General features: G+C 37.2%; 1 protein-coding gene across 7 annotated transcripts; it reads right to left on the bottom strand.

The window, feature by feature from the left end:
- Positions 1-5,397: 5,397 nt before the first annotated feature.
- SNX14 (sorting nexin 14) lies at positions 5,398-89,643 on the bottom strand. Of its 7 annotated transcripts, none has more exons than XR_003512632.1 (29): positions 89,348-89,639; positions 71,161-71,281; positions 69,682-69,758; positions 69,524-69,602; positions 65,496-65,539; positions 62,773-62,860; positions 58,587-58,671; positions 54,372-54,528; positions 52,712-52,787; positions 51,933-51,977; positions 51,750-51,830; positions 51,539-51,653; positions 46,181-46,336; positions 45,691-45,815; positions 45,144-45,202; positions 42,432-42,482; positions 40,456-40,588; positions 38,176-38,377; positions 34,453-34,536; positions 32,811-32,911; positions 30,984-31,095; positions 15,864-15,904; positions 15,618-15,737; positions 12,647-12,770; positions 12,216-12,375; positions 11,394-11,489; positions 8,864-8,955; positions 6,534-6,590; positions 5,398-5,614 (listed from the first exon to the last, which is right to left on the bottom strand). XR_003512632.1 is itself a non-coding variant. In XM_027551453.1 (29 exons), exons 1-29 carry the CDS (start codon positions 89,485-89,487, stop codon positions 5,576-5,578), a joined length of 2,865 nt encoding a protein of 954 aa, XP_027407254.1. In that variant the 5' UTR covers positions 89,488-89,639; the 3' UTR covers positions 5,398-5,575. The 7 variants fall into 7 exon arrangements, 6 of the variants coding, with proteins under 6 accessions (XP_027407254.1, XP_027407256.1, XP_027407255.1 ...); XM_027551453.1 differs by having other exon boundaries at positions 12,216-12,380; XM_027551455.1 differs by having other exon boundaries at positions 12,216-12,380; positions 42,432-42,458.
- Between the last annotated feature and the right edge of the window lie 19,054 nt (positions 89,644-108,697).

Below are 108,697 nucleotides of genomic sequence, written 5' to 3'. Positions count from 1 at the left end.
CACAATTTCTTCAGGTAACCTCAGCACCACCTCTCCTTGCTGCACCAGTTTTCTCCACCTTGAATTATCCCAAAATATGGATATAGTACTGCCTTCACTCCCAACAGCAGCTAGCATAATCCTGAAGTGTTAAAGCTTTAGTCATTAGGCATAAATGGAGGGAGTTACAATGCAAAAGGAAACTTACAACTCAATGTGAGACAGCAATGCTCCTAAAAAGCATCAACCAGGGCTTCCCTGGTGGCTCAGTGGTGAAGAATCCTCCCATCAATGCAAGAGATACAGGTTTGATCCCTGCTCTGGGATGATCCTGAATACTGTGGAGCAACTAAGTCCATTGCTTGGAACCTGGGAGCCGCAACTACTGAGCCAGCACTGCTGCTGCTGCTGCTAAGTCGCTTCAGTCGTGTCTGACTCTGTGCGACCCCATAGACAGCAGCCCACCAGGCTCCCCCGTCCCTGGGATTCTCCAGGCAAGAACACTGGAGTGGATTGCCATTTCCTTCTCCAATGCATGAAAGTGAAAAGTGAAAGTGAAGTCGCTCAGTCGTGTCCGACCCTCAGTGACCCCATGGACTGCAGCCTACCAGGCTCCTCTGCCCATGGGATTTTCCAGGCAAGAGTACTGGAGTGGGGTGCCATTGCCTTCTGCGAGCCAGCACAGTCATCAGTAAATAAATAAAAACTTAAACAAACAAACACATCAACCAAACCCACCCTTGGAGTCCTTTTTGGGGTCCTTTCCAGCTCTCTTAGTATCAAGCACTGGAGAGCCCCAGGAGGACAGTCCTTGGACTGCTTCTCTTCTCTTTACACTTAATCTCTGTGCTCTCATTCAGTTTTACATCGTAATGCTGGTGACTCTCAAATTTATACCCCTGTCTAGATCTCTCCCACGGACTCCAGATTCACAAATACAATGGCCTACTTGGCATCTCTAGTTGAGATGATTAATAGGCAATCCAAACTTCACATGCCCAAAAGTGGATTCTTGATTCTTCCTGAAAACTGGTGCCAGGCACAATTCCCTTAAGCTCAATTTAGTGGACCCTTCATCATTCCTATTGCTCAAACTGAACCTTGGAATATCCTTGGCTGCTCTGTTTTTCTATCAAACTCACAACCTGTCCAGCAATAAATTCTGTTTCCTAACTAAAAGAACTAAAAAGAGCCTTCAGCTTCTCAAAAACTTCACAAGTACTGCCCTGATTCAAATCACTGCCATGTCACCTGAATTACTTTACCAGCCTCCTAAATGAGCCATTTATCTCTGTTTTAAATTTATTTTTTATTTTTTTTTAATTTTTATTTATTCATTTATTGGCTACACAGGGTTCTTGTTGCTACGTGAGGGCTTTCTCTATTTGCAGGAGTGGGGGCTACTCTTTGCTGCGGTGTGTGGACTTCTCATCGTGGTGGCTTTTCTTGTTGAGGAGCACAGGCTCTAGATGGGCTCAGTGCTTGTGGCACACAGGCTTAGCTGCCCAGAGGCACGTGGAACCTTCCCGGACCAGGGATTGAACCTGTCTCCCCTGCAATGGCAGGCAGATTCTTAACCATTAGGGAAATCCTCTGTCTCTACTTTTACTCCACTTTAGTCTCTTCTCAACACTCTCAACACAGTAACCAAAGTGATTCTATCACAATATTAGAAAGATGACATTGCTCATGTGCTCAAAATCTTTCTATCACAGACCAAGTACAAGTGAGTTATCATAATGGCTTCCAAGGACCACTGTGATCTTGTTTCCCATCACTTCTCTGACATTATCTACCTTCACGAACCATGATTGGGCCATTTCTTTCAAAAGGACACACTTCCACTCAAACCTTCGCACTTGCTATTTCTCTACTTGGAATATGGGCTCCCAATATCTGCATGGCTTAATCTCTCACCTTCAGGTCTCTTTCTTCAATGTCAGTGATCGCATTAAACTGCAACCCTCACCATTCTATTTTCTTTTTCAGTTTAATTTTTTTTCTGAGCACTTGTTACTTTCTAACATACTATACACTATTTTCTTATTTACATTCTTTTACTGTCTCTGTTACCTGGGCTACATATAAGCTTATAAACACACAAATATATCCTTGGCATCTGAAACTGCCTGGCACATAGTGAGTGCTCAATACACACATGTATAATAAATTGAATAAACCATGAATAATTCCTTCTCTGCTACCTCTCTCTCACCCTCTGGACTCAGTCCAAAAGCCACACAGTCCTTCTTCTCCAGTATCAGCTCCTCCAGAAGATAATTTCTCTATCTAACCACCCTTTTCATCATGCAGAGCAGTTTGCCTCTTTCTTACTATAACCTCTCTGCAACCAAAAGGCCAACTAAGTCTTCCCTGAAAAGGATAGCTGCCTTTTTCTAAAAAGTAAATTTTCTAGCCTCCTTCCCTGCTCCCTGGATTTCCCAGGTAGCGCTAGTGGTCAAGAACCCACCTGCCAATGCAGGAGACGTAAGAGACACAGGTTCGACCCCATGGGCGGGGGAGCCTGGCGGCATGGGGCGGCAAAGAGTTGGACGTGACTGAAGTGACTTAGCACACACACATGCACCCCCTGCTCCTTAATTTGAAGGTGATTACAATTTTTCTAATAGCATCCCTTTTCCCTCTCCACTTTTGCTCTTCTACATCAGGGATCAGCAAACTATAGCCTAAAGGCCAAATCCTGCTTGCCACTGCTTCACATAAATAAGGTTTTAATGGAATACAGCCACATCCAATACCTGGAATAATACTTCAGTGTAACTTGATAGAAAAAAATTAACATCAATTAATTAAAAAAATAGTGAAATAAAAAACCATTTGCAATGGACTTAAAAATCTTCCAGAGTCCTAGGCCTCAGGTTAAGGATCTCTCCTCATGTAACTAGCAACACTGAAGACACTAACGTATACATAAAAGAGAACAGTCTTTGAAATGGAAGTGGAGTGGACTAGCAAGGTCTATGCGTTTGCTCATTCAGTTGGTAATTTTTATTCTAATATTGACTATATCTGAAGTTACAACTTATGTATATATCATTACAAAGAACAATAGCAAATTAGACTTCTGTTTATATTTTTATTGTAAACTCTAACTGTTTTTAGTAAGTCAATAAATAATTTTTAAAACATTTATCTATTTGGCTGTGTTGGGTCTCAGTCGCAGCACGTGGGATCCTCGTTGCAGTACTTGACTAATTGTGGCCCACGGGCTCATTAGCTGTGGTGCAGGGCATGGGGGGAGTATTTAGTTTTCCCGGGGCATGTGGGAATTTAGTTCCCCCAGCATGGATCAAACTCGAGTCCCCTGCATTGGAAGGCAGATTCTTAACCAGTGGACCACCAGGGAAGTCCCAATAAATGATAATTTAAGTGTTTCAACCATTTCTCAGAATCTTCTGATATCTATAGCTTAATGATTGTAACACAGACATAATGTCCTTTATAAATTTCAGTGTCTTCTCATCTATTTAATTTACCTACACAACCAGAGTTATTTCTCTAAACACATTTCAAAATGTAAAACTCATGCAGTATAAGACATACATAAAGATGGATAGAAAGGAAAGTGCAAAATAAAATATCTGAAATGCACCAGGGGACCATTAAAGGAATCTCAAGTAATCACTTTTGGAAATAAAGGCTCCTTTCATGGGGCAACACTGTCAAGAGTACAAGACTAGAGACGGATCTGCTTGAATTCCAACTTCAACTTCAAATTCCAACTCTCTCTAGCTTCAATATAAATAACAAGAGAGGAATAATACCATCTCACAGTTACTGGATGGTGAAATGTGATATAAAATGCCTGGCCAATGGGGAATGCATCCAGTTCCTTTCTCTTTTATTATGCAGATGACTTTGTATTTATAGATTTTTGTACATTACATTTTCTTTAAATAGAGCTCACCCACTGCTATGGATTTAAATGTGTCCTTCTAAAATTCCCATGTTAAAACCCTAAACCCCAATATGATTATATGTGGAGATGATGCCTTTAGGAGGTAATTAAGGTTAAATGAGGTCATGGGCTTAACCTAAGAGCATTCGGGGACTTATAAGAAGAAAAGAAGAAGAGAGTGAAAGATCTCTTTCTTTCTTCTACACGGCCACACACAGAGGTCATGTGAGTACACAGGGAAAAAAGGCAGTCATCTACAGACCAAAGGAAGAGGTCCCAGAATGAAATGTACTTTTTGGGCACCTTGATCTTGGACTTACCAGCCTCCAGAACTGTGAGAAATAAAATTCTGTTAAGTCACCCCATTTATGGTATTTTATCAGAGTAAGCCTAGGTTGTTTGATATACTCATAAGAATTTTTTCTCATCTAAATAAACAAAATATCACAATTTATAAGAAAGCAGGTAAGAATGGCATAAAAGGGCTGTAAATATTTTATTTTTCCAGCCAAAATGCTATGGATTTAAATGTGAAGAGTTAGCTTGATTAATTTCCCACCTGTCCCTGAGAAGTAAGTAAAATGTTGAAGGCTTGGTTAAAAGCACTTGATGCACAGAAACTCATACACAGTTTAGAATTTTTAAGCAATTAAAAAGATAATAGAAATACTGGCAAAGCCTTTTAAAAATTTTATAGTATCTATAGACCATTTTTCAAAACTGGGAAAAAAATAACTGAACAGTATCATTCAACTGGTTTCACTTTCCAAATTATATTTAGAGTCCCCACATTATCAGCACTTGATACATGGCTGAAACTCAATAAATATACTCTGAATGTACACTACAGCCAATAACCAAAGTGCCTGATCTCGAAAGACAAATATGATTCAGGGAGAAAATCACAGCATGAAGAGAAATTATAAGCAGAACTCTAAATGTTGAACCTTTAAAAATAACTATTTAACTTTCCCCAAAGAATACAGTTAATTCATACCTTTCCTTTGGAGAGACAACATAAACTAAAAATCCACTTGACTAAACTGTTTATATAAGCTTTTGGATTATAGTTACAGATGTTCAGTGAAATGCAGTTGCAACCACACAATCACAAATGTCTGTAAGTACTCAGTTTTCACATGCAAAAGGACTACATATAAGCTGTCAATCATCTAGGAAGAGTTAGAAGTCCCTTATTTGTTATGAAAAACTCATAAAGTATGTCTTCTTTACAGACACACAGTTAACTACACAGAAAAATGAAAAGGGGGAATGGAATAAATCTGCTAAAATTTATTAACTCCAAATAAGACAGCAAATCAGATCTCTACACTAAAAATAATCATTTTCAAAGTGATACAATACTTTCAAAGTTATCAGCCCAACTGATTTGCCCCAAGAAGATTATGAATCATCTCTTTAAAAAACAGCAATAACAATTGACATAGATCTAAGAAAATTTGGAGAAGAAATGTAAAATGAAAGGCTATGAGACCCAATCAGTTTTCACCATTATTAAATTTGTTAGTCTTTATTAAAACAACAAAATCAAAACTTCAGACGCTGAATTACATGATATATACAAGAATATACAAAAGTAAAAGAAAAAACAGTACATATATACTACACTAGCACAGCAAACATTTCAACTGGTTATTCTATCCCAAATCCAAATGTTTATATCCAGGACGTCACAGATGTAACTTCCTTTTGTACCTAAAGTAAAAATAAATCTATTTAATAGAAGAGAAAAAACAAACAAGAATTCATTTGTGAATTGCCTAACAGTTCCAATGTATTAAAATTCTAACCTAAAACATATATATATATGTGTGTGTGTTAAAACCCGCAAGAAATTAGCTGGCATATGACACAGATAATATTTACATTTTAGAAAGGAGAAAAAAGCACGTGATAGACCTCATAAAGTCTCAAACAGAGAGCTGGTATTTCCAGGTACTGATTCCTATGTAACTTGAACACAAAATGTCTGTAATTGCCACCCTGTTTTAATACACACTGAATACTGCTATAACTTGAAAACTTGTATTCAATAGGTAAATAGTCCAAATCTAGTTCCCTCTATAAAACTAACATCTCACTGCTGTATCACAACCCTGAATTAGTTATTTCATCTGACCAAAGCGATTAGTCAAAAAAAAAATAAAAAAGGTAAAAAAGCAATGCTCAAAACTCAAAATCTATAGGATTCAAGGTAATAATAGTATCACCATCCTCCAACTCCCATTCATTTTGTGTTCTTGGCTTCACATAAGCGCCAACTGCTTTAAAAATGCTCACACAGCATTCAGTGTGCACATGACAGCCTGCAGAGCTTGGCCCATCCTAGAGACAGCATGTGCACTCACACCTGCCTCTGGTGAGGCTCTACAGGGTGTACACCCCATCTGACTGGAATCAGGAAGAGGGGGAGCCAAGGCAGGGCCTATTCAGTTTGTACATCCCCAAATCCATTCTATGTTTAAGCGTGTTGAATGAAGAAAATACAAAGAGCTATTTGTTAAGGTTGTTCATTTTCAAAATGAGCACAAGGATTTCCTTAATTATTATGTTCCTAAAAAAATGTCAGTACACCATTAAAAACATAAATAAAGTGCTGCTGCTTTTCAGTTACCTTATTGAGCTCTGGAAACAGTTCTTGTATCACAATGTCCAATAAAACGTAAGTCAGCTAAAATGCAAAAAAAAAGATTTTAAGGAATTAGACCAAAAAAAAAAAAAACACAAAAGCAGTTTCAACAAGATCCATAATGTTCTATTTTTAGGATGAGTTTTAGATAGATATGTTTTCACATGTTTACATTTTATTACTATGCCTTGTAATTTATTTTATGTTAAATATTTTGTATATAACAACAATTTTAAAGAAACAAGCCTGATACAAAATTTTAACTGTGTTAAGCTCTCAACAGAATATGTGAGACTAAAGGCAAAGGAGAAAAGGAAAGATATACCCATTTGAATGCAGAGTTCTGCATTCTCTGCAGAGAATGCAGAACAGCAAGGAGAGATAAGAAAGCCTTCCTCGGTGATCAATGCAAAGAAATAGAGGAAAACAATAGAATGGGAAAGACTAGAGATCTCTTCAAAAAAATTAGAGATACCAAGGGAACATTTCATGCAAAGATGGGCTCAATAAAGGACAGAAATGGTAGGGATCTAACAGAAGCAGAAGATATTAAGAAGATGTGGCAAGAATACACAGAAGAACTACAAAAATGATCTTCATGATCCAGATAATCACGATGGTGTAATCACTCACCTAGAGCCAGACATTGTGGAATGTGAAGTCAAGTGGGCCTTAGGAAGCATAACTACGAACAAAGCTAGTGGAGGGGATGGAAGCTAGTGGAGCTATTTCAAATCCTAAAAGATGATGCTGTGAAAGTGCTGCACTCAGTATGCCAGCAAATGTGGAAAACTCAGCAGTGGCCACAGGACTGGAAAAGGTCAGTTTTCATTCCAATCCCAAAGAAAGTCAATGCCAAAGAATGCTCAAATTACTGCACAATTGCACTCATCTCACACACTAGCAAAGTAATGCTCAAAATTCTCCAAGCCAGGCTTCAACAGTATGTGAACCATGAACTTCCAGATGTTCAAGCTGGATTTAGAAAAGGCAGAGGAACCAGAGATCAAATTGCCAACATCCGTTGGATCACTGAAAAAGCAAGAGAGTTCCAGAAAAACATCTATTTCTGCTTTATTGACTATGCTAAAGCCTATGACTGTGTGGATCACAACAAAGTGTGGAAAATTCTTAAAGAGATGGGAATACCTGACCACCTGACCCACCTCTTAAGAAACCTGTATGCAGGTAAAGAATCAACAGTTAGAACTGGACATGAAACAACAGACTGGTTCCAAATAGGGAAAGGATTATGTCAAGGCTATACAGTGTCACTCTGCTTATTTAACTTCTATGCAGAGTACATCATGTCAAATGCTGGGCTGGAATCAAGATTGCCGGGAGAAATATCAATAACCTCAGATATGCACATGACACCACCCTTATGGCAGAAAGTGAAGAGGAACTAAAGAGCCCCGTGATGAAAGTAAAAGAGGAGAGTGAAAAAGTTAGCTTAAAACTCAACATTCAGAAAACTAAGATCATGGCATCCAGTCCCATCACTTCATAGCAAATAGATGGGGAGACAGTGGAAACAGTGACAGACTTTACTTTTGGGGGCTCCAAAATCACTGCAGATGGTGACTGCAGCCATGAAATTAAAAGATGCTTGCTCCTTGGAAGGAAAGTTATGACCAACCTAAACAGCATATTAAAAAGCAGAGACATTACTTTGCCAACAAAGGTCCGTCTTGTCAAGGCTATGGTTTTTCCAATGGTCATGTATGGATGTGAGAGCTGGACTATAAAGAAAGCTAAGTGCCGAAGAATTGATGCTTTTGAACTGTGGTGTTGGAGAAGACTCTTGAGAGTCCCTTGGACTGCAAGGAGATCCAACTAGTCCATGCTAAAGGAAATCAGTCCTAAATATTCATTGGAAGGACTGATGCTGAAGCTGAAACTCCAATACTTTGGCCACCTGATGCGAAGAACTGACTCACTGAAAAAGACCCTGATGCTGGGAAAGATTGAAGGTGGGAGAAGGAGGGGATAGCGGAGGATGAGATGGTTGGATGGCATCACCGTCTAAATGGACATGAGTTTTAGTAGACTCCGGTAATTGGTGATGGACAGGGAGGCCTGGTGTGCTGCAGTCCATGGGGTCACAAGGAGTTGGACACAACTCAGTGACTGAACTGAACTGATAAGCAGTAAAATGTTAATTGCAGTTAAAGACACTTTTATTCCATCCGCATGTTTGAATTACATTGCCTTCATTTAGCAAAGTATCACTTCACAGTTAATATACCAGACACGCTACAGTGTCATTCACTAAACCAAGCTGACACGAGTCAGTCTGCTTTAATGAATTTTACCTGCTTGTTGAGAACTGGCTGCTGTAAACCATCAAAAAGAAGTCTGATGCTTTCATACTTGGCTTCTTCACCAATACACTTGACTATCAAATCTAAACAAGAAAGCCACATGTGAAACAATTTTATATTATAAAGTGACTCATCATTTACTGGATCATAAGGCAAAATCTCTACCCTTTCCCCCAGGTATTATGTAAAAACTTGTAAGTCAGCATTTCCTAAATCAGTGCTTCAGTAAGAAGCTCTTGGAAAAAAGGGCTCTGTGGTCAAGTTGAGAAATGCAGTATCATGAGTCCTGAATTTAAAGATTCACAACACACAAATGTTAGGAATGTTACCGTAAAGAAATCTGCTTATACTATTAGGAATGTTACCGTAAAGAAATCTGCTTATACTATTAGGAATGTTACCGTAAAGAAATCTGCTTATACTATTAAAGGATAAAAGACAGTTGGGAAACAATACATATTTTATTATCCCATTCAAGTAAAATAAAATAAAACACTAGGTACATATACTTGTGCATATATATACAGAGATACAAAGAAACTCTGTCAGGATTAACACCAGTTGGAGCATACCGCTACTTCTGCACAGGGGGGACAGGATCACTTCTACTTTTCACTCTTCATGTTTTCATGTTTGAATATGTTAATGTTTTTTAAAATTTAACTAATTTAATTTTATGGTGAACAGAGACTCTCTTCAGTGAATATGACCAATTTCTTTCTGTACTTTTTGCAAAATTACTAGTAACTATCTTACAGAACAATCTTTTGCGAAACTGTTTAAACACAAGTTTGCTCCCAAAAGTTCTAATTCATGTTTGACTACACAGCTGTCACATACCACTCCTGGTACCACAGTCAGTCCTTATTAAAATCTGTGCTGAATGGTTTCCTCCAAGCAGGAAAAGAAACTTATTCTTAAGTAAACAAGGTGCTCAAATATTTGTCCTTTCCCCTCCAATCATAATGAAACACTTAATGTTGTTCAAGGAAAATCTTCATTTTATGTTTGCTTTTACAGGGTAAATCTAACCCTGAGAGGCAAAATTCAATTTATAGGAAGTTCAGTAGATCCTTGATATTTTTCAAGAGAGATGGGCCATAATGCATCTTTGTGAATCCCCTAATTCACCAATACTACACAGAATTTCCCAATTAATATGCATGAAGCATCATGGACAAAAACAGACGATCCTTTCAGATTCTTCAAGAATCACTAAGGAGGAAATGAGTAGAGGAGAGCAGAAAGGCATGCTATGCTTCCTCACTAGCTAAATCACCCCTTTCCAAACGGAAGTCTTGAAGCAGATGTGACTCAAATTCATGGCTGGGCAAAATTACAATTATTATATTCACTGGCTTTCCATGTTTATAAATATTAAAACTAAGACAGTTAAGACCATGAATGCTATATTACAATATAGAAGGTCACTATATTACATTACAAAAGAAGGAAGAAATGACTTCATTATATACCTACAGAAGATTCATTCAAAAATAGCTGTGATTCACGTTTACATTCAGACTGGGGACAGAAATTGTCTTCAAAATTAAACAGGACCATTCCGAGACTCATTTTTCAATGATGAGAATTCTCTAAGACATCTTCAATTTTTACTCTATATTTCCTTGCTGGGCATTACCCACTCACACCTGACTCCCAGATCTCATCTTACGTCATCGCTTCTCCAATTCTAAAACCTGGATATTTAATTGATTACGAGACAATGCCTCCTGAATAATGTATAGTTAGGCTTGTCACATTCAAACCTAAATTAAGTATCATCTGCTTTGACCCCTTGATGTTTTTTCCTTATATTCACATCTCAGTAAGAGGTTACTAACCATTCACTCAAGCCTACCTCCTTTATGAGAGGGATTCACCCTCCTCCTTTGAGATACTGCATAACCTAAATAAGCCTCTATTATCACAGGTACATCTTGTCTGTGTGTCTATCTTTCCTGCCAGATTGAGCTGCTGCTGCTGCTGCTACGCCGCTTCAGTCATATCCAACTCTCTGCGACCTCACAGACGGCAGCCCACCAGGCTCCGCCGTCCCTGGGATTCTCCAGGCAAGAACACTGGGGTGGGTTGCCACTGAGCTACCCAAGTACAATTTTTATATCTCCTGCACTGTGCTAAGTGCCTGGCACATGGAAGGTGTTCATTAAGCTCTGGATGAATAAATGAATTCTGACCTCTAACTCACACACACTAATGTAGCTTCCTCGTGGTGAAGTGAACAGCAGGACTCCAGCTGTTCCACAGACATACCACTACCATGAGTTTGATTCTAAGTTACTGTAAGAATCCAACTATTGTGTGAGTAGAAACAGCCTTATCTAAAAGTTCTTAGTGCTAACATAAAAACCAAATTCCATTTAATGAATGAGTTAATTTTAACTGGTTCTTATAACTACTTCTAAAATAAAAACTCACAGTAAAAATTGCCTCAATAATTACTATACATTGTGACCACCAGAGTACTAATCTATATTAAACTACTTTTTAAATATTATACCTGGAATGTAGTTCATCATTCCTTCAAAAGTCTGCTTTGCTCGTTTTTGCTTATCTTGAAGAGAGCGAGGTTCAGTGTTTTCACAAAATACAGCATCTAAAAAGAGACAAAAAAATATTTGCTGGGTTCAAGAGAGAGGGGACATGTGTATACATATAGCTGATTCATGTTGATATATGGCAGAAACCAACACAACATTGTAAAGCAATTATCCTCCAATTAAAAATAAAAAATTAGGGCTTCCCTGGTAGCTCAGTAGTAAAGAAGCCACCTGCCAATGTAGGGGACAGTTCAGTCCCTGGTTTGGGAAGATCCCATATGCTGAGGGACAACTAAACCTGAGAGTCACAACTACTGAGCCTGTGCTCTAGAGCCTGTGCTCCGCAACGAGAGAAACCACTGCAATGAGAAGCTAGCTCACCACCGCTAGGAAGTAGCCCACACTCGCTGCAACTAGAGAGAGCCCGAGTGCAGCAACGAAGACCCAGAGCAGCCCTAAGTGCTCAGTTGTGTTCGACTCTTTGCGACCCCATGGATTGTGTAGTTGACCCCAATGGAGTGGGTAGCCGTTTCCACTTATTAAGCAGCCATAAATAAATGAATAAAATAAATCTTAAAAAAAGAATCTATAAAAAATTAAAAATTTTTTAAAAAAAGAAACATTTGCAGGAATTTTCACCTATTATATACAAAGTATTTCCTCATGGTAGCAATACTAATAAAAGCAAAGAAAGGCCAGGCTTCTCACTCTTTGAGATCTAATTAAACTTAAATAAAAATTGAGTATTCAAACATGAAACAAACACATGAGGAAATACAAACCTCTGAGAAGTGTTATAAGTGAAACCAGACGGTGCTCCTGAAAGAGCTGCTCTAGTTTACAATGAAGATAGTAATCAGTATACATTTCCAGGGTGTTTTTGAAGAGGATTCGAGTTCCCATTAAGAGATGATGAAGCCAGTCAGGAACTTGGAAAACCACCTGTCCTGAGAAGGATCACACAGAACATTTCATTAAGGTAAATAGATACCTGAACATTTTCCAATACAAAAAATATAAATGGTCAATACTTTATTTTTAAACACTAATAACTTTAATATGTTCAAGACTAATTATAGTCTATATATTGAATTCTTAATTTAAAAAGTGCCTTCAATTAAAAAAATATATAATGGAGCAATACACAAGAGCATTAATTCGCATCACAGAAGAAATATAACATGGGTTTTAACAGTAACCACAGATATCTTACCTACATACATCAGGTAATCATAGACTCCTTCTACAGTCATCATTTCCATAAAATAATTCTGATTTTGCCTTCTTTCTGTATTCTCAGCACGGTTTGCATTATTCTTATACAGATCATTAAAAAGCTAAAGTAAAAGTTGAAATAATAAAAAAAGTTTATTACACAGGCTAATAATAATTACTAAGGATAAAGTAATTACAGAGCAAGGCATTTAAACTTTGTCCAATCAAAGCAGAATATTAAAGGAAAGAAACCATAATACCGGAGTGGTTAGATTTGCCCCCTAAATGCCACATTTATACCCCAAATTCAATTAAAAAACACAATATTTTGGGGGGCCAAAATATTAAATAAAAATCTACTTTCATTTTGGATGCAACAGATAATTCATCATCCATACAAAGAATCCCTTCAATTTTTTATATCAAAAGAAGTAAATGAACATAAAAAGATGCATAAAACCATTAGCATCAGGACTTCCCTGGTGGTCCAGTGGTTAAGAATCTGCCTGTCAATCCCTGGGTTGGGCTGGATCCCTCATCTGGAAAGATTCCACATGCTACCAGGTAATTAAGCCCGTGCACCACAACTACTGAGTCCAGGCTCTAGAGCCCATGAGCTGCACTACTGAGCATGCGTGCCACAATGACGTGCAGTGCTCTAGACGCTGGGGCGCGCTAGAGCCCACGTTCTGCAACGAGAGAGAAGGCACAGCAACGAGAACCCCAAGCACCACATCTAGAGAGAGCAGCCTCCACTCTCCACAGCTAGAGAAAGCCCACGCAGCAATGAAGGCCCAGTACAACCGAAAAAAAAAAAAAAAACCATTAGGAATAGCTGATTTTAATCCCAATGTGATTTAAAGGTTATAAATCACTGTTTAATTAAGGGATGCTTACAGATGAACGTTAAGATTTAAGCTAAGTTTATTTGGACAAAATAATCAAAGACCTAATGTATATGAAAAAAATATGAAGAATTACTCATAGCAAAATAATAAAATGCAACTAAATCTTAGCCCTACCTACTCTACCAAAAGTATGCCAAAAGATCTATCATTAATAATAATCAAAGAGCAGATACTAAGGAACTAAAAAAAACTGTCAGAAAAGGTAAACAAAACGATAAAATGGACAGTTTTTGGTATGATGGGTCAAAAAAGCAAAAAGGAAAGGGAAGGAAAAGAAGACAATGCCAGGAATAAAAGGGGACACAACCACAGATGTCAGAGGAAAATGAAAAGAGGATATTATTGACAACATAAGGCCAAAATTTTTCAAACATAGCTAAGATGGAGAATTTATTAAAAAGTACAACCTATCAAAATCTGACTCATGAAATAATACATCTGAAGAATATTATAATCATTAAGGAAATTATATTGGTTAAAAAAAAAAACTTCCACAAACAAAACTTGAGGCCTTGGCACCCCACTCCAGTACTCTTGCCTGGAGAGTCCCATGGATGGGAAGGCTGCAGTCCATGGGGTCACATAGAGTCGGACACGACTGAGCGACTTCACTTTCACTTTTCACGCATTGGAGAAGGAAATGGCAACCCACTTCAGTGTTCTTGCCTGGAGAATTCCAGGGACGGCGGAGCCTGGTGGGCTGCCGTCCATGGGGTCACACAGAGTCGGACACGACTGAAGCGCCTCAGCAGCAGCAGCAGCAGCAGATGACTATTAACAAGTTATCACTATTTAAATAACTAACACTCTACCAGCAAATAAAGAAAAATTAACATAACTTTAATACCAAAACCTGACGAGGATACAATAAGAAAGAAAAACTATAGGCTAAGTGTACCCACAAACATGGAGGTAACTTTCCTAAACTTCATAAAGGATATCTACAAAAAGAACTACACTGTATTATTTAATGGTGAAACACTGCAATCACTCCCTTCCTTTGTATAGCAGGTCCTAGTCATGAATGAAACATAACTGCCATCATTTGAATACATAAATCTAAAAGAATTAACAGATATACCTCTAAAATTAACACAAGTCTAGCAAGACTTGTGAACTGAAAATCAATACACAACAATCAACTGTATTTCTGTTTATTAGCAATAAACATATAAAGTGAAAAAAATTAAAGACACCCTTTACAGTAATAAACCAAAGAAGTTCTCTTGAGGAAGAGGGTGCTATTCTTTGAGCTCACAGAATCCCCCATACTGGGTACTACTCTGGCACTAAACTGAGCTTCTTGCAGACAGGAAATTTATCTGTTTTTCCTTTTTTCTTTGGCCATGCCACACAACTGTGGGATCCTAGTTCCCCCGCATTAAAACCATGGCTGTCTAATTAGACAGCAAGTGGAAATTTGCTGTCTGATGCAGGGAGCTCAAATCAGGTGCTTTGTGATAACCTAGAGAGGTGAGATGGGAAGGAAGGTGGAAGGGAGGTTCAGGATGAGGGGGAACATATGTATACCTATGGCTGATTCATGTTGATATTTGGTAGAAACCAACACAATCCTCCAATTAAAAACTGAAAAAACAAACCAAAAAAAAACACGGTCTTAAGCACTGGACTGCCAGGGAAGTCCTCAGAATTTATTTTTATATTCCCAGTGCCTAGCACCCAATAGCAGGCACATAATAAAGTGCATGTTTAATGAAAGGATGAAATATTTTATGTCATTAAAATTATATAATACCATAAATACATTACAGAAATTAATTCCCTAATTCCTGGAAGTTGGTGATTTACAACAAGAAAACCACTTTAAAATTTCCCCAAAAGAGAAACGGTAGGAGCTGACAAATACAGATTCTTAAGAAACATTTACCCATTAAAGCAAAGAACCAAGCAATTACCTACAATACCCTCCTTATCCTTTACAATTGATTTCCATACAAAGGCATACAGTCCCCTCCACTTCACTAACAAAGAATTCTCTATGGAAAAGTTGTAAGTAGGACAATTTCAAACTTAATGGCTCTCTGCGACTATGCATAGTACCTTCTTATTATTCTCTGAGGTAGGGCTGAGAATGGTCAGTTCTGGTTTACTCGGTTTAGGCTTTGGAGATTCACAAGAATTAATGAAATTCATGATGAAAGGTTCCAAATGTTGACCTTTCTGTGGAAACCATGGTATAAAAATAAAAAAATCAAGATTATGATTTTCAGTATCACATAGCCAATTAAAATTTACTAATATTTAAATATGCTTATAACTATCATTTTATAGAATGCCCATATTTACCTCTTTCATTAGTTTTCCAGGAACAGATTTTATAATTTTCCCTGCAATTAAAAATATTAATTTTAAGAAGGTAAAATATATCTCATAACTGCTTATATGAATACTTCACTAGGTAATTTTAAATACCAAAAGCCAAGTAAAAAACACTTCACAAAAATTTATAATAAACACAGTATTCTTAACTGTTTTCAGATACAGCACTTGGGATACTTCAAAATAATTCAGTGGGGTGGGAGGCAGGGGAAGGTGAGATGGTAACAGACAGCAAGGCCAGGGATCTCCAAACACAGGAAACAGGCTGCAAGTGTTTGACATTTTTTATCTCTCTAAAGAAGCAGGAGGAAACAAACAAGTGTTAGATTTTTTTCCCCCCTTCTCTATACACATTTAAAAAGAGGTTTCTTTTAAAATTCTGTGCTGCCATGATGATACATGGTTCCACCTAAACTTAACTCTTCTCAAACTTTGAGCTAACCAATGTGGTTTTTCTTAAGGAAATGTTTGTCTTAAGCTATGTTAATGAACTATGTATTTACCCTAGACTCTGTCTTCAAGTGGGTTCCGCTAAGACTCAGAACCCACTTGACAAACCAGTATGCTTTACTCATGCAAATGTTCTCTTAAGCTATGTTAATGAGACCGTACTGGCTTGGAACCGGGCCTTTCTTCAAGACTCATGTCAATCATTTTACAGCTCAGGACAACTCACCTTGTGCCAGTGTTATCTCAAAATGCATGTTGTGGGTAAGGGGTCTGGTGCCATTCTCTGAGTTTCGAGACATTTCCTTTCTCTAATTAGCAAATTGCTAGTAGCTTATATCATCTGGCTAAAGACTAGCAGGGGGCACTCCTTCTGTCCCCCTCTGATGTCTATGTCAGAATCTTTATCTCTTTTATACTTAATTACACGAAAGCTCTCATCACTGGCCCCAAATTGAATTCCTCTCTTCCGGAGGCCAAGAATCCCAGTGTCTTTCATGGCTCAGTGATAACCTTTCATCTTGAGGGCTCGTCCAGGATTCTTCAAGACAACGTAAGGACGCTTGGAGCTCTGGTTCTTTGTTCCCCTAACAAACTCGTTTTCTGCTGAACTTTACTGACTCTATGGTGTGCTTGTGTGAATGAATGACATGCCCTGCATGAAGCAAATGAGGAGCCCTGTTTCGAGGTTCTGTTTCTGCTGTTTCGAGGTGCCTCGTAATGACTGAAGGCAGCCCCAAGAAGGGGAGCCTTGTCGGGGGTTTATACTGACCTGCCAATGCCAAGAGACATCCAACCTCCCTGCAAGGGGAGCAGCCAGAGATGGACGAAGGATGTGGACCGAACTCTCTTTTCTCAAACTTTCCAGTCTCTTTGACTATTTCATAACTTCTTGGGAATTAGAACTGCTCACTCACCTAGAGCCAGACATCCTGGAATGTGAAGTCAAGTGGGCCCAAGAAAGCATCACTACAAACAAAGCTAGTGGAGGTGATGAGATTCCAGTTGAGCTATTTCAAATCCTAAAAGATGATGCTGTGAAAGTGCTGCACTCAATATGCCAGCAAATTTGGAAAACTCAGCAGTGGCCACAGGAGTAGAAAAGGTCAGTTTTCTTTCCAATCCCAAAGAAAGGCAATGCCAAAGAATGCTCAAACTACCGCGCAACTGCACTCCCACGCTAGTAAAGTAATGCTCAAAATTCTCCAAGCCAGGCTTCAGCAGTATGTGAACCGTGAACTTCCAGATGTTCAAGCTGGATTTAGAAAAGGCAGAGGAACCAGAGATCAAATTGCCAACATCCGGTGGATCATCGAAAAAGCAAAAGAGTTCCAGATAAAACATCTATTTCTGCTTTATTGACTATGCCAAAGCCTTTGACTGTGTGGATCACAATAAACTGTGGAAAATTCTGAAAGAGATGGGAATACCAGACCACGTGACCTGCCTCTTGAGAAACCTATATGCAGGTCAGGAAGCAACAGTTAGAAGTGGACATGGAACAACAGACTGGTTCCAAACAGGAAAAGGAGTACATCAAGGCTGTATATTGTCACCCTGCTTATTTAACTTATATGCAGAGTACATCATGAGAAATGCTGGGCTGGAAGAAGCACAAGCTGGAATCAAGATTGCCGGGAGAAATATCAATAACCTCAGATATGCAGATGACACCACCCTTATGGCAGAAAGTGAAGAGGAACTAAAAAGCCTCTTGATGAAAGTGAAAGAGGAGAGTGAAAAAGTTGGCTTAAAGCTCAACGTTCAGAAAACTAAGATCATGGCATCTGGTCCGATCACTTCATGGGAAATAGATGGGGAAACAGTGGAAACAGTGTCAGACTTTATTTTTCGGGGCTCCACAATCACTGCAGATGGTGACTGCAGCCATGAAATTAAAAGACGCTTACTCCTTGGAGAAGGAAATGGCAACCGACTCCAGTATTCTTGCCCAGAGAAATCCATGGACGGAGGAGCCTGGTGGGCTATAGTCCATGGGGTCGCAAAGACTCGGACACGACTGAGTGACTTCACTTACTCCTTCGAAGGAAAGTTATGACCAACTTAGACAGCATATTGAAAAGCAGAGACATCACTTTGCCAACAAAGGTCCATCTAGTCAAGGCTATGGTTTTTCCTGTGGTCATGTATGGATGTGAGAGTTGGACTGTGAAGAAAGCTGAGTACTGAAGAATTAATGCTTTCGAACTGTGGTGTTGGAGAAGACTCTTGAGAGTCCCTTGCACTGCAAGGCGATCCAACCAGTCCATTCTAAAGGAGATCAGTCCTGGGTGTTCTTTGGAAGGAATGATGCTAAAGCTGAAACTCCAGTACTTTGGCCACCTCATGCAAAGAGCTGACTCACTGAAAAAGACCCTGATGCTGGGAGGGATTGGGGGCAGGAGAAGGGGACGACAGAGGATAAGATGGCTGAATGGCATCACTGAGTCAATGGACTTGAGTTTGAGTGAACTCCGGGAGCTGGTGATGGACAGGGAGGCCTGGCGTGCTTCGATTCATGGAGTTGCAAAGAGTCGGACACGACTGAGTGACTAAACTGAACTGAACTGAACCTAATCTAACAGATCACAGACTTTCAAGGGACTTGTGATCTATGTGTACGGTTACTTAGGTCCCAAACTTAGACTGGTAGTCAGGGAGCACCTAGTGTCACTAGGAGTTGAAAGTTTGGAAGCTAGATGGAGCTCTCGTTCCAGAGCATCTCTCAGGTTAAAGGTTACTGAGAGAGGAACCACAGTGGGCTTCTTCCTTTGGTAACGCTAGCTCTTAGTGGACCAGAGGAGGCTCTCCAGTGGCTTTTGTCCCAACTCCTTAGATACTGTTTCTGTGGAATGTGTGGGAATGAACTGAAAGGACTGGCTCTAATAACTCCGAGGACAAAAATCACTTTTTCCTCACTGGCCAGACCTTCACCATCTCTTTTGCTATCGCTTATACTTGGTGCAGTGACGGTAGGAAGGAACACCTAGGTTTTATGTTTGTACTGGTCTTACTGTGGTCAGGAATATACTCAGGATCGTGCACAGGCACTCAAGAGACAAATGTTTTCCTCAGTGGTCTTAACTTGGGAGGCTTTCAGAAGGTTACTCTGATTGCACCCCAGGTGGCATCAGAGGCAAGCAACGTTTTAATGGTGAGGAACTGGACACTAGTCTGGGATGCCATCAGGTCTACTCTGGTGCATCTCCACCCTGCCTCAGTGGGAGAACCGGGAAGGACAACTACGGCACCCGCGTTAGTAAGGGACAGACTAAATATGACCAGGGAAGGAAAGCTTCGGTGTAAAGTCTGTCTACACCCCCATCTAGAGCAGGGAGGGATGCCTCCAGTAGAAAGATGGCACCAGTCACTTTTTTCCTCTCTTACAGATGGGAGCTAACAATTCCAGCCTCACTCCTTTGAAGTGTGCCCTGAAAAACTGGGATAGATTTGATCCCGAGAGCTTAAAGAAGACATGCCTGATCTTCCAATGTGAAACTGCATGGCCACAGTATCTACTGGAGGATGGTGAATGGTGGTAGGTTGGAGGGTCTCTTAATTATGATACTGTTTTACAATTAGACTCGTTCTGAAGGAGGAAACAGACAGAACAGGCTCCACCTCAAAAGCAGGACTCCACCTTGGGCCGGACTGTGGATTTTGAGCTATATGCCCAGTATCTATGGAAACAACATACCAACTGGAAAACCAGACCCCGCCCCCGAGATGGAAGAGCCCCAGGGCTCATACCTAGACTCTCCACCGCCTAAAAGAATATCCTAATTATTTGTGTAACCAAATAGAATCATAAATTCTATTATGCTTACTGGGGTATGACCACAGGCCTACTGATAATTGTCCACTGTTAACTACCTAGGCTTAAGGCATACGAATCACGGGTTTAAGGCATATGAATCACGGGTTAAATTTGACTGGATCTTTCTTTTCCTTTGTTCAGACTAGTTTCAGAGAATTTGGAGAGGTGGGTTTGAGCACATACACTTAGGGTATATAAGGTTTTCATAAAAACTGGTTGGGGTCCTTGGCTAAGTGGAGACTCTGCCTTGGATAATAACACTCCACTTCACTATCTGCATTGTCCTTCTGAGTGAGTTTGTTTCCCGGAACGTGTGGCTACAACAGTTCTGTAGAAAACAAGGGAAATGGGTAGAAGTAGCACATGTGTTACCGTTTTTCTCTCTGCAAGACATGCCAGACTTATGTCCTAAGGGTATAAATTTGGATATGAAACCTTCACCTCCCTCCTGTCCTCCTACTTTGCCCCCGTTCCTGGGGCGCCAAACTGACCAAATTGAAAGTCAGGGAACCCCTGCCCAGAAGGGTTGCCTTGGTCTTGGCAGAAGCTGAAACTGAAATTCAAGTTGCCTCGGTCTCAGTAAAAACCCAAACTGAGATTCAAACTGCCCAAGTAGAGATCCAAACAACCCAAGTCTCAGTACAAACTTAGACTACTCTGGTTTCAACAGAAACTCAGACAATCGAAGTAAGAGAAGCGCAGACAGCAAAAACTAAGGGTGAAATACAGGATGAGATGGAGGACACGAAAAAAAGAGATTAAAAAAAAAAACAAACCAGGTTCCTCCAATCTATCCCTGGGATCATTTGCACAGAGAGGCCGAGGAACAGCCACATAAGCTGTTGCCTCTTCATGAAGCACCCACGAGGTGCTTCATGATAATAATCAGGCTATAAGAGTTAATAAGCCCTTATCAAGAAATACAAAGAATCACGGAGGATCTGGGAGATTATTTAGAGGACCCAGAAATTTATATTAGAGCTTTTAAGGCTGTTACTCTGCTTTATGACCTTACTTGGAAGGACGTGATGTATATTCTGGGACAAACACTAACTCCCAACTCAAAACTTTGAGTTTTGGGGAAAGCGGTTGTCTATGGAGATGAATGGCTTTGTAATGAATCAGTAGGGAAGAGGGAGCATGAGATAACCGAGCTCCCCACTAGGAATCAGGCGGTCCTAACTACAGAACCAGGTTAGGACTATAACATGGCTAAAGGAAGATGGGATCAGAGTTATTTGTCAGATGTATTCTTGAAGGACTCAGGCAAGCATGTGCTAAGACTTTAAACTATCCCAAACTGGCAAACACAGAACAGGAAGAGAAGGAAGCTCCTGGTAAATTCCTAGATAGATTAAGGGAAGCCCTTCACAGATTCACTGAGATTGATCCCAAAAGTGAAGAAGGAAGAATCTATTTTAAAAGATAGATTTCTCACTCAGTTGGCTCCAGACACCCACTGTAAGCTATTAAATTAGGCGTATAGACCAAATCAGTCTTTAGATAATCTGTTGCAACTGCCTCAGACAGTCTATTATGGCAAGGAATATGAGGAAAACAAAGGCAGAGAAAGACAAAGGAACTGGTGGAAGCCCTTTTAATGGCTGTCCGAACCCTAACCTTATTCTTAAACAGCCTGAGAAAAATGCCCAGAGGGGCCCAGGTGAAAAGGGATAGGCTTGCTATTACTGTGGAAAGGAGGGGCAACTCAAGCAGGATTGCCCTCAGGCATCTAAGCTTCCCCTGGCTCCATGTCTGGTCTACAAGGGACCACAATGGAGGAGAGACTGCCCTTAGAAGCATAGGTTTCAGGGGTCGGACTCTCAAGACAATCAGGACTGAAGGTGCCCGGGGGTCCCCACACAAGCTCCTGCCCTAATTGTACCTGAGGAACTCTGGATATTAATAACTGTGGGGGGCGGGGGAGGGGGGCGCGGCAATCTGTCAATTTCCTTTTGGACACTGGGGCAACTTACTGAAGCCCTGGCCCACTTTCTCCCCAGTCTGCTTCCATAACAGGACTGTCTGGATGAGCCTAATGTTATTATCTCAGTCAGCCTCTAAGCTGCAACTGGAACTCTGTGCTATTTTCACATGAGTTTCTGGCTGTGCCACAGTCTCCCTCACCCCTTTCGGGGAGTGATATACTGAGCAAGGTCCATGCCTCTGTTTTCATGAATATGCAGCCCTCCCTTTCTCTCCCATTAATTAAACAAAATGTAAATCCTAGAGTATGGGCTGATGGAAAATCTGTGGGTTGAGCACAAATCGCTATTCCAGCAGTTGTCAAGCTCAAAGACCCGCATTTATTTCCACATAAAAAGCAGTATCCACTGAAACCTGAGGTTAAGGAAGGGTTAAAACCCATCAATGAGAATTTAAAGGAGCAGGGGCTATCAATTCCCTGTAACAGTCCATGAAACACTCCTACTTTGGGTATAAAGAAATTAAATGATAAATGAGACTAGTTCAAGATTTACAAATAATACGTGAGGCTGTAGTTCCTTTACACCCCATGGTGCCTAATCCTTATATTCTATTGTCCGAAATTCCTGAACAAGCCAAATATTTTTCAGTCACTGATTTGAAGTTTGCTTTCTGAGTTAAACCTATATTAAACCATCCTCTACCTATGTCCCAGATATTCACGACCCAGATAATCATGATGATGTAATCACTTACCTAGAGCCAGACATTCTGGAATGTGAAGGCAAGTGGGCCTTAGAAAGCATCACTGCGAACAAAGCTAGTGGAGGTGATGGAATTCCAGTTGAGCTATTTCAAATCCTAAAAGATGATGCCGTGAAAGTGCTGCACTCAATATGCCAGCAAATTTGGAAAACTCAGCAGTGGCCACAGGACTGGAAAAGGTCAGTTCTCATTCCAATCCCAAAGAAAGGCAATGCCAAAGAATGCTCAAACTACTGCACAACTGCACTCATCTCACACACTAGTAAAGTAATGCTCAAAATTCTCCAAGCCAGGCTTCAGCAATACATGAACCGTGAACTTCTAGATGTTCTAGCTGGTTTTAGAAAAGGCAGAGGAACCAGAGATCAAATTGCCAACATCCGCTGGATCATCGAAAAAGCAAGAGAATTCCAGAAAAACACCTACTTCTGCTTTATTGACTATGCCAAAGCCTGTGACTGTGTGGATCACCACAAGCTATGGAAAATTCTGAAAGAGATGGGAATACCAGACCACCTGATCTGCCTCTTGAGAAATCTGTATGCAGGTCAGGAAGCAACTGTTAGAAGTGGACATGGAACAACAGACTGGTTCCAAATAGGAAAAGGAGTACATCAAGGCTGTATATTGTCACCCTGCTTATTTAACTTCTAGGCAGAGTACATCATGAGAAACGCTTGGCTGGATGAAACACAAGCTGGAATCAAGACTGCTGAGAGAAGTATCAATAACCTCAGATATGCAGATGACACCACCCTTATGGCAGAAAGTGAAGAAGAACTAAAGAGTCTCTTGATGAAAGTGAAAGAAGAGAGGGAGAAAGTTGGCTTAAAGCTCAACATTCAGAAAAGTAAGATCATGGCATCTGGTCCCATCACTTCATGGCAAACAGATGGGGGACAGTGGAAACAATGGCTGACTTTATTTTTCTGGGCTCCAAAATCACTGCAGATGGTGATTGCAGCCATGAAATTAAAAGACGCTTGCTCCTTGGAAGGAAAGTTATGACCAACCTAAACAGCATATTAAAAACCAGAGACATTACTTTGCCAACAAATGTCCGTCTAGTCAAGGCTATGGTTTTTCCAGTATTCATGTATGGATGTGAGAGTTGGACTGTGAAGAAAGCTGAGCGCCGAAGAATTGATGCTTTTGAACTGTGGTGTTGGAGAAGACTCTTGAGAGTCCCTTGGACTGCAAGGAGATCCAATCAGTCCATTCTAAAGGAGATCAGTCCTGGGTGTTCACTGGAAGGACTGATGTTGAAGCTGAAACTCCAGTACTTTGGCCACCTGATGCAAAGAGCTGACTCACTGGAAAAGACCCTGATGCTAGGAAAGATTGAGGGCAGGAGGAGAAAGGGACAACAGAAGATGAGATGGTTCGATGGCATCACCAACTCGATGGACATGGGTTTGGGTAGACTCTGAGAATTGGTGATGGACAGGGAAGCCTGGCGTTCTGCAGTTCACGGGATCACAATGAGTCAGACATGGCTGAGCGACTGAACTGAACTGAACTACCTATGACTTTAAGACTACTGAGAGGATTTTTAGGAATGACAGGCTACTGCTGCATTTGGATTCTGTGTCATAGGGAATTTGCCCGGCCTTTATATAAACTTATAATTGAAACTCAGCAGGCTCAAACCGACAAACTGGTTTGGTCTCCAGATACTCAAAGGCTTTTACGGCTCTTCAGACTTCTCTCCTGCAAGCTCCTGCTTTGAGCTTGCCCACAGGGTTAGAATTTAATTTGTTTGTCCCTGAAAGAAAAAGTATGGCCTTGGGAGTTTTGATCCAACGCCAAAGGCCTCATCAGCAGCCTATAGGAGTGTATTCTTAAACTCTAAGGTTAATACTTGGATGACAGACAGTAGGCTTTCTTAAATATCAGTCGTTGTTAGAAGGACCAATAACTAAGCTTAAAGTTTGTGGAAATTTAAGTCTTTCCACTTTCCTTCCTAAAAAGGAAAATGAAACACCTGATCACGATTTTTCCCAATTTCTAACTTAAAACAATGCAGCTCTGGAAGATCTGGTGGATACCTCATTAGACAATCCTGACATGGAAATATTTAGATGGCAGCTCTTTTATTTGGGATGGGAAGCGTAAAGCAGGTTATGCCATGGTGACGACTGAAGAGGTTTTAGAAGCGAAACCTCTCCCCCAGGGAATGAGTGCTCAGCTAGTGGAGCTTGTGGCTCTGACCCAAGTTCTAGAGTTAAGCAAAGGGCAGCGAGTAAATATCTACACTAATTCTGCTGCTGCTGCTGCTAAGTCGCTTCAGTCGTGTCCGACTCTGTGCGACCCCAGAGACAGCAGCCCACCAGGCTCCCCCATCCCTGGGATTTTCCAGGCAAGAACACTGGAGTGGGTTGCCATTTCCTCCTCCAATGCATGAAAGTGAAAAGTGAAAGTGAAGTCGCTCAGTCGCGTCCAAGTCCCAGACACCCCTTGGACTGCAGCCCACCAGGCTCCTCCGTCCATGGGACTTTCCAGGCAAGAGTACTGGAGTGGGGTGCCACTGCCTTCTAAGTATGCTTATTTGACTTTACATGCTTATGCTGCAATATGGAAAGAAAGACAATTTAAAATGGCAACAGGAGGACCTATTAAGCATTTCAGGGAGATTGAGAGACTTTTTACTGCTATATACTGTCCAAAAGAAGTAGCCTTTATGCATGGCAAAGGGCACAGCAGGGAAGGGAGTAAAGCAGCCTAGGGTAATCAGCTGACTGTCAAGCCAAAAAGGCAGAGCTTAATGAAACCCTTCAATGCAGACGCCTTTGATCTGGACAGGTCCTGTGGGACAGGAAAAACCACAAGATACTGAGGAAGAGTTAGGAAAATGTGAGAAAAGCGGAGCTAAGATTACTGATAAAGGATGATTACAGTCCGAGGATGGACGATTAATAATTCCTGAAAATGCTCAATGGAAAAGTCTTCCTAAAGCCTTGGAATTAACTAATTATGTAACTCGGCTCTCAGCTTTTCAACAGACATTAACGGAACTCCAGAAAGTGACTCCTGACCCAGCCTCTGAGTCAAGTACGCCTCTATCTGAGCCAGGAACTGAGGTCCTGATAAAAACATTATGATCTGGGGGCCAATCCCTTAAGCCCCTCTGGGAAGGCCCTTACCAGGTTATTCTTTGTTCTCCCACAGCTGTCAAAGTGCCAGGAATTGATTCATGGGTATATTGCACTCAAGTTAAGAGGTGGCACCCTGACCAGAACTAAGTGATGTCATTTTATGTTTTTATTTTCTATGCTCTGACTTTGTACTTTTCAGATGGGCCTGATAATCTATGTGAGCTTGCTTCTGCTGACTCCAAAAATCCTGAGTCTGCCATCTGATCCTCAAGACAATGCCTTCCTGTCCTGAGCTCACTCCTATGCTTCATTCCACAATCAGTCTAACTGCTGGGTCTGTGGAGCGCTCCCCTCTTCATCAGTGGAAGGCTTCCCGTGGTGGCATCTCCACTTCAAGGAAAGGACTTTCTCCAAGTCTGCGCATACCTTCAACAACAACAATCATATGTGATGCCTCTTCTTAATCTGATGACATCTAACAATCCTAAAATGGACTGGTGCAACACTTTGTACTTTAACTATGGACATAATGTGACTTTTAATTTTGATTATATACTGTCTTGGTTTAATGACTATTTTGCTACACAAGAAGGTAAATGGGTCTAGATCCGTGGCTTTTTACCTGATGTTTATCAAATATGGGATGAGGTTATATGGCCAACTCTTGAAAAGGGACGTCTAATATCTAGCACTCCCATATGCTGGGAACCAACAGAGTCATCCCCAGAAGTTAGCCAACAATTTAATTATAATCATTGAAAACAATTGGGATTTTTGCCTCAGGAAATATGCAATGTAATCATTCTCATGTTTTCCAAGCCCAGTTCAGGTCCTCCCTTTGCCTGGCCAGGCACTGATTGGGACTGGATATCTCAGTCACACTGCCTTGCTCCAAACGGGACCTACTGGATATATGGCCCTTACCTATGGGCGTGGCTTCCCCCTGGCTGGACAGGGAGATGCACCCTAGGTCTAGCTTTTACTCACAGCTTCCTATTTTCAGAGCTTCCAAAGAAACCTGCCAATTTGCCACACCTTAGAACTCGCTGGGCAAGGTCTGCTTTCCCTGTATGATTATTTGGCTGCAGTATTTGTTCCCTCTCTGGGAACTACAGATGTTATGCTATGAGTGGATGCCCTGACTAACTTTACTCAACAGGCTTTACAAGATTCTCAAAAAGCTATTTCAGCTCTTAATGCCGAACAAATACAAATTAGAAAGGTGGTTTAACAAAACAGATTGGCCTTAGATACTGTAACAGCTGCACAAGGAGGAACTTGTGCCATTATTCATAGCCAGTGCTGTGCATATATACCTGATATAAGCATTAACGTTACTCTCTTTACTAAACACATGAACAAGACGATTCAGGCTATGGATACTCCTGAAACCTCAATTGCCTCACTTTGGGAGATTTTAACTAGTTCCCCATGGTGGAAAACTATCCTAATTGCAATAATTCTGATAGTTCTGTTTTTTTTCTGTTTGCTCCCTGCATCTATAACTGCGTAGCTGGATTTGTTTCTAGTCGCATGAAGGCTCTTAAGTTACAAATGGTTGCTCAAACTCCTGCCACTGTGGCAGCTTCCTCCAACATGGGGCCCCTGGATCAGAGACCCTCAATATGAGGGTTAGGAGAGTATGTTGCCTCACTAATTTAGGGATGATGCCCCTTATCAGGTAGGAAGCAGTTACAGAACAAGAACAACGCCCCTTTCCCTAGGCAACACAATTCTCCTAAAACAAAAGGGGGGAATGAGAGGGTAACAGGCAGGAAGGCCAGGAGTCTCCAACCAGAGGTAATAGGCTGAAGGATCAGACATTTTTTATCTCTCTCTAAAGCAGCAGGAGAAAACAAACAAGTGTTAGATTTTTTTCCCCTTCTCTATACACATTTAAAAAGAGGTTTCTTTTAAAATTCTGTGTTGCCATGGAACAATACCTGGCTTCCACCTGAAACTTAACTCTTCTCAAACCTTGAAGCTAACCAATGTGGTTTTTCTTAAGGAAATGTTTGTCTTAAGCTATGTTAATGAACTATGTATTTACCCTAGACTCTGTCTTCAAGTGGGTTCCCCTAAGACTCAGAACCCACTTGACAAACCAGAATGCTTTACTCATGCAAATGTTCTCTTAAGCTATGTTAATGAGACTGTATTGGCTTGGAACCGGGCCTTTCTTCAAGACTCACGTCAATCATTTTACAGCTCAGGACAATTCACCTTGTGCCAGTGTTATCTCAAAATGCATGTTGTGGGTAAGGAGTCTGGTGCCATTCTCTGAGTTTTGAGACATTTCCTTTCTCTAATTAGCAAATTGCTAGTAGCTTATATCATCTGGCTAAAGACTAGCAGGGGGCACTCCTTCTGTTCCCCTCTGATGTCTATGTCAGAATCTTTATCTCTTTTATACTTTAATAATACTTTATTTCATAAAAGCTCTGAGCGATCAAGCCTCATCACTGGCCCCAGACTGAATTCTTCTACTTTGGAGGCCAAGAATTGAGGCGTCTTTCATGGCTCAGCGACAATCTTTCAAAGGACTGGAACAAGCCAAGTGTAGTAACTTCTAACAGGGTGAAGAGTTCATTATACAAATTTCTCTACTTTTGTGTATATACGTAATTGTCCACAAGAAATATTTTCAAAAGATATTAAGCAATGGTGAATATATAAAGATATCTAATTTTTGCAAAGACATTAAGCAATGGTAAATATATAAATGTATCTAATTTTTGCATTTAGTCAAAAGGAAAAAAATTTCTAAACACTGCTACGACATTTAAATTGGCTATTTGAATAGTCTGTGTTCTTGCTTTTAGATTAATATATATATTCTAATCCAGTTTGCCAGAATATTGTTTTGATCTTATCTCCAGGTTCCTTTATTATAAAATATCAAATGTGATTTTTCTCAAGCATTTACAAATGACTGTCAAAATCCATCAAAGCTGATTAATATAACTTAAATTTCTTTCAGTACAGTTTGGGAAAAAAGTAGACTCTAATGACAATAACAAAAGGCATACTAATGAAAACTAAAACAGAGACTGTTTTATAATATGAAAACCTCCAACCCCCTTGCCAGGGTATTTCTCCTTTGGTACCCCCAGAAATTACTCCCTCGCCTCAGAATTTCCAAAGTTCTTTAAATTACGGTGTTTCATACTGTGCTTCTCTCTTCTACATGCTCTTCCTGAGCCAAAATTTTTACTCAATCTGATTTCAAACAACATCCAAATCTCTATTCATGCTTTCTGCTGCCTCTACTACTTTATAAAACTTCAACTGGATTCTATAAACTCAGTAAGTTTAGAACTGTTCTGTGCTGTGCTTAGTCGCTCAGTTGTGTCCGACTCCGCGACCCCATGTACTGTAGCCTGCCAGGCTACTCTGTCCATGGGGATTCTCCAAGCAAGAACACTAGAGTAGGTTGCTATACCCTCCTCCAGGGGATCTTCCCAACCCAGGAATAGAACCCAGGTCTCCCCAACTGCTGATGGATTCCTCACTGTCCAAGCCACTAGGGAAGCCCAAGTTTAGAACTACTGTAAATTTATTCCATACCTCAGCAATAAACAGCATTTATTCAGTTATATAAACAGAAATCTGGCTCATATTTGATCATTTCTTCTCCTTCATTCAAACTGAGTCAGTAAACAGGTCTACCCAATTATATCTCTTAAACATTATATATGGCTTCCCTGGTGGCTCACGGGTAAAGAATCCACCTACCACTGCAGGAGAGGCGGGTTCAATTTCTGGGTTGGGAAGGTCCCCTGAAGAAGGAAATGGCAACCCACTCCAGTATTCTTGCCTGGAGAATTTCATGGACAGAGAAGCCTAGTGGACTACAGTCCATGGGGCAGCAAAAGAGTCGGACACAACATAGGGATTAAACAACAACAACCATCATATATAACCAAATACAAAATATTCTTGCATCTTCCCTCAGTAAGACACACACTAAATATTCTGCCTGAATTATATGTACTAATTTGGAGAGATCTAGATGAAAGCCAATTTATTCATTAGGTTATATATTTATACGTGTGTGTATATATAGAAACACACGCACAAACTCTCTTAAAATGGGGCTTCCCCAATGGCTCAGTAGGTAAAGAATCTGCCTCCAATGCAGGAGACACAGGAAATGTGGATTTGATCCCTCCATCAGGAAGATCCCCTGGAGGAGAAAACGGCAATCCACTGTAGTATTCTTGCCTGAAAAATCCCATGACCAGAGGAGCCTAGCGGGCTATAGTCCAAAGAGCTGCAAGGAGAGTCGGACATGACTAAATGACAAAGCACAGCACATACTTAAAAATGACACTATACAGAATATATTTAGAAATAGTGCTTTTCTTCCATTATGATCTTTAACACTTTTATCCAAACTTTTCCAGCTTATTTTATTGCTTAGTGGATTAAACTTTATAAAGGAATCATGCTGTACACATTGTTTTGTGTCTTTGCTTTTACCCACACCATTCCAAGCAGCTACAATGTTATAGGTATTCATTGCTCTAAGTATCCATTTTGTGAAGCTACTATAATTTATCTGTCTACTCTACTGCTGATAAACATTTGTATTATTTCCAGTTTTGGCCAACCCAATACCATAAACAATGCTGCTAAGAACATTCTTAAATATAAATACAAGATTCTCTCGAGTATGTATCTCAGAGAGGAACTGCTATAAGATCATTTGATCTTATACCAAACTGGTTTTCCAAGTGGTTTTCCTTTTTCTTTTAACTGACTTTATGATATTTACAATTATTTTTCACTGATTTATAATATTATATTACTTTCAAATGTACAACACAATCATTCAGTATTTTTATAGACTATACTCCATTTAAAAATGTTACAAGTGGTTTTCCAATTTATATTCCCATTAACAGTATATAAGAAGTCCTTCAGAGCTTGATACATGGCTGCACTATATAAATTACTTTTCTAAATTAACCTGAAAATGCTGCTTCTTATCTTTTCAGTTTATCTTGTTCTATATGATTCTCTAAATTGACTTACCAAGATTTACGTCTGGTAGTATCTTATCAAGAAACTGTGTTTCCCCACCATTGGGAGAAAGAAAATCTGCCAGAAGTTGACTGTTACTCAATTCTGGATGTTGCAGAAGTTTCTTAATGAACAAAAACAGAAAAAAAGGGGGGGTGGGGAGGGAAACAGTTTCAAAAATCTAGAAGAGTCACGAAAACTACATTAAAATGATTTTTTTAACTAAGAACAATTTTAAATCTTCAAAAGCTGTTTTATATTCAGAATAATAAGATACATTTATGGAAAGATTATCACATAGCAGGTAAGACCCTTACAGTCAAACATGAAAGGGTTTGAATTCTGCTCTTCCTTCTGCTCAGTAGGTGTCCCTGGAGAAGCTCCTATATTGCCCAAGAGTCAGTTTCCTCATGTGTAGAATGAAGATAACACTACCTACTTCTAGCACTGTTAGATAAAGCATTTTAGCTCAGTACCTGACACACAGGAAGGAAGATTAAACATTAGCTAATATTATTTCTCAGTTTCTCAACTATGACAAATACTACAATATCATACATCTTTCTTGATAATTAAAGAAAGCTGGTATAAAGGGTTTTGCAAAGAACTAAATGTGGAAATATGACATAACTTGGACTCTGTTGTCTGATCTTCTTGCAACACTATTTTCTTACAAGATAAAATTGATGTTTTAAAGCCAAATTTAACCCAGTCTTACCTAATATTCAGTTCTGTAACTAAGAAACAGTTACAAAACTCTGAGCAGAAATCTATATAAATGAAATACCAGTACTACAACATTTAACTCCACATTACTGGAAAGTATTTCTTCTAGAAAGAGGTTCTCTTTTTCTTAGAAAGAATTAGTCGGTTCAAACAACAGGCTAATGATAGCAACAAAGAAACAGGTTAACACTAGCACATGCTGTGTTCACATATCCTTACAGTAGTCAATGTACATTTCATATTTTAATTTTCCTACCACCAAAAAATTAAATAAAAAATACTTTCTGGATTGAAGTATTCATTGGTTCAAATACAGAAATTAAAATGTAAATACTCCTTTACAAAAAGTACTTATTATGGTTACTAAAAGGCATCCAAATTTAACTTAATTAACAATTAAAATTACAAAATTGCATGTCCAAATAAAGGACATTTTTTTTTAATAAAACAAAATCATCCATTCTTTGGTCTTAATTACTTGATTAAAGAAAAATGGTCTTTAATTTTAGCCAAGTCTCAAGTAAGTAACTTTAAAGCAGACGGTACCAATACTGGAATATCAATTACATTGTTTATACAACACAATGTACACACTGAAAAAAACGGAATTCAATTCCAAGTGGTGAATGGTAGAGAGTCAGAAGATTCCAAGTAACTAAAAAACACCTATGATTGCAACAACAACAAAAAAGTTGAGAAATAAAAATAGGAGGGGAAAATTCCAGAGTTCAGAAAGTGCTAAGGACAAAAATCAAACAAAAACTAAGAAAAAAATAACAAAAACAACCCCGTATTCTTAGAATGCATTTAATCTTTTACATCAAACTTTTCTTTCTTCCTCTCTCTCACTCTCTTTCTCTCTCTCACTCTTTGACTTCCCACACCTAAAGTTTTAAAATAAGCCCAATACAAGACTTATTTCCTCTAAGAAAATAACTGGTATTTCACTGGTTATCCATCTTTTTTAAAAAAGCACACTCTTAACAGTAATTCATTTCTACATGGGAAAAAATTTTTTTAATAAAAGAATTCTAGAAATCCACACTGACAGGTGTTTGTGAGGCAAAGCAAAAACTAAACTAGAGGATGTTTTAAATTAAGTTGGTGCCATACCTGCAGATATTCCTGAAATTCTTCTCTTTTAGACTTTAAGAACTCATAATTTTTAGGGCCAATGATCCTCTTAGAAGGAAGCTGGGCATCAGGAAATGTGCCTGAAATTAATACATATGAAAGTTATTACTATACCCTGCTATTATTTTAAAAACCCTATTTATAGTTTACCACGGCAAGTTCAGATTCACAGTCCCACCTTGTAGAGATGTGGCATTATCCCTTAAATAATTTTGAAAAAGTCAGAGACCTGATTTCAAAAGTCAGAAGACAAGACCAAAGAACTTGAGTTTATTAATATCCACAATATCACCACCTGTTGTTGACACAGATTTACTTAGCCATCTACACTAGCAAAAAAGCTTTCAAAAATTATCATGAGATTATTTTTAAATTGATGGGATTTTATTACACAAAATCCTACTAAAATAAATATCCACTATCTTATGGGGGGAAATGCAGCATGTTGCCAATGCTATATAAACTTAAAAAACAACATTTAAAAACCATGGACATGTTTTCTCAGATAGGGTCAACTTTGGAAATTTTAGTACCAAAAAGGAAAAACAATCAACTTTGGTTGATCTAGGATTTTAAATTATGGAGATAAACAATCTTTTCTCAACTCTAAATCTAAAGGAAAAGTCTCAGAGAAAGACCAAGACAAGGATGGCATTGTACCAGACTGACAAAGGCAAAGAGAAAACCATGTAAGGACAAGTACGAACTCGAAATCTAAGGAAAGGGTATGCAGCGGGACCCTTTATTTTTTATCTTTCTATAATCTCCTTATTGTGTGTTTTAGTCTTGTAGCAAGGTACAGTTTTCAGAACCAACCTGAATTTGGATCAGGGTACACTCCACAGAACTTTTTTAAAATAAAAAGATTCCAAAGACACAATTCAAACACACCAATTTACATATAAAACAACTGGAAACACTTCATGACTATAAACCTAATATTAACTCCAATAAATGGAGAGAGAAGAGAGACTGAGAGATTTCCCTGAGAGGCTAAGACTCCATGATCCTAATGCAAGAGGCCCAGTTTCAATCCCTGGTCAAGGAACTATATCCCACATGCCACGACTAAGACTAGGAGCAGTCAAAGAAAATTGTAAATATTAAAAAACAACAACAACCACAACACAGAGACAAACTGAGAAGAGGAAGAACTCGAAAGAAAGAGTGTTCTACTTTTCTGATTGAGCTCTATGTTTTTAAAACATATAACTACAAGGTTTTGGTTTGGTTTTCTTCCCATATTTAAATCTAAGATTGAAACCAAAATACTTGCTATGCTGCATAGCAAACACATTTTCCACAGAGGAATACAGCAAAAGAACAGATGGCAGCTCTAAAATGCCTGCTGTAAATTCTCTACCACTGTCTTAAATTTTAGCATCATTCTTACTTGAAAAGCAATACATTTTCATTGTAAAAACTTGAAAAAGATAAATAAGCAGAAATAGGATAAAACCAGTACACTCCTATTATCACTAGGAGCGTACCCAAGTGTCACTGTTACATTTCCTTATTACAGTTCAATTAAAATTAGAAAGTAACTTTAGAAAGCTGGTTCAATGGCTTTCAGGAAAGCTAATGCTGAAATGTAATGCTTTATACAAAAAGGACAACATACCATGAAATTCTGTTAGTTTTGATTCAAGTACATAGAATTCAAGATATCTTCTATAGACAGACCAATGTTCAGGCTCATGCCCAACTGTAAAATGAATGAATACACACTGAGAAATAAGTAATTTTACAAACTACTATTAAAAGAATGTACTATTTATAACAGTAAGTATACAAAGCTAGAAACTACCCCAGTCTTAATAATTTATTATTTCTTGGGAATTCCCTGGGGGTCCAGTGGTTAGGACTCCATGCTTCATCTGCAGAGAGCATGGGTTCAATCCCTGGTCCATGAACTAAGATCCTGCACGCCATGCCAGACCAAACAGATAATAATAATAATTTACTGTTTCTTGGCTTCACATTATTAATATATTTTACCCTATATTTTAATTTTAAGAAACTTAGAAGAGCTTGATAAATTTCAGCTATTTATGAGATTATCACAATAATATATACATTTTTTCCTACAATGGTATCAGAGAATTTATAAACTTCAAAAAAGCTTAATTTTTAAATGTCACAAAAATTATGCATTTAATAAAAATTTATAATCATTTTTGGAGCTCTCAAACACCGACTGTCAAGAACTAACACAGTACAGAACAGCACTATCCAATAGAACTTTCTGCATTTCTGAAAACATTCTATATTATCTGTACTAACATTATAGCTATTAGTCACACATTGCTATTGACCACTTGAAATGTGGCTAGTGTAAAAGAAACTGAATTTTTAATATTAATTTAATTCAACTGCCACATGTGACTTGTGACTCAAAAATTGGAAGCACAAAATAATGGTTTAAAGAATGAGTCAGGTCACACTGCCTATTTTTGTCCCAATTCCCCCACTTACTGACTATGTAAATTTGAACACTTAACCTCACTGTTCTTCCCTGGTGGCTCAGTTGGTAAAGAATCCAGCTACAGTGTAAGACACCAGGTTCGATCCCAGATCCAGGAAGATCCCTAGAGAAGGAAATGACAACCCCCTCCTGTATTCTTGCCTGGAAAATACCATGGACAGAGGAGCCTGGCGGGCTACAGTCCATGGGGTTGCAAAAGAGTCAGACACGACTTAGCGACTAAACAACACTGTGCTTTAGTTTGCTTATAATAAAAAGAATTGTACCTATTACATTAAAGAATCCACCTACAGAGCTTTTTGTAAGGTGCACAGCACAGAGCACCCCCAAAAATGTTAATGGCAATTATGAGCAACTCATGTCATTCAAGCATAAATCTGGAAATGCAATGTATTAACTAAACCCACAATAACTCAAAACTAACACCTATATTCAGAAAAACCAACCTGATACAGTTACAACCTATTAAGCAAATACTGTTCTTCTTCTTGAATATGCATCTTAGAAGATCTATATTGTATTCAGTTTTGGTTTTTAAAATCCTGAAACTGGTATTCTGCTATACATCCTGCTCACAGCATTCTCCTTGGGCTTCCCTGGTGGCTCAGACAGTAAAGAAACTGTCTGCAATGCAGGAGACCTGGGTTCGATCCCTAGGTAGGGAAGATCCCCTGGTGAAGGAAAAGGCTATCCACTCCAGTATTCTTGCCTGGAGAATTCCATGGACAGAGAAGCCTGGCAGGCTACAGTCCACGGGCTGCAAAGAGTTGCACACAAACGACCAACTGTCACTTTTACTTTTCACTTATACATATAAAATCAATGCAGCATTTAAACGATACACCTTTTTTATCCTTCATAGGGCATGGCTTCCCAAGAGCACATTACATTTTCAGTAACAGTCTGCAGCACAGCTGACAAAAATTATCTTAGAATACAAGTTTTAAGATAACTTCATTTCAATTTTATGTTGAATTAAGCCAAATTTTAAAAAATAAAGCAAAAAAAAAAAAGGCAGTTGTGCAAAAGGCAAAAACAAAAGTAAATTCCCAAAATATTTTAAAGTATATCACATATAAAACTTTCAAAAGGAGAAAATACTACATGCTTACATAAATTTATTTATATTGGAGGGGAGGTCCAAGATGGCAGTACAGGAAGATGCTAGATTCAGTACCTCCAACAGATGACATACCAAGTCTACAGCTACATATGGATCATTTCCCTCTGAAAAAGATCTTAAAACTAGAAGAACTGCTTCTCTACCACAAAGGATAAAAGCGCTATACTGAGACAAGTAAGAGGGCAGACACACAATCTTAGCAAAAAACCGTATCCTTAACTTTTTAAAAAATAAATAAGGGGGATTATTAGCACTGACCTATCTTCATACTATCTAAGTAACTGGAAATAGTAATCACTTCTCCACTCCTCTCTCAAACCCATTTCCTAACAGTACCATGAAATTTTTTCCTTCTTTCCTCACAGACTGTTCCCTCTTCCTGAGATCAACTTTATAGCTTTCTGCTCTCATTCCCAAAATGTGCTCACTTTTGATGTGTTTTTACTTATACAGACTGTCTCCTCTTTGGGATAAGCCCAGGGTGGTGACTATACAGCTATGGAGGCTGTTTATCCCTGTCTCTGCTGCAAGCCACGGCTAAAATCAACAAAAGAAAAAAGACAGCAAAACATAAAGAACACTTATAAGCTGTGTTTGATCATATTTTTATCAATTACTATACGCCACAACAATGGAGGAGAAATGCTGTCTTAATCAAATTGGTTTAATGACTGTGTGGATCACAATAAACTGTGGAAAATTCTGAAAGAGATGGGAACACCAGACCACCTGATCTGCCTCTTGAGAAATTTGTATGCAGGTCAGGAAGCAACAGTTAGAACTGGACATAGGAGTACGTCAAGGCTGTATATTGTCACCCTGTTTATTTAACTTATATGCAGAGTACATCATGAGAAACGCTGGACTGGAAGAAACACAAGCTGGAATCAAGATTGCTGGGAGAAATATCAATAACCTCAGATATGCAGATGACACCACCCTTATGGCAGAAAGTGAAGAGGAACTCAAAAGCCTCTTGATGAAAGTGAAAGTGGAGAGTGAAAAAGTTGGCTTAAAGCTCAACATTCAGAAAACAAAGATCATGGTACACGGTCCCATCACTTCATGGGAAATAGATGGGGAAACAGTGGAAACAGTGTCAGACTATTTTTCTGGGCTCCAAAATCAGTGCAGATGGTGACTGCAGCCATGAAATTAAAAGACGCTTACTCCATGGAAGGAAAGTTATGACCAACCTAGATAACATATTCAAAAGCAGAGACATTACTTTGCCAACAAAGGTTTGTCTAGTCAAGGCTATGATTTTTCCTGTGGTCATGTATGGATGTGGGAGTTGGACTGTGAAGAAGGCTGGGCACCGAAGAATTGATGCTTTTGAACTATGGTGTTGGAGAAGAATCTTGAGAGTCCCTTGGGCTGCAAGGAGATCCAACCAGTCCATTCTGAAGGAGATCAGCCCTGGGATTTCTTTGGAAGGAATGATGCTAAAGCTGAAACTCCAGTACTTTGGCCACCTCATGTGAAGAGCTGACTCATTGGAAAAGACCCTGATGCTGGGAGGGATTGGGGGCAGGAGGAGAAGGGGACGACAGAGGATGAGATGGCTGGATGGCATCACTGACTCAATGGACATGAGTCTGGGTGAACTCCGGGAGTTGGTGATGGACAGGGAGGCCTGGCGTGCTGCGATTCATGGGGTCGCAAAGAGTTGGACACGACTGAGCGATTGATCTGATCTGATCTGATAGTGCTTTATGCATTAATAATAATAATACCTGCTCTTCTATCATTTCTTTCAACATCAATACAAAACACTGGTATTCTCTCCTTTTTCTCCCTTCTTTCAGAGGAAGTATCTTCAAAAAAGTCTACATATGGAATGCTAATTTTCCATGCAGCAAGGTTTCGAGGAGTGTTAGGTGTGTTCACAGCTTCCACTGGAGAATCATCTTCCATTACAACGATACCTTCTTCAATCTGAAAGAAAAAGAATCAGAAAAAAATTTAATATTTCCAGGACCTTTACACCTACAGCATATGAGATACACTATAAAGCAATGTGCCACTATAAAGCCTATAATTTGTAATACTTTTAAAATTAAGTGATATCAAATTTTCTACTGAAAATGTAAAGATAAGAAACTAAAACTAGCAAGTTACTAGAATCGATTTCCTATTTTGATACATCAGCCGTATATGAAAATTCAATAGAAAACACATACATCAGCAATTATAGGAAAAGATATTAAAACTACACAAATATAGGTAAATATTTAATTTGGTAGTAAGTAGTAGAAAATTATTGTACGGATATCTTTCATTTAGAGATGCATAATTTTGTGATAATAGCCACTGACGGAAATTGCACAGACAAACTGGAAATATATTGTACCTGGATATACCAGGTACAAATCTTTTGTAAAGCATTTTGGCAATACGTATTTATAAAAAGCCATAAAACAGTTTCGATCAAGTAATCCCATTTCTGGGAACTTAGAAAGTATTTATTTAGAAATATGAAAGTATTTAAGTATTAGAAAGTATGAAAGTATTTATTCTAAATAATTTTTTAAACTGTGAAAAAGGCACAAGTAAAAAATATATTCACTGCAGCATTAAATAATATAATATTGGAAAAAGGTCTGAAGGCAATCTATTTCTATAGAATTGTTTTCTGCATCTCCTGGCTTCAAAATTTTAATCATATAAATGTTTAAAATAAATTCTTTAAAATATTTTTGAAGAAATATTATTTTTAAAAGAAAGCAGTGTTACACATGTTCTAGAAATATACATGCAGAAAGAAATGGAAAAAATGTACTTCATTAAATTCGAAGAGAACCTCTGAATTGACACATAATAATATCTGGTCACCTAGACATCTGTGATTCATGTTAAAGGGGGCAAATTTTACAGACAAAACACAATCATCTTGAACACTTTTTAAAGGAAATGAATCTTGTAGCACTTAAGAGAATACTGAATAGTCTAGTCAGAGTGAACCAGCAGTGAGAGGTATTTCTTTCCAGAATTCTAGCTCCCTACCTTCACCCTGGGTTGTATTCTCTTCCCACACCTCTCTTCTAAGTAAATTCTTTTCCTCCCCGACAAAGTCCCCTGGCAATGATCCCCTTTTCTGTTTTGTCCTAAAATGCTTTTCTATCGTCCCTAAGAAGACTGTTAGTGATCTTAGGAAGACTTCTTAATGCTCTGTTAAAATCAAAAGTGTTCTAGGCCTAAAAAATGGAACTACAAAAATAGTAAGTGTTGGTTTTTGCCTTTTTGGGACAAGGCTACAAGGCTACCTCCTTATAAACTATGGTGTCGGAAGAAAAAAATCATGATTTCAAATCCAATGTGGTATATATTTTAACACATAATCTAATAGGAACAACAAAGGAGGGAGTGTTCAGTTCTGCTTGAGGACCCAGGTAAGGTTTATGGGAAGCAGCTGGATTCTGAAAGATGCATATGAATCTTCCAGGTAAATAAAGGGGAGGGGGGAGGCATCTCAAGCAAGGCATCACATGAAAAGATACAGAGAAATAGCATGGTGGGTGTAATGTGCTTAAAAATCAGCTGGAATCTTGTTAAAATGTAAATTATGACTCAGTAGGTCTAGGATGAAGCCTGAGATTCTGTCTGCACTGATAATAAGCTCTTAGGTAATACTGATCATGTTGATCCACAGATCACAGTTTGAGTATCAAGGGGTTAAACAGGACATATTAACATAATTCCAAATGCCTGGCTAATATGGTTAGGAAGAGATAAGATCAGGATGTGAAGTAAAAGCGTAATCAAAATATGATAAATTGTTTGACTATTAGAAGCATTATCACCGAAACAGAAACCATTCTGGCCTTAGTAAGCAGTAACTTAATGCTGAGAAATTTTTAAATTAGATTAGTACCATGGATGGAAAACACAAATTAAGTCAGAAGTAAGAAGTAAGATTAAAAAAGAGGGAAAATAACAAGTAAGCACATCCAACTTTTTATGCTATTTTTAAGTCTGAAGTTATACATACATCAAATTGAAAAATTCTTACTTACAAAGTCGTCTTCACCTTCAGCTAAACCATAGTTTGGCAACATAGCTCCCTCCATTGTGGTGCTCTTGAAGACTCCTTTAATTTTGCTGCCTATTCGGCTGATTCCAAATGATTCTCCTCTCTTCTGTGTGCTCCTAAATATTAAAACAAAAATATATCAAGAATATAGCAAGTTATTACATTATCACAACAGTCTAGTTTACTGTAAACAATAGTAAAAATAGTTGCAAAAATGGTAAACTGAAGGTATGGCTAAACATAACATTTTGGAGTTCTCAGTCATAGATTAAGTCTCAATATCTTCATAATCAAAAGTGACAGTATATTTAAAGTTTAAATTTGAGGGGATGAACAAATGAGACAATATTTATTAACAAACATTTGAAATTTACCTACTCTTTTACCTTAGAATAGTAACGGAACTACCAAGTATAAAAGATGAGAGCCCTCTAGTGGTACATATTTCTAACTGCCATTCAGCTTTTGAAATAACAGGTTAAAAAATACGGTAAGGCCAATGTTCAAAATAGACTATACCATTCAAACTGTACCCACCCAGGTGGTGCAGTGGTAAAATAATCCACCTGCTAATGTACTTCTGAAATAATTCAGCGTAACAGAAAAACAAAAAGACTAGGAAACTTTCTCAGTACTTCGTTTTTAGATAGAACAAAAAAATTCTGAAAATGGCTGAAAATTTTTAAGCAAACTTCAACTTTATAATCACATAAATGATACTCAAAAGAAGAATGAAGTATAAAATGTACCTTACATTATTTCAAAGTAATAACAAGACAAGAAATAAAATGCCAAAGTAAAAGCTAGCAATGAACATAAAAGATAAAAGCAAATGTAGCCTAAGAAGCCTGCTCTGTCTTACATATTAAATAATGGTTTTGCAATTTTTTACAAAAGTGAATTTCTAAAAGCAGAAATAGCTGAAAATTTCAGCAACAACAAAAATATGCCAAAAATCAGCAAAAATTTCCTCCATTACAGCCTACCGCTCCTGTTTCAACAAATAAAAACATAACTTTTATCCAATTTAAAAGTCATGCTCACTATGTAATACTGCCCTTATAAGAGACCTCCAAATAAAAAATGACTATTTTAAAATTCAAGAAAGTTGGTTTGGAACGGCTTAACTTAATGAATAGCTACTATTCATATAAGAAAATGTACTTATAATGCAACAATTACAGAAATACAAGTAAACTGATCAAGTTTCAATGCACTAGGTATATGAGTGATATGTACATTTTATACACGTTCAAGGAGTGAAGAAGTGAATCAAACTTATTTTAAAACTGGAAAAACTCTAATAATAAGCAGTAGTAGTTGTAAAAAAGGATACTTAAGCTAGAACATTATTTTAAACAAACATATAGTGTTTTTTAAAAATACAAAATTGTAAACACAAATTTCTCTGAAAGAAATGTCAAAAACAAATATGAAAATATTGATAAAATATTAAAATCTCCAGAATCTAGATAGATTTTGCTGGTCTTCAGAACCTAAATGGATTATAAAACAATTTTGACTTTTTGAACTGTATTTTTTAAATATCTCACTTGTGATGAAGCCCAGAAATACTGAAAAAACACTATTAATTGCTTTAAAAAAAAAAGTACTTTAAACACATGTAAGTCTAAATGTAATTTAGCAAGATCAGTACCATTAAAAAAATGAGGTAATAGCTTTAAAAGCTGAATACTGGCTTTTTCATTTTATTTTTATACTGACATTTTTATTTTATAATGATATATATCATGTTATTTCCAAAATGAGACATCTAGAATCAAAGTAGAGGTTAATTTTAAGAGATATCCCAAACAGCTGATACAAAGGCAGTAGTTGCATAATGTTTCTTTTTTTATTTTTATTTTTTTAATTTTACTTAGGTTGTTTTGGGTGTATGTTTTGGAATTAAACAGATAATTTATACAGAAAAGAATCACATGCTGTCTCAAGACTTACCGAAAATCATCCAAACTTAGGCTACCTCTGCAGTAACAGATATGTGACATTATATAAGGAAAAGAGAAAGAAAAACCCCAGACATTAAACAAGTTTCACTTTAGAACAATAAAACAAAATTTAAAAGCTTTAAAAATTACACTGATGGATAACATTCATCTTGACAAAGAAAAGGAATTCTTAGGAATAACATGATAAAGGAAAGAGAAATAAAACACAATGGCTCTTTTGGGGAAGTGGAATCTGAATTCTAGATCATTAAAAAAATTCTTAAAAACTCAGTATGTCACGAAATAATTCTGTATTTTTTGCCCTCATTTAGGCAAACTATTTGTTTAATACAGTGGAAAATATTCAGAGACTAAGCCACCAAAAACTTCACAGAAAAAACAAACATGTATTTTCTAACATGGACTTCATGTCTATGGATGCAAGCTCAACACATTGTTAGTTTGAATATTTTTTAAAATGTCTTAAGCTAAGAAGCAAAGTTAAAAAAAGATCCATCCTTAAATATTTTTTTAAGTTATGCTTTAAGTATAGAATGAAACAGATTAACATTAACATACATTAAAATTTTGCTTTTAAAATGCAAATATAATAATAATGTGAAAATGCCTAAACATTTGGGAAAATTTAACAAGATACACACCAATGCCTTTGTTAATCTCACAGTTAATATATATTAGTGGTTGGTCACCTGCTTTTAATGTAGGCATAAAATGTATGAATAAATATTTTACATATTTTCAGTCATCTAACAGCTAATTAGCAATGATACTGTAAATTTTCAGTGAAGGACTGTTAAGAAAGTCTTTTAGTTATTCTACACAGGTAAATGAATCATTGACCATCACTGGAGCAGAGTCCTGACAAGACAGATAATGTCAGCATCAGGTCAATATAAAGAAAAATATACTTTCTAAGGCTATAACCATTACCCAGAATGAAAAAAAAAAAACACATTTTCTTCCTATTAAGTTTATATGCTAAGACAGCAAAATTAGAGCCTCAATATGTTGAAGACAACTAGGTGTTCTCAAAGTGGCAAAGGAAGCTTTCCATCTCTGAGGTTATGACCCTGACTTACATTTAGCTACTCAGCAAGCTTAGAAGATCAAAGAACCACTTCCTCTTAAGGAATCCAATAGAGGAGTTTCACTATCAATGTCAGACTCCAAACATCCTAAGTCCATAAAAATAAATAAATAAAATGTTAAAGAGTCGCTCAGTCATGTCCAACTCTTTGTGACCCCATAGACTGTAGCCCACCAGGCTTCTTTGTCCATGGAACTTCCAAGGCAAGAATATTGGAGTTGATTGTCATTTCCTTCTCCAGGGGATCTTCCCCACCCAGGGAAGGACCCACATCTCCTGCATTGCCAGGTGGCTTCTCTATCACTGAGCCACATGGGAAGCCCTGTGTGGATTGGGTAAAAGAATGCTATTTTAAATAGTATGCATGGAATTTTTGTTATATAAATTAACTATTGCACAGTTGCAATATATAAATTCTTAGGGAAAAGTAAAGGAGTAACATTTTAACAAAGAATCATAAAGGTTACGTTCCACATTTCAGAAAGCTATGTCCCACCTTTCAGGTGGTAGCTAGAGGTAAAGAATTCACCTGCCAATGCAGGAGACACAAGAGACAAAGGTTCCATCCCTGGGTTGCGAAGATCATCTGGAGAAGGAAACAGCAACCCACTCCAGTATTCTGGCCTGGGAAATCCCATGGACAGAGGATCTTGGTGGGCTACAGTCCATGGGGTCGCAGAGAGTTGGACACGATTGAGCACTGGGGCACCTTTCAGAAAAATTATTACATATACACTACATATATACTGGCACATTATGTAAAAATTAATACTTAACATTCAAAAAAATTTAAATCTATATATTTCTACAACCCTTAGTTTTGTCAAAATATGTAACACAGTCTCCCCACGGCTCAGGTTTTCACATTTTTCCTTATACTATTTTTGCTAAGTCACTTCAGTCGTGTCCGACTCTGAAGGAGACTGGTGGGCTAGTCTATGGGGCTGCAAAGAGTTTGACATGAGAGCATACACATACACAAACTGGAAGATGTTGAGAGCAACGTGAATATCAATTCTATAGATTTATATATTTGATATCTGTGTCAATTTTGTATATATACAATGTAAGGAACAACTCAAGACATTAATTATCCAATTTATAAATGGATAAAGCACCTCTCTTACACTGCCTTTATTAGGTCATTTAACTGCACATTTATGTTTCTAGAAAGCCAAGAATGGAAAGAGAGAAAAACCCTTCCACTTTTGTAACCAGTGGGTACTCTAATAAACATCACTCTCTGGGGAAAAAACAAACTACTCTCTAAAATGGAGTTATCTGTGGATTTCAATTATGCATGCAGTCCACAGTTTCCAATAAAGCAGGTAATCCAGCACTAATATGTGTTAGTTATAATATTAACAAAGCAATGGTATGTTATCTTGTTAAATTTTTCTAAAAGAATGTCTGGCATTTTTACATTACTATATGTAATATGGCTCTACAATTCCTTAGTAAAATATCTGGTTTACTTATACAGCAAAGAAACCACACAGTCAAAGAAAAACAGCTAATAAAGGTGATGATGCTATCACAGAATGATTAGCATCAAAAAGAACCAAAAAAAAAAAAAAAAAAGCAACAAACATATATACGATTGAATATACTTACCTGTTGAATTTTGAATTGCGGGTTGGTGATTCTGCACCTCTTAAAAGTTGTCTAAAATACTTAAAAAATAATTATGATTTATTAAACCTGTACTTGATATTGAAATATGCTATTTTACCTTACTACTTTCGAGTTCAAAGAAAACATTACTTAAATCAAGTGAATATAATCACAGTCAAATAGAGTAAGGATTAAGATATTGCAAATGGAGGTATTCAAACCATCTGATTTCCACAAGTAGGTAAATAATATACATACAAGAATGGGGTTTCCCCATCACCACTACAAAGCCACTCAGATACATGGAAAATCAAATACCAATTAGGTAGCAATCTACTAGTCACATACACAAACATGGTTTTGATATTAAGAAATAATTTTATTATCAGTTTCTAATCTCCATTATGTAGTGCAAAACAGCATCCATTTTCTTAATTAACTGCATTTTATTTTTCTGTTTATTATTTGAATTACTCATGTAATGATATTAAAGCAACTAATAAGTTTTAAAGAAAAATCTTCACACAACATTAATATTCTGACTTACCTCATCACTGTGGCAAAACATAGGAGTAAACACATTTTCCAAGAGAGAAAGTACGTGTTCATACGCTTCAAAAAGACATCTCATAGTTTGAAGTTTCACAACATCTATATATGGGCCTTCAGCAACTGTTAAAAAAGTTATATTGCAAAAATTATTTATGAAAAGCATAAATACACTATATATTAGTTTAAAATTCATTACAGTCAAAGAGCAAACAAACAACATGAAAACTGTTTTGCAGAAATCCACTGTAAGGTGCAGATCACACCAGAATGAAGAATTAGAACAACCTAGCCAGTTCTGGCAAGTATTAGGTATGTGAATTGTGAATAAGTTTCTTCATCACAGCTTTCATCTTGTTAGTAAAATGGGATAATGCCTGCCTGTGTATCTCACACAGCTGTTGCAGTAAGCAGGGAATACATCAGAAAACTCTGAAAAGAGTAAAAGAACTACAGAACTACAGAATTCGTCCTCATCTTTTACTTACTTTTTTGAATCTCTTCTACAATGAAGGGATCAAATCGAATTTTGTCAACACTTTCATCTAAACAATATGTTTTATAAATCTTTTGCAACTCTTCATGAAGAGACAGCATTTCATCATTTGATAACTCTGGTCGTAAAATTCTGTCATTGAATTCCTCTAGCAAATTCAGAAAGGAAAAAAAAAAAGATTTGCATAGAATAAAACTATTCAGTGAAAACTTTATGTTCTCAGTCAAATTGTAATGAATATCAAAAGTGGCAATTATGAGTAATCTATTCATCATTTTAAGTTTTTAAAAAATATTTAATTGGGAGCAATAAAACAACTACTAAGATGAAAGAGAAGTTAAACAATCAAATATAATATATACCAACGTAAAATGTGTAAATATTTGCCTAGCAACATAAACCTTCTAAAACTTAGAATAATAAACATGTTTGTAAAATTCTCTTTAAGGAACATATTGGATTAATTTTTTATACCAAGGGTCTTTAATATTCTGAAACCCGATTCACTAAATAATAGTGAAAACTAAGGCTCTTTTTAGTCCCAGTCAATGTTTTTAAACAATGTTTCTTTCCATCATGGAAGCTGTAGACTAGTGACAGAGCTCAGTCTGAACAAATCAATTTTTTCTAAAGAGACAGAGGACAGCATTAAAAAACCCAAAATACTGACTGCCTTTTTTATTACAAGAGGTAATATGGAGCTTACCCCTTAATTCTTAATTATCCAAAATGAAACACAAAAAGAAAAGGAGCTTTTCTTTAAAAAAGAGTAAGAAAAAACTAGAACAGAACATATGAGATCTTTGGAATGATTGGAGTCTCAAAAAGAAAGGAGAGAAAAAAATCAGGCACTGTATTTGAAGAGGTAACAGCCAAGCATCTTCTAAAATAATGAAAAACACCAACCTACATATCTAAGATTCCTAGGAAAATCCAAGTAGAATAAACTTTTTAAAAACTACACATTACAGTTAAATTGCTGAAACCCCAAACACAAAAAGAAAACTGCAAAATCAGGGAGAAAAGGGATATATGTAGGGAAACAAACAGAAGAATGGAAGCTAATTTCTCCTTAGAAACAATGGTGCTGTTCAAAAGACAGTGAAAAAAATGACATAAAATGCTGAAAGAAAAAAACCATAACCCAAAATTTTTTATTTGGTGAAAATATCTTTTTTAAATGAATACAAAATAACACCTTTTCAGACAGACAAAAGCTAAGAGAATTTACCTCCAGCAGAATGGTGCTATAAGAAATGTAATAAAAAACATTTATTTCAGCAGAAGGAAAATGATACAGAAACTGGCTCTGCAGAAAAAGAATAAAAACCACCAAAAAAGTAAATATGCCAGTCAGTAACTATCAGGGCCAAAATATGTGTGCATGTGTGTGTGTGTGTTAAGACTGTTGCTTAAGGAAGAAAAAGCAATGTACTGTGGAGTTTCATAGCCTACACAGAATTAAACTATACAGTAACAGTCACATCAGACAGGAAGGGAACAAACTGAGGTATACTGAGGTTCTTACACTGTTCCTGAAATAGTAAAATATATGTTTAAATGAAAACTGTGATCAATGAAGGATGTACAGGGTAATCATTATGAACTGAGCAACCACTAAAAAAAAACAAGAAAATGTCAATAGAGGAGATAAAATACTGAAAAATGCTCAAGTAATTCAAAGAAAGGCTGGAAAACATTAAAAAAAAAATACATGGAACAAATACAAAACACCAAGACCAAAGACCTAACAATAAATATGCAATAATTATATTAAGTGCAAAAGTACTATACACCCCAATTAGAAAATCAAGATTATCAAACTCGCTTTTTTTAAAGCAATATTCAGCTATATGGTATTTATAATAAATGTTAAATTCTTTAATTATATAGAAAAAGGTAATACAATGCAAACCCAAGCGTAAAGATAGTATAACTATATATTAATATCAAACAAAGTAGACTTCAAGACAGAAAATTACCAGAGAAAAAGAGCATTTTATAGTGATAAAAGGATAGATTCATTAACAATCTTAACTGTCTCTGCACCTAATAATGAAGCTTGAAATACATTAAAAAAAAAAAAAAACTAAAGGGAGAAATAGCAAATCCATTAAGAAATCTGAAAGAATATATAATATGTGAACACAAGCCATCAATTTAATCTAGATGATATTTACAGAACACCACCCAACACAGTAAAATAGATGTTCTTCTCACATGCACATGGAATATTCATACAGATCATATGGATGGGCCATAAGACAAGTTTCAATCAATTTCAAAGGACTGAAATCATACAGAATATTTTGTCTGATCAGGAGAGTGTTAAATCAGAAATCAATCACAATAAGATATCTCAAAAATTGCCAAATTTTGGAAATTTAGCAATACATTTCAAAATAACCCAAGGGTCAAAGGATAAACCACAGGAAAATTTTAAAATATTTCAAACTAAATGACTATAAAAAGCACAGAGTACCAAAAATCTTAGAATTCAGTTATAGCAACTCAGAGAGAAATTTATAGTTTTAAGTGCTTATATTAAGAAAGAAGAAATGTGTACAAATTAATCATCAGTGCTTTCATCTTAAGAAACCATAAGTACAAACTAAACGAAAGGTAAGAAGAAAGGAAATAGTAAATATGAAAGCTAAAACTTAGCAAATCAAAAATATTTCAAAACTTTATAAACCACTAGAAAGTACAAATTACCAATAAAGAGGGGATATCACTACAGCTTCATAATAAAAGAAAATTAGGAATAACCTGGTGATTAAATAGGTTGCTGAGATGTACTAAAAGCATTTTAAAAATCCACTGTTCACTCATGATAAAAATTTTCAGCAAACAATAAACAGAAGGAAATATTCTCTATCTAGTAAAGGAGATCTACCAAAAAAAACCCAGGCTAATATTATACATAATGGTATAACACTGAATAATCCCCCCCTAAAGCAAGGATGTAAGCTCTCACCACTTAGATTTAGCAACACACTGAAGGTCCTGGCCATTACAATAGGGGCAAGAAAAAGAAATAAGATGTAAATATCACAAAGGAAAAAACAAAACTGTGTATTCACAGATGACATGATTGTGTATGCAGAAAATCCTAAGGAAATCTACAAAAAAGCTACTAGAACTAGTAAGTAAACTTAGTAATGTCACAGGATACAAAATCAGTATGCAATAAATCAATTCTATTTCTGTATATAAGCTAAAAACAATTTAACAAGTTATTTTAAATACCACATTCAAATAAATCCAAAAATAAAGACCCACAGTGATAACTATGAAACATTTTATGGAGAGATTTAAGAATGAAATGAATGAAAAAATACGCCCTATTCATGCACTGGAAACCTAAGTACTGTTGAGATGTCATTACTCCCCAAGTTGAGCTACAGATTCAATACCACCCCAATTAAAACATTGAAGCAGGTTGTGCGTGTGGATGAAGGGGTAGGATTGTCAGTCTGATTGTAAATTTTATATAGAAATGCAAAGAACTTAAAATAGCTAAGGACAGTCTTTAAAAAGAACTAAGTGGGAAGCCCTAAACCACTTGATTGCAAAACTTACTTGGTCAAAGTAATAAAGACTGTGGTATCGGCCAAAAAAGTAGACATATGGATCAATGGAAAAGAATATAACCGAGAAACAGACCCACATATGGTCAAAAGGTTTGTCAAGGATGCCCAAGTAATTCAAGATGGGAATAAAATGTCTCTTCAAAAAATGGATACTGGAAAAACTGTATATCCATACAGGGGAAAAATGAACCTCCACCCCTACCTAATACGAACCTAAAAATTATTTCAAGATAGATCACAAACCTGTATATAAAATATAATAACTATAACACACCTAGAGAAAAACAGGCAAATATCACCTTGACTTAAGATAGGTAAAGGCTTAAAAAAGTCTTTCGGAAGTCTCAGAAAGCACTAAGCATAAAATTAAAAATTGATACACTGAATTTCATCAAAATTTAAAAGTTCTGCTCATCAAGACACTATTCCGAAAATAAAAAGACATGCCATTGTCTGAAAGAAAATCTTTGTAATACCTGTATCTGACAAAAAGACATATCTAGAATATTTAAAAAACTACTGAAATTTCTGACAAAAGGAAAAACAATTCAGTAAAAAACAGCCAAAAGATAGCAATTCCACAAAGATATTCAAATAGTCAATAAGCACATGATAAAGTGTTCAGCTCTGTTAATCATTAGAGAAGCACAAATTAAAAGCACAACAAAATTCTACCATATACCAATAAAATGGCTAAAACTAAAAAGATAAACACCACCAAATTTTTATAAAGTTGAGGTACAACCAGAACTCTCTTTCACTGCTGGTGGAGTAAAATAGTACATACAACCCTCTGGAAAACAATTTGGCAGCTTTTTATAAAATTAAACAAATATCTACCTTGTAACACAGCAATTCTACTTCTAGTTATTAAATATATGCTCAAGAGAAAGCCCTGTACAAGAATGTGCACAGCAGCTTTATTCATAATAGCCCAAGAGTGGAAGCAGTCTAGATACCCATTTACGAGGAGAATGAATAGTGTGGTACCCTCATACAAAAGAACACTACTTTGCAATAAAAAAGAACAAACTACTCATCTACACAATAACATGAATCAATCTTAAAAAGCATCATCCTGAATCAATGAAGTCAGGCCCCAAAAGTACATACTATGAGCTTCCATCTATATAAGGAAACTGTACAGGAAAAACTAATCTGTGGTGAAAGAAACGAGATCAGTGACTGCTTTGGCAGGAGTGGGAGCAGGAAAGGATCAGTTGGGAAGGGCTCTCAGGGAACCTTCTAGGGTGATGGAAATGTTCCTGATCTCAGTAAAGGTGTACGTTATATGGACTGCAGATTTGTTAGAGCAATTGTATATTTAAATTCTATTTGTTTCACTGTGTAAATTACACCTCAATTTTTTTTCATTATATATTAAAAAAAATTAGGTGCATTAGAAAAACTAATCTTTTCAGAGTCCATACAGTGCCTCAAAATCCAATGGCACAAGATGTTATAGAACTTCTAGTCAAAATAGAACATTTTTATATTTGATTACTTAATCAAAATAATTCTTAACAAAAACTGTGACAAAATGCTCATGACCAGGTCTTTAACACAATTTCATTACTCTAAATTTTTAGTAGTTTTTTTTTTTCTGCTAAGAGGATTTGGTTGAAGTCCATTATAGATTATGTTCCAATGTGGAAAGGAGTAGACACTGGCAACTACAACATCAGAGCTGATCTAAATAGTCAAGTATATGACAAAGTTTAACAATGACTTTAGTAAAGTACACAGGTAAGCCTCACCCACAGTCAGACAAATCTGCAACACATGCACTGCTCCTTCTTGTTTCAGAAAGTTCATAAACCGAAACAAGAGATCTTGCTGCTCTCTGATTTGCTTCAATTCTAATTTCAGCACCTTGATACAACATGAGGAAGAGTAAGTTAGAGCTATATAAATACGTGATAAAATTGTTTATATCAAAAGTAATAAGTTATTTCTGAAAATACTTACAGATGGTTTTTTATTTCTAGGTTCTGCAAATTTTTGCAAGAATGGAACTAAAGGGGAAGGCGGTTCAGTCGCTTTTTCAGGCTTTGAAGAGAAAATTAATTCAGTCAAGTGTCATTTGATTGTACAGGTATATGTCAAACTTCAATGCAATCTGAAATATTTTCTAACGTGTTTAATACTCACTGGATTGTCATCTATGAAGATGATAAGCAAATGATTCACAGTATCCTAATGGAAAATAATAAACATAGATCAAAATAATTTCATTAGTGTATTCTGCCCTGAATTCTGAAAGCTTCTATCAGATTATGAAAGTTTCTGGAAAAATGACAAAACAGAGCAGTGGCAAAAAGCATCTGTACTTTTGTAACATAGAAGAACTTTTAAAAAAATCTACAATACAGGGTTCTCAACTTTTGTGGAAATGGAAAAAGAAAAGTTACTCTGACTTTGGCATTCAAAATGCTTATAAATTATCCCTATTTCTTCAAAATTTTACTGGATCAAAAGTAAAAGCAACTCACCTATCCATCAATATATGAATGAACAAAATGTGACATATATCTATAATGAAATACTACTCAGCCTTGAAAAGAAAGGGAATTCTGATATATGCTACAACATGAATGAACCTTGATGATATTATACTATGTAAAATAAGCCAGATGCTGCATCATTCCACTAATCTAAGGTAACCAGAGTAGTCAAGTTCGTAGAGACAGAAAACAGAGTCAGGAAGTAGAGTTGCCAGGCATTAGGAGGAATGGAGAATTACTGTTTATATGGGTACAGAGTTTCAATTTTATAAGATAAAAAGAGTTCTGGAGACAAGCATTGGTGATGGTTGCTCAACAATGTGAATGTACTTAATACCACTGAACTGTACATGTAATTTAAGATGGTAAATTTTACTTTATATGCATCTTATCACAATTAAAGAAAAAAATTTTTTTACATCTTACTGGATCAGCTAGGAAATCCAAAGAAGGGAGGAACACCGAACCAGAGAGAATCTCTCTTAAAAGTAAGGTCAGCGATCTGGAAAAAAGAACAATATTGTACATATTTAGTGATTTACATCAGCTCTCACGTGGGAATCCTGTTAATATGACTATGACTCAGGAGGTCTGGGGTCTGCCCTGAGAGTCTGCCATCTCTAACAAGCCACCAACTAATGCTCACACTACTAGTTCAGAGACCACACCTGGATTTCTTAACTGGTTAAAAGGAATACTATTAAGAGGGAAAAAGCATTTCCTTGGCAGGAGGAACTTGAGTAAGCATTAGAAAAATTCTACCTCAGAATATTACAATGTTACATATAAAAAATTAATAAAACTAATTTTAATAGTATAATTACTGTGTGATTATAATATTTAAATTAATAAAACCATTTTTAAACTATTTTATTTAAAATACTTTAAATTTAAAATAAAGTAATATTTAAAGTGTACCACTAAGAATAAGCCATGGTTGGATGTACTGTACAGCACAGAGAAATATAGCTATTATTTTATAATAACTCTAAATAGAGTACTTTCCTGGTGGCTCAGACAGTAAAGCGTCTGCCTCCAATGTGGGAGACCAAGGTTCAATCCCTGAGTTGGGAAGATCTCCTGGAGAAGGCAATGGCAACCCACTGCAGTATTCTTGCCTGGAAAATCCCATGGATGCAGGAAGCTGGTAGGCTACAGTCCATGGGGTCGCAAGGAGTTGGACACGACTCAGCGACTTCACTTTCACTTTCTTTCACTAAACAGAGTGTAGTATATGAAAATACTGAAGCAGTATGTTACCTGAAAATAGTACTATGCTGCTGCTGCTGCTGCTAAGTCACTTCAGTCGTATCCGACTCTTTGCGACCCAATGGACGGCAGCCTACCAGGCTCCCCCGTCCCTCGGATTCTCCAGGCAAGAACACTGAAGTGGGTTGCCATTTCCTTCTCTAATGCATGAAAGTGGAAAGTGAAAATGAAGTCACTCAGTTGTGTCCGACTCTTAGCGACCCCATGGACTGCAGCCTACCAGGCTCCTCTGTCCATGGGATTTTCCAGGCAAGAGTACTGGAGTGGGGTGCCATTGCCTTCTCCGGAAAATAGTACTATACCCTAACTATAATTCAATTAAGTAAATAAATAAAATAAGCCATGGTCCTTATCTCTAAGGATCATAAAGATAAGAGCAACAAAGGAACTTTATGGAATAATCTAAACATGCTCTTGCAGGAACAAGGGAGACTGGATGGACTAAATGACCTTTAACTATACTTTTCAAACTTAGCTGTATAATTTGTCCAAAGTGTTTCTGCATGTCTTTTCAAAGAAACACCAAGAATGCAACACAGTATAATGATATCAAGTAAGAAACTTAATTTTTATGTGTATCTTTGATTTCCCAAGATCAGTTTCTAGGAAAAAACTGTTAGCAATACAACATATCATGAACATTCAGTGCCTAAAACGGCATTTTAAGACCTGATAAATTATATTTCTTAAATGGAAAATTTTTCATATCATAGGATAACCTCAAGTTTTAGTGTATTCCTATTATGATCAAAAACAGCAATATACACATGGCATGGTACGTAAATACTGCTATGACATTTTCCAGTCTTATTTATACCTGCAGTCTGTTGCTTTAGGAGGTAAAATATAAGGAAAAAGTAGTTCGGTAAGTTTCCTTAAATAATGTAATTCATCTCTTCGACTCCTCAAAGCCACATGAAGCTCTGGACCATATTCTTCTAAAGCAGCTTGCTGTAAAAACTCTGTATTTTCTACTATAAATACAAATAAGAAATAAACATTGGAAGAAGTTAACAGCATTAAATAACTTCAGCCATTTCCACTAACAAACAGAAAATAATTTAACACAGCCATTCCTTTTTTAACCTTTCTTTCTTCCCAGTATGTATTCTACTGGTAAACTTTTCCAAAAAAAAAAGAGTGTAAAGAAGGTAATTTTCCTCTTTGCTGGAAGTTTTTAATTTATTCAAAATGAATTGATAAAAAAGCCCTTTCACCCTTGGTGAACAAAATTTTAAACCCAGGTCATTACAAATTATATTAAAAGCAAAATTTTTAAATGGAAAAAACTAAATGAAACATCTTCCAGCACACACAAAGCTTTTGTTAACAAACATTACATCTTATTCATCCTCTGCAAGTATTAAAAAATCCTTCTTAAAGCTCTCTATTATTTCTTCTTTCACATCAAAATCAATCAGGTAACCCTTCAAACTAATTATAGTACAGAAACAGGCTTCCTTGGTTAAGTTCTGCATCTTCTGCCCATAGTATAGGACAGAAAAGGTATACAGCTGTATACAGTGGAAGTCCATGAAGTTAGATTACCTACTATGTTAACTGATGATAAAAGTTACACGAACAAAAGGTTTTCTTAAAGGCCGAGCACTAAACTAATACTTCAAAACTTAAGAATAATAGTATTGCCAATCCTTTTCTACAGATGTCAAAAGAGCAGGAGAAAAAGAAGTCATGTTTTCCCCTATCTGCACTCCGGGCCAAGTTTTAAAATCATGAAGTCTGTGAAGGGAATCTTAACTCTAATTCAATGGCATTTACTTTATACTATTTACTTCTATTTTTATTGAGAGAATGCAAGCACATTCACCAAAAAAAAAAAAAGCCAATATATACATTCCAAAGGTGTGAGAACTAAGAATGGAAACGAATGTTATCCGCACCAGAGGTACAAAAGCAGGACTGACAAAGATGGATGTGGTTTTCATACAAACCATGTTCAAGCATTTTATTTTATAATTATACAGTTGTTTACCAAGCATTCTGCCCCAAGTATTCAGGGTACAGGTCTTTTAAAAATTTATATCATAAACAGGAATTTAAAATAAGAAGACTAAGCTATGCTAAACTCCAGTTCTACTTATTAACTGATGATCTTAAATAATATAATCCCTTTGAACCTCAGTTTCCCCCTCAGGAAACAGTTATTAAATAGATGACATTGAAAAGATTCCATGTAAAATGCACCAGTAATTATAATATTTGATGTGATTAAGCATTTATATATAATATATAAATTGAATCACTAGACTGGACTCTACTCAGATGTGAGATTTTTGTAGTCTTAGCTAATGAAAGAATTTAAAAATCAGGCAGAAGATAAAAACATATGGAGGAAGAGAACCTTAATACAAGTACAAGCAAAATACAGATGTTGAAAAACAGGGTATGAATTAAACCCCACTAATCACCAGTATACCTCCTACCTAATCAATGGACAGTTTTCAGACCATGAAAGGAAATTTTCAGAATCCATGACAAAAAGATTTCTTTAGGATCAAAGACTGATATAATAAAGCCCTTCAACTACTACTGAATTTAAATTAAACCAAGGCTTCTAATGTATATATTTTCAATGTGTCTAAGGATGACAGAAGTAATTACATAGAAAACCTCTTTGTAATTCCTACTCTCAAGAAGCAGATAAGGAGAGAACACCAAGAGAGTAAAAATGTATATGGATAAAGGAGGTTAACCTTTAAGTACTTCCGGAGTATACAAAATTGTGTAGCCAAAAATATTTAGAAAACAAATGCATGCATGAAAGAGAAGAAAAATCAAAACCCTGAAAATCTTCTTACAAGTCTAATTCACAAGTATAATTCACTATATATTTAGAACACCAGAACCTTTGGACAAACTGGAATCCTCCTAATACTTAGGTCTTTTAATTTTATGGACTTCATTAATTACTAATACAATGTCATTAATGAATCCAATCTAGCATTTTATGTTGATTTTGTAATTGAGGACCATTTTTTATATGAATAGTGGTAGCAAACTAGCAACCCTTCTCTTGCAAAGACTCAAGGATAAATTTCAGCACTCTCAGAAACAAAACAACTTGGAGATTTTATTAAACTGATTGATTCAACTAAAAGTAAAAAGATGAGTCAATTTATTCATATCCTGAGTTCAAAGTGTTTGTCTTTATAACAATATTAAGACCATATTAAAAATAATTTTCCCACACAAAAACTTGCAAACAAGTGACCAAGATGTCCTTGAAAAAGTGAATGGATAACTGTAGTACATCTAGACAACAGAATGTAATTGAGCACTAAAAAGAAATCAGTTATCCAGCCACAGAAGACATGGAGAACCCTTAAATGCATAATTCTAAATGAAAGAAAGCAGTCTGGAAAGGCTACAGTATGATTCCATTTATGGAATTTATGACATTATGACATTTGGAAAAACTGTAGAAAGAGTAAAAAGATCAGTGGTAGTCAGGAGTTCCTGAAGGAAAGAGAGAGGGATAAACAGGTGAAACACAGGGGCTATGGGGGCAGTGAAACACTCAGTATGATACTGTGATGATAAATACATGGCATTAAGCATTTGTCAAAATCCGCAGAATGTACAAGAAGAGTAAAACCCTAATGAAAACTATGGACTTGATTAATAATGTATCAATACTGGCATATCAACTGTAACAAATGTACCAACCAAGGCAAGGCGTTAACAATTGGGAAGGGGGGAAATATACGGGAATCTCCAAAATATCTGCTCAATTTTTCTATAAACTTAAAACTACTCTAAAAACTAAAATTTACTAATTAAAAAAACACATTTTCCATATTTTTTTCTGACAGTAAAGTAGCCTTAATGGAATGGCTACAATTTTCTGGTATGATTTTGCCAGTGACAGGACAACAATTTTAAAAGTTAATTTTTTTTTTGTTTAACATTTAAATTACACATATTTAAACTTTTCTACTTTTAAACTACATTGAAGCTAAAACTTCTTAATTGTTATATAAGACAAAAACACAAGAGTTTAAACATGCAATCTGAACTGGTTCTTGTACCTGAGGAATGATTTATACCAAATGACAAATAAACTAATAATTTAACTTCCACTCTACCTAGAACACAATTTCCTCAAATATATTGTGATTATATGAATTGATGTTATGAGAAGGGAAAATTGGTTCCACGCTCAAATGAGTCTAGGATGTTCCAGGTTATACAAAGTTAAAGCTATATCTTTGCTGCAAGACTACTGAGAGGTTTTGGACTGCTAATACTTACTGGTAATTTCCAGAAGAGGAACACCACACATGGTAATTACCAGTCTCACAAAGAACTAAATATAGAGCATATAAGTAATTTTGCTTAAAAAGTATATTTCAGCTTGATCTAAGAGTAAGAAAAGCCCCAAAGGAAGATTTCATTTGTTCAATCAGCAAACATTTGATGAATATATATTACTTATACATCATGACAGTATAAAGCCCAGGACGTATGTGAGAAACTGAAAAGAGGTCATCCTGGCTAAAGTATAATACATATTGAAGGACAAGATCAAACAACTTAACTACATAGGAAAGGATTTAAATATAAGACAGTTTTGACTCTACAAGCAGTCACTACTTTTTTTTTAAAGTAGGGAGGTAACAGGATTGTGGTATTGTGAAATTAACATAGTAACAGTGTACAGGATAAGCTAGGTCAAATTGAAATCATTAAGGAAAAAGGAGAGAAGACATGTGAGAGATACCACAGAGGAAGTAACGAGGGCAAAGGATCCATTCAAAAAAAAAAAAAAAAAGGATAAGGTTCATCAATAATATATCTAACAATTAATGATTGTACTTTAATTTTCATAGATTCTTGAGTTCACACAATCACTTGTATTATTAATAAATTACTGAAAAGGATTTCAGTTGAAACAAAACTCTCACAGCATTTATGAATATATCACTTAATTTATCAGTATTCAGATATTTAGGATGAAAGTTGCCATATAAAAACAAAATCACTCAAATTTCGGAGCAGGAAATTGTATTACCTTTCTGACTGGCTTTAACAATCACTTCTATATGCTTCATTGCTGCTTTTAATAGTTTCTTGGTGATAATAGATGGAATATCCACCTAGAAAAATTCAACATTAAAATAAAAACTTTTAAAATAATTTATCTCTAAGTTATAATGGCAGGAACACTGTATTTAAGACATTGGAACATAAGATCTTAAAAATTAGCTGTATTGAATGAAGTAAGTCAGAAAGAGAAAAACAAATATCATGTATTAACACATATATATGGAATTAGAAAGAGTACTGCTGAACCTATTTGCAGGGCAGCAATGGAGACACAGACATGGAGAAAGACTTATGGTCTGGGGAAGAAAGGAGAGGGTGGGGCAGATGGACAGAGTAACATGGAAACATATACACTGCTGCTGCTGCTGCTAAGTCACTTCAGTCATGTCTGACTGTGCGACCCTATGGACAGCAGCCCACCAGGCTCCTATGTCCACAGGATTCTCTAGACAAGAACACTGGAGTGGGTTGCCATTTCCTTCTCCGAACATATCCACTTCCATATGTGAATTAGACAGCCAATGGGAATTTGCTATATGACTCAGGGAACTCAAACCGGGGCTCTGCAACAACCTAGAAGGGTGGGATATGGATGGGATATCAAGAGGAAGGGGACACATGTATACCTAGGGCTGATTCATGTTGATGTTTGGCAGAAATCAACACAATAGTGTAAAGCAATTATCCTTCAATTAAAAATTTTTAAAAAATTAGTTGTATTAGGAATCTTTCAAAAATATAATTTAAAAGCACTATACAGTCTTAGACCATATTGATTATAACTTCAGACAGTTTTACTACCACGATAATGAAAACATACCTTATACACTAAATTTTTCTCATGAAATTAGTGTCTTTATTCTTGACTTATTTCTTTAATGTATTTGTTCTAAATGTATTCAAGAAAAAAAACGTCAAGCAGCTTATCATTCCTTTGAGGTTATAAATTTGTGTTAACTAAGGCTGCTTGAAAATAAACTTTTCATTCAGATTATAAGACAAATCCTGGTTTCAAGATATATGGCAGCATTCTATTTTGGAATAATACTAAGTTTCATTTTTCCCCACAGACAATTTTCAACTTAAAGATTGGAAACTGTAGTGACTAGGGTAGGTTAGTAAGAGAGAATTAGAAGCATACATGAATACACATGAAAGAGACAGAAAATAAAATAACTTAAGAAAAAAAAAAGCCTTGTGAATTCAGTAAATCACCAAAAAGCATGTTTATTAGACTTCAACAGGGTTATCAGCCATTACAAAGCTCAACACATTACATTCTCCCTTTATCAAAGGCATGAGAAAATTGTATCCCAACAGTGTTATTTTGTGTTAACTTTCTAATCCTTTTTAAATTCCTCATTAAGGAAGAGGGAAAACATTACAGCCTGATAAATTTATTAAGTGTAATGACTCATAAGCCCCCAATATTAGTGATTTACTAGTAAAACCCAGAGCAGTTTACAGGTATCTTTCAGCTATGAATATCAAACATGTTCAAAAAGGGGCTATGTTTCTGCTAGCAATATTCCTTTTTGTAAAATAACATTACTCTTCATTTACTCCTGCCCTCTTGGTACTTAGTGATTATAAATTAGTTCCATTATTTGTCAAATAAACAAGATGTCTTTGTTTTCAAATATTTTGTAAAATCTCATCTTCTGAGAACACACATGAAAATTTTCACTTGCAAGTTCTATTTTAGAGACTTCAGGTCAAAGTCAAAACGAATAAAACAATGAGTTTATCACTAAACTTCGATTTAAAAAAAACACTGTGGACCTTAAATGATTTTCATTATCCCCAAACCCCCAAGTTACATTATTCAGGCAATGTTACCAAGGATAGAACACTGTACTAGGAATAACATGACCCAGGCCTAATCCTCTGCCCATCAATTACCTCTGACACTCTGACAAAGAATATTACTAACTTTCTACAAAATGAGTATGATAAAGACCCACTTATCTTCCAGGACAGTATGCAGATAAAATGAAAAGAAAAAATATATAGCATAAAAACCCAGAAAGTGGAAAAAATATTTGGAAATCATGTATCTGATGAAGGAAATATATCCAGAATAGATAATAAACTCTTACATCTCAGTAATTAAAAGACAAATAACTCAGTTTAAAACATGGACAAAAAATCTGAATACACATTTCTTTCCCAAAAAAAGATATACAAATGGCCAATAAGCATCTAAGAAGATGCTCAACATCATCAGCCATGAAGTGAAGTGAAAGTCGCTCAGTCATGTCTGACTCAATGCGACCCCATGGACTAGACAGTCCATGGAATTCTCCAGGCCAGAATACTGGAGTGGGTAACCTTTCCCTTCTCCAGGGGATCTTCCAAACCCAGGGATCGAATCCAGGTCTCCCACATTGCAGGCAGAGTTTTTACCAGCTGAGCCACAAAGGAAGCCCAAGAATACTGGAGTGGGTAGCCTATCTCTTCTCCAAGGGATTTTCCCAACCCAGGAATTGAACGGGAGTCTCCTGCATTGCAGGTGGATTCTTTACCAATTGAGCTATCATGGAAGCCCCATCAACCACAGGGAAAAGCAAATCAATGCCACAGTGAGATACGACTTCACGTCCATTAGTATGGTTAGAATCAAAAAGTGAAATAATAATTAGTTATGGCAAGGATGTGGAGAAATCAAGACACTCATACACTGCTAGTAGCAATGGAAAATGGTGCACTTAGGAAAACAGTCTTTTGACAGTTCCTCAAAAAAATGGTTTAAACATAAACCATTTGACCCAGTAATTACATTTGAAGGTAAAATCAAGAGAAACGAAAATAAATATTCCATACACATTCTCTCCACAAAAAACTTGTACACAAACCCTATGGTGGCATTATTCACAATAGCCAAAAGGTGGAAACATTCCAAATGTCCACTGACTGACAGATGGACAAACAAAATGTGGTGTATCCATACAATGGAATACTATTCAGACATAAAAAAGAATAAGTACTGATACAGGTACAACAGGACAACATGAATAGACCTCAAAAATATTATGCAAAGTGAAAACAAACAATCACAAACATTATGCTAAATGAAAGCAAGTAATCATAAAAACTATAGAAAGGATTTCATAGTTAACATGTACTATATTCAACCAACCAACAATCTTGTCATTGGACATCAGTTTTCCTTTTCAGTCTTCCTTATTATAAGGTATACTACAATGAATCTTTTAATATACATGTTTCCACTCTATTTCTTTAAAATATACTAAAAAAATGGAATTATATTTGAGAGTACAGACATTTTTATGTCTTTCAATAAAGATTACCAAACCCCCTTCCAGGGTAAGAGTTATATCAATTTGAACGTGTACTTGCTTTGCCTGTTTCTCTACAATCACCACTGCTAAACACTATCACTTTTTTCTTTCCCAACCTGAGAGACAAAAGAATGGTATCTCATCAAAAAGACAACATATTTTCAAATATTAATTAGCACTTTTATATTTTTCTTTTGTGAAGTACTTATTCATAATTTTTTGCATATGTTTGCTATAGTGGTTGATTTTATCGCTCATTTCTCAAATAGGTATAGCAACATTTAACAAGAATTTGCCTTTATTACTGGCAGAGATAGAGATCACTAATTTATTATCATTATGTTCAATATATAGAACTGACAAAGCAGTAGACAAGTATTTGTGTCTATAGCCAACAAAGTTAAGTGTATATATATGTGTGTGTGTGTGTGTGTGTGTATATATATACACACACAAAACCTTAAAATATGGCTTGAAATTTTTTTAAAACATCATAATCATTACCATGTATTCAGTAAATTCATCTAACAAGAACATGACTTTTTTTCTACAGTTGTCTTTTTATCTATAATTTCTAAAAACCAAGACATCCAAACATTAAAGAAAGCAAAATTGATCAATTAATCAACAGCAATCCATTTATCTCTTAATCTAAAAAAATTAAAGGTGAAGAACAAAACAAATACATATAGTACGCATGCTAAGTTGCTTCAGTCATGTACAATTCTTTGCCACCCCATGGTTCTTCTGTGCATGGGATTCTCCAGGTAAGAATACTGGAGTGGGTTGCCATTTCCTTCTCCAACATATAGGATAGAAATTCCCAAATTTCTCATTATAAATACACACCTTGTGAATCCTTCGAATTAAGACAGATGCAAAAAACCGTAATATAATTCTCAGTTCATCAACAAAGGACTCATCATCTGTTACATCCCTTTAATTAAAAAGAAAACAAGCATTTAGAAGTTCAAAGAAATACACAACTTCCCTTTCTAGAAACCAAGAGAAGTCTAGAACTGACTCTTTTTCCATTTACTTATGCTATTTTTTAACAAACAATGCATTATATTATGGAACAAAAGAACAAAGAAGAAAATTAAAATCTCCCGTAATTCTAGTACCGACATAATTGTCGTTAACTAAATTATTGTATAGATTTTCCTGTAGACATTCATGTGTACATAGTCACATGTTTAAGATTTTTAAGATCATTTTCTAAACATCATCAAAGAAATATTTAAAAAACAATAATTTTGAAAAGAAACACAATTACATACGAAAGTTCAATTAAATATTTATAGATTAATAATATAAACTAATTCTAAAAGTAAGAAAAAAAAGTGTGTGTTTTCTTTGAAAAAGAAAATAAATTGAAACTCAAAATGTTTTTAAACAGAAATTTTGACAACCTTTTCCTGAGTTTTCCTATAGCTTTGAGGTCCCTAGAAGAATTAGGATACTTTCCTAATCAAAGGCAAGAAAGAAAGGTATGTATAATCATAATTTTCTGAACTAGAAGATGATGCTGTTAAGTCCCTTGGTAGCATAAAGAAGATAATTTTGTATCAATCATGGTTCCCACTATTAACTCCAAGGAAGGGAATATCATAGCATCAATAGCTATATAGGATACACACTAAAAAATACAGCCAGATTTTATGTCTGAGAAGTTATAATTTGGGGGCAGGGTGGGGATGGGGTGGCAGTGGGGGAGTTTCACAACAGGATTATTTTATAAAAGGCCTCACAATCAATTTACTTAAATGACAAATGCCCTATGTTTAAGACAGATGCCAGTGTAAAAATTGTATATAAGCTATACAGGCAAAAATAACATATTAAATGAGTATTAAATTTGTTTTAATCCACTATCAGATCAGATCAGATCAGTCGCTCAGTCGTGTCCGACTCTTTGCGACCCCATGAATCGCAGCACGCCAGGCCTCCCTGTCCATCACCAACTCCCGGTGTTCACTCAGACTCACGTCCATCGAGTCAGTGATGCCATCCAGCCATCTCATCCTCTGTCGTCCCCTTCTCCTCTTGCCCCCAATCCCTCCCAGCATCAGAATCTTTTCCAATGAGTCAACTCTTCGCATGAGGTGGCCAAAGTACTGGAGTTTCAACTTTAGCATCATTCCTTCCAAAGAAATCCCAGGGCTGATCTCCTTCAGAATGGACTGATTGGATCTCCTTGCAGTCCAAGGGACTCTCAAGAGTCTTCTCCAACACCACAGTTCAAAAGCATAAATTCTTCAGCGCTCAGCCTTCTTCACAGTCCAACTCTCACATCCATACATGACCACTGGAAAAACCATAGCCTTGACTACACAGACCTTTGTTGGCAAAGTAATGTCTCTGCTTTTGAATATGCTATCTAGGTTGGTCATAACTTTCCTTCCAACGAGTAAGCGTCTTTTAATTTCATGGCTGCAGTCACCATCTGCAGTGATTTTGGAGCCCAGAAAAATAAAGTCTGACACTGTTTCCCCATCTATTTCCCATGAAGTGATGGGACCGGATGCCATGATCTTCGTTTTCTGAATGTTGAGCTTTAAGCCAACTTTTTCACTCTCCACTTTCACTTTCATCAAGAGGCTTTTGAGTTCCTCTTCACTTTCTGCCATAGCATTTCCCCCCCCCCCGCCGCCCTCCCCACCTCCGCCAGCCACATTTCTCAGCTTGTGGAATCAGTTCCCGACCAGGGACTGAACCCAGGCCCATGGCAGTTAAAGCATTGAGTCCTAGCCACTGGAAACCGAGCCGCCTATTGCATTTTTAAATTAGGAAATTCAAAATATACTGAACATTAGGGGAGATATAATTAAATATTATAAGTCATATAGGTATTAAGTGTTCAAATATATAACGAAGTATACGATGCTTCTGTAAGGGAGTATGTGTTTTATTAAATGATTTCTGATTGTCACACCAGACTTTTTTTTTCCCACAGATCTAGAGCATTTTCCATATTCCATTGAGCATAGGGGATTTGTACATAGGCATCAGATACCAAAAACAAAGCTACTTTGGAACAAAACATTAATTTTCGAGGAAGTCTACTGAAATTAACTTTCAGTTTAATGAAATACCTGAATAAAAATTTTTTCTCTAAATGTACAATTAGTTCAAGTGTAAAAGGTGCATACAAAATAGTAAATCACTACAATTAGGGGTCACAAGAAACTGTACAAGTTACTGTTCTTTCAAAAAGTAGCCTAGGGTTTTTTCCTCTTTCCTATCACTAAATTGTTAATTGATTACCTACAATCAGTGGTTCTTAAGTGACCACTGTGCCTCCCAGGTAACTCTGGCAATCTCTGAAGACATTTTTGGTGATCACAAGCAAGGAAAACAAGGAGTGCCACCAGCATTCACTGGGAAAAAGTCAGGGGTACGTTAAACACCCTATAATGCACAGTATAGGTCCCCATAACAAAGAATTATGTGGCCAAAAATGTCAATAGTGCCAACGCTGAGAAATTACCACCTATACTAAAAATGTATCATTAGCATACTTAATGGAATTCACTATACTACAGAAAAAAGGTCTTATAGAAAGAACTTACCTGTACCAGGGGTAGACAAAGTTTTCCAACACTAATTCAAGAACCTGAATAAAAATTATTTTTTAAGAAAAATCAAGTTAATTAATTCTGGGAAAATAAACTCTAATACTAAGAAATATATAACAAAAACTAAGCTTAGTATCCCAAATATTGACACCCAGTGTCATACTTCTGCATGACAAAATGTCTATGCCGACTTCGTATGGCTTTGATGATGAAAAGGGACATATGGGAAAACACTCTGAAAACAATAAAACTTCATTAAAAAGAAAAATTACTATCACAATGACACACACACTTTAAAATATGTCCATAATTAAAAAAAAATTTTAATCTAAATTGTTCCTGACTCTGAAGATCCACTGAACCAAAAAAATTCTATGCAAAGAAAGAAAATAACAGGCTGGTCTTTTGCATTCCTAATGCCCTCTGTAAGTCAGTAATCCCAGGATAAAATGAAAAAACAAATATATAAGACTTAGGGGACTTCCCTGGTTCTGGTGGTCCAGTGGTTAAGATTCCGTGCACCCAATGCAGGGGCACAAGTTCGATCTCTGGTCGGGGAACTAAGGAGTCAGTGATTAACTTTCAAGGGAGGATAGAGACTAGGAGGGAGTATGAGCAGGACTTCTGGGTCTAATGATGTTTTTGTTTCTTGATCTGAGTGCTGGTATATGAATATGCTCAGCTTTGTGAAAACTTTAAGTTATATCTAAAAAAGTTACAAAACAAAAGAAATCCTTGGTGTTAAACCTTCCATTTCTTGAGGCTGGGTGGAACAGTATAATTTTTAAAAGGACTTGCAGCAGTGGGCATTAATTTTAAAAAGCACTAGGGAGGTAATGAAACAACATATCTAATCTGACTATATATCTTCTCTGGCCCAGTAATGCAAACTGTGGACTCTCTACATACTCAGGCAACAAGATTTGGATTTTTTATTACAAAAACTAAGCAACAGTGATATCAGCTGGAAAAATAAGATACACAGAGACAGGATTAGGACACAGGAGGAGACTGGAAAGCTTACCATTAAACATTTCATCTTACATGATTCCCCAAATCCAACCAGAAGTCCTACTGATTTTACATCTAGGTAGCTCTTTTCTACCTCTTCTCACCCCTATATATAGCCTCTAAATCAGTCTCCCTCCTTCCAAGTTAGCTCCCTTCCATTCTCCATAAAATTGCCAAAGTGATCTAAAATATGCATTTGACCACATCACTCACCTGCATGAAACCGTCAATATAACAAACCACAAATCAAAGTAAGAAAGGTGGAGCTGCACTGATTCTGAAAAGGCAAGAGAAAGCTACATGCCAGCAGCTATGACCTTCTACTTCCTTTTCACCTCCCACTACATCCTGTAGAGAATTGATGCTTTTGAACTGTGGTGTTGGAGAAAACTCTTGAGAATCCCTTGGACTGCAAGGAGATTCAACTAGTCCATCCTAAAGGAAATCAGTCCTGAACATTCATTGGAAGGACTCATGCTGAAGCTGAAACTCAATTACTTTGGCCACCTGATGTGAAGAACTGACTCATTGGAAAAGACCTTGATGCTGGGAAAGACTGAAGGCAGGAAGAGAAGGGGACAACAGAACACGAGATGGTTGGATGGCATCACCAACTCGACGGACATGGGTTTGAGCAAGCTCCAAGAGTTGGTGATGGACAGGGAAATCTGGCATGCTGCAGTCCATGGCGTCACAAAGCCATGGGGTCACAAAGAGTCAGACACGACTAAGCAACTGAACTGACGACTGAACATCCTGTGAGTCACATCTGGAAACTACAGTTACACAATTTGAAAATCACTGACATCTATGATCAATTAAACATCTTCAGCATTGCCTTTTAAGTCTTTTGATGATCTGATTTCCAAAGGGCCATATAAAAATTGGTTATGAACTAAAGCAGTCCTGCATTTTAGATTGAGTTCTGCTACCAGCCAGCTATGATACTTGAGAAAATTATTAAAATGCTCTAAACCCTAGGTTTGGTAAAACCATCAAAAATAGCACCTACTTCATAGGTTACATGAATACAAGTACAGTGATTAGCACAATATCTACTATATAGTAAGTATCGAAAGTGTTAATTGCTCAGTCGTGTCAGACTCTGCGACTCCATGGACTGTAGCCTGCCAGGGTCCCCTGTCCATGGAATTCTTCAGGCAAGAACACTGGAGTAGGTTGCCATTTCCTGCTCCAGGGGATCTTCCCTACTCAGGGATCGAACCTGGGTCTCCTGCACTGCAGGCAGATTCTTTACCATCTGAACCACCAGGGGAAGCTATATAGTAAGTGACTGATAAACACTAGCTACTAGAGTATGGTCTCTTCGTTGCCCACATTCTCCTTCACATTTCACCCTCCAGCTTACGGAACGTGTCCACCCAGTTTCAAAGCCTCTCTTTCCTTCCAAAAACTCTTTTAACACCCTGGAACACCCTTTCCCTTTCACTATCAGGCTTGCAAACATCTAGTCATACTTTCTGACTGCCCCTCTCTACAGTTCTGCACTTCTTCCTCTGTACTAGTGACATACCTTGTATGTTTCTTCCAGAACTGACTGCATTACATTACACTGTGCATGTCTGTTTATATGCCTACCTCCCCTCCTAGACCAAAGCTCCCAGAAGAAAAGAAGCATATTTTATTTCTTTTTATTCCTAGGATGTAGTCTAATTCCTGTCTATAGCAAGACCTCAGAAAATGGTTTTTAAATATTAGAGCTGATATTTACTCAACACCAATAAGTGCCAGGCACTAGGTCAAAAAATTACGTAAGAAATAAAGTGTCAAAGTTTTTACAAAGAAATAAAGTGTCAAACGACTACAATCACTATTCCCCTAGAAGTCTTGTCTTCAAAAGACCTCAAATCAGCACTCTCAAATAGAAATATGTCAGCCACATATAAAATTTCAAATTTTCTATTAACTACATTTAAAGAAAAATAAAAATAGGTGAAGTTAATTTTATGATCTATCTTATTTAACCCAATATACCCAAAATATTACCATTTTAACATATAATCAATGTAAAATATATAATAGGATATTTTACATTTCTTTTTCCTTAAGAAGTTCTCAAAACCCAGTACATATTTTACATATACAGCACATCTCAATTAGGACTAATATATTTCAAGTATTTATTAACAGCCACATGTAGCTAGTTGCTACCATATTGGAAAGCACAGTCTTCAATCCAGGAATCTGGAGGATGAAAAAGAGCTTAGAGAAGAAATGGAAAAAGGAAAATGCCAATAATTTAGCATTTATGCAGCATACTTTGGAGAAGGAAATGGCAACCCACTCCAGTATTCTTGCCTGGAGAATCCTATAGACAGAGGAGCCTGGCAGGCTACAGTCCATGGGGTCGCAAGAGTCGCCAGGGAAGGATTCAAAGTGGGGAAAGTGACAATTAGGCAGGATTCAGATGTTTAATGCTACTCTTCAACTAATCGGCATTTAGTTTAATTCAGTAAGTATCTATCAGATACCAGCAATACATCTGGCCCCTGCACTTGGTGTTGGGGACAAATGAGATCCATTCCCTGCCTTCAAGAACTTGACAGCTTTCTCAGATGGATGGAGAAAACAAGTCTCTCAAAGAAATAACTAAAACATGGTATAGTTACCAAAAAGATACATATAAAATGTGACTGCCACAAAGACAAGAGATCATACTTCCTATTCCTATATTATGCAGAAACAGTGAAATGTATCCTGTTCTCTGTTCTATTCTGGTTATTTCTACTGCCATATTATAAAAAATGACTATTTCTTAAAGAGATAAACAGTAACTAGGTAAAACCATTTTCTTTGGCTAAAATGTCAATTTTTATTAGATATGGAATCAAAAAATGCTTATGGCCTACAATTCAAGTTGTGTAGCAATCAACTATCTAACCAAGACTCAATTAGGTGGCATTTATTAAAATGCTCCATGATTCCCTTTCCCATAAGTATTTAACATTTTTTGCTTGGGTATACACAGCAATATTAATTAAATCAGTTACCTCTGAAAGAGACGCATCAACCTTAGAAGAAATTTTCAGGTCTAGCCATGGCTGGTAGTTCTCAAGTAGCAAGGAAGGCCTAAAGAAAATCATACAGTTAAATTGCTTGAAACCCAAAACTTAATGGAAAGGATCAACAAATTAAGTGTTTAACTTACCTATGTCGCTTACATTTCACCTTACCACAAACAGCACAGCTACGACCTTGAGGAAACAATTCCTGAAGTCCTAATTGCTAAAAAAGGGAAGTGGGGAGATTTGTCTTTACATTACACATCATATTTACTAAAGAGAATCAACTTTTCAAAAATTTGTTAATCAGTGTATGAATTCAAAGGACATGATTTTTTTTTATTACTGTCTGCTTTAACACTGAAACTATTCTTTACAATAAATAATTCTTGCTATACCAAACTGCCAATAGGAGAAAAATACCAAATGAAATGCTTTTTAAACCGAATTCCCAAGCTTAAAATTAAAGTCAACTGCTATGCTCACTTATTAAAAAAAAAATTCAATCTATATTTGAAAATGATACTCTGCTGCAAAAGTATAAGAAAAAACTATTTTCTATTTCTCCAAACCTTTAATCAATGAAGGAGAACATATGCTATAACTAGTAAGTTTCCTGACCAAATACGGGGCACCACTTACAGCTGTGTTTCCTCTGAGCAGAAATATCAATCAACCTGAGATGAGGGACTGCAGCTACTTGAAGACTTCAATATATCCCACTCAACCCTGATCTACACTCTTGGGACTTTACCTACCAGAGACAGACTCAATAGTACCACCTTCATCAAAGTTCAGATATACAAAACAAACTATTTTGGTTAAGCAAACTGCCTGATTATTTGTTTCTATGAAGCAAACAGACATCCGTGGAACAACGAGTTCCCGAGTTGCATTTGTGCCTCAGAATCACCTGGAAAGCTTTCAACAAGTACTAATTACAAGGTCCTAGCCCAGAACTCGGAGAAGGCAATGGCACCCCACTCCAGTACTCTTGCCTGGAAAATCCCATGGATGGAGGAGCCTGGTAGGCTGCAGTCCACGGGGTCACTAAGAGTCGGGCACGACTGAGCGATTTCACTTTCACTTTTCACTTTCACACATTGGAGAAGGAAATGGCAACCCACTCCAGTATTCTTGCCTGGAGAATCCCAGAGACGGGGGAGCCTGGTGGGCTGCCGTCTATGGGGTCGCACAGAGTCGGACACGACTGAAGCAACTTAGCAGCAGCCCAGAACTATTCAATCAAATTCCAGGGGTAGAGCCCAGGAACCTGTATTTTTTTTAAAGATTCCTTAAGTGATTCTACTGTATAAGCAACTTTGGGAACCTCTTATTTACTGTCCTCAAAGTTAATGTGAAGTTAGAGGACACTAAAATTATGGACCCAATTTTCTGAGAATTTTTAATTTTCTCTTTCTAACTCCTCCTGGGAGAACTGTACACTTTAAAAATATATACATATGCAAATTTCACTTTGAAAATGTTCTGATGTCTTTCATTATTAAATTATAGCAGACAGATATTTTAGAAATCACTGCTTTAACATGCTTTCAAGAAGAATATCGAACAGCATAGAATCATATATACTGACTCTCTTAAAAATAAGAACACATAAATTTTACCTTAGGTTTGTATTTTATCATGAAGAATATATTTGGTAACAGAGAATCAGGTCCCAATGAGCAGTAAAATGTGACAACTCCAGCAACAAACGACCAGAAGATCATTAAAACATGAAGATACCTTAGAAATAAATAAAGACAATTATTAGAACCAAAAACGCATATAAAACTAATTTGTGCTTCCTTGATTTAATGAGTATTTAATTAAGCATCTACAGTATCAGGCTGATGCAATTCCTCAAGTCATGTTTTCTGTAATATACTTATTAACTATAAGAATATTAGAATGTTTGCTATCAAAGGTATATTTCATTTAAAGTATAAAGACGTATAAATCCACAATATTTCATAACTTGGCACCTAGGCTGTCATGTTTAACTAGCCAATACTACATTTTTCCAGAATATCTTCTAATGATAGTGTAGTATTCATACCCCACCAAAATTCTGATTATTTTGCATTAAATCAAAACAAAAATTGTACTGAGTACCCATTTAGTCCTACACAGTACTAGGTTCTGGGGATATAGTAAGGAACAGCACTGTGTCTATTTGCATAGGAAACACTATCCCTTAGGTGTAGCAGGTAAGGAAATGAATACAACACAGTGTGATGATGTGTTCTATACTATGACAGAGAAAGTACGCATGATATGAGAGCACCCAAGGCAGAATACCCACATTTAAAAAGAAAAGCTTTTTGCAGAGAAAGCTGTGTCTCTGGGAAAACTTAAAGAATGAGTAGGAGAAAAGCGACACAAGGGGACAGGGTAGAGGAATGAGGGGAATTCAAACTTGAGAGAACAACGTGAGCTAAGTAAGATCTGTGCACGGCTCCAAGGAAGACGTGGCCTTGAGATGAGCCTAAAAAAACAAGCCATAGCCATACGACCTAGTGTCATGTAATAAGTCACGTTACGGTGTCGCAATACAGTCTGTCCTCACATTGCACAGTTTTCAGTTACCATAATTTTGCCAAGCACCAGCCCCTCAACAACGCAGCCCCTCAACAACTCTAACCGTGAGTAAGGACACAAAGTTAAAACTTTGGTGCTAGTTCTTCAGTTCACAAATCACTACATAGTAAGAGAATGAAGCCAAACCAGAGAGAAGGGGGACAATCAGAGAGATGCAAAAAGTATTTCAAAGTTTCTGAGGCCTGGCTACTCGCCAGTTCTTTCTGCACTTACATAAGCATCCAGTGATTCCCCTCTCTGCCAAACCTAGAGTGATATGAGTTTCTTTCATCTACCATCCAGAGTCCTGGGTAATACCCAGGAGACAATGAACAACTTAAGAAGATTTTAAGAATTTTTAAGAGTTTTAAGAAGAAAAGCACTATCATCAGACTGTATAATCAGAAAACTACTCTGGCAGCAATATGGAGCATGGTCTAAACTGGAAACAAGCAAGCTAATTAGAAAGCTGCTGAAGCAGTTAATCTAGGAGAATTTATGGATGGCCTGTAGAGACTTAGAGATAAAAAGAAGCTGACTGTTTTGAGACACCCAGGAAGAATTAAGAGGACTAAGTAGGGGAATTCCCTGGTGGTCCAGTGGTTCTCCACACTTTCACTACAGGGAGCAGGAGTTTGATTCCTGGTTGGGGAACTAAGATCCTGCAAGCCAAATGGCTCGACCAAAAGACACCTCATTTTTTTTGTTTGTTTTTGGCCTCTCTGCACAGCTTAAGGGATTTTAGTTCTCCAACCAGGGAGAATCAGGGATCAAATCCAGGGCCTCCACAATGAGAGCTCAGAATCCTAGTCACTGGACCACCAGGGAATTCCCTCAAAAAAACAAAGTAAAAAAGAGGACTAAGTAGTTGATTAGATACAAGGAGAAGAGAGAAATAAAAAATCAGTTCCTTTTGGACATGTTGACTTTCAGGTTTCTCAAGACGCACCAAGTAGAAATGAGTTGGACACGACTGAATGAGTTTCACTTTCACTTTCAAGATGTACCAAGCAGAAATATTCCATAACCAGCCAGGTTTTGGGTAGTTTAAATCTCTGCAGAGAATATGGGCCAAGGATAAAGGTTTGGGAATTACCAGCATAAAGATCACTGAAGTCATGGGAATGAATGTCATGACCAGAGACAAGCTGCAAACTGAAAAATGAAGAATACATGACATATTTAAGAAATAAGCAGAAGCAGAGAAATCTATAAAGGAATCTAGGAATTAGGAGAGTTGAGAAGAAAAACAGGGGTCAAATCATAAAGGCTGTCAAGATTTTAAAAAAAAGAAGAAATGAAGAAAACATTTCAACAAGAATGAAGTAGTTAAACATAATCAAATATTGGTAAAATAAAGTAAAAAGACTGAGAAGTGTCCATTGGTTTCAGCAACAAGAGAGATACTGATGAACTAGGCAAATCAATTTAGTAGGATGTAATGGATTGAAGACTGGTGGGGAAGTGGAATCAAGAAATGTGGATAATTCTCTTTTCAAAGGAAAGAAGAACAATAAATAAATAAAAGAGCTAAGGTGTCAGCTGGAGAAAGACAATTAGGAAAGGTGTTTAGTGAAATCGGATCACATTTCAACATTAATAGGAGAGAAAGAGAAAAAAGAAAATGAGGTAGGAGAGAAAAGATAACACAGAATTATTTTCCCCTAGAGAATATATGGGGTCACACAGAGTCGGACACGATTGAAGCGACTTAGCAGCAGCAGCAGCAGCAGAGAATATAGGAGTAGTTGGGATTCAGAGCCAAAAAAATAATTATAAAAGAAAGTGATATCTCCTCTTCAATACTAGAGAAAAAGAAAGGGTTGATGAGAATGGAGTTAAATCTACAGATTAGATAAAAAGAATTCAAAGCCATTATGATGGCCTTTAAGTGAAACAGGTGCTGCTTGAGAGGAAAAGGCAAAGGTGGCATGATTGGGAGTTCTAGAAGACTGGGGAAGTTCTGAAGCAGCAGCTGGAGAGAAGTAAAGAGAAAGGTATCCTCAGGAACTGCTGGGCAGTACTAAGGCTGAAGAGTTAAGTTTACAGGTGTGTGATTTTCTCTAGCAGCATTCAGTAACTGGGATATAAACACTTAATAAAACAAACCAGCATCACTGATCCAAGGTTTGGATTTTGTTCAGTGAGTGACATGCAAGCAAAGAGAGTCAAGGATGCTGGCAGTAGACTCGCTAAAGTGATGGGCCTGGAATCTAAGCTAGACTGACTCTAAACCACAGATGAAAGTAAGTGATAACAGAAGAGGGACAATGGATAGGAGGAAAGCAGAGAAAAGCAGGTACCGTGTGACTGACGGGATAAGAGACGTAGCCACAGGTCAGCAAGTGGGAGGCTTAATTTTTAAGATTTCACAGGAAGAACAGTCTCTGGTGATAACACAGGCCACCAAAAGGTGATCCAAGTGGGAGACTATAGAAGAGTGACCTCAAGATAAACTACAGTATTTGATGGGTTACTTGCACAAACACTAAAGTTACCCAGAATCACAAGATTTAAAATGGAAAAAGTCTATAAACTAGAAGCTTATAGTGCAAGAGACCAATATCAGTAAGAAAAGACAGATGGCAGAAGTTCCAAAGGAGTGAGCGATTTCTACTTCCTCAACAGAATAACTGGTCTTCCCACCATAAACAACTAGAAAACTGGACAAATCATACACAGCAACTGTTTCTAGGCATTGGATAACAAGCACGACAGGAACAGAATCTTGAAGAGAAGGGAAGTGGATGAACCTAGAGCCTGTTATACAGAGTGAAGTTAGAAAGAGAAAGACAAGTATTGTATATCAACACATGTATATGGAATCCAGAAATATGGTACTAATGAAGCTATTTGCAAGGCAGGAACAGAGACGCAGACACAGAGGACAGACTTGTGGACACGGCGGGAGGAGAGGGTGGGGCGAACTGAGAAAGCAACGCTGAAACATGTCCATTGCGATATGTAAAACAGACAGCTAGTTGAAAGCTGCGGTGTAACACAGGGAGCTCAAACACAGTACTCTGCAACAACCTAGACAGAGGGGTAGGTAGGAGGGAGGTTCAAGAGGGAAGGGACATATGTATACTTGTGGCTGACTCTGTTATTGTATGGCAGAAACCAACACAACATTGTAAAGCAATTATCCTCCAATTAAAATTTTTAGAACTAAAGAGAAGGGAAGCACACAAGCGAGTGCCACATCCAGACCAGTTCTTTGACTGGGGACAACCGCCCCAGGTGCAACATGAAATAGAACGGGCTACAGAAGATATTGTGAAGATTGGGGATTTCAGAATCGAAGAATAAAGCACCAAGTAGTAAGAAAAGGTGAAGATGATGATTACAGGTGCTCACATATTACAGACAGTGAACAGTAAGTGCAAATGCTGTGAGACAAAGGCTGCACCACTCAACTACAGGAAACTGGTCTCTAGGCCCCCGGGGCAATTCTGCACTTGACAAACATCCACCACAAACCTATCACTAAAAGTTCTCACATAAGCATGGTTACTGTTAACCCAAAGAACTGCTACGGATTAACCTGCCTGCAGAAGGAAACACAAACCCTCTAAACCTCTGTGGTCCCTGTCAACCTGGTCCCAACTCACTTTTCTGCTCTTATGCTTCCCACTCCTTTATACAAAGTTTTATACAAAGCTTCACTCCAACCAATAAATAGCACACTTGACATCAAGCTTTTAAAAAACCTTAAGTCTAGAAACTAACTCAATGGGTTACAGAGGTATTCACAGAGGAAATTATGAAATCCGTGTCCACAGACGCTTACTGAAAATCATTCTGAGCCAGAAAGATATGACTCCGAATTCACAATTTTTAGAATCCTTCAACACTTACATAGTACATATTTCATAAACAACATACATTATATAGCATAATACATCATGTTATAATAACATAAATAATATGAGGTCTGACATAGTACTCCATAATCAGATATTAGTATTTCCACAGAAAAATGTATAAACCATAAATAAATACTATAAACAAGTCTCAAGTCTGTTCAGGTCAGGATTTGTTATCAAATGTAACTGGTGTATCAAATCTAAAGGACAAGTTATTTCTTTTTGATTTCTGAATTATGGATTACGAACTGCAGACCTGCGCTTAGACTGAGTGACAATAAACACCGCATGCAGTATGCACATCACAGTAAAGGCAAGCAGTAACTGAAAGGCATTATTTAAGACGGAAATCTTTAGTGTTAAATACATTAATCCTGCTGTTCGAAATCAAGGGTGATCTCACCCACTGCCAGGGGAATTTGGCAATATATGGAGGCATTTTTCACTGTCACAACTGTGGGAAGATAAAAGAGAGGTATTTTTTATGGTATGGTATTTACATCAAGTGACTTGAGGCCAAGGCTCTGCTAAATATCTTACAACGTACAGAACAGCCCCCCACAACAAAGAATCACCTGACCCAAATTTATCTATAGTGTTGAGGTTATCCTGCATTAATCAGAGACAAATACTGAAAACCAACAAGCTAAGCATTCAGAAGGTTGGGGGAGGAAATACAAATCCAAACACGTAAAAAGGAAGGACACGCTAAAGAACAGAAATCAGTCAAGTAGACGACAATGACAAAAGACATAAACTGGTTCTTCGGAAAAATTAATAAAATAATTAAAACCTCTGGCTGGATACTACTTGAGGTTACTAGGGCACCAGTAATTACTTTAAAAACTGATAATTAAGAGAAAAAGGTATAAGCATTTAATTCTACTTTTCCAGCTTGAGCTATACTTCATTGTAACTAAACAGACCTTAACAGAGGATAAATTAAAGCAACTCTACAAACACACACACATACACACACACACACACACACACACGAGAATTTAAATTAAAAAATACAGAAGGAATGAAACAATAACAAATCACCATGTTGCATCCTATAATGATTCAGATCAGATCAGATCAGTTGCTCAGTCGTGTCCGACTCTGTGACCCCATGAATCGCAGCACGCCAGGCCTCCCTGCTCATCACCAACTCCCGGAGTTCACTGAGACTCACGTCCATTGAGTCAGTGATGCCATCCAGCCATCTCATCCTCTGTCGTCCCCTTCTCCTCTTGCCCTCAATCCCTCCCAGCATCAGAGTCTTTTCCAATGAGTCAACTCTTTGCATGAGGTGGCCAAAGTACTGGAGTTTCAGCTTCAGCATCATTCCTTCCAAAGAAATCCCAGGGCTGATCTCCTTCAGAATGGACTGGTGGGATCTCCTTGCAGCCCAAGGGACTCTCAAGAGTCTTCTCCAACACCACAGTTCAAAAGCATCAATTTTTTGGCACTCAGCCTTCTTCACAGTCCAACTCTCACATCCATACATGACCACTGGAAAAACCATAGCCTTGACTAGACGGACCTTTGTTGGCAAAGTAATGTCTCTGCTTTTGAATATGCTATCTAGGTTGGTCATAACTTTCCTTCCAAGGAGTAAGCGTCTTTTAATTTCATGGCTGCAGTCACCATCTGTAGTGATTTTGGAGCCCAGAAAAATAAAGTCTGACACTGTTTCCACTGTTTCCCCATCTATTTCCCATGAAGTGATGGGACCAGATGCCATGATTGTCGTTTTCTGAGTGTTGAGCTTTAAGCCAACTTTTTCACTCTCCACTTTCACTTTCATCAAGAGGCTTTTGAGTTCCTCTTCACTTTCGCCATAAGGGTGGTGTCATCTGCATATCTGAGGTTATTGATATTTCTCCCGGCAATCTTGATTCCAGCTTGTGTTTCTTCCAGTCCAGTGTTTCTCATGATGTACTCTGCATATAAGTTAAATAAACAGGGTGACAATATACAGCCTTGACGAACTCCTTTTCCTATTTGGAACCAGTCTGTTGTTCCATGTCCAGTTCTAACTGTTGCTTCCTGACCTGCATACAAATTTCTCAAGAGGCAGATCAGGTGGTCTGGTATTCCCATCTCTTTCAGAATTTTCCACAGTTTATTGTGATCCACACAGTTAAAGGGAGTAAATAAATGGTGAAACCAAAGAGAAAATGTGTTGGGCAGCTGTCACCACCTGAATCTACAAAAAGTGAGGCAACTCGACCTAATGTGGAGTTACCTTTTGATGTGATGTATTAGAATGTACACATCATCACTGAAGTACACGTGGACCCCCCTAAAAAAAAACATGTAAATCTAACAGTCTATAACTCTAACTCCCTGTCTACAAGAAATACAGAGGTGCAGATGACTATCAGCAAAATCCAAAGTGTGAACAAATAACCCAGTTTCTTCAACAAGTCAATGGCAAAGGGAAAAAAAAAGAGCGGGTGAGGAGGAATGTTCTAGATTAGGGTTGACAAAGGCTTATGGTATAGTCCTCAAAGCTAAGATTTTTACATTTAAAAAAGAATATGGGACAGAGAGACCTGATATAGCCCGAAAAGTCTAAAATATTTACTGACACTTTACAGCAAGTTTGGCAACTCTTGTTCTAGATTATACTTACAAAAGCTTCAAAGATGCAGCGACTACATAAAATGAATAGACCCAGTTGTGATTCTGATTAGAACAAATGCATTATAAATGTTTATATAATTAAGAAAATTTGAGTATGAGCTGACTATTACAAGACATTTAAAAATTACTGTTAATTTTGTAAGGTTATGGTTTTGTGTAGAATAATTATTTTAAAAGGAGGAAGGTCAGATTTTTTAAAATACTAATGGCTGTTGAAGCTGAGTGATGAGTGCTTAGGGGTTCTTTGTACTCTCTTTTTTCTATGTATGCTTGGAAATTCTCAAAAGCAAAAATTAAAAAAGACAAAGTTTTAGCAAAACAGATCGGGGAGAAAAGAAAAAGAGAGGATACAAATATAAAACTGTTGACTTTTTAAAAATGCACAACATGAGAGTTGTAAATTTTATTTGCGGCAAAATGAGGACTGCAGCGTGGGAGACAGCACTCTGAAACAGCTCTAAGAAACTACTCCAAAGAAGGAAGAGGGAAGCTCAGTATATATGAGATTTTGGTGAAGGGGGAATACATGCAATCAAGCACATATTCTTCCAAAAGGTTTCTGCTAGTCTCATGAACCTTTCCCGAGTCACGAGGAACAGTCATCACCATGAAGGATTGCAGTGTTTTTCTAGATATCAGGAGATACAAGAATCAGGCTAATAAAATCGGCTCCTGAAAATACCTATCTGAAGATCCCTGCTGCCAGTCCCACCACACCACCCCCAGCAAGAGTGCCTCATTTCTGCTCTCCACCCTCAGCTTCTTTCAGGGGGTGTTGAACGTCAGCAGCTGAAGCAGTGCATGATTTAATCCTTGTAGAGACAGATGGCAAGTGCCCATAGCAAGAGCCAACTTGTAGTTGACACAACACAGAATGAAAAAAAGAAGCAATCACAGCTATAACTGAAATGAAGAGTGAGACTATAAACAATTACTGCTGCTGCTGCTGCTAAGTCCCTTCAGTCGTGTCCGACTCTGTGCGACCCCATAGACAGCAGCCCACCAGGCTCCGCCATCCATGAGATTCTCCAGGCAAGAACACTGGAGTGGGTTGCCATTTCCTTCTCCAATGCATGAAAGTGAAAAGTGAAAGGGAAGTTGCTCAGTCGTGCGCGACTCTTAGCGACCCCATGGACTGTAGCCAGCCAGGTTCCTCCATCCATGGGATTTTCCAGGCAAGAGTACTGGAATGGGGTGCCATTGCCTTCTCCACTATAAACAACTATATAGTTATAAGGGAAGGGAAAGGGAAGTCGCCCAGTCGTGTCCGACTCTTTGTGACCCCATGGACTGTAGCCTGCCAGGCTCCTCCATCCATAGGATTTTCCAGGCAAGGCTACTGGGGTGGGTTGCCATTTCCTTCTCCATATAGTCATAAACTGGATAAATAATATGACAAATTTTTAGAAAAAAAAATGCTAAGAATTAGGATGTTAAGAACTAGATAACCTGAATTAGACCAACTATTTATTAGAGAAATTAAAATATAATCAGAGACCTGGCTTTAAAAAAAAAGGCCCCTGGCCCAAATGATTTCACCAAACTTTCATGAAATAGATAATCCTTACTTTATACAGACTGCTTTCAGGGAGGAAAAAAATGAGGAAAAGCTGCCAATTTAAAAGGACTAATATAATTTTAATCCCCCAACCTGATAAAGATAATAGAAGGAAATCCTTAGGTCTATTTTATTCATGAATATAGAAATGAAATACTCAGTAAAATACTAGTTAATTAAAACTAGCAGTATATCATAAAATAAAGAATAACACACTATAAGAAAGGCATATTTTTCTAAATAGTTCAGTATCTTTTAATCATCATGAACTAAAGGAGAAAAAAAATCATAACAATGATGACTTTTAACCTAATTACTAGATTACAGGGAACCTAGAGGGACATTCAAAAACACTGCAGGGAAGCAATCAGCAGAAGCCAAATTGTGGAAAACTCTATGGAACAAATGGCCAGTTTCCCCAACAAATAAATTACAAGGTTAAAAAAAGGGAAGAAATTTTCAGATTAAAAGATCATACTTGGGTATTATTTGAATAAATCTAAAAGGCTGTTTATAAATAAGATTCATTATGGTTGGCGTAATGGATAGACAGGCTCATGACAAAGCATATAAAAATACAGTAAAATTTTAATGATGATTGATCATTTACTATAAATTTCAACACTGCTGTATATTTAAAACTTTTCATCATAAAATATTGGAGGATAAAGTTCTAACAGATTCAGGGAAATCTGAACAATGAATAGATATTTTAAGGATGCTAACAGCTTTTTTATTGTGAAATGGTATTGTGGGGGCTTCCCTGGTGGTCCAGTGGTTAAGACCTTGCCTTCCAGCACAGTGGGTATAGGATCAATCCCTGGTCAGGGAACTGAGATCCCACATGCCTCCTGGCCAAAAAGGCAAAACATCAAACAGAGCAATAATGTAACAAATTAAATAAAGACTTAAAAAATGGTCCACATCCAAAAAAAAAAAAAAAAACTTAAAAAAAAGAATGAAGTGGTATCCTGGTTATGTAGAAAAACAAAAGCTCTTGGGAGGTCACTGGTGGCCTACTGGTTAGGATTCTGGGGCACTGCGGGGGTCCGGGTTCAAACCCTGGCCTGAAAACTAAGATCCTGCAAGCTGCATGGCACAGCCAAGGAAAAAAAAAAGCTCTTATCAGTTAAAGACACCTACTGAAATGTTTGATACCCACTGACTGAGTTACTAACACACACATTAAATAAGAAGCTTTGGGGGCTTCCCTTGTGGCTCAGACAGTAAAGAATCTGCCTGCAATGCAGGAGACCTGGGTTTGATCCCTGGTCAGGAAGATCCTCTGGAGGAGAAAATGGCAACCCACTCAAATGTGCTTGACTGGAGAATTCCATGGACAGAAGAGCCTGGCGGGTTACAGTCCAATTCAGTTCAGTTGCTCAGTCATGTCCAACTCTTTGCAACCCCACATGAATCGCAGCACGCCAGGCCTCCCTGTCTATCACCAACTCCCAAAGTTCACTCAAACTCACGTTCATTGAGTCAGTGATGCCATCCAGCCATCTCATCCTCTGTCATCCCCTTCTCCTCCTGCCCCCAATCCCTCCCAGCATCAGAGTCTTTTCCAATGAGTCAACTCTTCACATGAGGTGGCCAAAGTATTGGAATTTCAGCTTTAGCATCATTCTTTCCAAAGACCACTCAGGGCTCATCTCCTTTAGAACGGACTGGTTGGATCTTGCAGTCCAAGAAACTCTCAGGAGTCTTCTCCAACACCACAGTTCAAAAGCATCAATTCTTCGGTGCTCAGCTTTCTTCACAGTCCAACTCTCACATCCATACATGATCACTGGAAAAACCATAACCTTGACTAGACGGACCTTTGTTGGCAAAGTAATGTCTCTGCTTTTAAATATTCTATCTAGGTTGGTCATAACTTTCCTTCCAAGGAGTAAGCGTCTTTTAATTTCATGGCTGCAGTCACCATCTGCAGTGATTTTGGAGCCCAAAAAAATAAAGTCTGACACTGTTTCCACTGTTTCCCCATCTATTTGCCAAGTGATGGGACCAGATGCCATAATCTTCGTTTTCTGAATGCTGAGCTTTAAGCCAACTTTTTCACTCTCCTCTTTCACTTTCATCAAGAGGCTCTTTAGTTCCTCTTCACTTTCTGCCATAAGGGTGGTGTCATCTGCATATCTGAGGTTATTGATATTTCTCCTGGCAATCTTGATTTCAGCTTGTGCTTCTTCCAGCCCAACGTTTCTCATGACGTACTCTGCATAGAAGTTAAATAAGCAGGGTGACAATATATGGCCTTGACATACTCTTTTTCCTATTTGGAACCAGTCTGTTGTTTCATGTCCAGTTCTAACTGTTGCTTCCTGACCTGCATACAAATTTCTCAAGAGGCAGGTCAGGTGGTCTGGTATTCCCATCTCTTTCAGAATTTTCCACAGTTTATTGTGATCCACACAGTCAAAGGCTTTGGCATAGTCAATAAAGCAGAAATAGATGTTTCCCTGGAACTCTCTTGCTTGTTCGATGATCCATTGGGTCGCAAAGAGTCGGACACACTGAGGACTAACACTCACACTGAAATGTTTGGGCTTCCCAGGTGGTTCAGTGGGTAAAGAACCTGCCTGCAACGCAGGAGATACAGGAGTCGCAGGCCTGATCCTGGGGTCTGGAAGAATCCCTGGAGAAGGGCATGGCAACCCAATTCAGTATTCTCGCCTGAAGAATCCTATGGACAAAAAGGAGCCTGGAGGTCTCTAGTCTGTAGGGTAGCAGAGAGTTGGACATGACTGAAACGACTGAGTACGTACGCACTGAAATGTTTGATGTTTATAGACAAAACATCTCACATGGCGTTTCCTTCAAAATAATTAGGGACAGGAGTGATACCTGGCTTTGAACTGATCATTTTTGAAGCCAGGAGATAGGTATTTACAGGTTCCATTGTACTACTCTATTTTTATTTTGTATGTGATTGAAGTTTTCTATAATAAAAAACTTTATAATAAAGTTTTTAAATGAAAAAAAGAAAAAAATCTATTAAAAGACCATAAAAGCAGATCTGAATGAATGTGGAAAGATATGTTCATGGATGAAACCATTAAATATAGTTAAGTAACATCAATTCTACACAGATTAATTTACAAATTAAATAAAACTGTGCAAATTCTTTGCACTCCTCACATCAAAAGCAGGAATCTAATTTCCTTCCCCTTGAATAGAGGCTGGCCTTAATAACTCACTCCTAATCAAAAGAATGCAGCAGAAGTGAAGCTACCTAACTGCCTAAATTTCAGGGTTAGGTCATAAAAAAAGTACAGCTTCCAGTGGAATCTCTTCCTCAGGATATTCATCCTTGTCACCCAACACCATTTGGGGAAAAAAGTCACACGTGAAACCATACGTAGATGTTCTGACCAACAGCCCAACTGTATATAAAAAACATACTACAAAACTACAATACTGTCATTTTAAAAACAATTCAGTACTGTTGTAGAAAGAGAAAAATAGACAAAAGAAACAGAACACAGAGTGAAAGACCCATTAAGTTTGGAATAAAAAACATTGTAGTGTCTGGGTTCTAATCCTGGATATGATAAAACGCAAATTACTTAATCTCTCCGATTGTTTGGTCCTCTATAAAACAGGGGTAATAATAATACCTAACTCACAGGGTTGTTTTAATAATTAAACAAGTTCACTAAAGTACTTTAGAAGAGTCTGTCTTAATACTGTTAAAGTGTATGTAAGCCAATTGTGGTAACTTAAAAAGTAATAAAGAAAATAATAATAAAATATATTAAGAAGTGGCTCCATATATAGAAAAGGCTACAATTTATAAAATAAAATTGTAAATTGCAGGGAAAGTGACTAGAATGTTAACAACAGTGGTCATCTTTGAATGGTAAATTTATGAGTGATTCTGAACACCTTTCAATTTTCTGACTTCTTTACAGTTTAGGGCTTCCCTCATAGCTCAGTTGGTAAAGAATACACCTGCAATGGAGGAGACCCCAGTTTGATTCCTGGGTCAGGAAGATCCCCTGGAGAAAGGATAGGCTATCCAGTCCAGTATTCTTGGGCTTCCCTTGTGGCTCAGCTGGTAAAGAATCTGCCTGCAATGAGGGAGACCTGGGTTGGGAAGATCCCCTGGAGAAGGGAAAGGCTACCCACTCCAGTATTCTGGCCTGGAGAATGCCATGGACTGCATAGTCCATGCGGTTGCAAAGAGTCATACACAACTGAGCGACTTTCACTTACAGTTTATATGAATCAATGTTATTTAGAAAGTTATTAATAAATTTTTCTTAATAATGTCTTTTTAATGTAATTTTTAAAAGCTTGGGCTTCTAAATCAGAATGATCATCATTAGAATCCCATTCTGCTACTTACTATCTATGAGAAAATTACTGAACAACTCTTAGCTTCAGTTTGCTCATTTGTAAAATGGAGCTATAATCAAGACCCTACAAATTGAAACTACAATGACCTCCTACTATACACTAAGTAAAATGGCTAAATTAAACCTATAAACAATATTAGACAAAACTATAAAACATTTTTGGCGATAGTATAAATTGGTATAATAACCTTGGAAAACTGGCAGTATCTACTTAAGTTAAACAAATATATATGCTACAACGAACCATGTTCATTTATGGTCATATACACCCAAGAGAAATAAGTACATATGCCTATTAAAAGAAATATATATTAGAATACTCACAGCAGCATTATTCATAATAGCCAAAAATTATAAACAACGCAAATGCCTTTCAACAGAATGGACAAAGTGTGGTATAGTCTCAGTGGAAAACAACATAATAACAAAAAGAATAACTACCAATATATGCAATAATATACATAAATCTCAAAAGGAGAGTTGAGAAAAAGAAACCAGATAAGAGAAGACCATATGATTCCATTTATATAAAGTTCAAAAAGCAACAAAACTGATACATGACAACTGAGAATGTTACTGACAATGGAGCCTAGTAGGGTGATGTTTTATATCTTGGTAAGTGGTGGTTACACGGGGAGTTATATTTTACAATTCAAAGAACTATACAATTACATATGTGTTATGTACTCTTTTATACGTTGTATCTCAAAAAAAAAAAAATCACTGAGGCTAGTAACAGTACCTACTTCACAATGTTGTGAGGATAAATAAGACAAAAATAACTGTTTTTGTGCTGAGCACCATTCCAAGCATGTTCCATGTATTAAAACCCAGTTAAGGACTTCCCTGGTGGAACACCACAGTTATGGAAGAAAGCAAAGAACTAAAGAGCCTCTTGATGAAAGTCAAAGAGGAGAGTGAAAAAGTTGGCTTAAAGCTCAACATTCAGAAAATGAAGATCATGGCATCTGGTCCCATCACTTCATGGCAAATAGATGGGGAAACAGTGGGAACAGTGACAGACTTTATTTTGGGAGGCTCCAAAATCACTGCAGATGGTGACTGCAGCCATGAAATTAAAAGATGCTTACTCCTTGGAAAAAAAGTTATGACCAACCAGACCGCATATTAAAAAGCAGAGACATTACTTTGTCGACAAAGGTCCGTCTAGTCAAAGCTATGGTTTTTCCAGTACTCATATATGGATGTGGAGCTGGACTATAAAGAAAGCTGAGCGCTGAAGAATTGATGCTTTTGAACTACAGTGCTGGAGAAGACTCTTGAGAGAGTCCCTTGGCCTGCAAGGAGATCCAACAAGTCCATTCTAAAGGAAATCAATCCTGATTATTCATTGGAAGGACTGATGCTGAGGCTGAAACTCCAATACTCTGGCCACCTGATGGGAAGAACTGACTCATTGGAAAAGACTCTGATGCTGGGAAAGATTGAAGGCAGGAGGAGAAAGGGACAACAGAGGATGAGATGGTTGGATAGCATCACCAACTGGATGGACATGAGTTTGGGTAGGCTCCGTGAGTTGGTGATCGACAGGGAAGCCTGTTGTGCTGCAGTCCATAGGGTCGCAAAGAGTCAGACACAACTGAGAGACTGAACTGAACTGAACTGGTCATATAGTAGATGGGAATGCACCTACCAATGCAGGGACACAGGTCTGATCCCTGGTCGGGGAGACCCCACATGCCACAGAGCAACTAAACCCACGTGCCACAACTACTGAGTATGTGCTCTAGAGCCTGTGGGCTGCAACTACTGAAGCCGATGTGCCTAGAGCCTGTGCTCTTCCACAAGAGAAGCCAGCACAATGAGAAGTCCACACACCGCAACAAGAGAGTAGCCCCTGCTCACCACAACCACAGAAAGTCTGTGTGCAGCAACAAAGACCCAGCAAACAACAAAAACACTTAAATCATCACAGTAATCACAAAATGCAGGCTCCAGTATTATGCACATTACACAGATTAGGGGACTGACTCAAAAATTGGATTACTTATCCAAAGTCATATAACTAGTTAAAGGAGGAATCAGAATAAAATTCTGAACAGTCAAGCTTCAGATTCAAAACTTGTGACCACATGAATAAATTGCCTCAATAATAATGAAAACTCTTAACACAGTAACTAGACCAAAGTACTCACAAAGAGTTACCTATTAATACTATTGATATTACCATTATTATTAGGATTAACTTACAATATTCCTTATAATATTCAAATATTCAATCCTATGATTAGCAAATCTATATAACTGTATATCCTAATCGTATGCTCTAATATATTAAAACAATACTATAAAGATGATATCATAAATAATTTGAAATACATAAAGTATATTACTCTACTCTTACCACAAATCAGTTACAGTGGTCCAAAGGTTATATCCATTTATCTTTCCACAGATAAAATTCATAATTTTATTCATACCGAAAGAAAATTTTATATGCTAATTAACATCTTGAGAGATTTTTAGAAGTTAAAATTTAAAGACAATAAGAGAAAAGTTAATTTCAAAAAGAGTACTAGTCTAAGTTTAACCACATACTAACCAGGGGAGTTTTTATTTGGTTGGTTTTCTGGGGAGGTGTGGGGTTGTTTGTTGCTTTTGTTTTCTTTTTGGCCATGCCATGAGGCTTGCTGGATCTTTTTTTTTTTTTTAACTTTTTTTTTTACATTGCAGTATAGTTGATTAACAATATTGTAATAGTGTACAGCAAAGTGATTCAGTTATACATATCCATATAACCATTCTTTTTCAAATTCTTTTCTCATTTAGCAAGCAGAGTTCCCTGTGCTACACAGTAGGTCTTTGTTGGTTATCCATTTTAAGTACAGCAATGGCAACCCACTCCAGTACTCTTGCCTGGAAAATCCCATGGATGGAGGAGCCTGGAGGGCTGCAGTCCATGGGGTCGCTGAGGGTTGGACACGACCGAGCGACTTCACTTTCACTTTTCACTGTCATGCATTGGAGAAGGAAATGGCAACCCACTCCAGTGTTCTTCCCTGGAGAATCCCAGGGATGGGGGAGCCTGGTGGGCTGCCATCTCTGGGGTCGCACAGAGTCGGAGACGACTGAAGTGACTTAAGTACAGCAGTGGATCTTAATTCCCTGACCAGAGCTCAAACCCAGGCCCCCAGCAGTGGAAGTCCAGAGTCTAAACACTGGACCACCAGGGAATTTCCAACCAGGGGAGATTTTAAACTGAGAATTTCTTATAAAGTTATTTCTAAAAATTAACTGGTGAAATGCCTGTATAAAAATCATTTTTTGAAAATATGTACTAAGCGTATCTTCTCATTTTTCTAGTTCCACAGCTACACCCCCCAATGGTGTCTTGTACACAAAAACAATCTCATTCATAAATCCAACCACTCAGAAATAACACTTGTTATTTCCTTCTTTCTTTGCATAATACAAATACAGGGTACAGCGTTCAGACGTTATAAAGACACTGATGCTATCCTATGACTCCTTAATAATATAGATGCTGGATGCTATGATTAAGTTGAAACCCTCAGAAATCTAGTTCAACCTGTTCCTACATAGTTGTCCTACGTGGAACACCTAAACTGACTTGGCTCCCAAATAAGATAAGTAAAGATGCCTGGACAAAACAATCATATAAAGTTGGCACATCTTTCATACTACACCTGCTTACCTGGCTTGAAATACTTTCCAGATGATAAAGTAAATAATTAATAGCTTCCATTCTCTTAAGGATTCCACGTACACGTCCTCCATACTCTTAAAGTCATTTTACCATCATAAAGTACAGTTTCCAATAACATTAATCGCAGTTTAAACCTAGTATTATATAACTCAGAATCAACTAATTAGAAAGCAAAGCGACAAGGGAAGAAATCCAACTTCAACACAAACCCAGGAAACGGTTATCTTAGAACAAAATCAATTTACCAAGTTTCATGTTTAAGTTTCCCCGATCTTACTATGCTTGGGGACCAATATCTCCAGATAAAGAGTAACGATGGTTGCACGCTCAGACTATGAGAGCAAACATGCAGGTGTTATCGCTGACAACTGCCTCACATGTCTTTCCACCAAAAGCAAATCTGGAAATAATTCTGAAATAATTTCACCTCTACTGCCTATTTCATCGCTACCGCTTCTAGAAACAACAGAATGAAGGACATCAACCAGTTTAGTTCAGAGGCAGAACCTTCCGCTTCCAAAATGTCAACGAAATTAACCAATTTCACCTTTCAGTATTCCCTTTAGAAATATTCTAGGGATGATAGTACTATTTCGCTTTCTGACTTCGGGTCAACAAATCCTTCCGGTGTTGTAACCAACACCACCACTCCTTTGTGGGAGAAAGCCTAGGCTGGGACCGCTTCATATAGGGTGGGCGTGTGCGCGCGGGGCGGGGAGGAGCGAGGCGAGTCGTTCAAAAACAGACAGCGACCGGACCTTGCAACTCTCCTCCGTCAGCTGACCGGACCGCCCTGAAAGATTTTATTCCTCTGAAAAGCATAGACGACGGAAGCCCAGGTTTTAAGAAATGGGTGAAAACAAGGTAAGACTCGGGGCCGGATGGTTGAGAAGCGAGGCCTTAGGACCCGCGGCACCCAAGCCCACCCGCCCGCACTTCCGGGCCCGGCGCCCCGCCCGGCTCCCCCGGCCCGCTCTCCCAGAGGCCCCCGCAGCTCGCCCCACGTCCCGCAGCTGCGCAGCCCGACGGTCTCCGCGCAGCGATGTAACAGCGCCTGAGCCTGCAGCTTCGCGGGGGGTGGGGAGGACGGCAGTGGCGGCCGCCCCTGCGCCGCCGCCTTACCTGTTGAGGAGCAGGGAGGCGGCGCTAAGGCAGAGCAGCAGGAAGCAGAACAGCGGGTACTGGCGACAGATCTCGCGTCCCACGTCCAGCCGCAGACGCTGCTTCAGCTTCTCCCCTATAGTCCGCACCCAGGGCGCCATCTTCGTCGGCGTCGCTGAAGCTGTACTAAAGACTAAGGCCGAGGTCTAGGCAACCCCCATCTACCGCCCGCGTCTCCACCCCTGGGGGCTGGATCGCAGACCCAGACCGCCGGCGACCGGCGGACGGTCAGCCGGCTGCAGCCGCCCAAAACCCCGCCCACGAGCCCCGCCGCGCGTGCGCGGCCACGCCCCCCGTCGGCCTGCGGGGACAGCCGCGAGACGTGTCCGACGTCAGCCGGCGGCGCAAGGCCCATCGCTTACCTCTCCGGTCTGGACCCTCGCACCGGCCTCCAGTGGAGAGCCCCGTTCCCCGGCGGCCGGCCCTTTGCAGAACTCGGGGGGAAGCTGCAGCACCCAGTAACCGCCTGTATTGCGGAGGAGAAACAGGATTTGCCCGAGCACAGGAGAAACTGCAGCCCCCCTGCAGCCACCGGGCCCTGCCTGCGGTACTCCCGGAGCTCGGGGCCGCTGGGAACTGTAGTCTCTGGGACGCGCCCCCCCGCAGCGCTCTGCACGCCTCCTCTCCGTAGTCTCCGCTCTGCGTGGGGACAAGTCCAAGCTTTGCGCGACGCCCCAAGGGGAGGAGGGGGGGACACCTCTCAGCCCTTATTTTGCATGGGCCGCGCGCGGGTGAGTAAAACAACCCTGGAACATCAAACCCACCGGGTCACCACGCCTGCGAGGAAGCATCTTTTACGTGCTCACGGGCGAGGTAGACTTCAGTGCACAGCAGCCCCGCGGACCTAACCAAAACGTGTGTTTGGGTGATACAACTTGGCAGGTTAAATCCCTCAATAGTCTCTTGGGGCTTTTGCTTTACCAAGTCATCACATTTCTCAATTTTAATTTCCTTTTTCTCCGCTACTCTGACAGATGCAGGAAGACAGTATCGTAATAAGATTTATTTAGGCGGTGCTCTAAGCAGTTTACCCTTCACACATTGAACTCCTGATATAGGTTCTCTGGTTTCTCCCATTTTACGGCTAGATTACTGACATTACTAAGGCAGAAAGGAACTTGCTCAGAATTACACAGCTAGCAAAACCAGGCTTGCAACTACTCTAACTCCAAAGCTGGTTTAACTGCTGCCTTTTTTTCATTCTTCGGAGGGTAAGCCTCCAAAGTGCAGAGACAGAACGTTCAGAAATTATTTTTTTAAAACATAAAAAAGTATATGGACAGCTTAATATGTTCCCATATTATTCCGAATGCATGGGTCATCTTTATGCATTGCTTCCAATGCAGCATCTATTAGTACTATTTAATTTCACTGATATTACTAACCTTGATCACAGATATACACATTTCTAATCCTTTTAGGATCAACATCAATAAAATTGCTATATCAGAGTAAGAACATAGTACAAACTCAAGATCCTACCTAGAATAACCGGTTTACCAGTTCCACAATGGGATATAAAAGTATCAATTTTCACCGATCCTCATCTTTTGGTATTATTTAAACGCACATCATAAATATACACTGTAAGGACTACTCTGTAACATCATCGGAAAGCTTAGTGCTTTTTAAAAATATTTTGAGGTACATAATTAAATTTTATTTTCAGCCTTTTTTTTTTTTTTTTGGTGTCGTTTACCTATAACCCCCCCTTGTTTTTATTTCCAAATTTTAGAACTTTTTATTTTGTACTGGGGTATAACTAATTTTAACTAATTAACAATGTTGTGGTAGTGAACAGGGAAGGGACTCAGCCATAATATACATGTATCCATTCTCCTGCAAACGCTTTCCCATTCAGGCTGGCACATAACATTGAGCAGAGTTCATGTTCTACAATACGTCCTTTATTGGTTATCCATTTTAAATATAGCAGTGTCATGATGTTTCAAAAGTCCCTAAGTATCCTTCCCCCACCACAACCATAAATTCACATAACCCCTCATTTATATGAACATTCTAGGGCTAAACTGAAGTATAAATAAAAGGTGTATGTTGAATTAATCTACATGTATCAAGTGCCTACTGTGGACTTGAGTACTTTATACTTGGGTAAGGTACTTCAAACTTTTTAGTAAGTTATATTGCCCTTGTTTTCTGTTTAAAAATTTTGCTTCTGTATTTGTAAGCTCATTCTGAAATTCCTGTTCACTTTTTCACTGGGAGCCACTACATTTTAATGATAAAATATTTTGTTCTTTCAAATTAGACATCTTAACAACATCCAACTCCTTTCCTGTATGGTTTTCTTTGCAGGAGCAATTAGAATATAAGCTAATTAGACAATAGACAAATTTAAATTTTCATACTGCTCTTATGCTCAGAAAAGGAAAAAGTAAAAACAAATTCCTGCTATAAGAAAACTCTATAAAAATCCAGTCTAAAAGAAAAAAAAAATTCCTATGGATCAGACTTAATCTAATGAAGTAAAATTTTTACTCCATTAAATGATTTTTCTTTGCATTATGGCCTAGTATCCCTGTCTGCTTTCCTGGTGATTCAGCGGGTGAAGAATCCACCCACAATGTGGAAGACCTGGGTTCAATCCCTGGAGAAGGGAATGGTACCCACTTCAGTATTCTGACCTGGAGAATCCCAGACTGTATAATCCATGAGCAACTTTTATTTCACTTCATCCATGTCAGCAGTCATACACAGAGCTTGAGATTTTTTTCCAACTTTTTATTAAAAGATATGAACTTCCTGGGAACTTCCTAGGTGGTCCAGTGGCTAAGACTCTGCACTCCCAATGCAGGAGGCTAGGGTTCGATCCCTGAAGGGGGCTAGATCCCACATGCTGCGACCCCTGAAGCAGCCAAATAAATACTAAAAAAAAAGAAAAAAAGATATGAACTTCTACTGAGGATATGGGATATCCATAATCAATCCTGGTTCAGAAATCAGCTTCACCTTCTACTAGCAATTCCATTGAGCACATTTAACTTGGTGTATCTCAAACCCAATATCCTCAACTCTAAATGTTACATTCCTCAGAAGTCTTAAGAGATTAAACTGGGTAGCAAGTGGCTATTATTTACAATGCTTAATACAAAAAATGTTTATTTTATGGATTTATTAACATGACAAACAAAAAAGCCAAACCAATTAGCTTTATTTGGATTGTAACAACCTAAAATGACAATGACATAAAATCAAAGCTGCGAGATAGCTTGGAAACAAGTCCAAAAGTTTGTTGCCTGCCCTCGAGTTCTAGACCTGCATTGTGCAGTACTGTAGCCACTATCCATTATCTTGCTATTGAACACTTGAAATGTGGCTAGTTTGAAGAGATGTGCTTTAAGTGCAAAATAGACATCAGATTTTGAAGGCTTAATATGAAAACAAAAGTATAAACCATCTCAACTTTCAAAAGTTGATTACATGTTAAATGGTATTTTGGAAATAATAGGCTAAAAATTAACCTATGTTTCTTACTTTTGTAATATACCAAGTAGAAAATTGCAAATGTGGCTTGTGCTATATTTCTACTAGACAGTGATACTCCAGACTAGTATTAGTTGTGGAGAGACTGGACAATTAAAGGCATAAACTTTTTGTAAATGCCACAGTTATCACATATGCTAGTGGTACATTCTCAAACTATAAATAGTAAATGGTTAATAATGCATTCATCTAAAGGGCTCATAAACATCAAACTACAGTATCTCCATTTTAATGTTTATTAAATTAGCAAATAAATTTAAGGCACTGTACTAAATGTGGTGGCAGATAAAATGATTTAGATGCTTTCTTGCTGACCTCCAAAGGCTTACAATCTAGTGAAGGAGACATGTCACCAAAGAAAAATAATGTATCATACAGGGCATATTTATATATAAAGGCTGTAATAGTTTTTTGGTTTTTTTTGTAATAGCTTTTTTTTTTAATGACAGTTGCTGGGAAAGGGAAATTTTCAACTGGTTGAGGATCAAGAAAGTCCTCTGGGAAAACAATAATTTGAACATACAAGGATTTATCTCTGCTTTCACTTAATTTTCAGAAGTGATGCAGCACAAGGCAAAGTATTTAAAATGCTTCAGAAATTTGAAAAGATGGTGTTGAGTACTTGAATCCCTTGTGACTAGGCCTACTTAACTCTGATGACCCTAAATAGACACCAGATTTTAACTGTAGAGGGACATTGTTTGTGTGGCATCTGAGTATGTAAGGGAAAGGATAGAGGAATACTTACTTACCCCTTGGAGCCATTTCAGCCTCTCCCTCTCACAGCTGCCTCCTGTGATTTGGAGTATGATCTCCTATCACAGGATTAGCATTTCCAACCCCAGTTCCCCGCCCCCCCACCCCAAATCTCAAAGCATCAATGTTCTTGTTTTACCTTTTGTGGCATTTTTAACGTTCTTTTTAGTCTTAATTTTACATTTCCTAATAGCCTCATCTCCTTACAACCTATCCCTATGTATTAACCTCTGGACATGATAGTATCTGTAAAAGGATTAATCTGCCTTCTATCCTCATGAAATGTTCCCTTCCTTGGTTTTCAAAAGAAAGAGCTCATTACAATGGAGAATATGCAATTGAAGGAAGAGCCTTAAGGGACTTCTCGATAGGCGTTCAAGATGTCAAAATGCAGCTACTTTCATATTTAACCAACCCCCACTTTTCTGTGCAGTCATGAAGACAGACATCCAATGATAAGATATCAGTAAGATATGAAGAACTACTACTTTACAGAACCAGTGGATCAAAGAAATAACTCTCTGGGTAAAAGCTATCTAAGCTTGAAATTCTGAGGTGTTTCTTAGCACCAAAAATTAAACACTTACAGGTTTGTGATTTTATTTCTAAGATATGTTGGAATAACCATCCTCTCAAACCTCACTTTGATGTTAATAGGTCATAACTTCAGAAAATATAAATTATTGATTAAAAACTGAAAATATATTCACCTGCCTGTTGATAGGTAGTATCTGTGGTAAAGAATACACCTGTCAATGCAGGAGATTGAAGAGACATGAGTTTGATCCCTGGGTTGGGAAGATGCCCCGGAGTAGGAAAGAGCAGCCCAGCCCAGTATTCTTGCCTGGAAAATTCCATAGAAAGAGGAGTCTGACAGGCTACAGTCCATGGAATCACAAAGAGTCGGTCAGGGCTGAGGTCAGGTGTACGCACACCTGTTAGTAAATATTAAAGATTGGAAAAGGCCCTTATAATCTAATACTGCTATTCTTTGTATAAGATGGTCAATGCTTTCTTGTCTAGTAAGTTTTTTAAAGTTAGTTTTCCTTTAAATAAGTAACACTCCACCTTATTTCTTATATTGACTAGACAATGGCTTTCATAAAAAGAAAAATGCTAACTATATTCAGATGTTTAAATATAGCTTTCAACTGACTTCAGTAACTTGAAAATATTTTGGAAGGCCTTCGTAATCATTCCTCTTATCTCTCAGTAGCTGTTTTCTAAAATATAAAAACAAAAGCATTTGCCATGGTACCTGTAAACCACCATGCAACTAGCGTTGGTTCAGAATTGTGAAGATCATTAATACTGGTACTTCAATTCCAATTCTAGTAAGGTTGCTAACAAATAATTAAAATAAAATTTTGTATTCCTTTCATATAGATAGAAACTATTGTATTTGGTCAACTGATTCCACTTAAAAACATTAAAAAAAACAAAACCCACCACAACTCCATATAGTATATCTAAATAGAAATCTTGAACAGTTAAGTAATTTTGGAAATTTTTATTGAAACAATTTTATTTGAAAATTATTCCTATATAATGAGTTACCATTTAGGTTTTTTTTCCTTTTTTTTTTTTTAGCTCAGAACACATTTCAAAACAGTCTGAATTCTGAGCATTATCAAAGTCATATGGCCTATATGCTTCGATTTTGTGAAAACAGTTCAAGATATGTATTTATTCAATATAATTGAATTATCCAGATGTTCAGTGAGCACTTCTCTTCCATTTTGTTTCAAAAAAAAAAAAAAAAACAAAACAGCTTTCAGTTCTATCTCCAAAGACTAAGAAAGCTTCTCCAAAAATGCGCACAGAAACACTGATGGCAGGGTTGGAGCAATTTTTGTAAAGCCTCAGAGATAAGAGACAAACAACAAGTAACACCTACCTGAATAGACCTTTACATGTACTGGATTTTCAAATTTTGATAATACCTCACGTATTATCCCTAAATTAGTTTAAGCCTATTTATTCAATCTCTGCCAAGTTTCATAGCCTTTTACCACTGGCAGCACAAGTGCTTAGCTTGCTCAGTCACATCTGACTCTGCAACGCCACGGACTCTAACCCTCCAGACTCCTCTCTCCATGGGACGGATTCTCCAGGCAAAAATACTAGAGTGGGCTGTCATTCCCTTCTCGAGGGGATCTTCCCCACCCAAGGATCGAACCCTAGGCTCCTGCATTGTATGCAAATTCTTTACTGAGTCACCAGGGAAGCCCCATAAAGCAGTCTATGAAACTGTTACTGATAACAGTAGAGGATGGGAAATGGTAATGAACACGTAACACTGTTGACAGAAAATGAATTTGAAGGATAGCAGCAATAGTAAATGTAACTTTAATGTTTCTGAAGATTCTTCTTGCAATTATGAAGCACAGAAATACCATATTTGCAAATGTCAGATTAAAGTTACCTTCAAGCAGAGGTTGATAAATTTGGGGTTTTGACTTATACATAAACAGCTGTTACAAACCTGTAGCACAAGCAGTAAAGGAAGAAAAATCAGCTAATGGCCTTGTATTCGCTCCAGAAAGCCAAGATTTTTGTTGTTCTAACTGTACATGTTCCTCAAGGATACTCTGTGATCATTTTAGTTCACCTGCAGCAAGACGACTTTACTGTTTTCGCTGAAGAGGATTTCTGAGTGCTTGGCTTAGAAGGGTAGGGTGGGGATACCCATTAGTCAGATACCAGAAATGTGAAGTGCACCAAAGACAAAGGCAATGGCACCCCACTCCAGTACTCTTGCCTGGAAAATCCCATGGACAGAGGAGCCTGATAGGCTGCAGTCCATGGGGTCGCTAAGAGTCGGACATGACTGAGCGACTTCCCTTTCACTTTTCACTTTCATGCACTGGAGGAGGAAATGGCAACCCACTCCAGTGTTCTTGCCTGGAGAATCCCAGGGACGGCGGGGCCTGGTGGGCTGCCATCTATGGGGTCACACAGAGTTGGACACGACTGAAAAGACTTAGCAGTAGCAGCAGTTTGTTTACAAGGCAATACCAATGGAAGGTTAAGACTAGAAGGATGAGCTCAGGCCAAATTATAAAATTTTAATTTACATATATGGCTTGCAGTTTACTTCTACTAGATAGTGCTATTGTAGAAATAGATGTGGAGAGTGATTATAATATGCTACTTATAAATCTGGAACCACTTAAAGTATTTATAAATACAAAGTTCAGTCAGACATGAACTTCTCAAAGGGTATGGTAGGACTTGGATAGAGAAGATTTTTAGGCTTATTCAGTAACAAGTCATCAAATGTAGCTGTGTGATAAGTTAACAGTATATAACCACTGACAGAGCAAAGCACTCATGTACAGCAAAGAGCTAAAAAGGCAAACCTGCATATAACACAAATTAATCAAGTCCTGACATTAAAGCAGAGCAGGAGTCCACACAGATGTGACATGAAGCTGGAAATAATCGTTGAGATCAAGCAAACAAGTGTAGAAGGAAAAAAGGGCAATAAAACAGATAAGAACAAGATAGTCAGAGAGAGAACCAGCAAAGCACCAAGGAAACTTTTCGAGGAGAGTGATTCAGGGTGTTAGAAAAGTGAAAGCTTTGGGGGGACTTTCCTGGAGGTCCATGTTAAGACTGTGTTTCCAATGCAGGGGTTGAGGGTCCGTCCGATCCCTGGACATGGAGCTAAGACCCCATATGCCACACAGGGAGGCCAAAAATTTTTAAACCTTTTTTTTTTTTAAACCCTTTTTGGTCATACAGTGCTGCTTTGGGGACCTTAATTCCCTGACTATGGATCGAACCCAAGCAGTGAAATTGCCAAGTCCTAACCCTGGACCATTAATTCCTTAAAGCTTGTAAAAAATATAATTTTCCTATCGGGCTACTGGTATCCTGTGAACAGTTCTTAAAAATAGAGGGGAGAGAAAAATCAACTTAAAAGGGTTATCATTCCCAAACTACCAAGCTCCCTGGGAAAAGGTGCAATAAAATGCTTCATTCTGACAAAAAAATATTAATACATGATGTTAAAGACAGTTTACTGGGGATGGGCAGGAGGAGGAGATTGCTGATGCTTACGAGAACATTTACACTCTATAATTTCTAGAAAATACATAAATCACTCAGTAGTAAAGCAAATTTGGGAGGCTAGTTTGGCAGTTACACTGTCTTCTGTTTCCTGATCAGGTTAACAACCTTACACCAAATGAGTTTTGCCAAGAATTTCAGAACTGAGAGCCCGTAAGTAAATGAACACTAATTCTAAAATTTTAAAAACACAAGTTACTAGCACAAAAAAAGTAGACTCATATTGCTCATTTTGACTGATATCTGTTACATAGGTTGACTCTAAACTAGTAAAATATTAAGAGTAATTTAGGGAATTTGGGGTAATTTGAATAATGCTCCGTGAACTATATAGGGCTTGATAGTTTTCTTCCTCAGAACATACAGCTTTAAAAGTTTTTTTTTTAAAAAGCAAGATTTGTCCTACCCTCTTTCAGGTAACAAGTAAAATAAAAATGTTGCCAGGAAATGTTCATAACATATAAGGTATTACAGGGCAAATGATCAGTAATGTACATTTCCTGTATTTTGTAAAACTAAGTCTTCACACAAAAAATGTGTAAATGAAGCAAAAAATCCTCTAGGCAGAGTATTTTTTTAAAAAACAAGTTGTATCTCATAGAAGAATGTAAGCTTGCAAAATACTGGGTTGGCCAAAAAGTTCATTTGTGTTTCTCTGTACATTTGGGGGAAAACTCAAACTTTTTGGCCAACTCAACATCGTAATTTAACAGCATTTCTTTTTACAGAAAACTCAGAACCAAAGTTGTATTTATGTGTGCTCATAGTTCTTTCATTAAATGTCTCAATGATTTAAGAAAAAATACAATTTTTCACCTAGAACTCTTGGGGAAATAAGGGAGTATCTATTAAGTCATTGAAATTGTGAGACAGTCTTTTTGCTTTAACAACCTATACTTCTGTAAGTTTATATAAAAGTGAATATAACACAGGCTACATCAGTCTTACTGGAATGTGAAAGCCACTATAAAATGCAAGAGATTAGTGAGTCTTATCTCCATCACTTTGAAACAATCTAGGTACACTAGCTGAAAACTTAGCCAAGAATTTTGGTTTCAAAAACCCTGAAAGTCAGTCTCTCCCTTGATATCAACTAGGTAATATTTAATATAATAAAACCTATTAAAAGTGGTTTTAAGGAGCTCCCTGGCAGTCCACTGTTTAGGATTTGGTGCTTTCACTGTTGTGGCCTGTGTTCAACCCCTGGTTGAGAAACTTAGATCCTCCCAAGTCACACAGTGCAGCCAAAAAAAAAAAAGTTTTAAAGTATTAAAAAAAAAAAAAAAGGTTTTAATACTTGCAAGAGGTCCTTAAGAACAGGCAAAAGGATCTAAAATGTTTGAATTGCCTTAAGTGGAAAAATTTGTTTAAGGATGTAGACCCTCTAAATCAGCAAAGACAGGATATGATAAAAGTGTAAAAAAATATTCTACAAGTAGGTTAACATGGACTCTCACCAAATCCCAGAACATCAAACTTGGAGGTTTGAAGGGAGCCCTGCCAAAATACGGAATGTAGTCTCATTAACTGGTAAAAGAACATACAGGAAGGTATGCTGTATTAAATGTAAATGGATGGAGGGAAAAAAAGGAAATGGGAGTTCCCTAGTGGTCTAGATTCAGCTTTCACTGCTTTGACCTGAGTTGAATCCCTGGTCAGGAAACCGAATCCACAGGCCGAGCTTAAAAGAAAAAAAAAGGTTAAAACTAAACAATGCTGAATGGGTGCTTCTTCCATGTTCAGAAATTATATGCTTAAATAAAACCTATTGTACTATTACCCCCAAAAAGGTCTTGCAAAATCATCTGCTTTGCCCAGTTAATAATGCCACTAAATTTGCAACCTTAGTCACAAAATGTCTTCTATATGTACCCATTAGCATACTAGGTGCTCTTCTCTTTTCAAGTAAGATTTATTCAAACTTTTCCTAGACAATTTAAAAGAGCTGTAACACAGAGATTAAAGTGGTTTATTCTAATAAATCCAAGATAGTGTACACTATGCTGTTGTATTTTACTTCTATTTTTACATTGACTTTTATTAATTTCAACAAATTAAAACAAAAGATGAACTGACACTGTTCACTTTGCAATCAGAGGACTATAAGAAAAGCAGCCAATTTTCATGGGAAAGATGAGTGACAAAGAAAAGGCAAAACCTCAGGCTTGCAAGAATGGAAAACGGAAGAAATTTATGTGCCTGAGGGTTGCAGGCCTGTTTGCAGGGTCTAACCCGCTCCTCAAAGCAAATAACTTGGCTAGGAGGAGTCTGTGTGCCTACAATTGAGCAGTCTTTTCTGGCATTGGAGAGGTAAACTTGTTTGGCTGCCAGCTCCCAAGGAAAAGAAAAAAGGCCTGTTAGCCCTTGTGTTCTCACACACACAGAACTTACAGTCTGCTGTCTCAGTGGGCAGGCCCACAACACCAGGTCACTTTTATCAATCTTTCTTCCATATTATAAATACAAAAAAATACAGTCACCAAACATTTGAGAAAAATCAAAAGCACAGAGAGGTATTTCAATGCATTCTATTACAAACTGGTTATCTTTCCAAAAATCTACAGATTTCAAGAGTGAGCAAGACAGTCCACATATAAGTAAGAGGAGCCTGCTCTACTACTGGAATTGAGTCAATAAATGCTGTGGAGAGGAGAAGTTAGTAACAAAAAAGTATAGTTAGTTAATAGGAATTGGGAGATGAGTAAGTAGTGTGTGCGGTTTCACCATACAGTGAAGAACAGATACTAAAACAGATGTAAGTAGTAGTAGCCTAAGTGTAGTCTGAGTAATGACAGTAATCAATTGAACTAGTTTAGGGGAGGGAAGAAAAAAAAAGGACTAGAGTAAGCCAAATGTCTCACATGGGGTTTTAAAAAAAGAAACTGCTTAAACTTAGTAATTGAAAGATATGAGGTTAACTAAGAACTAAAGACTGGAGTCATTCATCTGTTAACTGATTAGGGTGTGAGCAGAGAAATAAGACTTTCACATTCTGTGCTGTATCTTGTTTTCCAGATACAGGTTTTAAAATTTTTCTTTGAAGTACTATCAAGTTAAAATATCAACTAAGCACATTTAAGCATAAATACCACCTTTAATCCATCACTACTCAAAACAAGTAGGTATATACAGTGAGAAAATGCCTTAAATTCAGAGCCTCTCTTCTCAAAGGGATTTAATTTTGAACCAGCCAGCAACCAACTCTAAGGTTCATATTAAGACTTTCCATACAGATGTATAAAAAGTATGGATTACTCTTAGTAACAATTGTTTCATTATGTTAATGTGTAGTTACCTAGCTTTGAAACTTTCCTCAAGTATGACTACTACTTTCCAAAGTACTCTACATAAGAACTTTATACAAACTTTTTGGACTCAAAACTAGACTTGTAAGCAGAACAAGAACTCAATCTTGAAGTACCCCTTCCTCATAAATGTTAAGTATAGACGGGACTTGGTAGGCCAATACCTTTTTGTTCAGCAGTTTGGAATTAAACTGAATACCAGCATAGAGACAAATTGTTGGGCTAGGCTGTCTTGATTGATAGATATAAATCCCACAGCCAACTGCTCCCTTCAAGACCTTTTTAAGGTCAAACAGACAATTTAAAATATGGACCTTCATGATCTTAATCTGCTTTAAAATTTAGTATTCCATGTTCATTACTTTTTAAAAGCTGTCCATGTTGTAAGTGGCTCAAAATTTTCAATTCCTTTTTCAAGTTAACAAGCCACAATTAAGCCAAATCTAGCCTAATAAACTAAACTGAAAATCCATTTCCAAGCTAAAAAATACTTTGAAAAGTATTTTTAAATACCCGTCTAGCACCATTAATTCGGATTTCCCTGCCTTGGAAGGACTTCTGTTCTAGGAGGCAAAAGAAACCCCATACACTGAAGAACTAATTAATTAAACAAGCACTGGCAGTAATTTAAATAGACTGATCAAAAGACGCTGAGCAGCAGAAAGGATAAGAATCCACTGAATCCACTGTTGGGCGCTTAACTGCTGATACTGTCCTCACACTAAATGGATCGTCAGGAAACCAAAGATGATTTAAAGTCTAACTTTAGAATAAAAGTTTTTCACCATGTTTTAATTCTATTTATAAATGAATCGGAAGTTAGGCAGGATTCCTAAAAGAAATTACACCTGTCAATGTTGAAGGAATCCTAGGAATTCAACTTCTGCAAATTCATGTTAATTTTTACTATTTCAAGAAGTTTTACCAAAACTATACTGTATATTACATGTGCCTGTGGCTGCAGAGAATTTAAAAGTGTACTCCATTAATTTTTGGATGACCTTTGACATATTGTTCATTTATTTACCTCCAAGCTCATTCCAAATACTAAATATACTAAGAAACAGTATATATGCTTTTCTAATTTCTCCTGATGTGTCAAATAGAGCAATTTTTAGAGGCCTAACTCCTGACTCCTCCCAATTAAAGCACCATGAATACCATTCATAGTATTTTTAACTATAAAAATAGTTTTTAAACTATTCTCTTGAAGATGAAATTAGAGAATTTTTTAAACTCATGACTTAACAATTCTGTGTTCAAATGATGCAGTACTGGCATTTTCTAATTCCCATTAAAAAAAAAAATCAGGACACAAGTTGAAAGGCAAAATTGTGATACAAATGGCACTACTAATCAAACCTCATCTCATTTGAAAGTATACAATAGAGCCACACCAGATGTTAGAATTCTTCTGATGTCATGGTATTTGTCTACGGCTGGAAGATTGGATTTTGTAACGTGCAACTCTTCACATTTGTTACTATATTGTGAACACAACCCTAGTCATGTTTTCTTAATCTGTGGTAATGTCTGGTCCACATCAAAACCTTTGTCCTTTGCCTTGTAGTAGCAGTAACTGGTTGTAGTTCATAAATGACTGTAAATGTCAATTCCCTTAGGTATCCCCAAAATAAGTTAGTATTTGGCATCACAGAATCCTTTCAGAACAAAAGTCAAGAAATGACCTTTCAAGAACATTACAGATAGCAACTTCAGATTAGAACTTGTTTTAAACCATTTTACAAAGTAAAGAAAATCAGATATTCACTGAAGCTTATGGTAAATTATTCTAAAATAACCTTATCTTGATTCTATTTGCTTGTGTTAAAAAAACATTTTCGGAAACTACACTTGAAGACACTAATTTCCAAAATGGTTTATTGGAACTTCTCCCCCATCCAAAAAGTCTGTCAGCAGTCTTGATTATCAACAAGAAAAAAAGTACTAATTTGGCATCTGCACAGGGAGTCAAATAGGCAATGTAAATGGTTTTCAAAATCCTCTAGTAGTGTTTAAGAATTTTTCAGGTATAAAACTTCCATGACTGTTCTGAAATGACAAAAACTTTTTTCAATCATCAGTATAAACTTTAGTAATCATAACACAAACTATTAAACTCTGTACCTAAAAGGATCTTCATGAAGTGACCAAAGCTATCACCCTCCCACCAAGAAATCCTAGGGATGAGCCAACATCTCCTGAATGTATTTACAAGTTCCCCATTCTTTGATGATGACTTGCTAATTTTGCTTAATGAAACACATTTTAAGCTGAATTCACCTAACCTCATTTGCGCAGTCACCTAAATGTACATTAAAGCAAAACAGTTTGTTCACTCCCCTGTCCTGTATTACTTACTACCTCAATTACTCATTTCCAAACCTTCAAAGAGTGATAAGAAAATGGAACACTGAATGGTGGGGACATGTTACCAGAAAAGCAGAACCAAATTACCATTAACTTCTTGAGTCCACTGGCATGTGTGTGACCAGAGTATTTTCATTAATTAAAATTAAGTGGAGACCAACACTATACATTTATCCTGTACATCATCTCCCTATCATGTGCTTCAATTAGGGATCTCGGGGAATCTGTTTTGGTATTACCGTTGGCTAGTTACTTTGAATGTATGGATAATTAAAAGACGAAAAGACCCCTAAAGATTCCAAGTGTCTATTTCAAAAGCTGTTAAATGAAAAACGATGAAATGGAGGACACCCACAATAATTCTTGGACTCCTGGAGATCCTAAGACATGCTACAAAAATAGGTCTTTATTCTTAGGAAAATATAGTCAGAGCTAGCTTCCTTATGCTATACATAAAATCTTAACATCAGAGGCAGTACAGATAGTACAGATAGTTTTTGAACTGATCTCCAAACAAGCACAAACCCACTACGTTGAAAAGAACAGGTAATTTTGAGGTTTTTGGCAAAAGACAGTACTTCACACATCTAATCCAAATCAAAGAGCCTGCAGACAGTTTTCAGTGAGATAAAAGGAATGAAATAAATATAAATTCTACAGATAAATAAATGTAAGAGAATTTAAATAAGCTAACAGAACTAATTTTTTTAAATAAAAATACTAGTCAGGTACAAGCTTTTGTTTCTCAATGCCAGACTTCTAGATGTTTATCAGACTACTGTTAATATCATTAAAAACCTAATCTTGGACCAGGGCATTAGTTTTAATACTCTTTTGCAGTCGTAAAAAAGATTTTCTTTCAACTGAATGCTCCTGGCCCTGAAAAATATTTTAGGCATATTACTGAAGGCAGACTGTGGTACTAATAAAACTTGTATCTTAAGTACTTTTTTAAAAAGTGACAGACAAAAAAGTCCATCCACTAATTTGCCCACAGTTAAAAATGTCTTTGAACATTGGCTGATAATTAGCATCTTAAGAAAAGTAGTGGCATGCCCTATTTATTGAGTGGTATGACTGAGTAATTAATACTACACTTTAAAACATTATCCCCACAAGTCTGTTCATTTTATGTATTGTTATTTCTTGATTCATTTTCAACCCACCATTGAATTCCTATGGTCAGATTAAAAGTTTATGGTATGTATCACTGGGGAGAAAATGACCATGGTGGGTATTAAGTTTTAGGAACCTGAGCAATCATTTACTCTAGGGGGGTAGCTCCCTCACCTAAATGCAGAAGTCCTACTCTGTAATTTCTCCCCTTAAATAGACTATATGTCATGCTCTGTTTGGTCTTTTTTCCTATGTTTCTGAACAGTGACTTTTGGCTTAGCAGTCAAAACAGCTGTCCTGAATGTGACAATTTTGCCCATCTAGCATGATATTCACCCTCATTTAATCTTTTCAAATAGATTCATACAAGTGAATACCCGAGGTCACCCCATCAATCCATTCCTATGTATGTTATTCCTATTTTATCATGAAGAAAGTGTAAATCATTAAATCAGACTTGCAGTCATTGGTAATTTCTCATGATGCTACAACAATGGCCGTCATGAGTGTGCAACCGGTTTTTGTGCTAAACCCCCCATTCATTTCTAACATCTGATTCAATCACAATGCTGGAAAACCTCCCACAAAATGCATGATTGGGAGAATATATCTAACAGAATTTTCTCACAAAGCAACTTTCTGAAAACTGATTAACTAAAGTGATGATCACTTTTGATTGCCAAGTAGTCTGCAGAAACAAAATCTTGCGTCTGCTTTGGTTAGGTAACTCAAGTTTTGTTTTGTTATTTTTCAACAATCAGAATGCTTTAAGGATACATTTTCACCCCAAGGAAGGGACTCGATTCTTGGATTTAAGACCCATTCCTTGACAATTATATACAAAATTTCTTTTAACTTGTCATCTATCCATTCTTTGAAGCTGTCAAAGCCAAGAACCCATAAACAAATCACAAATATCAATAACCTACATTAGTTAACATTCCCCTTTTTAACATGTTGACATTTTTACTAAAGGATTAGTTATTTTTGCATTTCCATTTCTCATATCCCATGACATTCCATAAAAATTGCATTATTGCTTTATAGGCCACACAACATTCAAAAGTATGTTTATATGCATTGCCTGTTTTCCTTGATCTGATAAGAGTTTGATACTGATTTTACTACAGAAATTTAAGTTTGAAAATACCAGTTAGTATTTCTTCTCAGTACTTAATTGTTCACATCACTAATCACTACATGCATATTTAGCTCTGATTATATTGCTCAAAAACTGCACCCATTATCAGAACAGTGCAAATGATTATTTAATTTTAAAAGTAATTATAATGGCTTAAATTCAAAGTTAGTCAAATGAACACTGTCAAGTAATTTCACTTGAGTGTGTATATATTTAATCACCACTGTTTACATTACCCATCAATTCTTCACAAATTTTTTTAGTATCAGTTTTTCCTCCCAAATCCCCAAACTAAGAATGCCAAATAGTCTTGGAAACCCACAGCTCCGTATTTTAATATTTTCTTAAGAACACATTTGTGAACTCACAAAAATGTTCATCTTTCAACTTTGACAATGCAGTTCTTACTTAAGTCAAACAAACCTGTTCTAAAATCCCAACAAATAATTCTGAGAATTAACTTAAACACCTTGACAGTGTCCCTTAAAAAGGGTATGACAGTAAAGTGCCAATAGGCATGGCAATGACCTCTTTGATGGGATCATTTAACTCCTTGGACCTGGGAAGTGCCAGCACCAAGGATTACACTGAGATTCAATTTTACTGAAGGCTACATTTAGTTTACCCACTTTCCACAACCTATTACTCATTTTATGTTAGAATGAAATGTAAATGTTTTGTGTAGCCCTCAAACTTACACTAAGATTTGAGAGATGTACTTTAAAAAAGCACGGGGTAATATATAAAATCAGTGGCAAAAAGTTTCATTAAGCACCAGGAACTAATTTTTGTCACCCCATACTCATTTTGTAGGTAATGTTTCAATAACCGGCAAGGCACATTTACATATATTCCAATGAATACTTATTGACAAATTTTAAATTACACTCTATGTCCCAGCTATCCCAGTAACTGACATACAACATACTAAAATGGTTTATTAACATAAAAAACCAATTAATGTGAAACATACAGACTATTGGCAACCACTATCTAAAATTATGTAAGTACAAATAAACATACTGAAATGTGTGCATTTCTAAGTTTTTAAACCAGAATATTTCTACACTAACACACATTTATATTAATGACACATAAAAAAAATAAAAACTTTATTACAAAAATAAGTTACACTCGCCTCCAGCTTACAGTATAAAACAATTTTATTTGCAGGAATGCAAAATGATTGTTTGCCATGAGCATTTTGAACATATGACATGTCTAATTTTCTTGTTAAATTTGCATTTACTGGGGAAACTGGTGTGTATAAAACCTTAATTAAGTATAAGCTCTGATCTTCGTCATGGTGCCTATTGGGTATGTGATATAACTGCAGTATCCCTTTGGGGAAGGGGAAAAGGGATTTCTTTATACCAAGTCCTAATTAAACTATAATTTCACTTTTGACTTTAAGCTATCAATTTAGGACTTGGCAAAAAATTTTGAGGGTGATTCAATAGAGGATGCTTCACCACTGAACACTCACTGTCATCAAGGTGCTTTAGAAAATTAAAAACATAGCACAAATGATTGTACTCTATTCTACAAGTTATCATGACCTGCATAAGAAATGGAAAGCTGATTCACATTTTTGCAGTGATCAGCAGTAAGAAATGCACTAATGAAACATACCTTTTACCTAAAAAGCTAAACTACAGCCATATACTAATTTCTATGATTTATGAAAAAACTTCAAAATATCCAAATGTCAGGCTTTGCTGTACAACTGTCAGTTTTAGTCTGACTTTTTATAAAGGGACACTGCAGTATTTAGTACAAGTTCGGATGCACTTTTTTTGAACATCTGATGTCTTACAAAAGTAACATCTTGCTAAACTATTATACATCCAAATAACTACAATATCTGAAGAAGCAAGGCTGCTTTTTCAGCCACAAAATACGACAAAAGCAAGGCCTGTTATGATGTTCATGAGGAAGTCTTACAAGCCTCTGAAACTAAAGGCAACTAAGAATGTTACATTTGGTATATTTAAAATCTTACCCTCATATCATGTAACAAGCCTTGCTTTTATCTACAAAGATTTTCTATGTACAGTACAGACAGGGTATAGTTCAATCCTCTGCTACTGAGGTAGTTAACCAACCCTTTAAAAAAGGTTCTGAAAAGAACCACTATCTGGAATGCCTGACTAACCAGCTCTGATGATTACACCTGAAACTGCATATCTGAACACAATTCAAAAGTGATTACTATAAAAAAGATATAGACAATCATGATTAACCTTGGTGAGCAGAAATAAAAGTTAAGGATACCAACAATGGCATTCATCTATACCACTGCAATAAAATTTAAATGCACAAATTCAAGAGAATATTTCAGAAAACCAATGCTGGGATCCTTAATTTAAAAAAACAGGGGAAAAATCTACTTAGAGCAGATTTTTTAAAGAGAAGAACTTTATTCTTTATTAAGATACCATGCTAGAAGTTATGAAGAATTTCTGTTGGAACACATTTGGAAAATAGAGTAGCTTTAGTTTAATAACTTGCACTGCAGAGAAAATTGTTAAAGAAATTCATATCAAAGTCCAAGTATTAGTTCAATGTCCTGTATTTGATTCCATGATCTTCATAGGAAGGTCTTCTGCAATAGAATATGCTCCTATACAGCCGAGATATTTAAGGTTGCTTGATTTCCTTACCATTACTCCACTGCAAGCTTCTGGTGTAATCCCACATAGCAAGTCAGTCTTCATTGTAACAGGTCAGGACCGGCCTCGACCCCTTTTCCCTGCTAGCCAGGTAACAAAAGGAATCAGTTAGATAAATCATTTTAGATTAGTAATGTGTACATACATAATGAAAACATTAAAAATAGATAAAAGCTTTAACATAGCAATTCTTAATATAAAGTCTAATAAAGTTTCCTTTAATAACTATTAACTTTTCACTTGAGATTTCTGGTGAGCTTTTTGCCCTTTATTGGGGGGAGGTATGTAGAGTACTGAACTGAGGTTTAAAAACCTCATTTTCTTCACAAACTGATTTTATTAAAAAATAAAAAGGAAAAAAAAAGCTAAAGTA

Source organism: Bos indicus x Bos taurus, chromosome 9 (genome assembly GCF_003369695.1).
Source record: "Bos indicus x Bos taurus breed Angus x Brahman F1 hybrid chromosome 9, Bos_hybrid_MaternalHap_v2.0, whole genome shotgun sequence".
In the NCBI taxonomy this organism is placed as follows: domain Eukaryota; kingdom Metazoa; phylum Chordata; class Mammalia; order Artiodactyla; family Bovidae; genus Bos; species Bos indicus x Bos taurus.
The sequence above is the reverse complement of the archived record's forward strand: the minus strand, read 5'-3'. Positions and strand labels throughout refer to the sequence as shown.

What these genes read in the sequence shown, in the direction of transcription:
- SNX14 (XM_027551453.1), bottom strand. Translation starts at nt 89,487, where the DNA reads ATGGCGCCCTGGGTGCGGACTATAGGGGAGAAGCTGAAGCAGCGTCTG. An exon ending in GTGAAATGTAAGCGACATAG is followed by an intron (nt 69,603 to 69,681) that starts GTAAGTTAAACA and finishes GATTTTCTTTAG; the next exon opens with GCCTTCCTTGCTACTTGAGA. An exon ending in TAATTCGAAGGATTCACAAG is followed by an intron (nt 58,672 to 62,772) that starts GTGTGTATTTAT and finishes GAATTTTTCTAG; the next exon opens with GTGGATATTCCATCTATTAT.